Genomic DNA, 121896 nt, shown 5'->3' with positions numbered 1-121896 from the left:
TGAATCAACCACCCTGAACTTATTAGTGTTATTGTTCTCGAGAAAAATGTCCACGAGCATTTTTGTTTCCTATCTGAGCAGATGCAGCAGACAGATGACCTGCTTTTACATTCTTACCGAGGGTATCTATGTTTTTTTTTCACCTACTTTTAAAGTATGCGATGCTGGTAGAAATGGTGTGTGACTTGTGGGGGTGTTGAAGGTTTTAATGGAATGTATATCGTGGGTGCAGGAGTAATAAATGGTAATATATACTGTATATCTTTATACCAGATATTTGGCCATTTTAATGTACACCCTTTTGAGTTGCACCGAGTAGGGAAAACTCTAACTCGTGTTTCTACGTACTTTCAAAAACGTTACACTGTGATTGTATAAAGTACGAAATAGATTTATCAGTGAACATCAGACACTGATGACACATAGTGTAACATTGAAATGTTAACATTGAAAGGTTTTATCAGGATTGGTAGCCAACATTATTTGAAATTTGGAGCCTTGGTTGTGTGATGAAGCACTTGAATATGAATGGCTACAGACGACTGAATTCGCTTTTGAAATCGTGAATCAATGTTCATGATCTCGTGACAACAATAAAATAAAAACAAGTATTGCTTAACTTGTTTGGAACCATTTAGAGAGACCTTGCATATCTTAAGGTATTTACGCATAAAAAAAAAGAAAATCAGGTGTGATATTTTACACGAAAGTGTTACGTGGATTCACGGAATGAATCGCAAAAAAAAACGCTGTGGAGGTGCTGGGCCAGTGCAGAAGACAACAAACTGCATGTGTGAAAAAAAAATAACTGGTGCGTTGGAATCATTGCGATTTCGATGCAACATTCGGCGTTGGGGTGACACGTAATGACATACAGGCACGTGGTAAAGTGAATGGGCTTTGCAGTCTTCACCCGGGCTCATCGCTGTTGTGTCTCTCACGTTGAACGGGTTTGACAATAAACACACACAGATGCCAGTGTTGTTACCGAGTAGTCTCCACGTGCACTCTTCATTAGGAACCGGGTTTGTCGATTTCACTCCCCTTATCAAAAACCACTGCGTTTGTGGAGTATTCACGAGGTCTTTTTAATTAACGATGGGGATCGTGATTTCTACCGTCCACTCACTGCCTCTGCTTTGCTCGGGTTAATTTGTATCAACTACCGGATATTAAGTGTCCTATATACAATGACCAAGTCACCTTGATCTCGGAAGCCAAGCAGGCTTGTAAGCCTGGATCGTGCCAGGATGGGCGTCCAAAAAAGCATTACACGAGCATTGAAGACTTCTACGGGGCTACTTTATGATCAGCAGCAGTGCAGCCAAAGTGCAATATTTTACTGTACCTATGTCCCTCGCATTCGCCGAGCCGGATGAACTGGCGTGGTCAAACAACTCCCTCCACCCCCCCATGGGAGAGACACTGCGTGTGGAGGAGCCTCCTTTCATCCAGCAGTGGATTGACAAGGGGGGGGAGGGTAGGCTGAACGACCACGTTTTCCAATTGAACCTTATGGCGGTATCTCAGCTATCGCATAATGTCCGTGATGCAATCATTTTTAGTCTGATGGTCGGCGATGCGGCAATACTCATCTCGACGAGCTGTGCACGATGCACCACTACGGTGCGCACGAGAGCGTTCAGGCCTATGTAGTATTACAGTTCAGTACTTGGTACCCCGGGGGTACCGCCCTAAGGATCAGTTGCTCCAATTACTCCCAATAGCTCGACTTCCGGCACGTGCTCGCGCGGCGTCCACACGTAACAACAACAACAAACCAATTTGCATAGCGCTTCACCGATTGGCCGAGCTTGACGCACGCAAACCCCTCTCGTCGTTGAGTCGACGCGGGGGGGGGGGGGAGAAACTTCCACGTGGCCGCGAGGAATTCGCGGGAAAGTACAAAAAAAAGGGGGGGGGCGGTGGTAGGGGTGGAGCACGCGCAGCGCGTGGAGCACGTGGAGCGAGCACGTGGAGCACGTGCGCACGTGGCCGGGCGTAGGGGAGGGGTGCGTGGACGAGCGGCGATTTACAAAAAGAAAACTCAAATTGCTCCCAGAAGATGTAAGTGGCTCCACCTGTTTGTAGGTTGATTCATATTCAAAGTAGCCGCGCCCATTTAAACGATTCCCCCCCCACGATCGAGCCGATTCAAGTAGCTCAGATCTCACTCTGTTTAGCTTTCGTTTGGGGGGGGGGAGAGCTCACCAGATGCTTGTACTGTAGCTTCACGAGATCCAGTTGTGTTGAGTAATTTCACCCCCCCCCCCCCCCACCACTTACTCCCTCGCCCAACTAATCCGATTAACGCCGGTGGATCCGGCAGCATTCGTTAAGTTCCGGCGAATCCGTTCGCTAAAAAAGCGATCCTGATTTTTTTTTTTTTCCCCATTGATCGCAGTGGGTCTATCCGATCCGGTGCGTGCGGTGCGAGGAGACTCTTTGAGCCGCTCCAGCAGAGGAAGACTTGCGGGGACACGAGAGGATTATTACGTCTGCTGATAAACCATCGCCCAGTTTGGGCACAAGACACCGGTCTAGCGAGGACGTCGCTTGCTGTATTCCTGCTTGGAAGCCGGGTCGAGAGCGCACGGTAGGGGGTAGTTGATTCCTAGATTTTAAAGTTTTCGTGACTGCTGTGGTTGTCCCGCCTAATGACGGAAGCTTGTGTTGCTTCCGAAACGTCGTGATTTTATTAGTTTTTTTTATTTTTACCTATGTGACTTTACCGAAAGAGAACCAAAGAGTATAGTATAGGGGTAGTGAATAATAATGTGTTTTTAGTGCATTTTCTAACCTCGAACTACAACGCCCATGCCGTTACAGGACCCCCCCCCCGGTGGCTGCCCTCGATTTATTCCTCCAGCACCAGAGGCGACTTGGTGAGCACAGCGTCCTCCCATTCGGTGTCCTCCTCTCCGTCTCTGGCACCTCGCCTCCCTCTCGTTGTTTACTCCCAACATTTGTGTTGTCTTGGGCCAGAGGCTGCCTGTCGAGTCGCTCGGCTGTGGGCACAGTGGTGTCGGCCGCCCTGGCCCCCCCCCCCCCCCACTTACCCCACCACCAATGGGGGGGCCCATGGAGAAGAGGCGACTTTGGTGTGGTGTTCACGTGCTGGCGAAGGGAGCAACTTGTTTGTGGTTGCTGGGTGGTCTCGGTGTCTCGGCTTGAGCTGCTGTGTGTGGTCTCTCTGACTCGTGCCCTGGGCCCCCTCCCTCCTCCCCCCGAGGTATTATTGCAGACCAAGTTGGGACTGCAGGCCTGGAGTCGGTCATGTTGTAAATCGATGCTATACTTGGGAGCATTTTCGTAGTCAATTCCATCAATGCAGACCGTTTTAATTGCTGCGCTGTTGAGCGTCGGCAAAGCCTGCGCGCACCTGTAACTCGCTTTAACTTTGATTCAGCGTGGAGCCATAATTGGTTTGTTTTTTTGTGGGTAAAATATACCACCAAAGTTCTAGTCAAGTCGGAGGAGGGGGGGTTGGTCAACAGCTGCATGGAATCTGGGGGAGTTTAAGCGGTCGATACAAACAAGAACTTGGTGAGGGTAAGTAGTGTGGATTAACTCGAGCTGATTTGGCCAACAGAAGCTCTCCTACGGTGGCATTCCTGTGCTGCCAAGGGGGCCTTCGTCTGCTGCGCGTATTCCACAGGATATTGTATTTAGGGCCACTGCTTATCATCACCTATACCAGGGGAAGGGGCATTTGCCACCCCATGGAACCAATACAAGCCGCAACCTCATTTTTATGTGGCCCGCTGTCACTTTTTTAACTACGAAACGGCCAGCAAACGATGGCGTATCTGTCGCGGTAAGCGTCTTTGCCACACTAATTGGGTATTATTGGGGGGATATATTCACGTTGGCAAAGTCTAATTTTAGCGTGTGCTCGTCCATTTTGGAAGGGGAGTCCCATTTCAGTGACAAGTGACCTGAGGTGTGCGTTTAATGTGGGCCTCGTATATTTAAAAAGTCGTCTTTGGCCCTCTCCGAAGGAACGGGTTATCCCCACCCTGAACCTATGTAGTCATATGGTGGTGGTTCTGCCTGGTTGCATCTTAAGATAGGGGTTTATTAGGACTGTACGTAAATAAAAAATGTAATTGTCAATTGGCCAAGGACTGAAGCTTTACAAATTGCAGTGACATGAAAGGGAGAAGTGCAACGTTAAATTGCTGTACAGTGTGGAGGTACATTTTTTGTACATGTTAACTATTGAGGCGCATATGTACATACTGTACAGTTCATATATAAACCATAACATTAAGTGGCTGACAAGAACCATAAATTATGCTTAATAGATTTTTGCCTTGGGCCACGTAATGTTTTGGACTAGATTTGTTCTAAAACGGTACACCCGACTGCCAAACTAATTTCATGGCCACGCGTACAACCTGTCAAAGTGCCATTTTATTTCAGCTCGCCGGTGAGTTGAAAAATCCCAGTTTTGTATTGCTTATTTTATTTAACACTTAGCATTAGTGTGTGTGTGAACTTTCTTTCGATACATTGAGGGCATGCGTTGAAGTGGTGTGACTATTCACGACCGATTGGGTGGGTCTTGGCAATGTGTGCTCAATTGGCTGAAACATGGACACGGCAGACTGAAAAGGGACCCATGTCTCGATCCTTTGCCCAAATATAAAGGTCGAGTAACTATTGTTGTACAACACCTAACACCAGCCAGGTGGCTAATTCCCATGTAATCCATCCTGGGCGTTGCTTTGCTTTTGTTAAATTGGCAGCCTTAATAGTACATTTTATAGCCCCTTACGAGAAACCTATGTTGATGGTTAATGTTTAATACAATTCTAAACCTAAAGTCGTCTTGGGGTTTTGGAATCGGCGATTGGGTAGCAGCCGGCAATGTAATACTGTTGGCAGGTTGCACTCTCCCTCGTGCTTGAGCTGGACTCATTTGAAATGCTGTTCTGCATGCCTGTTTTGGTTGTAGCATATTTGGCATGATGTCTTTTGTTTAGCCCCAAGTGCGGAGTGCTTCTAAGGAACGTTTCCTGAACAAGCACCCAGCAGTCTCCCCCCCCCCCCTCCATCGGTTGTTTTAATGACCTGGAATCAATCTGCAATTGTAAATATTATCTTATTTATGTGCCTTTTTTATTTCTCAATGCAATTCTCATAACATTCTAATATTGCTTTGAATAACTTTGCAAAAGCGGCTGTCGTTGCCAGACATCCCTTGGTGTACTTTTGTAATTCAGCTCAAAGTATGTGTTCCACTTTTGTTAATGTGCATTAGTTGGGATTTTTAGGTTTTGGTTTGTCAATTTGTATGACTGCAGAGGAGCTTAAAGTCTAATCCTTGATGGATTTCAAATAATACTCTGCATCAGCCATCTTTATTGTAAGCTCGACCAAAGAACATTAACTTGAAGAATATTTTACATTTTATACATAAGAAAAATGTCTTGTCAATCGGCACACGTCATTTTATAACCAGGAATTCCTTTCAATGAGGTGTAAAGATTATACTGTAAAATATAATGCACATGCCAAAAATGTATACCAAATATTAGTTTAGTTTGCTTTTATGTACAAGTAACTTATCTTGATCCTGAAGTAGTATTGTGTAGACTGTTGTAGAAAAGACGGGATTACAGGATATAGATTTGCTTATGACCAAATCACCTGGAATGTGCCCAATCGGATCTCGTGAGCTTAGCAGTTTGGCCTGGACACCACTTGGATTAGCAAATGGGTTGTGGGATGGCTCTCATCCAGCAGTAGTTTGACAAGGGCTGTGCATGTAGATATATCCCTGGACACCCTTGCAAACAAATTCTATCAAAAGATTATCCAGGTAAAATTTTTTGTAACATTTTTAAATGCCATATGGATTTTCAGCGAGGTTAAAATTAATAACTGAAGCACATTTAGGAAGTTGGCTTCTGTCAAAAATGATCGTAGTGCATTTTATTTATTTTTTCCCTACTCGTGCATATGTGAACTTCATCTGTGCGTTGACATTGAAGACATTTGGATTTTGCAATGGAGCATTGTTAAATCGGAAGAGCCTTTTGTGTCACAGTAGCAGTCTGCATACCATGGTGCTTCTGATCTTCTGACCCTGTCCGGGCTGTAAATGGCCTTAAACCCTGCCCTGCCACTCTCCCTCAACTTTCTGCCACGATCCACTTTGAGCTCCTCTGCCATTTTGGTGTGAATTGAGCCACTCACAATAGTTGCCGCTTTTTTTATCCTAAACATTCGGGTGACCTGAATTGCTCCATTGCATATTTTGTCCCTGCGAAAAGAATAAGCCTTTTGTTGACTGCCTCACACTTGAATGCATTAACCCCTTTAATGCTTCATCTTTTCAAAGCGTATGATATACACTGATATCCACGCTTGATGTATTGTGGATGGTGACCAGTCTCGACAAGATCAATGATGAATTAAAAACATAAATATAATTTATGCACATTTAAATGTAATGATTTAACAAGTTTAAAGTATGCTCTATCTAAACCATTTGGAGCACGTGGAGATGTTATTTTTAAGCATGCCTATATAGGCATTCATCTTCTAAGCTCGGACCCCATTTTTTTTTTACCAAAACAGATTACTAAAGTGAATGTATTGGGGAATTGACATGCGATCCGTGGGAACAGGGTTGATAAATCCTCGCTGGCTTGTGTCCAATGGTGTTTTTTATTCATTAAAACGCACCCTTATTACCATGAAGTAAGAGCTACGCTCGACAATGGTGACTAGAAGGTGAGCAGAAATAACCTGCAGGGCTTTATGGACATGGCTGGCTTCCAGCAGTTTGCAACGTTAAGGAGCCAACTAACGGTGGCTCATTTCCCAGCCCATAAAGTGTAATGGTCTCGGAGCTGAAATGTGCTGCTCGATCATGTGCGACATTGCAGTGACTTGTACTAACGTGCGTGTGACATAGCTTTTTTTCAGACTAAACAAGACCTCGTTGCCCCTTGTATTTGTGCTATATAACATTGTGCGCACAAACTCTGCAGCTGCCCAGGAGCTCTGCACGTAAACCCCTCTGACACTGGGTCATTCAAACATAAACAGGATGAGCTCCAAACCATTGGGAGTGAATCCAGAAATTTGAGCAAGGGATAAATTTGCCAAGTGTCTTAACGACTGGGAGGGGAGGCAGGCATTGTCGTATTTATTATATGCGGCATACTGTATTGGATCTAATCCACAGGATATTTTTTTTATTGAGATGCGGTACTGAAGTTCTGGCCTGTGACTTTTCTGGAGCCTCCATCTCCTTTGTGCTGGGTTACAGCAAGAAATGCATGAATAGACAGGGCTCTGGAAATTCAAGTGCAATGTTAGGGCTCAAATACATTGGATGCAGCGTTTTTTTTCGATGTGTACTCAAGCTCCACAATATTCATATCGCAGTGTACGGATTTTTTTTTTGTTTTATACATATATAGTCATGGGTTCCCATTGCCGCTGCAGGCACGGAAGGTGCTACCATTCGTTGGAGGGCATTTACACCCACAATTGACAGCAATATGCTATAGAAATCAATTAGGAGACAACACCCTAAGCTAAAGTACATTTGTTGTGCTCGTCTTTACATGCCTTTGATATTATTTACAAATTGCACCCAGCTTGTAGCGGTTGGTTTCGCATGTAAGCATAACTTCCATTTAAAACAAATTCAATAACTACTTTATCATAATTGCCATGGCATTCCTTGTCCACCGACTTCCTGCTGTGTCCTTGGAGGTTGAGCAGGGCAAGGGCTTGTGGGTGTCCAAGTACTGTAATGTTTGAGACAGTGGCTCTGAGATCTCTCCACGCAAAAACTAAACTCTGTTCCCTGGTGAATTCCACGAGATTTGGTGTGTGCGCACATCTATAGCTCTGGGGTCGGCAAATGACTTCAAATTCCATTCACAATTCTCTCCTTTGTTAAGACCTAATATTCAGATGGCCATTACATGTGGTAAATGGCTCCTGTGTTAGAGCTGGCCCTTGACATTGAGGGAAGTGCCACACAGAACATGTTGTGGTGGTTGGCTATTTTTTTAAGTCTATCTGTCTAAGAGGCTTTTGAGTAACACTTTGAGCGGTGATTTGCACATTTTGCTGAACCTGGCATGACCCAAGTTCAATAACCGGACCCATGGCTTACAACATCAGTGAGTAATTATCTAAAGCAGTTCTGGGAAACCTCCTTTACCAACCTACACTGACCAAGCAATGTCTGGTCAAACAACCCTCACAACTGGCGTGGTGGGGGGGGGGGGCTTCATTTGCAGTGGATGGACACCAACCTGAATTATTACTACATACAAATTCAGGTTAATTATTATTACTTGTTTGGCAAGGTTTTGGGCCTTGGAATGTGGCAAGCTGTGACACACTTCCTGCAGAGTTGAGCACGCACTGGATTTCCCTGTAGAGCAGCGACTAATGCAGGGCCACTTCCTGTCCCCATCCTCGCACGAACAGGTCAGATTATGTCCTTCATTTACAATGGACGGGTGATGGGGAGGAAACCTGGCTCGGGGGGGGGGGGGGTTAAACACAAGTGCCCTTCCGTTTGAATGAATGAGGCCAAAGCGTAGGAGGTGCCGCAAGCAACTTGAGTCATTCATCTGATTTTGTAATAGAAAGCGCGCTTCCATTTTACAGCATGAGTAATGCGTGAAATACACTGGAACCCCACGACCGAATCGCTCGTCAACCTTGTGCAGGAGAATCCTTTCGGGAACATTCCTGATGTGTGATTGCATGAAGAAAACGCAAGAAGAGCTATCTTGCGATTGAGAAATGCTCTGGCGCCAGCGTGATTATTGCGGATGCGCGTGCACCACTCTCTGCTGTGAAAACCATAACAAAGGTGGGGAGGGGGTGTGGAGGGGAAGCCGGTAGAGCTGGGTTGGCAGTGCACGCTCCATCGACATTCGTGTGTACACTCGCGTTTTTAAAACTCGGAACTTTGGAGAAAATCTTGTAAACATTGACCGCTGATGAGAAGATTACAGGAGCTTGCGTTCCTCAGATTTTGTGATGCCGTCTTCCAAGATTACTTGCGGTAAAACTTGAGCTTTACCCCATGGACTTTTGAAGCCGTATAGCGAAACTGCTATATCTTTAAAATACGTTATGGGCAAATAAACAATATTGGTTGTTTGCCTGTAGTTAAATGGCGAGGGGTTCACGTCTTTAATGATCCTTGTGTGAAGATGGTATCAGTTCTGTGTGCCTACGTGCTTATGGCTGTTTGGCAGCAGAGCGAGGCCCCTCCCTAACATCAGCAGCCACATAACATGGAATCCCTTCATCTCCAAATCTGCTCTGCTCTTCATATATAAGTGACGAATCCAGCCTGGCATAGTATACATTCTTTCAAGGAAATTGGGAATTAAATTTAAGCAGAGGATTTCTTTTCTTTTAGAAACGGTGGTTGTTTGGCTTGTGGTCACGGTGATAGCATCTTGGTTTGCCTGTGCAATTACAATCATTTAGGGTATGTGAACTTTGGAGACCTAATGAAGGAAATTGACCTCGTTCCAACCACATTTCAATGTAAGCAGGATTATAGGACTGCAGAGCCCACACACACGCTTGAATTGTAAAAACAATTAAATTACCGCCCCAACTTTTTGTCGTGAATTTAATCTGTTGTAATGGGAGGCTACGTTCACTAAGGGATAATGGTGAAGTGCTTGGGATGCAAAAGGTCAAAGTATCAAGCAGCCAAAAATGTGACCCATGTGGTCTTGGCATCCCAATGCTGATGAATAACTCTCATCACTCGTGCTTCAGCATGCATGCTTCAAATTTCTTCCTTCTGCTCTGCTTCCACTATTGAAAAGGTAGTGCTGAAATTTTTTTAACACTTGTGTAGCAGCTGTGCTAACCTTGCTGCAACTGTGGCTAAATTTCACTTTTCCTGAACCACCAGAGGGTGCCTGGATGTTCACGATGCTCTGGCATGGCCACTGATGTAATCAATTGGAGGACATCCTTAAGAGGCCTACAACATAACTTTTTAACTACATTATCTACCATACGTAATGCAGTAAAGAACATGATGCAAGTGAAATTGGCACAATCGATCTATTTCAAGTGGTACTCATGGACTTCGACGTCAGATTCCATTCGGCGTGGTGAGTAAAATGCAGTGTTCAGTTTGCGTTCATAATTTGGTTTAAAAAAAAAAAGTCCCCGCTCTGGAATGTTCTTTTGCTTTTGAGCTCGCAGAGTGCAAGCGCTGGAATGTGGCCAAAATGTGCGAGCCCTTTGAAAGTCCACGTCCTTTGATGTGAGATTGGTCGAGGGACCATAATAAATGATGATCATCAATTGCAACGGTTAATGCTGACGTTTTTTTCCACGGTGCCGTTTAATAAAATACAGAACAGTAAAATTTACTGCGGGTTCGCTATGATTCGTCTGCACCCCCTCTGCGTGGGTGACCCGTGCCGCTTTCGCGAGTTACATCGGTGGCGCGGGGTCAGCAGCAACTTTTGTGCACGTGGTGACAACTACAAATCGACGACAAGATGGTTTAAAAGGTGAGAACGCTGGATACATACCGCCAATACTTTACAGCATTTGGTTTTGAGATTGGGGAAGGCATTCCTTTCACTGACAGCTGGAGAGCGCAACTGTGCATTCTTGCAGAGTATTTTGGGCAGCGCGCAAACCCATTACAACTTTATATGGTGGTGGTGGCGGCGGCAGCGTTGGTGGCAAGTGGATGGAGCAGACGGAGATGTGTATCCCGTGGCGGTGTGAGGGGTGGGTGACGACGAGAGGCATGGGAGGGTTGGTGGGGGGGGGGGAGTCAATGGGGTGGAGGGAGTTAAATTCACGGCTGCTGCGAGTGCAACAACACGGCGTGAGGAACCACGTGGAGCTCCCTGCTTGAGGGGCCCCCATAAGTATTTTCATACAAAGTGTGACGCCTTTGGCGTCCTCTGGTCGAACACCGTTTGGGACTCGGCTCAAAAGAAAGCTGTCTCTGGTGTGAACCCATCGGCTTCAAAGACGATGCATATATTATCTTTTTTTGTTTGCATTCTGACCACAAGTATTGTGGTTAACGCAGACATGATTCCTTTGTGAAAGGTTTCAGTTCGGTGTTTTAACATCTTAACACCTGTTTTGTTGCCAGAAAAAAGGGGAAAACCTATTAACATTTTGGTACTGGTAATCTTTCCAGTTGGACATTTTAACATGGGATTCACAGAAGCATTTCCCCTTAAACTGGCTGCTGTTTTGTAAAATTGCAATTACAGTGACCAATGTCTTCAAAGATTTGTAAAAAATGTTTTGGCCATGCAGAGCATGGGGGGGGGGAGTGATTTCACATACTTAAAATATGCTTGCCTGTGGGTTGGAGAAGGAGAAGCATAGATCCTAGAGCATATAAATAAAGTATAATGGACGTTCTTAATCCTTTTGTAAATGTACATACACAAGGGTCTGGGCAGTGTAGATGGGAAGGACTTCTCGAGTTAACGTTGCTGTGTCGCACCAATGCTGACAAGGTTGTACAGTCCGCTTGATTTTAGGTACCGTGTTTGGAGGGTGAGGCGTGGTGGTGGTAGCTGTGGTACAGCTGCCCGTGGCTGTGAGTGCCCGGCACGCTGGCCCCGGGCTTTGTGCTCGCTCAACATTTGAGTGCTTGGACAGCTGCGTTGTGCCGTGGCCTCGGCCGTGCCCTGTGCCGTCTCCGACCTCGCAGCTGGCCTCTGATCCTCGTGTGCACCAACGGTGATACCTGCAAAGTGTTACACAGAATAATATTATTACTCCTTTTTTAGCAAAGGGTGGTGGGTGGCATATTCCTCCCTTGAAGTGAAACATGATGTGGTTTTAATTTACGATTTTGTAATACCACAACTTTGGACGTAAGTTTAATTTAACAAAAAAAAAATTCCCAAGGTGTGGTTACCACACTGCATTATAAACTCTGTAATCTGAGCGTCATTCCTGGCCGTGGCTAACGTGTGAGGAGGTGGCGAGGGATACCTGAACCAGTTGGGGGTGGGGGGGCACCTCTTTACCAAACCCCCACTCAGTTTCGTGAAGTACAGTATAGTAAAACCACCTGTGCCATGAATAGACCTTCATCTGGTAGTGTTGATAATGGGCCACACTTATTAAACGCGCTCGAATGGTGACCAACGTTAAGATTAATCAAATTCTGACTTAAGAACTGGAATATCACAGGTTGTGGCCAAGTATCGATTTACACAAGCAAGACAATACATTCAACGGCTGTGGCTAAAGAAAGGCAGAGGCTTGGCAGTGCCCTTGCTCTGTCATGCTTGATATGCTTCTTGTCTATATGTAGCCATTATAACATTTCTCTCGGCCAGGACATCCGTTTATTTGCTTACTGTTTGCCCATAAAATTGTGACCTTTAAACCAGCTTGAGTAAGCTACTTGCACTGCATAAAAACAGGTGCCTTGTCTGTAATTGTGTACCTAAAGCCACCGATCGATATATTTTAATTGGGGTTCTGCTCTGCAGTGCTGTTCATATTGTGATGGATGTGTTTGGTCAAAGCAAACCTTGCCAATAATGCGGTGTTTGCAGGAGCGCATGGTTTATGGTTATATGGCATTTACAGACCCACAGCTGTCCTCCAGAAAAAAAGCAGTCGGGTTGGCTGGTGACGGAGCCTGGTGAAAAGGGCGCTCCAAACGAGAGGCGATCCAACCTCCTGGGGGAGGTCTTACCCGCACGGCTCTGCTTGCGAACCTCCAGCCTTGATCCAAGTTCTGTCCGTGGGTGTTTCGGCAGAGTGGTGGTGCTGCTACTGCTAACCAGGGTGTGCCATGCAGCCGTTTTTAGGTTTCAAGTTTCATTTATTAGGTATAGCCCTGGTGAGCCATGCGGCTCTCAAGTCGGGTGCAACCGCAACAAACAAAATATTAATACAGAATCCCAAAGCGACAACGCGCAAAAGAAACATCCTGGAATAAACCGGCAAATATTCCACACAAAAACAAACGTATTAAAACGCTGTGTGCAAAAATCCCAATGTGGTGCAAGCCAACAACAACCATAAGACAATTTAGATTAACCGTATGTTTTCGAATCACCAAAATAAAGCTATAAAAACAACAGTAATCATAAGAACAAAGCAGAACCAGGGTGTGTATGTACCTCGCAGTGGTACAGGTGGGTTGAGCCAACGTGAAGTGCAGGTGCTTATTTTGTGTTGGTGATACACTGGGGGGGAAAAAATGATTGTAGAGGAAGATAGAAAAAAATCTGAAGGTCGGGGACATTACTACGGAATGAGATTGCATGGTGGGGGGGGAGCACGTAATTAAATGGAAAGCGAAAAGGGGAAATGTTTAGCCCCAAGTGTGCGTTCAGCTGATTGGGACAAATTGCCAGTTGGTGTGAGCAGGGCAACAGGAGGTAGTGGTGCCTCGGGCGTTGTGAGCAGCCTGGTGTCTGGTGATTTCTGCAGCGTTGCCGCAGGAGAGGGTCTTAAATAATAATTGGGAGGATTCATTGTGGCGGTTTCTAATGCAACAGCTGCAGTGACCGTGGATCTGCCCAGCGATAGGAGGGATTTCGGCTCGCAACATTCCTGCGTGTCTGCGCAAGACGCTTTCAGAAAACACAATTCATCACTGTGATGCATGTCCCACATTCAAACCAAAGTTTGTAAAAAAAAAATTGTCATCTGGTTATTTTCCTCCCATGGTGCAGTAAATTTCGATGTCGTCCCAAACTAAACTTAAGAGCCGGTATTTGTATACCGAGAGGTTTTAAATGGAGTCGACACCGAGGGACTTGATTGCCAGCTGAACAGTACTTATCTGCATTTGGCGTTCGTGCAAAAAAAAACGTGTCAGCCGTCAAGCTAATGAGATGTAGTTATAGCCCGATGTCTGCGTGTGCAATTTTTTTTTCACAAGCGTGTGAAACAAAACCCCAGGGTCCGTTAACCGTTTATTGAGCTGTTTAACGTGCAATGGCCATGATGATCGATCTGGAGCAAACCGGTTTAACAGGATGACGAATGTCACAGATTGGAGGGAGGAGGGCAAGCCCGACATGACCCTTCAAGCCCTGCCCTCTCCCACACGCCCTCCTCCTCCCCACCCCCCGCCCCAGGCCCCATCTGTTGTTTGGGCTTGCCACTGATGTAATGAGACCCCCTGCCAGCGCTCTCTTTTGTTGCCTCACTTAATCCCCATTTGCTGGCTGGACAGAACCCCCTTTTCTTAGCCGTGTCCCTGGCTCACTTGGGTGGAGGGAGGGGGGTGGGTTGAGGAAAGAGGCGGGTGTTGGTGGATTTCTTAGCCGTTGCCTCCTCGCTCACTCGGTCTCACATCTCGGTCTGAGGTCGGGCAACGTGACAGCTCTGCTCATCTTCACCCAGAACATGCTCGGCATCAACTATGTAACAGGTACTGTAGGCGGATTTGGTTTTTTTTTATATATCCGTGCTTCACAATTGCACTTTTGGATGAAGTGTTGCTACTTAAGTTGAAGTATTTGTTTTTTTTTAAAGCAAAATAGTAATTCTGGTACCTTTTTTTTTTTTAGTGGCTGCGTCGTCAGATTTTGTTACACGTAAGCCACTTAGGTTTTATTGGTTACGTTTGGAACATACTGCCAGGCCCAGAGTTTAAAACTGTTTTAGTGCCTCCTGTACATCGGATTTTCCGTACATTGGAATGATGATGAGTTAGATAACTCCATGACAATGTTATCACATTCGTCTTAATAGTAACCACTATCCATTGTTAAAACTTGCAGTTGTGGTGGCTGTCGAGTGGTACACACAATTAGAAGCGGCAATTTAAAAATGTATTTAAAATGCAGTTGCTAATCATTTGATGGAGCCGAGCTGTGAAAAACCTGTGTAAATAACGTTTTAATCATTTTCTCCTGCGTTCACCGAAAGGGCAGCCTCCATGAATGTAAAGGCGTGGCCCTCGAACGCACAAGTAGCGTCAGTGTTTGCGTTGGGCTTATTTTAAAGTGGGATGCAGCATGTGTTCTGCTGTAGGCAGGCGAACAGCTGCTCTTAAGTAGGCAGAATGCTAAGCCACTTAGTCCTCGAACACTGCTTGCCTTTTTTGTGTATACTATTCTCAGGAGGAGGGTTGGACAAATTTGCCACTTGTAGTTAAAAGTTCTGCGTTTTTATAGGCTCCAAGTTAAATTATTGTACCTTTTTTAGTTAATTCCGTGTTTTAAAGCCACATTAAAAAAAACCTACTGGACAAACCTTTTCGGCTAGTTAAACGTCCATCTAACGAAACCTGTGGTTTAGAATTGTCGTGATAGTCGAATCGATTTTTTTTATGTACAAGTGAAAGGGTTTGATTTGGAATCTTTTTTTAAAGCGCTTTGGCAGTTGATTCTGACTGTAGAAACTTCTATTGTTTAGTAAAGCTTGGGTGCGGTTGCTGAAAAGCTTCCCTTACAGAGTTCCTGCCTTTTTTATTGGATGCTTCCTGTGTGTTTGTTCCCAGTTTCTTGCACCCAGTATCGCATATATAGTGTTAAGGATTTTTTTTCACTTATCATTTATGCTCCTTGCAAAAAATAATACGCGGGTTTATATTTACACTTCGCATAACCATGATTGTAATTTGAAGACATGGATATTTTTACTACTTGCACAAGTTGTCTTATTGCTCAACGTCTAGGGCTCTAATAATTTGAGGGTATTCATTTGAGGGCATTTGAATCGGACTTTTAAAAAGACGAGTTGAGCCTTGGTATTGTGCTGTTTTTCAGCGCGTCTCAATGTGCCGTATTGTAAGCAGAAGCTATTAACACTTGGAATGTGGCATTATTCTGGCGGGGCACATGGCTGCACTCGAACCCAATTTAAATGCGTTGTGACCACTGGGGTCATCACAGCGTGCGCTCACAGTGGTGCATTGTGACTAATATCAATCGTGTGTGGAACTAATGTCGCCACACAAAACCATGGCGTGGTCCCTGGAATGCTCGGCTCTTGTTTAAAACGTTGCCAAACACTTGGGCCCCTGTTCGGTCGCATGTGTCTAAGAACGCAAGCGATGCATGCTTTTGTTTTGGCAAGAGCAATGCTGATAGCATATTCTGTAATGTGACTGACACACAGTGCAAGAATGCAATTGGAGCATGAGTAACATCCTGCAACAGTGCTGCCTTGTTGGCACACCCAAGAAAGTGTACAAAAATAATTCTGGGAAAGGGGCCTCTTCTAATGGTGTTTTGTGGCTTTTTATTCGACAGCATCATTGAATTGCATGAGTATTAATTCGTTACGTTTAGTGCTATATATTTTTTTTATCGGTGGAACTGGAGCGTTCACTGCATGTTTATTTAAGCAAATTGGTCCGAATGTGGAGTTTTTGTATCGAGCCTGGAGATCTGTGAAGCTGGTGTTTGCATTTGGTATTGTGCCAAATGAATGAGCTCATTGATGTGTGCTCTGGAGTTTGGATGGGGGGGGGGTGTGACACCTGCAGGATGAAGCCACACTTGCAATAGAGCCCACTGCTCTACTGCAGATGGCTTAACGGGCACTGGCACATACTGGGTCTTGTCATTGGAGTGAAGGAATCTGAATGCACGTGCTTTGTAAGAAGGCCTAATAACTTTTTGAGATAAACCTGTTTCACTGCCTTGTAAATGTTTAGCTTTAACAATACCATCTGGTATTTAGATAGAATTACAATCTTTGTCAACACTTCCCCATAGTTTTATTTAAAGTTGAAATGTATTTTTTAACAGCGATTGTGTAAAAAAAAAAAAAAATCCGAGCATAATGCCAGGTGTACAGAATATTGACAATACCACCACATGCTTGTCTTTCCACAGTGGGTCAAGGGGACACAGCAGCCATGGCAGAGACAGATTCTGCAGCACCCGAGCAGGCAGCAATGGCGGAGGTGCCTCCGGGGCAGACGAACGAAACGGAAAAGGTCAACGGCGACTCCGATGCTCCCCCGGCAGCACAGGAAGGAGAGGTTACGCAAGCTGCAGAGCAGACTACTTCGTCCAGTGCCGCCCCGCAGAGAGACCTGGGCTTCAAGAAGGTTTTCAAACTGGGAGGCTTCAAGTTCACGCTGAAGAAAGATCGCGAAGAGCCACCCGAGTCGGTGACTCTGCTCACCGTGAAGGATACCGACGGTGAGGGCAATGGTGACTTTAATGGGAAGGTGGAAGAGGCCCAGAGCAAGCAGCAGGTTGTTGAGAATGGTGCAGATGTCGCCGCTGTCAAGGACCCTGAGCAAAAATCGGGCGAGGAGGCTGCAGCAAGCTCTATCGAGAATGACGCTGATGACCAAAAGGGAGTCCATGAAAATGGCACAAAGGAGAGCGCTGAGGAAGCTGTGGCGAGTGAATCTCCTGTGGGGGGCTTCACAGCTCATGTGACCACGCCTTTGAGGAAAATGTTCAACAACAGACTCTTTGCTGGCCTGAGGAGAAAATCCAGCAAGGCTGAGAAGGATGACAAAAACCATCAGCTTGGAAACGAACCCCTAGTCGAATCGACTCCTGAGCCGGTAATTCCAGAGCCTGCAGTGGAGGTGAATGATTTGCTACCACAGGCTGAAGAAAAGCAGTCTTGTGCTGGAGCGCTGCCGTCGGAAAAGTCTGCAGATGCCACCAAAGAAAGTGTCCTCGCAGCTATAGACAAGGTGACAGAGGCACTCCAAAAGCAAACCACAGATATCAACGATGTGGAGGTGGCGCAAGAAGAGGCAGCGGTAGCCATTTTGAAAAGTGAGCAATCGGTTGAGCAGTCTGCATCTGTATTAGAAGAGAAAGCTGAGATGTGCAGTCAGGAAATAAAGTTGAACGAGGCACCAAAACAAGAAAATGTCAATGGCGAGCAAGTGGAATGCTCCGCCACTATTGCAGAGAATTCTCATCCTATAGCACAGGAAGCAGGTGTAGTGGAAATTTCAGCTCCGTCAGCAACTAGTGAATTGACGCAAGATAAAGTTGACACGCGTACAGATCCCAACGTAAGCCCTGACGGCTTAACGGCTCAGACATCAAAGACTGAGGAAACGGAACAGGATTTAACATCACCTGATAAGTCCAAGACACCAAGCAGTCCGTTAAAGAAGTTTTTCATGGGAGGCCCGCTAAAGAAATTGTCTCTGAAAAGGGGTAAAGAGAAGGAAAAAAGTGAAGGCAAGGCCCAGACTGAAGTGAATGAGCAGAAACCGGATGAAACTGAGGCAACAACTTCACATGCTTACAATCAGACTGCATCGCCATCGGGGATCGAAATTGATTCTCAGGTTCCTCAGTCGCCCACTCAGCCAGAGGCAGCAGATCCTTCTAAAGAAGCTGAAGTTGTGGCAGAAAAGAAGAGGGATGGAATCACTCCATGGTCATCATTCAAGAAGCTTGTGAAACCAAGGAGACGGACCAAAAATAATTCTGAGAGTGACAAGGAGGAAGAACCAGGGGAGGCTGGCAAGACAACAACAATGTCTTCCACAACTAGTGGAGTATCTGGAGGAAAAGAGGCCTCTCTGAACTCTGAAGTAGATGAACACATCAAAGAAGATGGAGGAAAGAAGAAGACTGAGCATTTGGGTCCAAATTGGGAAGCTCTGATCTGCATCGGCTCCTCCAAGAAGCGAGGGCGTAAATCCTCAGATTCGGACTCTTCCCTGCAAGATTTGCAAAAACAAAAAGATGAAGCACCGGCACAAGGAGATTCCAAACCTGAATCATCTGCAACTGAACACGATCAGCAATTTGAGGACATAAACCTGGAGGTTATATCCAAGACTGTGGCCAATAAGGAAGAGCTACCTGAAAAGGATGAGGTCCAGTCTGAACAACCTAAAGCTGAGGTTGCTGAAGCACCAAAGAACACAGTAAATTGGGGCTCCCTAAAGCGTCTTGTAACACCAAAGAAGAGAAATAAATCCAAAGATCATGATGCACAGCAGGGTGAAAAGGAAGATGCAGAAAATCTAGAAAATGAGAATGGGGAATTGCAGAAAACGACTACCCCTGAAGAGAATAGCAGTCCTCCATCGAACTCTACTTCCCACCATCAGGAATCCAGCCATGGTGGCACACATTCAACATGGTCTCTCAAGAGGTTTATTTCAGGAAAGAAGAAGTCTACGAAGGTTTTGGCTGACGAGGTGGAAAGTGCCACTCAGGCGGCAGAGGTGAAGGGCAATGACAGCACCGCTGACACACCGACTGTGGTGCCACTGGCTGAATACGACGATGAGGAACAGCCGCAAGTTAAAGTGACAGATGCAGCTGCCAATAGTGGTGAAGCTTTGAGTTATGTGCAAATTGGGGCTCTAAGTGACAAAGCAGCAGACTGTGCCAATGTCCAGGAAATGGTCACAGAAGCAGTGGTGGATGTTGGTGCAGATGGCAATGACGTTAATGTTGAGGTGGGAGCGGGCAAAGTCGACTGCACAGTTTTGCAGACGGACGTTTTAAAAATAGTAGAAACGGGTGATGAGAAGTCTAATTCAAGAGCCCCTGAGGTGGTCGATGCAGAGCAGAGAGAGTCGGTAGGTGCTGAGGAAAGTATTGTGGTGGCTTCAAAAACTGTGACCAAAAATACAACAGAAAATGTAGACCCGACGATACAACTAACAAATACTTCGGATTTAGTTGTCAGTTGCAGTTCTGAAGTGTCGACCACGAATAATACCGTGTCTTCTGTAACTTGTAGTATCTCGGAGGAAATCTCAAACGATTCGCAAACCGTGATTTCCAAAACCCTGGAACTTACTGAAACTTCAACCTTTACATCAGTTGTGTCTGAGGAGATGGTTGTGATCACTAGCAGTTCAATCCAAGCCCCTCCAGAGTTGCTTGACACTGTGGAGTCCTTAAATGAGGAACAAAAAAGTGTAGAAGAGCTATCAAGGAATGTAGTAGTGCAGCAGCCAGTGGTGATGCAACTACCAGTACAAGCAGTTGAACCAGAGCAGGCCAGCGACGTTGAACAATTGCAGACTTCATCTATGCAAAATGTGGTAGAAGGGCCAACTCAGGATGGCCATGGTGACGTGTCCTCCGATGTGTTTGTTGCTCATCAGCTGGAACAAATCCCAGAGGATGTTAATGAGTTATCGCAAGAAGAAAGGAAAGGGGAAATAATGGTTGCAGCAGCGGCACATGCTGGCGGAGCTGGTGATGATATTGCTATGTTGATCCAGAAGGCTGTGAGAGCCGTAGTGGGTGGAGCAGAGAATGAAGGGCAGTGTGGGGAGCTTGAGCAAGGGCTTTCGGAGACTGAAACGCCACCATGTGACTATGCAACAGCTGCTGCATCCGTTGTGGAGGCAGCAATTGAAGCTGCCACAGCTTTTGTGAAGGAGCATACGAATGTTTATGAAGCTGAAGATAGTGCAGCAGTGGAAGTTGATTTGCACGAAGATGAAAGCCACCCTTTGCCAGAGGCGAATGTTCAATCTGATGTGATTTCAACGGAATCTGCACAGGTCGATGCTTCTCAAGAAGCATCCCAAGAGGTGAAGGGTACATGTCGGTTGGAAAGTAAGGAAGTGGGTGCTGATGAAAAAGTGCAGAACCTTTCAGATGGTCATCAAAATGAAGCTGAGGCCCTGCAAGAGGAACAGGAAATTGCATCTGAGAGAGTAACCGATGATAAGGAGCAAGTAGTGCAGAGTGTGGAAAATGGGTCTGCTGCCACACCCGCTGAAGAGATGCAGAAAGATTTGGGTCGAGATGGTGAAAGTGTCACTCAAGTTGTTGCCTCTGGAGAAGCGTGTGGTGATTTCCAGGAGGAGAAAGATGAAGCTGCTGTAGATGAACATGAGCAAGTGATAAATGAACCCATTGCCTGTGAACGGGAAGTACTGGAAAATTATGTAAATGCTAATAAAGATTCCATGGATGAAGTGGATCCTCTAAAACTAGAGGCATCTTTGTGTAATTCAATAACCGAGGGTGTTGAGTTTGACAAAGAAGATGCAGTTATAATTGATGAAAATGTCAACCCTCCAGAAGAACTATTTGAGGAACTTTCCAAGCAGACGAATGTAATGGAAACCATCCAAGAGAAGCTGTCCAAGAAGTCGGCATCTTTTGACAGCGAAGAAACACATCGGGCAGAGCCTACGGCGCTAGCGGCGCAGATGCCTGCCCAGGAAACTACAGAGGCACCTGCAGCTGAGCCTACTGGTGCTCTTTAACAGGTAATATTATTTCAAACAAACGCATATAAAACTTAAAATTTAGTCACCATTTCGTGGATGCAATTTATAAACAAGTTTTTCCCGATTTTGAAAATAAAATAGTGCATTTGCCACATCTGTGCTTGTACTGTAAAGTGTAATTGCGAATGATTTGGCTCTTAGAAACCGCTCAACATTTTTTTTCAGTTCCTCGAAGTTGAGTCATTTGCCACAGCCACATTTCTTAAATTCCATAATGAAGCTGTTACATAACTCATTTTCATAGTTTTTTCGTCCTGAACTTTGGTTTTGTAAGATTACCTTGGGTGGTAATTTATGATTTCTAGTAATTTGCATAACATTTTATGGTTGTGCATGCTTGTTTCTGCAGCGTAAAAAAACAATAGTTGGATTTTGTAGTACATAACCAATGCATTTTTTTGCACATCTAATTTGGCACCATCAATAACGATAGCTGGTTATCAATACAAAGTGAACATCGAGGCTGCAAAAATACGTCTGATAAAAGTTACGAATCTGCTGGTGACACTTATTGTTTGACCATCCTACCCCTGTCACATGTGCCTTGATTTCTGGCTCAAGCAAACTCTCTTGGGAATATTTGATGCGGCAAAGGGGGGTGTGGGTTGCATCAGCCAGGCATCAACACTTGGCATGTACGCACGTTTCCCACGTGGGAAGTATTTAATGGAAATGTTACTTTTTTCATCTTCCTATTTTCTTAAACCATTTGAGGTCCTGTTTTTGGTAAAAGAACACTAAACCTCAAGCCCAGTCGAGTACTTTATGGATTTGTGTGTATGGTACGAGCATAGTATGGTGGGTAATTTTACCCATTATTCACTTGCCACTTTGTTTTTTCAGAAATAGCAGATAAAGGGCGAGCTTGCTTGTATCCATTGACGTATGTGTAGCACTCTAGGCCTTTCTCGTAAACTATTTCAGCGTCCATCTGTCATCGATTTACAATTAAACCAAGCCTGCCTTCATGGCTTCGAGCCATGAAATGTGTATTGGCCACCAAACTTAATGAAAGGTTCAACTCTGCACATACCGAGATAGTGGCTACTTGGATAAAGTAGTGGCGTTTATTTGCATGGCTATACTGCCACCCAGTGGAGAGGATGTGCGTTTTAATGTGCGCCTGACATCGTCTTTTGCAGGTTGAAAATGGCCAGGAAAGATTGACCTGGTCTCCTGGAGTGCTGCCCCCCCAACCCTCAATCCATCCTTCAAATGTTCACCGCAGCGGACACATTGCACCTCACCCCTCGCTTACCTTTTTGGGAATAGAATTGTCTAGAAAGGCCAGATATTGGAAATTGTTTGTCAACCCCAATGATTTATATTGAATGGAAACTTTTAAAGCTTGTCTTAATGTTAAAACGAGCTTTTTTTACATCTAGCTCAGTACAACGGTTAAATCTAGTTTTGACATTTTAAAAAAAACTAATTATCCAGAGATGTCTTTTTGTATATTGTATTAAAACATATTAAAGTTTTGTATGTATTGTAAGTTTAACGTTTTTAGTACAGTACTGCATTGCATACCTGCTTTTACATTTTTTTTTAGTTGAAGGACTTTCCCAGCGTCAAGTTGTCCTTGCATAACCTGTATAACATACAGCGTATACACATGTATCTTGTGTCTTATCTTGCACCTATTGCTGCAGTGCTAAAATAATAGCGGCGAAGTAGTATATTCTGACCTACATCTAAATTTATACGCGTGAAAGAAATCGCCCCAAAATTGAATGCACAAGTACAGCATAAGGCTTGTGCTAAAAGACTGATGGCTGGTTTTTTAGAGATGATTATTTTTTAAAAAATAAAGCTTAATTTTAAGTAAGGGCGGGGAGCCAGTTGTTTGCAGTTGGTGGCTTGTTTGCTGGCAGCTAATGGGTGTATTTTGCGTTCTCTCTGACGTTATAAAAAATGATTATTGTAGCTCATCGGGAATACGTTGGTTTTCAAATGCAGCCCAGTTAATAATTAGTCGGTGCATTCTGTTTTCCGCTTGGGGGTTTTTGCCTCGTTTAGTTGGCTGTCTCTTCTCACTAAATATTAATGGCCTAATTGTCGAGTTTTTTTTATATTTTTCACTGCATTTGTATCCTTAATATATTTAAATTTTACTGGAACTGTGAAGCTATGCGCCTTTGTATCGTCTATTTGAACCGTTTCAGAAAACATTCTCGATTTCTCAACCCACTAACACCTGCCGTTTCACCCGCCTGTGGTATTGTTTTGTTACCAATATTTGTTATTGTTTTTGTAATAAATAATTAACCATTATTTGGTATTTCCTGGTAACATGTCATCTAAATCCTGGTCCCGGTTTCCCCATGCCTGGGTTTCGAGCTCTTTGCCCGAGTTTTGTATCCTACTGGCGGTATACAATTCCAATATTGAATTTGTAACTGAAAATTCGGTTTAGCCAGTTACCCAGCTAGTTTGTCGAGGAAGTTCATAGTGGATTGGCACACAACCTAATCAACGGCATTCGTACGGAAGAGATGGGCAGACAACATCGAAACTTAACGCGTCGGATTTAGGGGCGCAAATAAACCCAAGAACGCCACCACCACCAAGGACGAGGCAATTGATGGGTGCGAGCGAGGTGTGAAACGCGATTGGGCGAATAAAGCAAAAGTTTAAACGCGTTGGGTACATGTGCAGCTGATCTGCATTCTATACCTGTTCAACCCCTTGTTGCCTACCTTATTTCAGACCAATTTAGACCTTATTGATACCCCCCACCCCCGTGCCCTTATAAATCTCAAAGTTCATCCTCGGTCTCATCATAAGGGAGACACGGACAAAAAATGTTGCCTTATTGTGACGGCTGTGTGCAGCCTGATGGACCTGAGAACTCAATTCCTCTATACACAATAATACGGGTATAAAACCGTATTGTTGAAGCAGATGTGGCATTCTGATCTCGGGAGTTTTGACGATTTTAACCAGCGGGGCTTCCTTTTGCGAGGGCGACCACCATCGTCGCTTGCAGCATCCCGGTCGGTGCAGCAGGCTTTCGTTGTGTTTTGGGATGCTTTTGCCGCCGGTGGCGTGCGGGCCCCCCCGACGCGCCGCTCGCCTGCTCCCCCCGCCGAGGTGTGCGCTCCTCACCCGGGCAGCGCCTCTAGGCCGAACGGGGTCCCACGATATGTTACACCGGGCCGCCCCCCTTTTTTTAATTTCACAGGTGAATCCAATCGCCCTCGTTGCTTCGCTCTGTAACTTGCTTGGCTCTGGGCGGGTTCCCCCAGGCTCCTCTTCGCTCGTCCGAGTGAGCGAATGGTGTGGTGTATGGTAAACATCTGAACGGGGGGGGGGGGATACAAAGGCGGCCGGGCGTGGTGCTGGTCACACTAAAGCACACGGCCACACGCACCGCTTACAAAGTAACATTCCACACAGATGTATACAAATTAGCAATTCGGGACATCCACCGTGCCCAGGCCGGGTTGCGAATCGCCACGAAGTGACGGGTGACGCCACTACAGTACCTGTGCCAGGCTAGGTGCACCGAGGCCGCATGAATTTAATGAGGGCTCGCTGATAAGTCACGGGTCAAACCCAGGTGGCATGCGTTGACCGACTAAGATGACTTTCCAGAGGCTCAACCTGCACTCCCTCATTCGCCAGATTGCTGCGTTTTATCCGCCAGGCTCGTTGTTGTGAGCGTCGCTCCTCCGGTTTTTGTTTTGCTCGAGGGCGACTTGCCTCCCGACTGCCCAGTGAGCGTCCTTCATGAACATCCTCCAAAAGAGGCTGATCTTGACACCGCCGATACCAGTCGTCGGCAGGTCCACTCGGCTTATTCATTTTTTTTGTAACCGCATAAAGTCCAATCTCTTTTTTTGTTTTAGCCCCCCTCTATCCGGCCAAACAAAAGTTGCTTGGGCACGCGGTGGCTGGGCCATGGAGTGGCTTTCAAGACCAGAAAAACGCAGCCACTCGTGCCGGAGTGGGTGGTGGGGGGGCCTTTATTGATGGGACTGTGTCCAGATATTTCAAATAATCTGTGAGCTCGCACAATCCAGCCCGGTTAATCCCGGGGGGGGGGGGGCCTTTATTGATGGGACTGTGTCCAGATCTTTCAAATAATCTGTGAGCTCGCAAAATCCAGCCCGGTTAATCCCCGGGGGGGGGGGGGGGGCCTTTATTGATGGGACTGTGTCCAGATCTTTCAAATAATCTGTGAGCTCGCACAATCCAGCCCAGTTAATCCCACAATGGATCGTGGGCAGGCCAGCCTGGAAAAACAATTAAAAACCGGCGCAGATGTTCCACCAGGGTAGTGGTTCTTCACCTGGGGTGCACGCAACCCCTTTGCTGGGGGTGCAAGACATGGCCAGATTTATTTAGGTGAATAATCTAAACACATTATGCACGGCCACGTAAGTAGAACTAATTTGTTTCATGAAACCGATGTATTTGTTTACATTATAACTTTTTTTTTTACGACTGAAAACCAAAGAGATGTAAGGTTGCAGTTAATATTCTATGGTTCTTTCGGTGAAGTTACGTAGATAGAAAAAATAATGATAAAATAAAAATTAAGTGAATAAAAAATAATAAAAATATCACGTTTCGATCGCAACACAAGCAATCGTCTCCCGATGACGATTGTGTTGCGATCGAAACGTGATATTTGTATTATTTTTTTATTCACTTTATTTGTATTATTTTATTCTTATTATATTTTTTTCTATCTTCGTGACCTTACCGAAATAACCATAGAATATGAATTCCTGCAGTCACAGAAGTTTTCAGCTACAGTAACTGTTAAGAACCACCACTGCTCCAGAGGGATTCAGGTTTTGCAAGCATAAAGGGAGGGGATAACTGTGGCTGAGAAGACCTGGAGTTTCTGTACGGAGCTCCACACAGCGTTATGCAGCTGATTAAAAGATAACACCGCTCATAAGCACCACTGCCCAGGTATGGGAAGTTGAGTGGGTGGAGTGTTTGATAACACAAACTACCTCATGCTGATGTTTTGTTTTTGTATAATTGGTGTTTGCATGTTCTCCCCGTGGTTGCGTGGATTTTTTCTCCGGGTCCTCCGGTTTTTCCCTCCACATTTAGAAACATGTTTTGAGAGTATTTAGCTGCTCTAAGTTTTCACATGATAAGCCACTTCGTTGCGCTATCATGTGGCCAGGTCGCTTCTGAAAAAGAGCTATATAGCTCAGTGGGCCTTAACTGGTAAAATACAAAGTTAAAAATGTTTATAGTTTATATTAAGAAGCTTAGTTTTGGTGCCGTTCCAATCTTCATAGGTGCTGCTCGTTAACTGCACTTGCCTCAACAATCCGTGTGGGCTACACGGGGACTTTTGTCAATTCATACTGTTAAGATATAAACAATTTAATGGTGAATGTATACCTTCTTGAATATTAATTGTATGCACCATCGTACAGAAAATGTCCTGTCGACCATTCCATGATTTGTAGCCACTCGGGATGGCTGTGCGAAGTGTTCCCTACCACACTTAGTTTTCATTGATATTGTAAAAACAGCCACCACCAAAACAGCCTTGTGGGCAAATGAATGCATCGTGTGCAAGAGTGGATTTACAGTACTGTATATGTTGAGCTGAGGCATGGAAATGGCACCAATCCTTAGCAGATGCTGAGTGGCCTTATGTCAGGCATGGATACAGGGTAGGTTTTACAGCCAGCGCAAGTTCATAGATAAGATAACATGTAGCAAGTAACTTGGTACTATGGCCTAAGTTGACAACATTTACTCATTCTATAAAACAGTTGTATTCTTATGGAAAGTGGTGGTAAAACAAATTCAGAACCGGCTGTTTGGAAGACAAAAAAATACAAGTGGGAGTTTTTTCTTTTGTAGTTTTACTATCGTAACACTTTGGTATATGATAAATAATGCTGCATAAAGTTGCACTTAATTAAACATGCAACATACATTACCTGGTTAATAAACTGAAATACAAAAGGATGTATGCTCAAGCACTACCAAAATACACAACTACACCTGCTACAGTTAGACTTTTTACCCAAAACACACGGACATATTGACCCCGAAGTCACCCATGTCTTGGACATGACAACATACAGCACGTCCACACATGTTGCACAAGGATGTGTTGCAAGCATAATGATCCTCCAGCAATTATGCCCACAAGTGACTTTGGTCTGCAGTTTAAAGCAATGTTTTGCACTGGTATAGCTGGATGCAGTAACATGTTTTTGTATTATCTTGTATGCATTGTGACGCCCCATTTATGCTCCACTAAGGTCACAAGATTTCACAAAACTGAAGGCGGCATTGAAAAAATAAATTGCATCTGGCTTTGGCTACCAATTCACTGCACATTAGTGGTAACCGTGTCTTGAATGGGATGTATGACATAATTTGTACCATTACACAAGCAATTTTCATCAAATGCAGTTCAAACTGCAAAAAATGTAACATGTCCTGTGCGCCCTGTGTCTTGTATTTTGTATGAACAAGCACAAATCAAACAGCTCCTCACCATCATTAACACTGCCTGATACCAGTAGACTAAGAGCTTGAGTACAACAGCACAGGCCTCATTTTTGTGGGTTTTGGACACATGCTATTTTAGTTCACCTATATTTTTGAAACCGCATACAATCCTAATGATCCTGGAAGCAATCTTCACAAATGAGTGTACACCAGTGAAAAGTTGATGTGTATCTATGAATATGTAGTGTTCATTAAGTGGTCTGCTGCTCCAGTTCTTCATAAATGGCATCTCAAACATTGACGACCCATAAAATGCAGTAATGGACATCTAGAATGAGCAGCTTTCCACATTGGCCCCTGTGCTGGTGAACTTTGTGGGCAAAGGCCCTTCACACCAAGGAGGGAAAGGAAGGTGACTTTGATTGGAGGGTTTGGTATAACATGAACAACTTCCAATTGTAAATCAGTCTCTGTTATGAAATTGTTAAGGGCCATAAACTAAATATATTATCACACATTTACTCAGGAAAGCCTCACAGAGTCTTAAGACTTTTAAAGGAGGATCCTACCAAAGTTTTTGCAGTCGGGGGCAATGTTGCTATGTGTAATCCAAATTGAGGAATTTTCAGGTACTCTCTGAGCATTGGGATATATGGCCAATTCAGTACTGTTTTTTAGTTATGGGGTTAAAACCATACATAACAGAGGAATAACTCCACAGGAATCCATTCCCATAATGCTGTGTTACCAATGTGCCACCCTGCCATCCAAATATTAGCCTACTATCCTTTTTCCGTTATAATACAGTGACAGTGTTAACGTTGTGAGGTTGTGGGTTTTATTTGTGCTTACACACCATCCACTACTAAGAGAGGTCTCTTTTTTCACCATGTTGCGCTTGTGTTCACAGCTGCCACCTTACCGCAGTAAATATTTGTGAGGTAACATCATCTTTCTTTCCAGTTCTGCCTGCACATTGAAATGTGCCAAATTGATAATGAACTTAAAAATGCAGATTGCAATGGTATGTTTCAATATACTTGTTGAAAAGCACAACTAAGATGACTAAACAATATCAAGGAAACACTGGAATTGAGTTTGCAGCAGACAGCTGAAACCCACGTTTCAGTGCACATGCACACTGGCAGTCGGTTGTGCTAAGTAGCACCCTGAACACAGGCAATGCTTTGTTCATGTTTGGCACTACGCAGGCTACTGTATACCCTCACTAGTCACTCTTACACATTTAAACATAACTAAAAGGAACACATTTGCACACTACAAAAAAGTTAACGAAATATTCAAGTTTCAACTTGATAAAAGTAAAAAATATATACCTGTATGTAACAAAAAAGCACTGCTTCTATTTGAAGGTTAAAACGTGTCATTGAACCCTGTTCGAGACTACACATATTGTCCATAAAATGTTAAACGTCTTTTTAAAAATTCAAACCCTAGGTCTCATAATAAACACCTTGCAACAACCGCTTTAGTTGACCTTAAAGATTATTCAACCCATAGCTTTTACATGCATTTTCTCCTTTTATTATTTTGGCATTGACTGGGTGTTCTCCTCGGCACAGTCGGAAGAAGTAAACTGTTTTTTTCCATCGTGGTTACTTTTGCCATCATTTTTGTCCCTTCCGGCCGTCTCTTCGCATGCCTGTGGGTCACCCAGCAGCATCCCTTCCAGTCCGGGGGGTGGCTTGATGTCGGGAGTCTCGGCGTTGTGATCGGCGAGTGGCTCGGTGTTCGCTTCGGCATTCGGCTCGGGCGTGTGACACTGGCACACGTGGCGTGCCGCCTGCGTGGCTCGCGAGAAGGTTTTGTTGCAGATGCCGCAGCTATACGGCTTCCCCGTGTGGATGTACATGTGCTCCTTGCAGTGGCTTTTCTGTGTGAAGCGGCGTCCGCACACGTTGCAGGCGAACCTGCGTGTGCGACCCACTCGTCGATAGCCCTCGAACATGGCTCCATCTGTGCCATCGCTGTCTCCCTCGCCCTCACCTGCAAAACGGTGTCAAGAGTCAGTTTCCTGCTTTAAAGTATAAATTCCTCCATGACTTAACGTTAACAGGGTGGCAGATTACATATTACAGACAAGCACACATTGCAGCCAAAGTTTCGAAGTGCGAAAAACTTACCAATGAAGAGATTTACATTATTTTTAGAGCCATTAAGAGCAATTCTTTTTATACTGGTTAAAGACTGTGCATTCTACCTTCTGTATCTTCTCCAAGATCAAACTCCCCGTCCCCTGCCTCCTCGTCCTCGCCCCCCCCGGGCGTTGGTGGGCTGTCGACTGCCCCTTCCGCGCCGCCTGGCGTCCCGGCCTCTCTGTCCGGCTGCCCGGGTGAGGCTTGGTGACGACCCTCGCACGCCGCTACCCCCGGGGAACACAAAGCCCTGGAACCTTCGTGGTAGCTGCCGTCCCCGTCGATCAGGACTTCGGTTTCCACGGCCTCCTGCTCCATCATCACCTCCTCCTCCGGACTCCCCTACCAGCAGGGTGCATCACCGCATATTACATGTATTACTTTGGATACTGGTAATGCTACAATTTGTTATTTTCCTAAATGTCCTCAGCAATTGTTACATTTTCGTTCAAAGTCCATCTGGACACCAATTCTCTGAGATAAGTGAACACGAGGTATTATCTATACAGGAACGATGGCTACACGCTCACCTGCTGAAGTCGACGCAGGCTTCCTCGGCCCCTGCCTCTGCTCCGACCCCTGCCACCCACAGCAGACTGTGGATAGGGAACGCCAGTGTGCATGTACAAATGCTCCCGTAGGCTGCTGCGCAAGCTAAAGCGCCGTCCGCAGATGTGACAAACATAGCAGCGTGGAAATGTTGTACTGGTGCCACTTCCAATTAAGCAGGCATTGCCACCTCCACTGGTTCCCACACTCCCACGTCTGGCAGAGGCTGGCCGAGGTGATATCACCACCAGCTGGCCTTCCACCTGACCATCCAGTGATGGCAGTGAATGGCTTCTCTGTTCATCTCCTGTTGAGTCCTGGGCCAGGATGCCTGGTGAGTAAGGAAGACATGAAGGCTGGGCAGACTGAGTAGGCTGTTGCAGTGTTGACTGAAGGGGCAGCTGTAAAGCAAGGTGGGTCTGCCCTTGTGTCACTGATACTGACATTGGGATAGGGCCTTCTATCACATTTTGCTCCTGCTCTGACCGAGGCGGAGGCTGTGACTGAGACTGTGGCTGAGATTGCAATGGTGGCTGCTGCTGTGGCTGTGGCTGGGACTGGGGTGGAGGTCCAGAGTGGGATGACAGCCCTGCTGCCATCATATGAACTTTCTGTTCTTGTACGGTGACACAGGCCTGGCTGCGAGCCAACTGTATGCCGTAAAGAGATGAGGGCCACGGGAAATAAGGGTCTGGGCGAGGAATGGCACCATGAGTAGCCAGGCTGGCCTCCTGCAGAAGTGGGTAAGCGTGCAGGAACTTAAGACCCTGCTCAAGCCGTACTGGGTCAATCATTTGAGGGATGATCTTGCCAGTGTACATAAGGTGTAGCAAGTAACTAAAGATGTCTGGTTGAATGTCCGCAGGCTTCAACTTGACACAGTCACTGCAAAAATATGATCACACAGGTTCATGTTTTAAAACCTAAACTTTGAATTCATATAATATTGATGTCTTACAAGTAAAATATTTTTTATACAGATATATATGCTTGTAGAACACACGGAAGTATAACAATACATATCATAAGACGAAACTTCACCATCACTTTGAGTAATGATTATCAAAACTGCCGATTGTGTCACTTGTAATGGGATAAGAAGGCAGCTTAGTCTCTTGGGGTAAAAATTAAGGAGAAATAAAGGACTGAACCCAAGTAGTGTGGCAGGTACCTACCTGGTCTGGTGTATGAAAAGCATCTTGAAGTAGTTGGAGAAGGCAGCGAGCACAGCCTTATGCGCCTTAAAGTACACGTCACCGATGGCTACAGTGCAGTCGCACAGGAAGCCGAACTCCCTCTGTGAGTTGAGCTGCTGCAGCAGGAACAGGCCGTGGTTGGCAATGTCCATGCTGCCCGTTGTGCCTCGCCGGCAACACCATCCACATGTACGTCACTGTGTCCAACACCACCACCACCACATGCAAGGCCACTCAATGATCTATTCACATGGTTTACAGAGAGCTTATTAAGCTGAAATTGTTTTACTTTTCATCCATCTGTACGGCAGGGACTATGTTTTAAAATAACGGAAGTGGAGTGAGGCAGTCTGTACTCCTGTAACTTTGGGTTTTGTGCAAATTGTTCAGACATGGACAGTGGTAACCGTGGAGGTACGTATGAAAAACAGCTGTGTATAACTTCATCATCTAATACACACAGTGTTTATTCACTCATTGGCCAGCTGAAGGCATTGGTTGCTTCTACATTGTTCATTTTGTGAGTGCAATGTAAAAAAACCCTACAACTGCCTTATATAAAATGTAGGCATCACGAAGTAGTTACTGAACCATGTGTGCACCCAAGAGCCAATCCGTGCCACAAGGGGCTGCAGGAAGACGTTCAGGGTCACAGCCAGGCTGGAATGTGTTTCCCCAGACCTGGGGTGGCACACTTGCTTCATGAGCCGAGTCAGCCAGACTAGTGTATGAATGCCACTGGCTCCTTGGTTAGTGCACAGCATACAGACCTTCCTCATGGACCACTAAATCCTATGGCCAACGATTGCCCGCATGTTCTCTGATTAGCACGGTAGGTTACGTACGGTGCGAAAGAAGTTCAACATACATAGAGGCAACATTTTAGAGAGGGCTTACACATAAGCAGTTGTGGTCGGTCACCTTCTGTAGGCTACATGCGAATAGCACTAACAGGAAACTTTCACCACCCTGACCCACGTATATTTTTTTTATAAGTGCATTAAGAAATGTGGGTTATACATTGAGAAACACATCCTGAATAATTTATAAAAATTACAGTATTCCATTAAACACGTCAAGGCATCCCTCTGATCTAGCGCTCTGCCACCCAATTCGATGACTGCTCTGCCGACAGGTATGAATTAAATTATGTCAACATTGTATGTTGAACATAAGGCTGGTCACATTCTGCATCTAAATTGTGTGCGATGTACTGTTGGAAATGTTCCCAGATATTTTGTGCGAACTGGATCTTGATGCAGCATTCATTGCCAGTGCCTGACCAGCTGCTGCGATGAGTCATGCCATGGTGTAACCTCAATAAGTTGAAAAGCAATGCAGTGGATCATATTGCATAATACTGTGAGACTATCATGCAGGGAGATGTGTATTTCAGGCATTTATTTAGTTTAATTTCCAACTTGTTACAGTTGTCTAATTGCAACATTTGAAGTCTCAAAATACCATTTAATAGAGCTAATATTGCTGCTATAATGCATTTTAAATGTACTTGGTCTTGGCAAATTATAATCAAATGAGACATTGACCTCTCTATAAACGTCAATCCTCATGTTTTTGTTTGTCAATATCAATACACGCAAATACAGCGGTCCCTTATTAATTGGTTCAACGAAACCCATCGTTAATTTAAATTATTGCTAATCGAATGAGTGGGAATACATGTTAAAGGCTTAATTTGTTCCAAGATGATTGGAAGTTTACCCTTTTCACCCTAAAACATAGTTTATATTTAAATATGTAATTTGAATAAATAAACGTGAAATAACATATTAAAGCATTAATAGACACATGGATAAATAATGAATACATTGAAAAGCTAGCCAGTTGCTCTAAAAATACTCATAAAAGGGTTTTTCTTATTGTCTGAGGTCTGCTGAGTCCACTCCGATTGGCCGAAATTGGCGGCCGCGTGATATCGTAACCTTTGATTAATCGAAAAAATTGTTAATAGAAACAACGGGACAGTATTGGAGGCGGATCGTTAATTGAAATATCGTTAATTGAAATATCGTAAATCGATGGCATCGTAACCACTGTATATTCTAAAACATGCAAGCGATAGTCTTACAATTCAACTGAAATATAAATGAGTAAATATTTTGTATTTGCATATTTTAGTATAAACACAACATAATCTTTCCAGTAAATTATAACTGTCCTCACATTTTAAAAAGTAAAACCCTTGATTGACAACATTTGCTGTATGATTCCTGACAGCAATGTAATCAAGGAGCCCAGTTGTGAAGCTTAGCTGAAACATAATTGTTTAAATGACAACACACATAGCAGCTTAACTAATTAAATGATTGTGAAAATTTTGGTAAAAACTTGAAAGTGATACACTAAATGACATTCGTATTCGAGACCGACATCTGTACCATCGCAGGACAGCCATTAAATAGAGCCTAATAGCATAAATAAACATCTCTATAACCTACATGCTTAATCCTAGCCCTAACCAGTGTCATAACCTTGACCAATTGTCTAGCCTTAATCCTTAATTCTAACTACAATCCTAGTCATAACTACACCAAATCATGCACAGTCAACATCAAAATGTGTGTCCTTGTAAACTATTAATCGAAGTCTTGACCATATCCTAAACCTATCCTCATCGCTAAAATAATGACTTGAGCGTTAACTCTTAATCCAATCCATAGTCATACCTGAACCCTTTAACTTTACCCCTATCATAAACTCCTTAGCATAATTCATTCCGAGCCCTAACCAAGCCCTAACTTTAAACCTAAACCCTAACATACACACATTATTCCAGCCCTGTGCCCTAATCCTCATCATCAGCCATGATCAATCCACTGCTGGATGAAAACCTTCCCTGACTGTCACCATCTCTCACAGTTATGCGATGTAACAATCCATCTAGAATCTGCGCATTCACTGGTTGTGTCGCTCCATCTCTGTGGCGGATATCCTCTTGGGCATGTCATTAATCTTGACCATTTGACCTTCACACTTCCCAGTGATGTGTGCTGTACATGCCCGCTCTCCTTAACAGTCAAAATGATGGCTCTCTAACTTGCATGCCCTCTGATCCATGTGTTCCTCCTCATGTCTCAGTATAATTCACATCGTGCACCCATTCGTGTTTATTTGTACCCTTTTCAGTTTTCGTTCCATTTTCTTTGGAAATTACCACGCTTCGTGGCCATGTCATACCAGGGTAAAACATGTAAAGCGCTCTCAATCCACCGCTGGATAGAGGCCTTCCCATACTTTTCGGAGAAACAGGTAATATACACTGATCAAAACTATCCTTTACAAACAAACAAAGAATACCTTAAGCCTCAACCCCACCCCCGCACTCACCCTTAGCCCCAACCCCGAGCCATCCATGACCCATCCCTGCCAATGGACAACAAAGAAACGCGTGCCAATGCTATCTATCGAGGGCTCTGTTGAGGTCAGCAAATGAACGTATCTCGGCTGCCTTCCCCGGGCTCTTTTGCTTGGCCCCGCAACCTCAACGCAAAAAAAAAACACCCAACCCCCCAAAAAGGCAGCCAAGCCCCCCCTTTTTTTTGTTAAGTTGACGCCCGTAACCGGAACCCTCGCAGAAAAACCCCGGGAAACCAAACAAAAAGGCTCCCAAAACCACCGTGGTGGTGGAGGAGGAGGAACGCCATGTTCCATCGGGCCCACGCGGTCACACGGGCCGGGTCGGAAGCGCCGCGCGTTGCCGAGAGGCAGGGGCGCACTTAATTGGCAATTAACGTCGAGGCAGCCAACTAATTAACGCGAGCGGCCCAAAGACGCCGCTAAATCCACAACGCCGGGAAAAAGGAGGTACCGCAGGACGGCGGGGTGGGTGTAACATGTCGGGGACGCAGAGGCACACGGCGACACATTCACTGGGAGAGACACGGGGGGGGTGGGGGTGACGAAGACGGGGGATGTCGACACTGTGTCACAGAGACGCTGGGCTCTGTCTCCACTGGGTCAGTGAGACAGGGTCACTCTGTCTCCACTGGGTCAGTGAGACAGGGTCGGGACAGGGTCACACTGTCTCCACTGGGTCAGTGAGACAGGGTCACTCTTGTCTCCACTGGGTCAGTGAGACAGGGTCGGGACAGGGACACTCTGTCTCCACTGGGTCAGTGAGACAGGGACACTGTCTCCACTGGGTCAGTGAGACGGGGACACTCTTGTCTCCACTGGGTCAGTGTGACAGGGTCGGGACCGGGACACTGTCTCCACTGGGTTCAGCGAGACAGGGACACTGTGTCTCCACTGGGTCAGTGAGACAGGGACACTGTCTCCACTGGGTCAGTGAGACAGGGACACTGTCTCCACTGGGTCAGTGAGACAGGGACACTCTGTCTCCACTGGGTCAATGAGACAGGGACACTGTGTCTCCACTGGGTCAGTGAGACAGGGTCACTCTGTCTCCACTGGGTCAGTGAGACAGGGTCGGGACAGGGACACTGTCTCCACTGGGTCAGTGAGACAGGGACACTGTCTCCACTGGATCAGTGAGACAGGGACACTCTGTCTCCACTGGGTCAGTGAGACAGGGACACTGTCTCCACTGGGTCAGTGAGACAGGGACACTGTCTCCACTGGGTCAGTGAGACAGGGACACTGTCTCCACTGGGTCAGTGAGACAGGGACACTCTGTCTCCACTGGGTCAGTGAGACAGGGACACTGTCTCCACTGGATCAGTGTCTCCACTGGATCAGTGAGACAGGGTCACTCTGTCTCCACTGGGTCAGTGAGACAGGGTCGGGACAGGGACACTGTCTCCACTGGGTCAGTGAGACAGGGACACTGTCTCCACTGGGTCAGTGAGACAGGGTCACTCTGTCTCCACTGGGTCAGTGAGACAGGGACACTCTGTCTCCACTGGGTCAGTGAGACAGGGACACTCTGTCTCCACTGGGTCAGTGAGACAGGGACACTGTCTCCACTGGGTCAGTGAGACAGGGACACACTGTCTCCACTGGGTCAGTGAGACCGTGATGTAAAGTACAATGCAGTACACCCGTGATGTAGATCACTATGCAGTACTCCCGTGATGTAGATCACTATGCAGTACACCCGTGATGTAGAATACAATGCAGTACACCCGTGATTTATAACACAATGCAGTACACCCGTGATGTAGAGCACAATGCAATACACCCGTGATGTAGATCACAATGCAGTACACCCGTGATGTAGAGTACAATGCAGTACACACGTGATGTAGGGCACAATGCAGTACACACGTGATTTATAACAATGCAGTACACCCGTGATGTAGATCACAATGCAGTACACCCGTGATTTATAACACAATGCAGTACACCCGTGATGTAGATCACAATGCAGTACACCCGTGATGTAGAGTACAATGCAGTACACCCGTGATGTAGAGTACAATGCAGTCACACACGTGATGTAAAATACAATGCAGTACACCCGTGATTTATAACACAATGCAGTACACCCGTGATGTAGATCACAATGCAGTACACCCGTGATGTAGAGTACAATGCAGTACACCCGTGATGTAGAGTACAATGCAGTACACCCGTGATGTAGAGTACAATGCAGTACACCCGTGATGTAGATCACAATGCAGTCACACACGTGATTTCTAGCACAATGCAATGCGCACACACTACACGGGGACACACTTACTGCACGCCCGCCCGCCCAGGGGGGGGTGTGGATCTCGCGAGCCGCACGATCGCGATCCTCCTCCTCGTCCTCCTCCTCGTCGTCCTCCTCCTCGTCACCACCACCGCCGCCGACTCCGATCGCGATCCGATTGCGACCCCGGCGGGGTAAGCGGTGGGGGGTGTCCGAGGCGGGGATCCGAGGGCGACCCGACGAGGGTCCCCGTTCGATGTCCGGACTGGGGTCCGAATGGGGGGGGGATGGAGGGGGTCCGAATGGGGGGGGGGGGTCCGATAATGGGGGGGGGGGGTCCAAACGGCGGTCCGCCCTCCGCGAGGCTGCGTCACTGACCGGGCCCCGTGTCGGGAGGCCGCGGGTCCCTGGGATGGATGAAGGCTGCGGCCCTGCGTCTCCCCTCCACCACCCCCACTACCACCCACTACCACCACCCCCTACCACCCCCACTACCACCACCACCCCCACTACCACCACCCCTCCCGTGCTCCCCCGCTCCTCCCCCACCACCCCTCGCGCTCTCTCTCTCTCACGTAGCCGTGCGACGGGGCAGCAAGGCGCCGCCGGGCATGGAGTTGTGCAGGCAGGCAGCAATGCAAGCAATTCCAGGCGGGTTAGAGGAGGAGGAGGAGGATGAAGGGGGTTGGTTATTGAGTGAGCAGCGGATATGGAAGTGTGGCGACCGTGGGGGTGGGGTGGGCAGGAGGGATGGTGGTGGTGCTGCTGCTGGGGTTAGTGAAGGAAGCGGATATGTTTGTGTGCAGCAGTGGCTGAGGGTGCAGAGGCGAATTGGGGTCCAGAAGGGGGTAGCTAGGTAGGTAAGGGGTGGGGTGTGTGTGGAGCAGAAGGGGAACACGAGGCGACATTCGCGGTGGACGATGTATACGTAGTAGGAGGGATGATTGGTCGTGCGGTTATGGTTTGGATGGGTTCAGGGGGGTGAAGACACACGGGGGGCATGAAGGGGGTGGCTAGTGGGGGGTTCGGGCTCCGGCGTAGCGGGCAGGGCTTGCAGGGCTGAGAGGGAATTTGAGCGATGGAGCCCGACGTGTCACGCCGTGCAGCGATGACTTTCTTCCTCCCATTATCGACTGCACTGCAGTAACAACAAAAAAATGTGTGTTGCTGCTGCCGATGCTCTTGTGACAGTTACCACCGAGCTAAGAGAACGCAGACCCCCACCACGTTATGATGGCGAGTCAATTTGGCTTTCTCTGTATCACCAATTGACCACTTCATGTTTTGCATAAAAATGCAATTGTGCACTCGATAAATTGCCGTCCCGTGTCACCGCATTTCTAAATATTTCCAGTTTCCCTAAGTTTAGAGTGCTGTATATACAGCTACTATTTGAATTCACACCGCGTCTAAATGTTACACGCTGTGCAGAGACGATGGAAATTGCTATTATATACAGTGAGGGAAAACATTATTTGATCCTCTGCTGATTTTGTACGTTTGCCCACTGACAAAGAAATGATCAGTCTATAATTTTAATGGTAGGTTTGTTTGAACAGTGAGAGACAGAATAATAAAAAAAATCCGGAAAAACGCATGTCAAAAATTGTACAAATTGATTTGCATTTTAATGTGGGAAATAAGTATTTGACCCCCTCTCAATCAGAAAGATTTCTGGCTCCCAGGTGCATTTTATACAGGTAACGAGCTGAGATTAGGAGCACACTCTTATAGGGAGTGCTCCTAATCTCAACTTGTTACCTGTATAAAAGACACCTGTCCACAAGCAATCAATCAAATTCCAAACTCTCCACCATGGCCAAGACCAAAGAGCTATCCAAGGATGTCAGGGACAAGATTGTAGACCTACACAAGGCTGGAATGGGCTACAAGACCATTGCCAAGCAGCTTGGTGAGAAGGTGACAACAGTTGGTGCGATTATTCGCAAATGGAAGAAACACAAAAGAATTGTCAATCTCCCTCGGCCTGGGGCTCCATGCAAGTACTCACCTCGTGGAGTTGCAATGATCATGAGAACGGTGAGGAATCAGCCCAGGACTACACGGGAGTATCTTGTCAATGATCTCAAGGTAGCTGGGACCATAGTTACCAAGAAAACAATTGGTAACACACTACACCGTGAAGGACTGAAATCCTCTAGCGCCCGCAAGGTTCCCCTGCTCAGGAAAGCACATATTCATGCCCGTCTGAAGTTTGCCAATGAACATCTGAATGATTCAGAGGACAACTGGGTGAAAGTGTTGTGGTCAGATGAGACCAAAATGGAGCTCTTTGGCATCAACTCAATTTGCCGTGTTTGGAGGAGGAGGAATGCTGCCTATGACCCCAAGAACACCATCCCCACCATCAAACATGGAGGTGGAAACGTTATGCTTTGGGGGTGTTTTTCTGCAAAGGGAACAGGACAACTGCACCGCGGACGGGGCCATGTACCGTCAAATCTTGGGTGAGAACCTCCTTCCTTTAGCCAGGGCATTGAAAATGGGTCGTGGATGGGTATTCCAGCATGACAATGAACCAAAACACACGGCCAAGGCAACAAAGGAGTGGCTCAAGAAGAAGCACATTAAGGTCCTGGAGTGGCCTAGCCAGTCTCCAGACCTTAATCCCATAGAAAATCTGTGGAGGGAGCTGAAGGTTCGAGTTGCCAAACGTCAGCCTCGAAACCTTAATGACTTGGAGAAGATCTGCAAAGAGGAGTGGGACAAAATCCCTCCTGAGATGTGTGCAAACCTGGTGGCCAACTACAAGAAACGTCTGACCTCTGTGATTGCCAACAAGGGTTTTGCCACCAAGTACTAAGTCAGGTTTTGCAGAGGGGTCAAGTACTTATTTCCCTCATTAAAATGCAAATCAATTTATAACATTTTTGACATGCGTTTTTCTGGATTTTGTTGTTATTCTGTCTCTCACTGTTCAAATAAACCTACCATTAAAATTATAGACTGATCATTTATTTGTCAGTGGGCAAACGTACAAAATCAGCAGGGGATCAAATACTGTTTTCCCTCACTGTAGAGGCAGTCCCCAATAGGTAGAGGGGGAGAAGGGAAGAAGTCGGTAAATTTAACACAAAGTAACTGATGCAACAAACCACCGTACAAACAACTAAGCATTAGGACATTTGGTTTGTTGCATAAACATCTGAAGTGTTTTTTTTCTCTCTCCATAATAACTTCCCCCCCCCCAATTTATAAGGCTTTTAATAACAAACGAAGATACATTTAACCGATAGGAGTTTAATGCAACTGGTTGCATACCCTTTGAGATGTTATATTGTGGGAATTATCAGCATAAAAAACAAGCATTACCCTGAAATGGCAAGCCTAAATTTAATCACTTGAAGCCATCTGGCGATATTACCATCTACACTGTGGTTTACCCTCAATTTTAAGTTTACCTCCGATTGTATATATGGCCTGCGTGACCTCTTGAGGTCCAGTGGCATTATGGCGATGTAACCGAGCCCAGAGTCACCCTTCTTGCTGTGCCAATTACTCTAAGTGGTGGCTCTTCTCGTGCACCTTATATTACAGCCACTGTCATTCAAGATAATCCCTCTTCCGTCTGAGAATCCCACTTCTACAAACACTGAACCTTTTGTTGATGGCAATTTGTGTGTGTGTGTGTATATATAGAGTTTGTTGCTTAATAGACGTGTGAATGCCAGGCAACAAGTTGGTGTGCATTGCGTTGGTGTTTTAGAAACTTGAGGTTGATTTTTTTCTTCCAATTCAGTAGTTACTCAGTGTACAACATGCATGTGTGTCATTGTAAACCAACAAAGCCACCCTGTCAAGTACAATCATTGGAGGCTGAGGCCTCGAGTAATACATTTGCTTTGGAGCACAGAACGTGTGAAAGATAAATTAATGCTTATCAAATGTTTTTTTGGGGCAGTGCTCTCCCGAATTTTCCATGTAAGCTCGTTGGAGTAGGGACCCGCTGTATCATGTTTGTTTTTGTTGCAAAGATTGCTGTAGATTCATTTCAAATTTAATATAATTGCGAAGAGCGTTGTCATTTAAAAAACACTATACAATAGTCGTGTTGTTGAAGTGCTTGAACGTCTGACATCTGCAGCACGAGGCACTTTGGATATTAAGGTCGACTGGTCACGTGTTTATCACAAAAGAAAGCAATGCCTGGTTAGGTCATATAAGGTCTGTAGATTCATATCTCGGTTCAATACAAAAACAAATGTTTTTTTTACCAGATATTCCTAGTGACAAGACTGTGATTGTCGTCCTAGATGTGTAGTACGACTGGGTATATGGTTGCATGGGAACGTGAGGGACCCTCCAGTGTCATCATTGCATCCCAGGCCTGAAGGTACTTAATGTCCATTGTTTGGCATTTACTGCTTTGTGAGAATCATTTCGTTGTAAAATCAGCCAGCAAGTGGCGAGGTGAGTGACAGCGATCGCGAAGCGCTCAACACACGCGAGCATCTGGCCTCCTGTTTTGATGCATTGTGAGCAACATGCAGCAGCACATCGCTTGCCCCGTCTCCAACATCTCCCCGCGTGTTCACCAAATCTCACCGCGCTCTGACATGCGCATGTTGCCCTATCTCCTTGAATCAAACCTGCACGTTTGATTTTAACAGCACAAAATTGCGTGCACTTCCTACGTACGTGGCGCAATGCACGGGTTAACAATTATTAACGGTCGCTGCATGCAACTCGGGATGGCGGATTTCTCCCCCCGTGTTGCCGAGTGCGGCTTTGATTCACGGTGTAGCTTGACGCACGCACGTGCATCACGTCCAGGGAGACACGGATGCTCCGTGTATGTGTGGCTTTAAGGCTGCCTCGCTCTATACGGCGATGTCCTTTTCGAATGGTGGCTATGAACCCAGCAGCGGCTGAGCTCAATTCACAGCTTATGTGGCTAACGCTAGTGGAGAGTATTGTAAGACATGTACAATGTCTGGGCTCCCATTCTTCATCAGCACACACTGACGAGCGTGAAGTATGGTCAAACAACCACCATGACTGGAAAGGTGTAGTGGGAAGAGGCCTTCACTCAGCAGTGGATGGAAAGAGGGCTGTACATTACATTTTAATGCAACCACTTTCAACAAAGCATCTCTCGAGGAGGATAATAATCAGCATCTGGAGGAATGGTTTTACCTAGCTTTACGTGGAAATGTTTACGTAAACCTGCTGAGATAAATTGGCCTAAACGCTTTCCAACTGAGGTCAAACGCATTATTTGGTGATGATGCTGCTGCTTTGGCATTGGTGCAGTTAACAAAACTCAACAAGTTCGTCAATAACACTGCGGCCTAAAAAAAAATCAAACGTATACAGTATAATATATGCGACGTTTTGGGTTATGGAACTTCTTCAGAGTACATTGCTGGCATGTGCTGTGAAGAAGGCCCTTTGGCAGAAACGCCGCATATTATATACCGTACTTAACAGTTTAAGGCAGTGCAACTGACTAAATGTGTGCGGTTTTTTAAAAAATAATTAACAAGTAGTCTTGCCTCCCCCGTTCATGACGGGGTAAGCACTAGAGCTCTAGTAAAAAAAAACATATGCAAGATTAAGAAACTTTAGCGTAAAGTCGCGCCGCAGTTAGGGAATCACCCTGGCGATTAGGCAATCTGGTCAAAGAGTTTGCCCAAAACTCTTTGAGACATAACCTAGAGTCAATCTGGTGGTATGGCAAATACATGCAAATCTGCAGCCGTATGTTGCTGACACACCGTCTGTCTGCATGGGCCATGCAGTAAGCGTGGTTTTTCCTCTTCTGCGATTGCGATACCATGATTTCATTTCTGTTCCTATATTATAGTTTAGTCAGTCTTATTGTTTCACTTTGATACATTTTACCTGTACGAAAGAAACCGCCCCGAATTTTAAATATCTAAACGTGAAATAATAAATTCTTACTATGATTCTTAGTACTGACATTTAATCCCATCCACTCTCCGAATAGCATCGCTCACAACCGAATAGAAACCTGCATTTACATTATTTTTCTGCTATGAATTTCCACGTGATAAACCACTTTGTTTAGCCATCATTTCTGATGAGGTCGCTTCTGAAATATAAGTTAATTGCTCAGTGTGATGTACCTGCTAAGATTTTTTTTAAAGTTTCGTTTTATTTGTATGTTTTTCAAGTGATTCGTTTACCTTTTCTATACATTACATTCCTATCGGTTTTTTTTATTGTTGTTATAACGTTCTGACCCGCCCCGACTGGACATCTGTGAAACATTTTTTATAGCTCATAGAATTCTGTCCAGTGTAAATAAATATTCTGATTATGATAAGAGCTCAGTGGGTTGTACCTGGTAAGTAAAAAGATTACATTTTGATTTATTGTTTTATATTTATATTATTTTGTTTCCCTTCTACGTGACTTTACCGAAAGAACCAAGAATATAAAAAGGATGAAAGTTGTATTTGTATATATTTTTTAATAATTAGTTTACCTTTCCTATACTTTACACTCCTATCGTGTTTTTTTGTATTGTTTGTTATAACGTTCTGACCCGCACCGACTGGACATCTGTATTAAAAAAAAGCTTCATAGCTCATCGGATTTCCTCCTGCAGCCTCAATATTCTGAACAACGCTGCTGGGTCACGTGGCGCGCACGTGAGCGTGGGGGCGGGGCGCGGAAGCAGGCGCGGTCACGTGGGTCCCGCGCGCGTGACCCGGAAGCGGAAGTTCCTTCCCCCCCACCCCACCACCAACCCTTCCCCTCCCACACAACCCAGCTGGGACCATGGAGGCGCCTCCCGAACCGCTCTCGGCTTCGCGCGTCGGGTTCGTGTGGTCCCCCCTCGCCACCCACAACGCGTGCACCTGGTTTACGAACACTCTCGCGAGTGTTTGTGTTGTATATGTTGTGTATATTGTAGGGAGCGGTAGTGTCGCGGTCAGCGCGCTGCACTACGAACCCGGCGAACTGGGTTCGATTCCCCGCTCAGGGCCAACACGGGTGACGATTATCTGCAAGCGGTCCTGGGTCTCCCCCTAGGTCGACTCGGCCTCAAATGAGTAACCTGGTGCGGTGTGCAGTAAACATCGCCACTGGGGAGACAAAGGCGGTCGAGCGTGGTGCTGGCCACCCACCCCCTCGTGTACCGTTCCGGCCTTCATAGGTGCTGCTCGCTAACAGCACTTGCCCCTACAGTCTGTTAAGGCTACACGGGGGATCTTTGTCTTTATATTTGTTGTATATGCTGCCGTGTGTTGAACGTCTTTCGCGCCGTACGAAAGAGCCATCCGTTGGTAATCGGGAGGCACGTGAGAAGGACGACGAACTAAACACAAAACAGCAGTTCTAAAGAGATGAGTTTTCGACTGACAGGGTGTCCCATAAGTCTGGGATCATAGGAAAAAGACAGCTCTGTGGTATTGGCTCGGGTCTGGATGCAGTCTGTTAAAATTCAGCAGCGAATAATTATCTGGACTCGTTTTTCCTTACTCTTGTGTGTGTGTATTTGTGCGTCGCTGTGTATATGCGAAAACTATTCGTGTGCAGTGATAATGTCTCCCAGCCACGATGGTTTCCACTCCCAACGATGGATTACACTGACACTGGGCATGGTGCCACACTTGCCCACTGCGTGTTAGTGACAATTCCACTGCTCATTGGAGCAAATATCGCCGTGTTTTTTGTTAATAAACAGGTTTGCTTCTTGTGCTCCCCGTGCGCTCGTAGTGAGGTGGCGGTGGGCGGGGGAGATCCTGACATGGCCTCTGGGCCTTGCGGCTTCACGGCTCAGATGCAGGGGGCCCACGTCACACGGGAGACTCCCAGTGCCTTCTTCACTGGCCATGACTCAAAGCGTTAACTTTTATCTTTGGCGCGTTTAGACAACGATAATAACGAGCAGCGTTTTAAGCGATCGTACGTGTGTGTGTGTGAATTGTGCCGGCTCTCGCAGATCGTTCGCGTATCTCACTGTGAAGGACCGCCTGCCCAAAATCCTCACGCAAATTATCGACAGACTCCATCGGAGCCGCGCGAAGTTCCATGAGGAGCATGGCGAGGTGTTGTATGATCAGTGTTTTTGTCCATGTGTTGCCACTACTGTACTTATTATTACCACGGTGAATTGTTTTTCATTGACATTCTACAACCACAATTCCATGTCATTATATTGAGTCCCGTGGCATCACATGGTGACCGAGGTCAAAGTCTGATTTACGCAATAACATGTCACGGGGAATTAGCTGTAAACTGCATATTAGGCAATAATGCACGAACGTTCACATTTTTAAAACATTACAGAAGCGACCTGAGGTTAAACCTATTATAATATTCAAATAATTTGACATTTTATATAAAACTTAGAACTGAATAACATATAAAATGTACCAAAACAGTTTTACTCTGGTGTATTTCCACACATTCTAGAAGTATACCTTGGTTTTACAAATGCCATTTATACAGTGGCATATTAGACATGGTTAATCTTTTTAATCAAATTCCGTCTATGCATCATTGGTATAATGTTTTCTCTGGTAGGAAGGAAGCGAGGCTGACAAGAAGATCATATCACTTCTTTCCAAACTGCGTAACGAGCTTCTTACAGACAAGCCTATTACACCCTTGACCGATGGGCGACCTGATGTGGGCGAGTGGAATGCATACCTAGAGGCACAACGGTGCCTCACAGCAATGCCTAGCTGGTTCACCTCGGCATGGCTTTACGTGGAGTGCTACATGTACCGCAGAGTTCAAGAAGCCATGGCTCTTTGGTAAGGATTATAACTTGAGTAAAATGTTAAGCATGGTTCTGATTTTTTGAAAAGTGCATTAGCATGACATTTCATGTGATTTGTAAACGTGAAAACATATATTTTCTTCACAGCCCACCGCTCAATGATCATGATGTATTCAGTGAGCTCAAACAGAAGAGCTTTTTTGATTCTCAGAAAGCAATCATTTCATTATGCGATCATCTTGGTGAAGTTCTAAATAAAATATCTGGATTGAATAAGGATGAAGTGAAGAAAGAATTTCAACAACTACTGCAGGTCTGTTGCAATTTTTATTTTAAAAACAAAACTGCGTAATATGAGCGTAATTATTCATTTCTAAATTTAAAGCTTTCGTGACTGCAAGGATCCATACTCTTTGGTTCTATTGGGTAAAGTCACGTAGGTAAAAAATAAAATAACAAAAATCACGACGTTTCGGCCACACCACAAGCGGCCTTCATCAGGTGAAGGGACGAGACTGTCTGGAGGACAGCGCTGGAGTGAAAAAAGCCACGCTCAGATCATGACCTTTAAGCTGTGTGAGAAGAAACAAAGCGCCTTGACAAAGGAATTAGCATATAATTTAGCATTGAAATTGCTGAGTGATTAGCTTGTGACTGTTCACAGAAATGGCTATGTTAAAGTTAAAGCATACACATCCGCAAAGGCACCCCTTGACAAAGGAATTAGCATAGAATTTAGCATTGAAATAGCTAAGTTAAACTATACACATCCGCAGAGGCACCCCTTGACAAAGGAATTAGCATAGAATTTAGCATTGAAATAGCTGAGTGATTAGCTTGTAACTGGTCACAGAAATAGCTATGTTATAAATTCCATTTTCACACCATCAATAGGTAAACTCCCCCCCCCCGCGCCAAACGGCAAGTCCACCGGCACGTACACCACCTCTTTTCTAAAATCGGCCAATCAAATGCTAATTTTTATGCTAATTTCTTTGTCAGGACACCTTGTTTGCTCGCACACAGCTTAAAGGTCCGCGGTCTGAGCGTGGTTGTGTTTCGCTAAATTCTCCTGTTTGATTTGTACTAGGTGCCTCGGTGAATGTATATGCTCTGACTTTAACAGTTACAACAGTTAAAAGCTAATCACTCAGCTATTTCAATGCTAAATTCTATGCTAATTCCTTTGTCAAGGGGTGCCTCTGCAGATGTGTATACTTTAACTTAGCTATTTCAATGCTAAATTCTATGCTAATTCCTTTGTCAAGGGGTGCTTTTGCGGATGTGTATGCTTTAACATAGCCATTTCTGTGACCAGTCACAAGCTAATCATTCAGCCATTTCAATGCTAAATTATATGCTAATTCCTTTGTCAAGGCGCTTTGTTTCTTCTCACACAGCTGAAAGGTCGTGATCTGAGCGTGGCTTTTTTCACTCCAGCGCTGTCCTCCAGACAGTCTCGTCCCTTCACCTGATGAAGGCCGCTTGTGGTGTGGCCGAAACGTCGTGATTTTTGTTATTTTATTTTTTACCTACGTGAATTTACCCAATAGAACCAAAGAGTACGTAATTATTCATGTACATGTTTTATATATAGCAGTACATATTGACAGTTGAGTCCATGTGTAAATTTGTAAACATGTGTTAATACATTTGCATGTTGTATTGCTAGGTTTGCTTGTGGGGCAACAAGTGTGACCTCTCAATATCGGCTGGAAAAGACAACCCCCAAAAAGCAAGCCCACTGACTGGCTTAAATGATCTGAAGGCCAAAATCCTTATTGATGACACAGAAGCAGTGTGGGCCACACTAGAAGATAAACTAAAAAAGAACCCAAGCAGCACACAATGCTTTAGGCTAGACATTGTTTTGGATAATGCAGGCTTTGAGCTTTTCACTGATTTAGTATTGGCAGAATTCTTGTTAGCTTCCAAACTTGTGGATCAAATACACTTTCATGGGAAGTGTATGCCATGGTTCATTTCTGATGTCACCAAAGAAGACGTAAATTTTACTGTCCACCTCTTGATGGCAAGCAATCACCGTTGGTCTTCCAAGCTAGGAGCTACGTGGCGTAGTCATCTGCAGGATGGCTCTTGGGTATACCATGACCACATGTTTTGGACATTCCCGCACGAGTACTGCAGCATGGAGGCCATCGCACCAGACTTGTACGCGGAGCTAAAGCGCTCAAACCTCATTCTTTTCAAAGGCGACCTCAACTATCGCAAACTAACAGGGGATCGGCAGTGGGATCACACAACAGCATTTGAGACTGCTTTGCAGGGGTTCCATCCATCAGCGCTTTGCAGTCTGCGTGCACTGAAGGCAGACTTGCAGGTTGGTCTGCAGCCTGGGATGGCTGAAATTCTCACTGCTGCAGACCCTGACTGGATGGTGTCAGGAGAATATGCTGTAATACAGTTCTCTGATGCAAAGCAGTGATTTTTTTTACCAAGATACATACCAAATGTTCACGCTTCATTTATGATTTAAATTTTTGCAATAAAAAATATGGGCTATGACGTCATTCAAACGTTACTACTAAACTAATCACTTATCAATGGTATAGTGATCTGCCTTTAAACCAAGCAGTGCATGTTTACGAAATTAACTGGATTTCAGTTATATCCTTTCAATACCATCTGTAATTGTATAATTGCGTGAATAGTGCAGCTTCTAAGTTTATGAGAATAGTGGCAAATGTTCCTATTTTTGAATGAAGTATTTGATTTACATATCTCATGGCCAATTTGCATAGCATTACACTGAGCAACGTTTTTCAATCTCTTGCACATTTTTAAATGTCTTTAAAGAAAAGCCACTTGAGCAGATGGATTGTGGAATGCTGTAAATGTTATTCCAGCCAAAAGGGGTATTCATTTCAATCTGATCCATTACAGTATTTCGATTGATGCACTTTTATGATTTCATGTGTTACACGATTGTCAATATTTGACATGCAAAATGTGATGCACGTTGTTTTGAAACTGGAATGGTTTTGAGATTAAATTGATACAAGTTACAGTATCCAATTGTGAAGTGTGATCATTCATCGTGATTGTGGACATATCACTGGGATCGGTGTTGACTTAGACTTCTACTTGCATTTGTATGTACAGCATGTTGAACTTCTTTCGGATTGTACGCAGCCAACCGTGATAATTAGGTGCGTGGGTGCTAATCGTAGGTGGAGGGGTGTGATAAACACAGGCGCGTGTGATGTCTGCAATGTGTGGTGTGTATAATAAGTAGCGAAAGTTGTGTTCATTAGAAACATTTCCCAGAGTTGATAGCATGGAGATGTGCAGTGCTCCGTTGTACAAATGTATACACGTACCTAAACAGGAATAACTCGTGTATTGTGTGAAATAGTGGGTGCCGTATAATTGTTTTTTTGCAAAACCCACTTCCATACAACGAGCATCTGTCACTTCGATAGACTCTGCATACTCCGTTCTACTTGTACGAATTCGCCCCTAGCTAGTTGTCCACCAGTTGATGATGACGTTCAATAGTGGAATGTACTCGTACAGATAAGCATTTTTTCGTGACAGCATTTTAATACTAACAGAAAAACGAGCAATGCTAAAACATTATACACCTTGCATTATATTACTGTGTTGATATACAGATGCGTGTTTTATTGTTTTCATCACTCCAGTGTATCTTGTAGTACGTACCAGACTTGGGTTTGTTCGATTTGTTGCGGCTAATCCCGATCAGCCAAGTTGCCCGACTATTTTGCAAGGGAAGTCCCGTGGTGCTGGAGCACAGCAAACACAAAGACGGCATCGACATAGCAGACACAGGATCTTTTATTGGCTAATGTCTTGCACAACTAACAGCACAGATTGCAACGGTCGTAAACCAAGGTAAATACAAGACCGCTGATACGTACTTCAAATCAGATCAATGCACTATGTAGCTGATAGGAGCGAACTTTAACAAGTTTCTATGTGTGAATTCACGTGGCAGCAGTCACAATGTGATGGGGGTTGGGGCATCAGCGTGAGATGCCCTCTGGGATGACGCAAGGGCTACTCGGTTGCCGGGGAACCATCGTGTAAACAGGAGTCGGGTGTTTATATATATTTTTTTTTAAATCATATACATTCGACGCTCACGGTTGTGTTTTATTGTTGTTCGTAGTTGCTATTGTTGAGTAAACGCCACGGGATTGTTGGCTGTCGAGTCTCCGTGGGATGCGAGAGAGACCGGCAGAGATGTTTGGCCCACAATGTGAGCGAACTGATTAAAGGGATTGCAGACGCGTGGCGAGTTTGTTTGGGATCGAGGCGGCGTGATGGAGCAGGTGAAGAAGGTGAGTAGCAGCCGCAACTTTTTTGGTTCCTGGAAGGGTCATTCACCCAAAACGTCGCCTCTTATATACTCGTTCTTTCTAAAACGCAGAGTTATTTACGCACGTGTCCGAGTTGTTATTGATGCAGGATCTGGTCCGGTGACCTTTTTTTAAAAAAAATCTATTATGAAAGCCCAGCGTTTCGTTTGTCCGTCACCTAAATTATATCATCCTTTCAGGAGGCCTGAATCAAAAGGTTATAGAAAGTGCCCCCCCCCCCAGTTGGGGTAAAAAGTTTATTCAATAGGTTTCCACAAATTGTCGACCTCCCAAAAAACAAATGTATTTTGACGGCATATGCCTACATACAATAGAGTCAGTAGTATCTACTACACGACCTACATACAATAGTCAGTCTATCTACTACACACCCTACATACAATACAGTCAGAAGTATCTACTACACACCCTACATACAATATAGTCAGAAGTATTTACTACACACCCTACATAAAATAGAGTCAGAAGTATCTACTACACACCCTACATACAATAGAGTAAGTAGTATCTACTACACACCCTACATACAATAGAGTAAGTAGTATCTACTACACAACCTACGTGCAATAGAGTCAGTAGTGTTTACTACACACCCTACATACAATAGAGTTAGTAGTATCTACTACACACCCTACACACTATACAGGCAGTAGTGTCTACTACACACCCTACATACAATAGAGTAAGTAGTGTCTACTACACACCCTACATACAATAGAGATAGTAGTATCTACTACACACCCTACACACAATAGAGTCAGTAGTATCTACTACACGCCCTACATACAATAGTCAGTCGTATCTACTACACACCCTACATACAATAGAGTAAGTAGTATCTACTACACAACCTACGTACAATAGAGTCAGTAGTGTTTACTACACACCCTACATACTATAGAGTTAGTAGTATCTACTACACACCCTACACACTATAGAGGCAGTAGTGTCTACTACACACCCTACATACAATAGGGTAAGTAGTGTCTACTACACACCCTACATACAATATAGTCAGTAGTATCTACTACACACCCTACATACAATAGAGTCAGTAGTATCTACTACACAACCTACATACAATATAGTCAGTAGTATCTACTACACACCCTACATACAATAGAGTTAGTAGTATCTACTACACACCCTACATACAATAGAGTCAGTAGTATCTACTACACACCCTACATACAAGTCAGTAGTGTCTACTACACACCCTACATGCAATAGTCATATGTATCTACTACACACCCTACATACAATAGTCAGAAGTATCTACTACACACCCTACATACAATAGTCAGTAGTATCTACTACACACCCTACATACAATAGAGTTAGTAGTATCTGCTACACACCCTACATACAATAGTCAGTAGTGTCTACTACACACCCTACACACAATAGAGTAAGTAGTATCTACTACACAACCTACATACAATAGAGTCAGAAGTATCTACTACACACCCTACATACCATATAGTCAGTAGTATCTACTACACAACCTACATACAATAGTAGTATCTACTACACACCCTACATACAATAGAGTCAGAAGTATCTACTACACACCCTACATACAATAATAGTATCTACTACACACCCGACATACAATAGTCAGTAGTATCTACTACACACCCTACGTAAAATAGAGTAAGTAGTATCTACTACACAACCTACGTGCAATAGAGTCAGTAGTGTTTACTACACACCCTACATACAATAGAGTTAGTAGTATCTACTACACACCCTACACACTATACAGGCAGTAGTGTCTACTACACACCCTACATACAATAGAGTAAGTAGTGTCTACTACACACCCTACATACAATAGAGATAGTAGTATCTACTAAACACCCTACACACAATAGAGTCAGTAGTATCTACTACACGCCCTACATACAATAGTCAGTCGTATCTACTACACACCCTACATACAATAGAGTAAGTAGTATCTACTACACAACCTACGTACAATAGAGTCAGTAGTGTTTACTACACACCCTACATACTATAGAGGCAGTAGTGTCTACTACACACCCTACATACAATAGGGTAAGTAGTGTCTACTACACACCCTACATACAATATAGTCAGTAGTATCTACTACTCACCCTACATACAATAGAGTCAGTAGTATCTACTACACAACCTACATACAATATAGTCAGTAGTATCTACTACACACCCTACATACAATAGAGTTAGTAGTATCTACTACACACCCTACATACAATAGAGTCAGTAGTATCTACTACACACCCTACATACAAGTCAGTAGTGTCTACTACACACCCTACATGCAATAGTCATATGTATCTACTACACACCCTACATACAATAGTCAGAAGTATCTACTACACACCCTACATACAATAGTCAGTTGTATCTACTACACACCCTACATACAATAGAGTTAGTAGTATCTGCTACACACCCTACATACAATAGTCAGTAGTGTCTACTACACACCCTACACACAATAGAGTAAGTAGTATCTACTACACAACCTACATACAATAGAGTCAGAAGTATCTACTACACACCCTACATACCATATAGTCAGTAGTATCTACTACACAACCTACATACAATAGTAGTATCTACTACACACCCTACATACAATAGAGTCAGAAGTATCTACTACACACCCTACATACAATAATAGTATCTACTACACACCCGACATACAATAGTCAGTAGTATCTACTACACACCCTACGTAAAATAGAGTAAGTAGTATCTACTACACACCCTACATACAAGAGTCAGTAGTATCTGCTACACACCCTACATACAATAGTCAGTAGTATCTACTACACACCCTACATACAATAGAGTCAGTAGTATCTACTACACACCCTACATACAATAGAGTCAGTAGTATCTGCTACACACCCTACATATGTAGTGAGCCCAAAGACGAGGGAGAGCCGGTACTTGAGGCAACACTTTTATTTAACAAATAACTCAATACAAGGTCCCTAACACAAAGGGGTAACAGCCCCTTCCACCCGCTACCTGGGGAGGTATGGCCTCCGGGCTATCGTGCCTCCTAACACTGTGGACCACTCTACACTCAGCCCTCCGGCTAGGGGCCCTAGGGGAAGCTATCCTGACCCGACCCAGCCAAAGTCCTCGGGTCCTGGCCACTCGCCCACTCAGTCCCGGCCCTTACAAGGACGTCGGGTCCGGGGGTACCCAGGGTCCGACCACTGTCCCACCTCAGTCCCAGCCCTTAGAAGGGCAGCGGGTCTGGGGTTACCAGGGTCCTAGTCTAAGCTCGATCTTCTGTCTTCGGCTTGAGGACGACTGCCGAACCCGTTCAAGGGTCTCTCCACCCCTGGCCACGCCTCCCTTCCAGAATGTTCTAGGGGATCCTGGAATATTCCCCCAGCCCCCCTCTTGGGGTCTGGGGAACCCTAGCGGCCCACATACCACCCCCTGCTGACGTATGTCTGCTACTGCAGGTAAGTTACCACTTCATGACGCTACAAATACAATAGTCATAAGTATCTGCTACACACCCTACATACAATAGAGTCAATAGTATCTGCTACACACCCTACATACAACAGAGTCAGAAGTATCTACTACACACCCTACATACAATAGAGTCAGTAGTATCTACTACACACCCTACATACAACAGAGTCAGTAGTATCTACTACACACTCTACATACAATAGAGTCAGTAGTATCTGCTACACACCCTACATACAATAGTCAGTAGTATCTACTACACACCCTATATACAATAGTAGTATCTGCACACATGGGGGGTTGGGGAAGAAGACATCAGTGGGGGTGATAGTCGAGGTGTGAAAGCGCTGAGAAGCCCTCTGCACGAGCTAGAATAAGGTGGCTGTAGGCCGCCGAAATTCTAGTTATTTAAAACTGTTGCTGAGCACAGGCCCAAAACATTCAGCAGTGGATTGACAACGAGATGGTACACGTACATTCCATGTGTGGCCCAGTAGTGTGAGTGTAGATGTGTAAATTTGTTGATTCATGGATTTATTGGACTGTGTTTCCAGCCCCCAATGTGTGCTCCTGGACGCTGGTGCTGGAGGGATGAGACAAAATCCCTGGAGTTCGTGAGGTATCTGGCAGTGTGGTCTTACCTGTAATCGTGTCTTCTCTGTACCCTGTGTCACTTATGGCCAACTTCTCTTCACATTAAATGTTTATAAGGACCAATACCTCAGCCGTGGCTGATCATTGTTTTAATGCTGTGGGCACACACGAAATTGATTTTTCCAAGACGAAGGTACTCTGCAAACCCACTGGCTATCAACAAAGATTCGTTCATGAAGCCATCCAGATATATAAACACAGACACAATTTCAACCAAGAAGATGGGTACAAACTGAGTAATCATTGGAAGGACGTTATTAACCAGTTTAAGTCATAACTGGCTGTGGTGTTCCCAGACTACCACCTTCCAATGTTAGTTATTTTCGGCTCTCTAATTTTTTACATTAACAGATTAAATTTCTCACTAACACAGCTACCTTGCGCGCCATCCTCGAGGCGGCTGCTTCACGATCTTCCATTAACATGCTAATATTTTACATGAACATAGTCATCTTGGCACGCTCGCTATGGAGGATGCTCGGCGATCTTCCATTAACATGCTAATCTCTCACAGTAACTTAGCCACCTTGGCGCACTCGCCGTGTAGAAGGCTCAGCGATCTTGCATTGACATGCTAATTCTTGCCTGGCAGCCCTCTGATTGGTAGAAAGCCCACCACCGCCGCGGACGCTGCCCACCACTTGCATTGTTATTGGCTGCTGCCATTTGGGCTATGCCCATTTCAAACCTTTATAAGCAGTTGTCTTTAGAAGATAACCCCCCTTTTCCTGAAGACAACCGCTTGTGTTGTTATTTTTTTCTGTCTACGTGGCTTTACCGAAAGACCCAAAGAATATGAATTCCTGCAGTCACGAAAGCTTTAAGTCAAGTTTGAGATGTTCCCATTGCTCACTTGAGATTTGCGCTGGCAGTGCTTTCGCATCACCAGACGGGAAAGAGAGGAAGAAGAGGCACAAGGGGCTTCTGCTGCGAGAGGTTGGGGCGAAGCACAGCGACAGGTGAGAAGGGTCACTTCTTATTCTTTGGTTTATGTTTTCTATAGACCCAAGGAATATGAATTCTTGCAGTCACGGAAAGCTTTAAGTCAAGATTTAAGGGTCGCTTCTGTCCATATTAGAGACGCATATCCATAGAGAGGATTAAAGCAGCTGCCTAGTGTTTAGTGCATTGAACTATTAACATCATGCGGAGGCCCTCATCCAGCAGTGGAATTATATTGGGATGTATGTTTTATTTTTTTTCATTTCAACCCATAGAGGATGCTAAGGGTCAAGGGGCAGATCTGTAGCAGAGCTCTCAAGAGAAGAGATTTATGTCTTCTATAGAAGAATACTGAGAAGTTCTCGTCCGCACATCCGATTAGCACGGTTGGCTATGTACGGTGCAAAAGAAGTTAAACATACATCTCCATTGGCAATGGCGGAGCCAGGATTTTCAGGTAGGGGGGGCAACCCCTCCAGCAATGAAAAATGATAGGAGTTGTTAGTAAGGACTTGTCCCTTGCTTTTTATTTGACGTGTGTGCGGCAATGGCGCAGCCATCAATTGAGGGTCGAATTCGAATTGTGTGTGATCGGCATCGCGCTCGCTGAAGACATGCTTTCAGGGAAGTCGTGTACTCTATACGCAACTGCGCACAATTCTGAGTCACTTATAACTGCTTTGTCGTTACTTATTGCCAATTATGGACTCAGACTATTGTCCTATCATATCATAGAGTCCCTGGCGCGTAATAATATGCTACACAGTGGCAGTGGGGGTCGCAAAATGCCGATTTATTACTAATAAACCTCAAAGATCCGATCGAAATTAGGGATTTATATCGGATCATTGGGGGGCACGTGCCACCCCACCCCCCCACTGGCTCCGCCAGTGTCCATTGGCAACCCTGAGCTGGTGATGTTAATTCAACATTCCTTTGGCAGGCACCAGTCTTTGCGTAGGACAACCTATTTCTATAATGTTATTTTTTAAAAGTTATAAACGATTTTTTTCATTATGAGACCTCCTTTGCCAGAAACAAGATATAGAATAGGTTTTACCCTTTTAACTGGCACAAAAACTGACACCTTTATTCAAGGCATCATGTTTGCAATAACCATAACACAAGCAGTCAAAATGCAAACAAAAAAGACAACTCTGATAATAATATGCACTGTCCTTGAATTTGATTGGTCCACACCCGAGACAACTTTTCTTAGAGCCTAGTCTCCAAGCTGTCTCGGGTGTGGACCAATCAAATTCAAGGACAGTGCATATTATTATCAGAGTTGTCTTTTTTGTTTGCATTTTGACTGCTTGTGTTGCGGTTATTGCAGACATTATGCCTTGAATAAAGGTGTCAGTTTTTGTGCCAGTTAAAAGGGTAAAACCTATTCCTATATCTTATAAACGATTGTGGGTGGATTAACTTGAGTCGACCCCCTTATCAAGATTCTTGGTCAAGTATGATGTCACTGTCGTGTTTTCACGTCTCCACAGAGCATCGACGGATGAAGGAAGTGTGAGCAGCTCTACTGGGTGGCGCCCTGGTGGTGGCTTCCTGCAGCCCGCGTCCCAGCACGAGTCTGACACTGTCACAGTGCACCATGTGAAACGTGGGGATAACACGCCAGCTTAGCTTCTTTAATTTGGAGGGGTGCATTGTTGTGCCGTGGTTTCTTGACGATGTGCACCGCGATACTCTACATTACTTTTGAGGGATTTGCTAATTATCTATAAATCAATTCTCTGCTCCTAGATGTTGCACTCAGCACTTTGGAAGAAACTATTGAAGCTCAGTTGTCACCTTCGTTTGTGGATATGATAATGTAAGTATGAATACCATTGGAAGTATTACAAGTATTTTTATACATTTGTAATGACTTGACACACTTTATTGAAGACACGTTCACTTGACATCAGGCAGAGATCCCAATAGCCGAGTCTCCCGCGCATCTCCCTTATATATCAACACGAGGCCACGCCCCCCTTCTCGATCATTCTCGCTGACTTTGGATGCTCGCTCCACCGGCAGACTCTACCATCCTCTTCCGTCACGTGACCACGCTCCCTTCTCGAACATTCCCATAGCCACCAGTCCCTTCGCACTCACAACTGACTCCCCTGTCATTACCTCCCGTGACCACTAGTGCAATCGTACTGTAAGCTGACTTCCCTGTCATTACCTCCCGTGGCCACTAATCCCTCACACCGCATGCAGGCTCTATAGTTATTACATATTTATGAAAAACTAGATAACTTTGAAACTTTTATATTCAGTAAGTTATACAGCACAGTATTTAAATATATAATTTGTTGATTTTTTTTTTTTGTTGCAGGACCCAGCAGTTTGATGATTTTTTGAAATCTCTTCTAAGCTACATGTCATGTTTCTTTGTCAAAATTGCACTTGAAAAAAGACCAAAACCCCTGATGGCGTACGTAGCTCATTACATTACACTGAATCTCGATAAACACTCAGATAAATTAAATTTCGTTGAGTGGCATATAATGTGTATTAGCATGCATAAGTCATGTATCATTGAAACATAACGAATTTCAGGAATGCTAACTGCATGAGACAAAACATGTACATTGGGCTGTCCGCTCGAATTTATTCCAGACCCATTCAATAAACTGCTCAATGTATTTGCAATGTCATCAATGGTGCCATAAATATAATGTACTATCAACTCACATACAGTACTTACATTAGATATCTAACTAATGATTTTCACTTTCACAATACGTAACTACATATGTAAATCTGCATGGTTGTGTGCGTGTGTGTACACGATGTTTGAACTCCACGTGTAAATTACGTTTCACTGTGTCTGGTGTCTTTGTTCACGCTGTTGGTGTGTGGCCACAGGGAGCCAAGTGCGTCGGAGCAGCGCGAGCTGGCGGAGGTGCTGGGGGCTGTTGAGCGGGCTCACCAACACGTGGCGTGCACCTACTGCGTGCTGCTGCTGGGCATCGGCCTGCAGCGACACCACCACATGGCCTGTGGCTCGTGAGCCTCGCACCAAGCCTGTGGTTGTATCTCTGTAGCAGCTTGATATACTGAATGAGTCCACTTAATTATAAAACAAGACTATTATCCTTCATGATTGACTCAAATTGTAAAAAAAAAATCAAGACATTGTGCTCTGCTCCTTGTGAAAGAAAATCATCGTGGCATTATAAAAAAAAATGTTTTATACTGGTAGGAACGAAGTTGTAAACTGAGTGTACCAGCCTGCAATAGATTAATGTGTCCGTCCGTCCGTCTGTCCCCTTTCAATACTTTAACGAAGTGAAATCTCGTGCTGTTGGGGTGTAAAAATAAAATTGCGCAAAATTCCAATGTTCCTACCAGCCCACCCTGCAGGGACCTGTTTCTTATCAGTGCCATTGAGCAGCGATTCAAAGTATGGGGGAATTAGTTCCCCTATGACCCTTCATGGTACATAGGGGGAATGCTGGGGAAATGTATATGCCAAAAGCATGACTTAACCTTGTACACGTGTAAAGGAGAGCCGACACAAGGTTGCAGGGGGGTTTGTCTTTTAATCCTTTTCTCCCATCCACACCCGTCCTCAGCCGTCTCACTCTCGTTCCCGCCAAGCTTACCTTCTTCCCGCCCGTTCTCTCCCTTATATCTCCTCGCTTACTCCTCACCCTCCTCCTGTCACCGTCCCACTAACCCTCCTATTGGTGGGAATCCTTCCCTTGAAACCCCTACACATGGGTGCTGACTGCCCTCCCGCGCCCTCCCATCTTGGCGCCCCCTCTCTCTCTGCTTTAACCGATGATATTGAATCTTGATTTGAAGCTTTCTTGACTGTAGGAGTCCATACTCTTTGGTTCTTTTGGTAAAGTCATCACGTGGTGGGATCCCACCTGAGGACGATCGCTTGTGTGGCGATCAAAACGTCGTGATCTGTTATTATGTTTCTACGTGACTTTACCGCAAGAACCAAAGACAATTATATTGAGTTATATATTTATTTCAAAGGAAAGGATCAAACATAATTTGGATCTATTTGTATGAGCTTCACATGCACTTTTTAAACTTCCTCATAGGATGCGTGCCACATTCATACTGTAAATGTAATAATTGAATATAGCACTTAAGCAATATTACTTTTAATATTACCCTAAGATAATAAACCTGAAGAGTTGCCAGCTGAAAATGATGGAGTGGCAAAATTAAATCAGACTGAATGTAAATGTTCGAGATATACAATAGTTGAAGTAATAGTTGCATGAATGTATATATCAAAAAACTTCCTTTGTTTATTAAATATTTTGCAGGAAAAAGACTTCTTCAACACATCGTGACAGAAACATGTATGAGGTCAGGATCACCATTTTTCTTTTTCTTACACTGTCAGTGACACATTACTGTAACTTCAAAAGAACTACCTGTGAAGTTAGCATGTAACGTAAAACAAGTAGCAATGTAAAGGAATATCTACAGAAGCTGCTTATAAGCACTGCACACTTATGATAAGCACTGCACATTTATTAAGTATTTTGATTTGCTGGGTTTAGGCTTGTCTACCATATGCATCTTATGTAAGGCAGCTGAAAAAAAATGTGTTTATAATGTCAATAATTAAAGCTGGGCTTTCCTCAAATATATGCATGCAACATGCATTACTTACAGTCACACCAGAGGATGTGTTGCGGTGTGTGGATGAAAACATAAAAGAATGGTGTCTATGTTTGTGACCACCACACAGTACCTGTACGAGCTGTGTATCTTGGCATCCTGGGTGACCTTTCGACGGCAAGACCTAGAACTCATTGAGCAGGAGCTGAGCCGGCTGCTTCGCTCAGATGCCTTCAACTTAGCCCCGAGGGCACGTGAGGATGACCTGGAGGAGGAAGAGGAATTTTGCAATGCAGGGCCTGAGCGCCGGAGAAGAATTACACAGGCAGAATTCAGGTGCACAGTTTCTGGCTTCCAACCAATCAGCTTGGATGTAATAATATGGGTAGCTATTATATGTATGAAAAGTGGTCCCCTAATTGTTCAAGAAAAGACAGTTTACATTATTTATAATCCATACGTATATTTTAAGTTGTCTTAATTTATTCCTGTTTTAAGATAAAGTATGATGCATACAGTATATGATATTACAGTAACCACAAAGAATATTACGGGTGAATATTTTTTACTTTGTATACAGTATGTGCAGCATTAGGATTAATGTTTCAAAATAGGTTAAGCATATGCAAACATAATTGACCTTTTACCATTGTTCATCTTATTCTTTCAGAAAAATGTACCCGAAACGTCCGGCCATAATGAGCGTTGTAACCCAGCGATCTCCCGCATTGGTCTCTCTCCTACCGACACCCAAAGAGGAGTCCCTCTACCTATTCAAGCCACTCTGCTTGCCTGTCCATACCTCTACACTCCCTGCAACAGCTCCAGTGATCAGCACAAAACCATCTGCAGAGGAATGCTCAGAAATTAAGTATGTTATTATTTCACAATGCTTATATCATAGTTCATAGTATTATTGTTGGACCATTTCCTCTATTTACATCCCTCATAATGAGTCTCAACTGCATGGATGTCAGTAAGCTCTAGTGCTAAACCTTTTAAACGATAAACCCTATGCATGAGTCTTCTGGTTAAGTGTGATGACATTCTTTTTTATTTTATTTTTTCCAAATGTATTCTAAGTGTGCTATCATGGCATAAATTATGCAGTTGGAGCTCTTGCAGAGGAGTGCACACCCCATGTGTTAAGAGAATTGCCCGCAAAAGAAGAGTTAATCAAACTACAGTACTTTTGAGAGTTTTTTAAATTACATTTTTATTATGAGACCTCCTTTGCCAGTAACAAGATATAGTAATAGGTTTTACCCTTTTAACTGGCACAAAAACTGACACCTTTATTCAAGGCATCATGTTTGCAATAACCACAACACAAGCAGTCAAAATGCAAACAAAAAGACAACTCTGATAATAATATGCACTGTCCTTGAATTTGATTGGTCCACACCCGAGACAAATTTTCTTAGAGCCTAGTCTCCACTGGTGTTGGACCAGAAGACGCCAAAAGGCGTACAACTCAAAAACAGCGCACTATCAGAGTATTGAGGGCTCGGGGTGAGCATTTACATTATGAGACCTCCTTTGCCAGTAACAAGATATAGTAATAGGTTTTACCCTTTTAACTGTCTTTTTGTTTGCATTTTGACTGCTTGTGTTGCGGTTATTGCAGACATGATGCCTTGAATAAAGGTGTCAGTTTTTTGTGCCAGTTAAAAGTGTAAAACCTATTCCTATATCTTGTTACTGGAAAAGGAGGTCTCATAATGTAAATGCTCACCCCGAGCCCTCAATACTCTGATAGTGCGCTGTTTTTGAGTTGTATGCCTTTTGGCGTCTTTTGGTTTAACACCAATGGAGACTAGGCTCTAAAGAAAGCCGTCTCGGGTGTGGACCAATCAAATTCAAGGACAGTGCATATTATTATCAGAGTTGTATTTTTGTTTGCATTTTGACTGCTTGTGTTGCGGTTATTGCAGACATGATGCCATGAATTAAGGTGTCAGTTTTTTGTGCCAGTTAAAAGGGTAAAACCTATTACTATACATTTTTATTGTCACGCAAGCAGCACACTTTCTCACATGCCCTACTAGAGAGTATGGTTTATATGTTTATATATAATCTCAGAGTAGGAGTTTTGTAAAATTAAGTGAATAAGCACCTTTATTGTGAATGTTTTTTTTGAATGTAGAGCTATTAGTGACACTTGAGATACTGCTTTTATCACAGGTGACTACCCATTTTTGAATCCAAGATTTCAGAAGTGCCAGCTCAGGACTCACACTTGAGTCACTCATTATCATTATTTAGGGTAAACACAAATAGAATCGTGTAATGCACGGTTTCTCTGTCATGTTTATTCAGCTACTTATCCATGATGCAACATTTTGGTTCTTTCCATCGTCTGTGCCTGCAGGGTGGGCATCATTGGAGAACCACTAAGCCTATTTGTTGTGAACACGCTGATGCCACTGGAGCCAGAGCAGGAGTGGGGAAAGGAGGAGGAGCTGGAGATGGTGCCTAAGGAAACTGCAGGATCCAGTGCAGGGGATTTAGATCTAGCCTGAACTGTCAGCACCATAATTTAGGCATTTGGGCATCATCCTTGTCACAAACATATTTTGCATACAGTTGGACAATTTGACTCCTACACCACCAAGTGATGCCTGTGGGTTTAAGAAGGCACAATGACTGCTGAAAGCTTTGCATTAAAATGACCTGTGATTAAATTATTTACAATTGTATTTTAGGCAATAGATTATATAACAAATTCCAGATTTAGATTATATAACAAATTCCAGATTTTTTTATTATTGCCCAGAGGTTGTTATTGCATAATACATGTTCCCAAAGGTCACTCCCCTAATACTCTTATATAAGCGCACAACTTTATCTATCTGTGATGAACGCTGCACTTTCCGTCGTTTTCATGCAGGGGGCGCTGCAAACCTACGCACCCCCTGCATGAACGACGGAGGCGCAGGGACAAGACGTTCGATTACGTTGGAATCGATCTGCAGACGGCGGTCTTCTCGCACGGCCAGCAGTTCCGTGTCGCCTTATCTCGATCCCGCAATCAGAAACAGGTGAAAGTCCGCATCGAACCGAACCCCCAGCAAGGCCATCTACTTAACGACGAGAGAAAATTCACACGAAATGTCCTTTTCAATGAAGTCTTCCAGATGTAAAATGATATAAGCTTTTAATGAAGAAATAAAATGATCGCATTCAAAACATAATACAATTCAAAGATGTTTCATTTTAAAACTTCAAAACGGAGCATCGGGTGCTTGCGTGAATGCGTCGTTCGTGTGCAATTTTTTACATGACTTTCCTGGCCGAAGGCTGTAAATGTTTGTGAGGGGTGCCAATCAATTGTTTATTTTGGATAAAAACAAACAGCACTCCCCTCTGTGTATCTCAAGCAGTAAGCATTCTAATTCTGAAGTTAAACATGTAACGGTTGGCTTCCCCATAACGCAGAAGTCATTTTATTATCATCAGAGATATGATTTGTTAATGTAACACTCAACCAGGATTTGAACTCAGGCTTGTGATTGTAAGCTTGTCAGTCTACCACTGAGCCACCAGGCCAGATTACCAGTTTAAATTGTGCATAAATAATGCTACATAATTTTACTCATTATAGTAATTGGCATAGCTTGCAAATCTTTTGAATGCCATTGTGCTGTATACCTAATCATAATAATCGTACGATATGGTATTCTTCCACCATTCTTGTATTCCGATGTGATGTTGCACCTTGGTAATATTGCGAAATACATTTTACGGTGTTAAATTATGAAAGTGCACTGCATCCTGTCTGCAACTTCTCATAAGCCTGCCCCCATCTATAAGGCTACACTCCAGATACAAAGTGTCACCTCTTACTAATGGATTGATGAATTAGTTAAGGGGTGCCATTCACTGGGATTAGGCCGAATGAAAACCAATTTCTGTCATCGAGAAAAAAAATGAAAATGTCAAAGAATAAATTACCAATAACGGTAATATGCATACAAATCACATTTTATTCATTTTTTTAATGGGCAGGTGTATTGGGGATGTTTCACACACTGCAGGGAGAAATCTCCAAATCACCACGACTGTACTCGATCTCCAATAATGTAAGCTTAGGGTTGAACGAGGTTAGTACTTGAATGGGAGACTGTCTGGAAATACCAGGCGTTGTCGGATCTTCACCCAAAAAAACCTCCCCATGTATTATGAATATTGGTCGCGAAAGCCTACGTGTTAAAGGACATCAATGTTATGAATATCACGAGCGTTGCCACTAGGGGGCAGTGCAGGCCCCTTATAACACTTAGGGGCTCCTGCTATCCCTGCATTTCACACTCGGAGCACTGGGGTGCAGTAGCAGCAGCTCTCCTTTAAAGAGGAAATGGTGGAAGAACAAGAGAAGAGGCGAAATAAATCCCCGTACCGTTTGTTGAGCGGAGGACATTCGGTCAAAAGTACTGTACCGTGCGGAAACACTCTCAAGATACTCTCCCTGTGTCACTAAACCTTCCAGCAGGTAAGCGCCCTGCAGCAGTTGCAGCGGTGGTTGTGATGTGGGGATTTTGACGACGCTGCTGTAGACTATTTTGTTTGTGTTGTCATCCCGAGTCCGGCCTCAACTAGGCCACGAAACCACCTCTTTCCCCCTTGCTTGGTTTGACCATGAGAGCGTTGCACGAGGCGTCACTTCAGAAGTTCTGACTGACCACTTTTTATTTGTCACAAGAATTAACACCACCGCCGCCGTCATCATAATCATCAAAGTTAATCCACAACGTTACGGGCCACGGTGAACCAGAGCCATTGGCCCCCCACCACCCCCAACGACAGCAAAGAGGCAGCTTCACCGTGGGGCAGCTTTGGGCTGCAACGTGGCACCCATGCTGTGGCTTTCTTTACCTCGACGAATGTCGTGGTGGCCGGTGACTTTCTGTGCCCCCCCAACTCCACCCGTTGTGGCCACGTGTGGCCTGAAATCGCCTCCTCAGCTGTGCCCGTGCCCAGTTGTTGTGCCCCGTGCGTGCCCAGTTGTTGTGGCCCCTGCGTGCCCAGTTGTTGTGGCCGTGCCCAGTTGTTGTGGCCGTGCCCAGTTGTTGTGCCACGTGCGTGCCCAGTTGTTGTGGCCGTGCCCAGTTGTTGTGGCCCCTGCGTGCCCAGTTGTTGTGGCCTCGTGCGTGCCCAGTTGTTGTGGCCTCGTGCGTGCCCAGTTGTTGTGCCCCCTGCGAGCCCAGTTGTTGTGGCCCCTGCGTGCCCAGTTGTTGTGGCCTCGTGCGTGCCCAGTTGTTGTGGCCTCGTGCGTGCCCAGTTGTTGTGCCCCCTGCGAGCCCAGTTGTTGTGGCCCCTGCGTGCCCAGTTGTTGTGGCCTCGTGCGTGCCCAGTTGTGCCCGTGCCCAGTTGTTGTGCCCGTGCCCAGTTGTTGTGCCCCCTGCGAGCCCAGTTGTTGTGGCCCCTGCGTGCCCAGTTGTTGTGCCCCCTGCGAGCCCAGTTGTTGTGCCCCCTGCGAGCCCAGTTGTTGTGGCCCCTGCGTGCCCAGTTGTTGTGCCCCCTGCGTGTCCAGTTGTTGTGGGCCCTGCGTGCCCAGTTGTTGTGCCCCCTGCGAGCCCAGTTGTTGTGGGCCCTGCGTGTCCAGTTGTTGTGGCCGTGCCCAGTTGTTGTGGCCCCTGCGAGCCCAGTTGTTGTGGCCCCTGCGTGCCCAGTTGTTGTGGCCCCTGCGTGCCCAGTTGTTGTGGCCCCTGCGAGCCCAGTTGTTGTGCCCACCGGGTGGAGGGAAGGCGGCGTGGACAAGCGACAGCTGTTCCAGACCCCAGAGCCACGTTAGACACCTATTGCTGGTGCAGCTGTTGGGCTATGTTAGAGGCATTATTGTGGTAATTGATGCCTGTGCTCTGCCCCCCCCCCCACCGCTTTTCCCACTTGTGGCACTCTTGCTAATGTGATGGGGTTACGTCTGATTATATACCAGGGGTCGGCTGGTATAAGAGAACGAGCGGCGTGTGTTTCGTGACCTCCAGAGTGATTGTTGGCTTGGCTCTGGAGTGACGGCTGTCACTTCGAAAGGTTGCTCAATCAAAGTTGGGGGGGGGCTGTTGGTTTTGTTGAGCGGTCGGCAGCTTGAGACCTCTTCCAGGGTGGAGAGGGGGGGCATGGGGCCCGCTGTTTGGACATTAAAATATTCCAACAGCACACCCATTGAAATAGCAGACAGCGTGCGTATTAATCATGCATATGAACGAAATTACATTCGGAAACCCGCTGGGAGCCCTGCAGAATGCGATTATTTTGCATTTCCACATTTTTAAACACAGCACGGTGCCTATGCATTACATTTGTGGTACATATTTCATGCTATGTCTGGTAGTGGACCGGTGACCTGTCACGGCTAACGTCAGTGGCGAGTGATAGTCCTTGGGTCATCCCTTTTACCAAACCCGCAGATGGCCACTATGGTTCAAGTGTGATTCAATATCTGCGTGGGGAGGCCTTCATCCAGCAGTGGATTGACAAGTGGCTGCAAATTCTTACTGCACGGTAGTTAGAATTGCATTGTGTAATACTGTACTCGATCCAGCATTGTACAAAGAAAACATGAACACATTCTTAAATAACACAGCCGTAAACGGTAACATATATAACAGGCGACGTTTTGGGCAATTGCTATGAAGAAGGGGCATTGCCTGAAACGTTAGCTGGTTATATTTTTATTGAAGGCGGTGCTATTTACGAAATGCGTCGAGCTTTTAGTGAAACTTCGATACGCTGTTTGCATCCTTCGCAGGTCCGTTTGGTCAATGCATTACAACGACCATGCGCCACGCTTTTCCTAAAGCATGCCTCTCTGCGTTCAACAAACAGCAACAACGCGCACACACACATACACACGAGGTCGGTTCTCACGTTGGGGGGGTTGCCAGAGTTTTAAATGGCTTAAAGCCATGTACCAAAGTCACCCAAACTTGTAGTGCTAATAACTTAACTTTCAACAGGGCAATGCTTGTTTACGTGGTGATTTCACGCCAAGCCTGTTGAGGATTCATATGCAGCATTTACAGCACTTTGCTTCATACTGCTAATCCTGTTAAATTATGCTGATTGGGATACATGTGCCTGGATTATGATATTAACTGCAGCACACTACTGCAGCGGCAACTCGAATAACGATGCCGCCCAGAGGCAACGTGATTTTTGTGGCTTTCCACATTGCATAAATGCGGTACAGCACAGCACTCTTGATGCTCTACGTATAGACATTAATATGTGACGACTGTATTTGCACAGTTGAATGGGATTTTTCCTGTGGGGACCTCGGTAAACATGGAACGTTGGGGTCAAGGGTTCCAGCAATATGCCAGCGTTGGCTTAGCGTTGCATGTTTATTGGGGAGACGGATTCAAGGGAAATATCAACATGTCGTGAAGTTGGTTACCATATACAGTACTGTATTGCAAACCTGTATCTAGGCTCATGAGGCATCGTTTTCCACTTTGGGTTCTTATGAATACAAATTAAAACGAGAACTTGATCTCCACTTTCAAACCACCATGTATGCCCGTTGTAGCTTTAGTTCACAAATCCTTCAAGCACACCTCGCGCGTGATAAAATTGCATATTACTTAAACATCAAAGGGTGACATTGCATACAACAATTACATTTAATAGGATGTTCAAAGGAAACCCCAACAAAACAATCTCAATTTGCACGTGCACATGAAGCTACTTAACTTTTTTTACCCCATTTAGTGACAATTACCTGCCCAAGAGATGGCAGCACTTGCAGATTGAGAGTGTTTTCCATGAGAGGTTTTTTGGGTTACATCTCGTAAATGTAAATGTGTCGTTAAACCCACCACCACCCGACAGCCAATTAGCATACACGTCAACCCCTTATCAGTGCCTACATTATTACAGACCAATTCAGACCTTATTTGTTACCCCGTGGTGCCCTTATAAATCTCAACGTTCATCCCTCAAAGTCCCATCACAAGGGAGAAACACAAACAAATCGACAAGAAAATGGGTTTTTTGGCCGTATTGAAACGGCTGTACGCCGTATGGACCTGAAAACTCAGTTTCCCTGTACAAGGAGAGTACGGGTAACAGGTATGAATTATTAAGGTTTGTCACGTAAACAAAACATGCCAATTCGTTACTAGTACAGCACACCAGTGTGTTGGAGAGTAAACTCACAACATTTACAATTCGAGTATGACGTTTCACCAGTAATTACAACTCGCATCATCACGCTAGCAAAGAATTGCCTGTCAGGTTTTAATGACACATTCAGAATTACGCGATCTAACCCAAAAAAAAAACCTTATGGAGAATATTGTTCTCGTATTTCTTTGCTGTGAAGTCAACAACACAAGGGTTGTGTTAACCAAAGCAAGGCTGCCTTAGATCGAGGGAGTAAATTTGATGGGCATCCACGCATCCATCCACGTGTCCTCATCACACAGAATTTGGTCGATTGGGTCCTGAAAGTGACAGCAGTGCACCCCAACACCGTATGGGTTGTGAGCCCAAGGTGCTTTTACCTTGATGAATGGAACGAAGCGAGCACTGCTGTTACACCTGAACCTACCCCGTCACAACAAAACAGTGACGTGTGAATTTACGGAGAGTGCAACACAGTTCACATGCAGCTTAAACCCGATACTAGTTCATCCTGCTGCTGCTGCTGCACTGTAATCCATAACTCGCAGCCTTATAAGCAGCACATTCATTATCCCCATAGCACTGGACAAGTACTTTTTTAATAGAGTAATAATTTAAAGCTGCCTAGTATGTTTTTCTATAACTGCCCACTAAATCTACACCGTTTGCTCTGAGAGATTCTGATGCCAGAGACCTTGAAATGTAGAACTGTATCTCATCTCACGTACAGTTAGTTTTAATTACAAATTCCATTTACCCTTTTGCATTTTGGTAGTGGATAACAATCTACGTATACGTACCGTGGAGCTGCAATCATAACGTGGTGTTAAACTACAAAGTAAATTACTATACTGTACTACGATATACAAAGATGGCACTGCATATGAAGAAGAATATCTAAATGCAATATGCAGCATTCAATTAAACCTTAGCCCCCAAAAGTATACCCCATAATTACCAAGCTTACTCATACCACCCATCACTGGAACTGCTGCATCGGTATGGCAGATTAAATTTGTTTTGTGCTATTGTGACTTTACCGAAAGAACCAAGAATATGAATCCCTGCAGTCACGAAAGCTTTAAATAAAAATCTATTGTGATGGATTGCATACTCTACCCCTGTAAATTATACTCGTGCAAATTATTTGTCTAAATATGCTGTGTTGTTGCCGAGACCAAAACGACTGTAAATGCATCTCTCGCAAGCAGATATGAGCTGCATTACGACACTTTGGGAGTCCAGTTCACACAATTGCAGTCTCTTGTTTCAGAATTCTATGACCTAGAGAGTTCTTAGTTTTCATGACAATCTGAATGGCCTAAACAGTGAACATCTCACCATTTGCGTAATGCCATGTTGGTAATGAAATAAGAAACTCTGCATCCGGTTTTGCCCTATATCTGTGTACGACTACCCACTTTGCACTTGTATCTCTACACGAAGAGCTTGTGCCATTAAAACCAAAAAAACTGAACCTTGTGACCTTAAGCACGTGATGCAGCGTCTGAGATTGACCTCCAGTGAACTGCCCGATTTTTTTTAACGTGAAATGCATGGGCGAGTGGTGGGGACACTCTCCACTGGTTCCCCCTGTCATGCACCTCGGCAGTTCTTGCCATTTATCTGAGCAAAGGGTAACTTTGATTAGGAGGAGAGTACATAACTATATGAATGAATTCCTAATGCTGCAGCAATAGTGGTAAGTAATTTTGATTTAAAGCTTTCTTGACTGCAGTAATTCATATTCTTAGTTTTTTCGGTAAAGTCGCGTTGAAGGGAAACAACAAAATAATAAAATATATATAAAACAATAAAAAAATTCTCACGACGTTTCGACCATAACTCAAACGGTCGTCTTCAGGTGTGTTGGTTTGCATAAACCGTTTGAGTTATGGTCGAAACGTCGTGAGAATTTTTTATTGTTTTATATATATTTTATTATTTTGTTGTTTCCCTTCAACGTGACTTTACCGAAAAAACTAAGAATATGGTAAGTAATTGTTTAGTACTGTCACTACAGTATTAAAAATACTATGCTGCTCCGTTAATACATAGCCCAACACCTCTAGTTGTACTGCTAAAGTACCACTTTTTATCCTTCGTTTGATTGGGTGATGAGATGTTATTTTTCGTTGCCTGAGAGGAAACACAGTTATGCTTATTCGGCTTCCCGTGTCGGTGTACGTGTCTCTGAAGCATGCCGTCAAGCGTACTGAGCGACAACAAGCTCGCGGTGCAGTTTGTGAGCTCAATATGTGGGGGGCTCTAGGTGCAAGAATTGGACAACCTTCAGAATGTGTAGGTATGACAGCCCATAGCCCACACGTCACCTTTTTTTTCCCCCCGTCTAGAAGATGCCTTTTGGAGGTACGTGGACACCAATGAGGTGGAATTCTGGCAAGTCACTTTCGGGGAGGTAATTGCTAATCTTAAGATTCCATCCTGTGCCCTGCACTATCTTGTGTTTGTGAGCAATAACACTTAACAGCACTGATGAAACTCCTCGCTCGTTCTTTTCATTGGAATGATGCGGATTGTTTTATTTAATTGCATTTTTGGAAGTGGGTTAAGGGTGGATGGCGTTGGTAAGCCACTACCAATTTGATACTATACTTAATACTATGCTTAATACTATACTTAATACTGTACTTAATACCAGTGGTTCTTTACCTGGGGGTGCACACATCCCTTGGGGGTGCGACATGCCCTTTCTGGGGGTGCGAGACATGCCACATTTATTTATAAGCTAAATCAACGAAACACAAATTGAGCATGGGCACGTAAATACAACTACTTTGTTTCATCAAACCTATGTATTTATTAACATTTTACTTGTGTAACCATTGAGAAACAAAGGGGGGGTGAAAGGCTGCAGTAAAGGTTAAGAACATCTGCTTTATGCGGTTTAGTATTATCATGGATACATCATTCAATCCAGTCACGCTTATCAACGGTGACTGCTGCAGAGAGTTGGTGAAATTGAGAATGACCTGGCCACATAGTGGCTGGCACTGGGTGAAATCTCTCCTGTAAACATTTTGTACAGCACTTGATTACCGTGACTACACAATCCACGATTGCGGTACCGTATCACATTAAACGATAAACGTGTCGATTCATGTTTTGGTGGCAGCACTCGAAAAACAATTGCCTTCGCTAATTTAACGTACGTCCGTTTGATGTACTGATGATGAAAGTGATAATCATAATGTTTTTTTCTTCCAATTTAATCTTTCAGCGTCATTGGCATTCCTTTATATGTTAGCAATCAAGATTAAGAAATATAAATCAATGAATGAAATACAGCCAATGGTACCCCTGGTGCCAATTTAATTACTTGCTGGTGATTACAGCAGTATTAGAATACAGCACTATAGAGTGCTGTATTGTACCTCGGGTGTGCTTTTACACCAGCATATCTTGGGGGGAAACTACAAAGTAAAATTGCAGTGTAATTGCAGTGTTCAAAACCTTATATTTTCCTGCTTTTAAAGCATTGATTTTCTAAATTGTAATTTCGTGATGTGGTAATGTAAGTAAGTAAACTTCGGGATTGCTTTTCTGAACATGCATATTTGCTCATTCCGAAAGGATTCATGGTGTGATGAATATAGTACATAATCCATTACAGATTTTGAGTAATACAATTCTATAATTGACGTACCGTGTACATTTACAAGAAAATAATTACACAGCTAATAGTTTACAGTACGCATGACATTAAACCATTTCAAAGGGCAGAACTTCACCTGTCCAGGACACTGAACTCATGTGATGTGGCAGTAATTTTAGAGCTCGCTCCAAGTTCCAGATAATTCATTTAAATAGAAAACTCAACTCTAATGAGCAACAGGTCGTTCTTTTCCACGTCACCTTTTTTTGTGGCTCTGTAAATGTGCATTCTTTTTTTAAGGAAGCCGGCAACCCAACAATTTCACAGCCGCATACAAGAAATAAACCTTCAGTATTTCAGCACAGTGTGGGTTGATGTGTTTATGGACTGTTGGGTGTTTTCTTCTGTTTGACGGCGACCTGCTGTGAGAATGTGATGCATAATTCACAGTGGCGAAAATGCTGCTCTGCAGGCTTTGCCTTGGCCTCTTTCCAATTAAAGCAATGAACGGTAGCACTTCAACAGCTGCCTGCAAACTCTTACAGGAGGGTGGGAGAATATACCGAGGCTTGGAATAAAAACCATGGACGTGTGTATATGAAGAATAAACTATCTCGATTTTGTAACCAAATACTGCATAGCAAACAACAGGGTTTTATGATTTAGCGTTATATTATATTTTTTTCTAGGCTGGCATACAGAATCGGAATGTATATTGTGTGTTGATCTTCGTCTTCAAGAATTTCAGCAATCCTCAGGACTTTACCCTATGCTTATTAACGTCTGGGCTCCTTTGACACCGTGTTTTAATTGTCCAAGCCAGCTGACTGTTTTCGACTCACTAGGTTTCGACTAAGGGGCACTCATGATGTATATTTACTTTTAAAGATACACTACTTTTAGTCTGCTTTGATCACAAAAAACATTTAGACCTAAATTCCAAATTTCATATTACACAGGGAGCCAAAAAAACAACCAGTTCGCATGTTTGTTGAAGTAATTATCGTGGCTTTGCTCCAAAACAACTAATTTCAGACGTCTGGAATTATATTTCAGATTTGTGAAATGTCATGTTATTGATGCATTTAGCATCCGTGGAGGAGTAGTGGTGCAGTGGTTACTACGCTTTTATGAAACTGTGTTGGATTCCAGGCTATCAATAACATCAGTGGCAGATGATATTTGAACCATATCCTGGAACCCTCATTCACCAATCGGTACTGACCAGCGTTGTGACGTATGGCCAAAAACACCCCCCATGAATGACACAGCATGGGGAGGCCTTCATCCAGCAGTAGATTGACAAAGGGTTGTAAATGATTAGTATTTTATACTGAAGCATTCATTGTTCTTGCTCATGACATCTTTCTAAGAGACAGCTTCTCTCTTCACAATCATTGCACACTCTAAATATGAAAATAGCCAAGGCTCTATCTATTTGTTAGATTACCGCGATTTGATTTGGGGGTTTTCTGTTGTCTCGCTCCCAAAGTGTTGTGACTACTTACCCGTTGTGCCATCTTTTGTCGCACGCAAAAGTGTTGATGGATAGTAGGATTGGGATGTGCCTTGGTTGGCGACCTCTTTTTGTTTGCCACCACCAAGTGCAAAATCATCGTCATCCTCCAACTGGCACAGCGGTCCTGTGTCACAGTGAAACGAGAACCACGGGGGGCCAGCTGCTGATGGGTTGGCCAAAGCCAAGTTTAGTTGTGCCAAGATTTAAATGCGGGTTGTGATAGCAAGGACAATTACTGCTGGCTCCTTATCCTGCCTGCATGCCCCCTCTTGCTTGAAGAAATATATAATTAAGGTAAATCACTATCATAATGACCAATTCTTAATATATATTTTTCATGATATGTCTTCGTTGCAGTGGAGGCATATCATGGACTCAATTAAATTAATATTACTGTAAAGTACATACTTAGTATGTGTTCTTTCCAGTGTTTGTTTATAATCATGGATTGACAATTCTATCTCGCAAAGAAAATAACTTTGAATTATTTAATATTTGCATTCATTTACACATTTTTAGTGCGTGGTGTGTGGTGTCAAATCATTTGTAGGCCACTGCTTGATAAGAACAACTGAGGAAAGGAAGGAATGGAAGAAAATGTGATAGTCCTTAGCCCAACAGAGGGAAGTTACAGGCTGACAACAGCAACGTTAGAGTTTTTAGTAAAACACTGTGTGACGAATACAGTTACATTATGTTTCATAATGCAGAGGTGCAAGCAATTTGAAGATGAAGCGATAAGATTGGCTGAGCTCATCACAGGACCATGAGGAATGGTGATGACATGAGGAGCAATGGCTAGAACATGGCTGGTGTTGACGGCGATGGATGAAGGTTTATCCAGAAGTACAACCACTTCTCACAAAGTGGTATTAATGTATTTACACAGCAGGGATGATGGGCTGAGTTAACCCCAGATCGACATTTTTTACTTCAGACCTTTTTATCCTGGACCATGTCTGCTACTGCAGTATGACCTGGCTGTACTCTTGTATAACAAGGAAATGTGAGTTGCACATTGTCTCCCTAAAGAACACTGCAAAATAATCCAATGTTCTTCACACATTTATGTTTCAAACCCTATTTCTAAAACTGAATGAAACTTTTTATTTTACCAAGTAAGGCCCACTGAGCTATTTAGCTCTTTTTCTCAGAAGCAACCTGGCCACAAATGATATCTCAACGAAGTGGCTTATAATGTGGACATTTATGGCAGCCAAATGCTCAAAACGCATGTTGATTTTAAATTTTGAGGGAAAAGCCAAAGGACCTGGAGAAAAATCCACGCAGCCACTCAGAGAATGTGCAAACTGAAAATATACAGGCGTCAGGTTTGGGATCGAACCCACAATCTCCTGCATACCAGGCGAGGTAGTTAACATTTTGCCACCGTAGCGAGATGTTCAAGTGCCTCAGTTTTAACGCAGAACCAGATGCGTTTATGCTTAACCCTAAGAGACCTTCGAATGTGTTTTCATGTTGTGCTGTTTAGAGAATCCTATGAGCTATAAAGCTGTTTTTCACAGATGCCCAGTAGGAGCATGTCAAAACGTTACAACAAAAAATACAAAAACCATGATATGAATGAGAAGTATTATAAAGATAAACAAATCACTGAAAATATATATACTAATACAAAAACATTCTTACCAGGTAAGGTCCACTGAGCCATTCGCTTATTTTTCAAAAGTGACCTGACCACAAATGATAGCTCAACGAAGTGGCTTATCACGTGGAAATCCACAGCAGCAAATAGTATGTGTATGTGCTCAGGAAGGTTTCTATACATACTCTGCCTGGGTATGCTATGCATGTATGCAATGGCATTCGAGGTACTGCAGTTGCTTTAAATTTGGTTGCATGTCCTCCAGACCACGAAACCTCAATTACTGATGCCTTTGTGCTTACATTCCACCGGAATGTTTTCTCAACTGAAATGACCGAGCAAAAACAAAGGCGTTAATGGAATATATTGCATTTTTAACTGCATCTGCAATTCCACAAGGGATAGGAAAAAATGTCAGGATTAATTATTGAAGGCTCTAGGCAAGCCATTACATTAAGTGTTGTGCTTTTGGCTATTAAAATACACCACAAACATCAGGCATGTGACATGCATGGCATAAAATAGATTCTTAGGCTCACCTATGCGTGCATCAAATGCTGTATAGCACATACACATTGATTACCTACAACATATGCAAATTGCATATACAAATTAAGTTACATTTATATTCCTGTATTTATTTGAGTGAAACTGTACAAACGATATCAATAAGAGAAACTGCAAATCGGACAGTAAAAACGAGACGGAAAAAACATGAATGATTAAATTGAATAGTAAATCTTAATTTTGAAAATTCATCGGATCACTTTGGCCGTGAATTGTTACATGCACATTGAACAGCAGATTAATGATCCAATCGAAATGTATATCACCTTGGGAGGTAATGCCATGTTGGGAGGTAAATATGGTGATGTAAACTGGAATTGTTTCGGTTTCCTCATAGGCAATAAAAGAAGAGAATTATTTTTAGCAAATGCGAGCTATTTTTGACATGTGCCAAGACAATTTTCTATGAGTTAACCACAGTGAGCTTATCCCCCTATTTAGATGCAAGTTGCAGTACTATAATGAAGGTGTTGGCCCTACCGTGTTTTAGGTCTGTTTTGTGTTCACGAATGCGGTCCGAGACATGTCGTTTGGTTTCTCCAATGTAACTACTACCACAGAGGCAACTTAGTTTGTAGACGCCAGGGTACTGTATGTCCGGAATCACATCTTTTACAGATGGAACCAGATCACGGATTTTATGTAATGGCAGATAACTGTTATAATTCAGTAGGCCCACATGACATTGACTTCTCCAAGACAGAGGTTCTTTGCAAGCCATCTGGCTACCATGAGAGATTCGTCCATGAGGCTATCCACATATACAAACACAGAGACAATTTCAACCGAAAAGATGGATTCTGGCTTAGCAATCATTGGAAGGATTTGATACACCATTTCGGGTCTTAATTGATTGTGCACACACAGCAAATGCACCGTACTTGGAGTGTTGAATTGAATTACTGCTCTTAGAATATATACAGCACTGTACTGTATATACGTGTTGTTCAAATGATTAATGTAAGTCTTGAGTGCATGCACTTTTAGGTTTGGAATTTTATTGTAACAATTGTATATTTTTTACAGGTCACTAAATGTAATTGTCATCCGTCACCTATTTTAGGAAATTCGACGTGACATTGAGATGTTTTATTCTGAAGATTCTGTAATTTGTTTCTTTGCACCAACGGTAACCTGATCATTGTGATGGATTGCCAACGCCTGTTCCTTTTTTAGTTCACGTGAGGCTTCGGTAGGGGTGAAATTGACAGAGGACAGAGAAGGGATTTTAAAACAAATTCAATTACCACGTGATTTTGTGCATGATATATTTCCGCCACATCAAGTAACTATGTAAATCGTAACACGTGTATTGATTATATATGTGTGAATTGTGAGTTAACATTTTATTTTGCACGTTTCAGTTTGCCAATTTCTGTTCAAACTTGCATGCAGTTATTGCAGAGTGCTCTCCCAGGCAAAACATGCATTCCTGTGACTTTGTCTCCTGGGATGAACACTGATTGAGAATGGCAGGTCTTGTAATGAGCACCGATGCATACGTTATGCATTCTAGAATATTAATTGTGTTATTTCGGCGATCAAGGTTGGTAATGAAATCAGAAAATATTACATGCTAACAATTAATTGCATCGTCATTTACTGTATAAAATGTTCACATCTTATTTAAAAGTCATGAGGTATGCAAATCATGGGCCAAAAAATTAAGATCTATGCAAATTTAAAAACATTATGCTGTCATTTGCGAGAGGTCCATTTGTCCAAACCCAGAAAGGTCAAATTTATTTGCTTTGTCGCCTCGTGTGTCACATTTACAATGTGCTGTTTGCACTATGGCAATTGATTGCAGACACATTACTCTTTGGTTTTTTCGGTAAAGTCACGTAGAAATAATAAAAAATTAAATTGTATAATAGCATACGACGTTTCGATTGCAACACAAGCAATCATCATCAGGTACAGAAGAGCTAAATTTAAGAGAGAGAGGAAACACATAACCGCAGATATATATACAGACCTTAAGTAGAGGGAATTAACACAGACACACCAGGCGACACAGAGAGAGACGGAGGAGCACACTAAATCTGTGTCCCCTGGTGTGTCTGTGTTAATTCCCTCTACTTAGGGTCCGTATATATATATCTGCTGGTTATGTGTTTCCTCTCTCTTAAATTTAGCTCTTCTGTACCTGATGATGACTGCTTGTGTTGCAATCGAAACGTCGTATGCTATTATATAATTTTATTTTTTATTATTTCTACGTGACTTTACCGAAAAAAAACAAAGAGTAATTCCTGCAGTCACGAAAGCACCTCATCAAGTTTGCAGACACATCGCGATAAAGCGCGGATATGAGTGCAGGTGCCTGGAAAAATTGGCGTGGCCCAGAAAATATTGCCTCTAAACTGCTGTGTAGTATTTATGAATTTCCTTGCAATGGCCTCTGATGATAAATGACCTATTTCCTTCTCCTCTTTCTGCTGTGATTGGGTTTGTATAGAAAAGGCTGAGCCAGAAAACCACCACCTTTTGTGGGTGCCCGTGTGCCTCGCTCTAACTGTGGCACGGGTGGCCCCACCCTCGACCGTTCAGCCACCCTGCTGCAACGAGGTGGCTCTTCAAGCCTCAACTTACAATTAACTTGACGGTGGGGCGGCAGGTCCTGCTGGGATAGAATTCTCACACGATTTTAGATAAACGACCCTCTGTTTTTTGCGCTTTAGTCAAAACCTGCAAGCCGAGCGCTTTCCTTAATGGGGGGGGGGGATGGGGGGGAAGATCTAACTTTCTTGTAAGTGCGGTCACATTAATCACACAGCACGAGGCAGTGTGCCGCCTATTGGAACTGCCCTCGCCGAGTGTGGCAAATCCAAGAAGAAGATCCGCACTGGAGAATTAAATGTAATTAACGTTGCGTTCGGGGAATTACAGGAAATCTTGTGCCGTTAAATGAGAGAACATAAGTGGCCTGATTTATATCGCTTGTAGTAAATGAAGTTTGTGATGTATTGTAAAGGTGGCACACACGGTGCTGTCGTATTTTTTGTATTTCTTAATAAAAAATACTAACAGCGCATGTCACATACCAGCTTATATATCATGTCGTCATTGGAGCAGCACCGTGTACAGTTCTGTCACTGGCAGGGTAGTCTATCAAATTTGCGGTGATCGAGGTGAACTGCTTGGCAGACCAGTTACATAGCAGCATGCGCCCTGGCAAAATATGACATCTAGCATCGTCGCTACCACAACGCTGGTTGTCACAGCTGTGTGCAGTGGAAATTACCATGGGTCTCGAGCAGGCTTTTACAGGTACACTAAATTGATTTTTTTTTTACCAGCAACAGTTTTTTTTATCATTATGTCCTTACAGGACCACCTTCATCTTTTTGAGAATCACATTGGCCCAGCTCTCTTTAAGTATTTACCAGATGCTGTGGTTTACAGAAAGTAATTTGTGAACAGTATTTTTTGTTGGCAGACATTTTTTTGGGCTGTGAATTTCTGCCCAGCTAATGCAGATCGCAACTCCTGGATGTGCTCACAAAGTCTATAATGTATTATTATTTTTCTACCCACCTGTATCAAGGTATTTTGGTTTGTGTCCGTAGCATATTAGAGTCGAGTGAAAATAATAGTACTATAATAGACCAACCATGAAAGAAAAACGAAATGCTGTATAGTTATGTACAGTGTCATTCCAGTATTCAAATACTCTGCAGCAATGTAGTTTGATTTATAGTTATTAACTGTAACAGTACGTGATCTAAGCTGTAATGAAAACTAAAGAAATAGCTTGCTTGTTTCCTCTGGGTGATATTTTTTATATCTAAAAGAATATAACAAACTAGGGTTATTCAGAAGATGTGTGACACAATAATAAGTCTTCATATCCCTTCAGTGAGAGATGGAGAAGATAACTGTGTTATTTTTGTCAAATGGTAATCAACCCTCATCAATGTGTGCGTGTCTGTCTCTGGGAGTGCGGTGATTAGCGTGCTGCATGACGAACCCTGCGGCCCCAGTTTGATTACCGCTCATGGCCAACACGGTGACGATGATTATCTGAACCAGTCCTGGGCCTCCCCTTTGTCGACTCGGCCTCAAATGAGTACCTGGTGCGGTGTGTAAACATCGCCACTGGGGAGACCAAGGAGGTCAGCAGTGGTGCTTCCCACCCCAACCCCCCTGTGTATCGTTCTGGCCTTCACAGGTGCTCGCTAACAGCACTTGCTTGCCCCAAATGTCTCTTTAGGTTACACGGGCGATCTTTGTCTCGAGGAGGAGGGCTCTTCTACGCCAGGATGGACGGTTTAAAATAAGACTTCTTGCCAGACCTCCGTCCGTGTCTTCCAACAGCTTGTGTAGTTCCCGTGTAGGCCACTGCATGCCAAGCATGAACATCAGGCATAAAAAGAGTGCCAGATTTTCCCCCTCAGCGTGAGCTCCCCTCTGGACAGTGATTCATTGACAGATGAGTCCTGTACACGGGAAACGTCAATTTTATTTCTCCAACAGAAAAGTTCAATTGAAATACTTCAATGACAGCTGCGGCCCTGCTTTGTGGTGGCATGTGATGTCGCATAAAGTTACCGATTAAGTGTGGAATGTTTAATTTTTTGGAATTATTTTATTTAGGAGGCGGGCTGAAAGTTTTGCACTATTGATGTATATTGTGGAGGCTGTGTTGATATAGTAAGAAAAAATCTCAAATACAATTTCAGCAGTCTTGATAAAACCTAAAATGTTGATTGCATTCCTTGAATAAAGAAAGTTAGATATAATACAGTACATTACAAATATTTTAACAAAAATTACACCGATGAATTTGTGGCACGAGGAATTAATTATTATATGGCTTTGTATATAGCAATGTTCACAGCTCTAAGTAGACCATTCTGACAAAGAATAACTTGAGATTTGAAGAGCGCGTGTCATTGCTCTTTACAATCTCATGCAACAACTTTTTTTTCCAATGATGCGGTAACGATTTCACGAGGAGCTACTTCATAAACAAATGGTAGCTACCACAATGTGGGCAAATAAACACAAATGGTAATTTTGTAGCGTTATTACACGTGCAGAATTATTGTTTATTTAGGTATAGCAAAGCTAATCTCTCTGGAGCCCTGATTTAGGTTTCCCTTTCTGTGCCATGGGTCCACGTTCCTCCCGAGTGCCCTACCCACGCTCACATTACTTATTCCGGGCACGCGCCAGAGTTCTCAGCAAGCGTGCAATTACTGCTGTAATGTAATCGCATTTTTCCGCAGCTTTAGTTCCAATCAGTGGGCACTGCACAAGATGATGCTGCTGATGCAGCTCAAGCGTTGCTGGATACCCCCGCTAATTTGTAAGCGGTACCTGTGCAGAGTAGCAATTTTATTGAAAGGAGATGAGCAGTCTGTCTCCTTATATGACCTCAAATAGCAATTTTATCAAGTATATGCGAAATGTAAATAACTTAATAGCCGACTAGAAGTTGAAAGCTTTTTTTCTTCTATTGGCAGTGCATTTTAAACCAGGTTAGAACTGTTAGTTTTAATTGGTGCAGCAGGAGGGAGCAGCACAGCTTGCATTCCAGGGTTCAGCGAGCTAATTAATGCAGCTTGGATGCACGCCGTCACCCACAGCCAGGACCCAAGGCTGGAGCATCGACCGTGCCGCTTCATCCTCACACACCGCAGGAGGGGCTTTCAAGCTGGCATGCCACGTGTACTGTAAACCACTTTGTAGCCGAACACAGAACAAGCCATTTGTTTAGCCTGTAAAGAGCCCGCCAGGAAATAAGGTACGCCTGACTTAAAAACAAGCGCAGGTCTTCCACAGCACAGTGCGCTGCACGAGAGAAGCACAACGTACCCACTCCCAAAAATCACCCGTGGCAGAGTCATGCAAATACTCTGCCTGCCTAGATTAACTTTTTAGTATTCCGTGTTCTTCTCGTGCTAAAATATGCATGGATGAAGTCAGCAGCATATTACATGTAAAGAAAAATTCGTGTAGTGCCGTTTTCGTGGGTACATAGCTGCTAGAGAAGTTCTAACAGCGATGTTGTGAGCCGAGAAATGAATCGCTGTTGGCAAAGTAATCACGGGCGAGCATCGAAACGGCCAGGGCAGAGATAACGTCCATAATCTGCGGTCTGGAGGAGTAATAAGTGAGTGTTAGTGGAGGCAGTCGGCTTCATACGAAAATCAAACTATGGCAGGTGACATTTCGCTCTGCCCACGGGCGGTCGCGTGCTTACACGAGCACAGCTGTTCCGGTTTGAGTAGAGATTTAGCGGTTCGTAAAAACCCCGACGGCACGACGCTTCCCGCGTAACGCTACATCTGCCAGTGCCGCAGCAGCACACCAACCCTGCTGGGCTCTTCAACCTTCAGCCATTGGGATGCAAAATACCGGGTGCGCATTTCACAAGCAGTTGTTACAGGATTATCATTTTCAAAACTAGTCACAATTCAAGATTTAAAGCTGTCTGCGAAATTTGATAGAACTTTAATATTCGAGCAGAAACTAAAATTGCGTAGTAATAGGTTTTTTGCCCTTTTATCTGGCACAAAAACTGACACCTTTATACAAGGGATCATGTTTGCAATAACCACAACATAAGCAGTCAAAATGCAAACAAAAGAGACAACTCTGATAATATGCACCAGTGGAGACTGGGCTCTTAAGAAAAGCCGTCTCGGGTGTGGACCAATCAAATGCAAGGACAGTGCATATTATCAGAGTTGTCTCTTTTTGTTTGCATTTTGACTACTTGTGTTGTGGTTATTGCAAACATGATCCCTTGTATAAAGGTGTCAGTTTTTGTGCCAGATAAAAGGGTAAAAACCTATTACTATATCTTGTTACTGGCAAAGGAGGTCTCATAATATAAAATTGCGTAGTTGAAATAGGTAATAAAATACTGTATTGATGAAGCTTGCTTTTCCTTAAAATATTCGTTTTAGAAGCAACATTTTCTGAAATTATTTAGGGGTGTAGCGTTAGTGTAGCGTTAAGCGCACTGCACTTTGAAAACAAATTCCCGAGTTCGATTCCTGGCCATAGCAGATGTCAATGGCGAGTGACCTCTGACCCAGTCCTTGACTCTCCTCCCCTAAGCCTTCAATAACCTGCATTGACCAGCACGGTGAAGTATGATCGGCTCCCCCCTACAACTGACATGGCACTAGGGAGGCTGTTATTCAGCCATGGATTAACGGTAAATTATTCTTGAAGTTATTAACATATTTTACTTGAAGGCAAATATGTTTCATATTCATTTAGTAGTAATTGCATAGCGCTAAACCCCTAGCATTGTCTTCCGTGGCATTGCTGTGGCCCCGAATTGAATTCTGGTTGAAGGGTCAATGATTGCAACACATTACTACTGTATGTGGCTGTTGGCTTTTTACGATTTTTCTGCAGATGGGATAGGAAATTTAATACATTCTCACGTTATTAAATTTGTTGATTTTCCTCATGGTATTGTAGAGGGATTAGATGTTTAAATAAATGCGTCTATTGGGATTGAACTACATTTCATTAAATTTATCTTTCATCGCTATCATGACATCCCTCAATATTTCAAAAGATAATTACAATATCGTATTGCGTATACATACTAGGCCCTACAGTACTTAAATTGGCTGTGAAACAGACTACCATATACATCTTAATGTGTACATATTCCGTTGATGCAAATGAAAATGTATTACCTTTTTCTGGAGCATTGAACATATATACAATAATGTGCCGCCAACCCTCGCTGGCCAGTGTAGTAAAATAACCCACAGGACTGACGTTTCTGGGGAGGCCTTAAGCAGTGGGTTGATGAAGCACTATAAGTTATTGATAAAAAATATTTTAAAATGCTGTCCTGTATGTTTAGTTGCAGTGCATTGGAAGATGGTTTGAAGAGAGTTCTGATCAGACAGAATAGATTATAATGGATGTATCCTATTTGTACTGTATGTGGTCTTATTGGTCATTGTGTTTTTTTATCTGGTTGAAAGAGAATTATATAAATGGGGTTCAGATTCTTGAGTTTAAAGCAGATAACAAATCAACCTGTGAGGCACACATGCGATGGTGTTAGGCTAAAGCTCAGTTCGCTTCCTTCAGATTATATAAAAAAAAACCCAAGCCAAGCAGCCCTTTGTGTTTCGGGAGCCATGTGTATAGCACGTAATATTGTAGATGTGCTTTTTTTGCGCATGCCTGCCTGGAGGCTCTCCTGGGGTTCAAAGAGTTCCAAAACAATGTGCCTGATGAAGCACATTGTGCTGTCAGCACCTTACCACACTCAGGGGTCGTGTCGGTCATGTGGACAAAACGCTGGGTGACATGTCTTTGCAAATATCAGCAGCAGCCATGATCGATTCACTGCTGGATGAAAGCCTTCCCAAGCCATTACCCTATCTCACTGCCGCGTGATGTAACAATTTACCAGCACCAGCACACGAGCTGATTTCAGTACTCCATCTCCACGGTGGCCATACTCTTGGACGCTTTACATTCATTGGCTGATATGCTGTGACTATTCTTGACCAGCGGCTAGCATCCCTCCTGCCCAAGCCACAAGAGTTTTAATTGTACCTTTGAGTTATGTCTCGGAAAATATTGTGCAGCCATCCAGATAAATGCGCCGTTACTTGTATTAACAAAATACCTGACTCGTTGAAAGTTGGCCAGAGCAAACATCCCTTTTCTTGTCAGTGCATAACACTCTGTAAGAGGTAAGGAAAACTTATAATGTCACCATGAATAGTATGGGTGAGAGTGTCTTTTTTTCCCCGACTCCTTTTTGGATTTGCAAACTTAAAAATGATTAAGTGCTTTTGGAGTACCGCCTTGAGTTTGATAATTATGAGCAACATGCCTATATGCCTCAAAAAACGTTTTCAACCAGGGCATATTGTTAGTGTAGTACATAATGGATCGGATATATGGACACAATTAAGCAAAAGCTGACGAGTACAAAAAGAAGCGTGTTGAGGTGCATTCTGGGAATTACACTTTAAGGGACAGAAAGATGAACACATATATTCGAGAAAAATGCAAATTACAGACATACTGTAATATTGACTGCAAAGAAAAGTAATTTTGTTAGGGAAGGATGGCTGATGTACTAAACTGGTCACAGAATGGCAGCCAAACGAGGACATGGCCAAGAGGATGACCACCATGGAAATTGGGCATTGAGTTTACGTAGCTTATGTGCAACGGCGAGATGGATTATGGCATCCACGACCACGAGAGATGGTGACGATATGGACCTTCATCGAGGGGTGGCTAGATAATATCTATTGATTATGATGATGTGGATTAGGACTGGGGTAGACATCTGAGGCCTACCCACAAGACTTCCAATAAAGTACAAAGATCTTATGGATAAATCGCTGTAATAGTCATTCAGACCCATTAGCGCGTTGCACATATCAAACAGCTGATGAGCTAAATAAGGATTTAACTACAATTACTGTGGCTGCACTGATGTTAGTTTCGTAAAAAAAAAATGTGTCCTTAGAATACAAACTCTTGATAATTTTCCCTTATAAGGGAAAATTCCAGCTTAAATAACAAACGGCATCATTCTGTAGGTTCAATTTACGACTTTAACAAATTACTGTATTTTAAAAAAATGCTCTTATCAAACATTGTATAGAAATTTAAATACACACTGCATTGTAAGTTATTATTACACTTAAGTGATAAAAATAAGATGCCACTTGTAATTGCTGCTGCTGGATTTCCAGGGGGGGCTTGCTTCTATAATAAAAAAAACAGCCTATTGTGCGCCAGCGTGCAGGAGTGCGTTGGCTAACAGCAGCTATCGAAATTCCGCGGTTGTTTTGGAATTTGTTAGGGATTAATAATGGAAGCGGCCAGTGAGTTTGCGGCTTTACCAAAATCCCTGCTTGGCACACGACGCCCGTGTCCCCGGCTCGACGAGAAATGCTGTGCTCTGGGCTGAGTGCGGGCGGGCGGGCGGGCGGGCGAGAGAGCGGGCGCCTGCGGACCCCAAGTTCCGCCACGGCGGTCGTGACGGCGAGGAGCCCTGCGCCAGTCCCTGCCGCGTGCCCCCTGTCAGCCCTGACAGATGCCTCTCGGCCACCAGGGAGGGGGATGCTGTCACAACGCTGCCAGATCCCCCTTTGTCCAATGTCTCTACTCTCGCCTTCTGCAATCTGTTTCCAATTTATACTTTTAATATTTAAATGAAGCACAGGCTGCACTTGCTGATTAGATTCTCCGTCTATTAACAGCAGCGTGAATTAATGAGAAGTGATGGCAATGTGGTGTTTTAATTAGTCAAAGTGAAATTATGCATATTTGTGCTTGTTTCTTTAAAATAATGCAAATGTTATCAACGTGTTCTTTTGCTGGCTTATTAACGATATATTGACTTTTTTTTCTTTAAAAAACCCGGCACCATTGAAATTATGTTCGCTTAGAAGGTATCCTGCAGACCGCTGCCCTTTGGCTTGTGACAGGCTAGGGTTTAATTGAAGCACACAGCTGTGATCTGGTCACAACGGTGACATTTAAAGATATCTCTGGCGATGGTGGCCTGACTGATGTCTTGTTGCTGCAAGTGCTACACAGTTGATGATAATTAATTGATCTTGAAGCAGTTTATACATGTTTCTTCTGTCTTAGGTCTTAGGATGAAAATCAGTCGGTGTAGCATGGCTGTGGCTATACAGAACGAACCACTGTTGGCAAATGGCCTTGCTCAGCTGCTGTTCTGTGAGAGACATTTCAAGCTCAGTATAAAGGTCGTGCACACACGCCAGTGGAATTACTTTTTTTGTACGGTGGGAAATCTGCACATGCCATGTCTGATACTACAACTCCAGTATTCATATTCACACATAGAGAGCTTGGCAATACTGTGTGCCTTTCTCATTCATGTCCGATTCAGCTTGTCACTTGAATCATTCTTTTGAAATCTATAAATTACCAATGTGCCTCAGTGATGCATGCTGGAGAATTGTGTGTTTAGTCATGGACTGTGTTTATGACTAAACTGACTTGGTACATTGGTAATGTTGGGCTGTCAATTTTGAAAAGCTCATGTCAAGGTGTTTTAATTCTAAAATCAGTAATGGGCGGTGCTCAACGCTATTGGTGGGCAGCCTTTCCATAGCACAGACGCTGTTGATTTCCCACACACAGTAGCCTGTATATTATCGTGCCAGGAAGGGTTATAGGCTGAGTCAACCAACGATTTGGATTTGACCTTGGGACCTTCTGATTATGAGTGGCGCACACTACCACAGCGCTGCCTGGCAGAACATGCTTTTGGAAAAAGTCAACAAAAGCAAACTGAGGTCAGACATAGGGCAATGCAACACATTTAGAGTGACAGCAAAGATGAATAATGAGAGCAGAAACTTAGGCATCGTATCACGCATCAACACCAAGCAAGTTTGGTTCCCTAAGGAGTTAACGCCCCAGAATTTTCTCTTGAGCCACACTTTTTATCCTTGGAATTAAAACTTGAAAAACATCTCTTTTGTGAGTTTGAAAATGTCACCATATTAAAAATTGCAGCAACACAATTGCGTATCTGCGGGCTATTAGAATAATTGCTTTCCATGGATAAAATGCTACATCATTAAGCGTGGGCGGGGGGGGGTTCATTGAAAGGTTGTGTGAATTTTTATGAAGTTCAACCGCATTAATGCAAAATTACATTTTCGGAAATTCAGTCATGAGCCTACCGAGTTGTAAAACCAGGTGGGCCTTGCAAGTGTTTTTGTTGTTACTGCTGCTGTTTTCCAGAGAGGAGAAAATCGAAAGTTTGAGAAAGCAAATTTAGTAAAATTAAGAAGTGTAATGCAATGCAACACAGAGGGTCGGTTAACACACAGTTAACGCATAGCCTGGTTGATTAACGTTCTTCCATAGATTGCTAAATTAGAAGTTAAGTGTGGAACAGATAAGCAAGGAGAAATTTAGAGAGACAAGTAGGGAGTTTGGCAATAAATTTAGTAAAATTAAGAAGTGTAATGTAATGAAACGCAGAGAGTCGGCTAACACACAGTGTGTGAATGTTTCTAACAGCCTGAATGTTTCTAACCGGCGTAGATGTTACATTAGGGGAGTCCACGCTTCGCAAGCATAGAGAAGGGGAGGGTATGACCGTGGCCGAGAAGACTCAATGCTTCGTGTGGAGCGACATACCAAAAGATTCCACGCAGCATTACGCAACCGATGAAAAGATAATGCCGCTCAACTGATTCGGAGTGAGACCTCCGCTGTTAAACCGGAGCCGGTCATAAGCACACTGCCCAGATATGGGAAACTCTCCACTCTCTCCACAACCGCCCCATCACCAATTGGGAGTTGTGGGGGTGGAGTGTCCGATGGTATAAAATACCCTGGCAGGTACTTAGTTTTGGTGGAGCTGATGGAAGGCCCCACCTCTTCGTGGCAAGCTCCAGGTTTAGCAGCGCCTCCAACTCCTCCTGAGTGAGCAGCGATTACCAGATCATCGGCATACATAACATGGTTTAGCAATAGGGAGCCATCCTGTGACCACACCCGGGCATCGATTAGCCTCCCATTGTATCTGTACCAGATGCAAATTCCTCCGGTACAGCTATTGAAGGCCTCACGAACTACGTGGTCAAAATAGATGTTAAATAATGTGGGAGCCAGAGGACATCCCTGTCGCACCCCAAGGTGTACAGCGAATGGTTCCGACTCCCGGCCACGTAGTTTTACCCGGGCCCGCTCACCATCATGAAGGTCCTTAATGATCGTGAGCAGAGGGTCAGGGACTCCGAAAGCATGAAGAACAACCCAGAGCCCAGGCCTACTAATGGTATCATAGGCCTTGACCAGGTCAATAAAGCAGAGATGTAGGTCTTGTTGGAATTCCCTACACCTCTGCTGTAGCAGACGGACAGAAAATATGGCATCTGTGCAGGACCGCCCTTTCCTGAAACCGCATTGGGGCTCCGCAAATCTCTCCTCAGTGTGCCTGGCTAGGCGATGTTGAATAATCCTTGCCAGGACCTTTCCCGGCACACTGAGGAGTGAGATGCCCCTGTAGTTGTTACAGTCTGTGCGGTCCCCCTTCTTAAAGAGGGGGACCACCAGGGCATCCTTCCAATCCTGCGGAACCCGTCCAGTGGTCCAGACTGTTGTTATGATGTCATATAGGGCAGTCTGTGCACAAACGCCACCCTCCCTCAGCATTTCGCTTGGGAGATCATCTCTGCCCGGTGCCTTTCCTGGTCTCAGACTCTGGATTGCCTTCAGTACTTCCTCAACAGATGGCACCTCAGCCAGCCACTCACAGGGGGTGACGTCTTCCAATATTTGAGGCACCGCAGCCTCGGCAGGGTCATCCCCACTTTGTCCCACGTTATCCAGGATGAGGGATGTCCCCTCCCCCAGGACCTCACAGAAATGCTCAGCAAATTTGCAAACCTGTTCCTGGGGGTCGGAGATTGGATCACCATTCCTTCCCCTAATGATGGTAATAGGTGTGGCGCTGCAGGTTACTTTTTTGATGGAATTAAAGAGCGATTTGTGATCGCAGGCAAACTGAGGCAGACTCCATCTCCTCAGCAACCCGCGACCACCACCCATCCTTGCAGCCCCTCACGGCTCTCTGAACCTCCGAGCGAAGGCTGCGGTAAGCCTCCTCATTCTCCGACGTGGGATGCTGTAGCCGATGAGAGAGGGCCTGTCGCTTTTTCTCAACCAGCTTGAACACCTCCTCTAATAGCCAGGGTCTCTGGGGAGGTCTGGACCGTGTACCCAAAGCAGCCATTGCAGCTGCATGAGCCACAGTCCTAAACCTCGTCCATTTCCCCTCGACATCAAGAGGAGTGGGGGACGATGCCAACCCCAGCCGCAAGCGATGATGAAATTCTCGCTTGCAACTTCCAAGAGCTAGCTGAGACCATGCCACTAAGGGTTTGAATGGGGTCCCGGGTGTACACCCACCACCGGAGTGGAAGAATGGCAGGCGCATCTTACAGATGACAAGTCGATGGTCAGTGGGCAGATCAGCTCCACGGTGGGTCCTGGTATCAAGGACATGGGTTCGCATCCACTGGTCCGTCACTATGTAGTCCAGCAGATGTTCTTGCTGGGACCCAGCATGTATCCATGATGTGTGGATGCGCCGATGCTGGAACAGCATGTTGGTAATTACAAGCCCATGGGCTGCACAAAAATCTAGCAGCCTCCTGCCTTTGTTATTGAGCTGATTTGGCCCATGCCTTCCAGTCACTCCAAACCAGGTGCCAGCATCATGACCAACTCGGGCATTGAAGTCACCCAACAAGATGACTCTGTTCCGAGGGGCCACTTTAGCTAGCACCTGTGACAGGAGGTCATAGAAGGCATCTGACTTATGGGCTTTGCCTGCATCCCTCCACGGATGTTCGTCTTCAATGGGGGCATAAGTAACCACGGCTACCACTCCTCGCCTCTGGTTGATAGGAAGGCAAGCCCAAAGTAGCCTGGGCCTTACAGCTTCCCACACCTCACCGCCACGCTCCCACGCCCCCTTCATTATTTTGTTAAGAAGAAGAGCCACTGCCTGTTGTTTGGCAGTCTCCTGCCCCGAGAAGAGGACTGTCCACCCCTCATGGTCGCAGGAGCCAGAGCCGGTCCACCGGACCTCCTGAATACCACAGAGATCCAGGCGGTACTGGTCCAGCTCCCGACAGAGGAATGGCGGCCTCTCCTCCGCAGAGAGCGTTCGAACATTCCACGTGGCCACACGTAGTGGTTTTTTGCTGTTTCTGGAGGAGCCCCACGGGTAAGGATTCAGTCTCCTGGCTCCGCCAAATGAGGTTTGGCCAGGAGACGTCCTAGACGCCTGTCCCCCCAGGGCCTTCAGCACAAGCTTATTAATTAAATTTAGCCGTCGTGGTTTAACGGTAAGTTAATTGAAGGTGGAGGGGTTACCAGCCCCTCGCACCCGTCCACAGCCCCCATTTAGCCGCTGTGGTGGTCACAAGCGCCATGAGTAGAAAGGCCAATTTGAATTGGCCCTCCCCCCACAGCACTGACCACGACAGCGTTGCCCGTCCGGCACCACGAAGAGGTAGGGGGTTGTTTTGCCGGACTACACACACACATGCGCACACTCACTTTCACACACAAAAAAGAAAAGACAAAGATCCATTGTATAGCCTTAACAGACTATTGGAGCAAGTGCTGTTAGTGAGCATTTTTGAAGGCCGGCACGGCACATGAGGGGGTGGGTGGTCAGCACTACGCCCGCCCGCCTTTGTCTCCTCAGTAGCAATGCTTACACATTACATCAGGTACTCATTTGAGGCTGTGTCCACCTCGGAGATGGCCAGGACCGGTTCAGATAATCGTCACTGGTGTTGGCCGTGAGCGGGAATCGAACCCGGGTCGCCAGGTTCATAGCGCAGCGCGCTAACCACTACACTACCGCTCCCCACTCACTTTGACACACACACACGTGACTGCGGACACACATGCACAAACACAGCGCGAGGCCGACTCGTTACATCTCGCAGAGGATTACTCTGCTGAACAAAGTGCGAGTTTGCATTTTAATTCAATATACGTAGTTTTAAAAAAAATATTTCATGGAAGCTGGTTCATAAGTGGGGAGTTCGTAAGTATGTTTCCAACCATAGCATTGCCATACATTTTTATACAGGTTTCTCTTTTTAAAATGTATATTCACTCCTTACATGATTATAAATAGTAAAATAAAGATGATTATGATGGCGATGATAATTGATGAGTCGTTATTGTTCAAGTTGGTGAAAGCAACTGCCTAACAATGCCTCACTGTGATTTTGAACACGTGTCGTAATGGTTTTTCTGGAATTGCCTCCAGCCATCTGTGTGCATCCAGCACTTTCCCCTTCCGTAGTACGAGGAGGTTTAAACAACCAGCTGCGGCACATCATCATTAAACGAAGCGCAGCAGCAGCCCGGTGGACGTGGCTCGAGACCAGCTTTAGCCACATGCGGTCCACTTCACGAAATGACCGTCTTTAAAGCCACCAAAGAATGAGTCGGAAGGCTACAGGAGGGACCTGCTGAGTGCTGGACTCTTGCTCTGAGAGCCCTGTGCCCAATCGCAAGACAATGGCCTGGCATCTGGTGGCTTGGACGATCCCCCTGTGGGCCCCCCACATCACATCCCCCTCGCCTCCTCTCCCCAGGCATGGGGCCCTTTCTCTGAATGTCCCCCCCCCCAACCCAATTTTGCGTGCTGTAAAACTCGCAGCCTATCGCCCACTTCCCCAGCAGCACCCCCTCCTTGACACAAACAGACAGCACAGTGGCAACGAACACACTTCTAAATACCTTGCAATCGGTAATTGGGCATTGATTATTCTCGTTTCAGGAGACAGTGCTGTCTGCCACGTGTTTTATTTTCATCCACACCAGTGGGTGCTGGGTGGAGGAGATGGCCACGTGAATGTAAATCGCCTCCTTCCGTCTAGACTCAATGAGACGCACCTGACGTGGATGATGAGACAACTCTGCCTCCTCCAATGGGATGCCCTCGTGTCTCCACGTTCCTAGTTTTTAAATGTTTCCTTAGTTTATCACCTAAAATAAACGTATCTGTGCGTGCTGTTAAGGGACGGGGGGGGGGTAAAGCAGCTGTCTGCCCATGGCCGGGTGTTCCCGGTTGACTGATATGCCCAGCAGGAATGTACACAGTAGGTGGTAGTTTATTTAAAAAATGGGATTCCTGAGAATTATTGCTTTTATTCACAGCTGCAACGCACTGTGTGTTTTCTTTGTTTTACAGTACATACATTATAAATATCCACAGGGCAACAGCTAAACTCTTAGCAGCTAAATACAGCATTTTTAAGCATTCGGTCTTCCTAAACCTATACCAAAGCAAATAAAAAAAATCACACTTTATGTTGAGTTCAATCCCGGTCTGAATCAATTATATTCATCAATTTGGAATGATTTATTTAAATATTCCACCACGGTGAGCGCCACATGACCAGGGGTTCGTGATACTTGCTGGGATTAATTTGAGGCGTTGTGGGAGCGCGGCTCTCGACATCACTCAAGAGCCACACACAACGCCGAGACACAAAACGGAGTGGATTGCGCGCAGGATTCCCAATTCGGCAATCGGCCGTGCCTGCAGTGACCACCCAGCCAATTAATCAAGCAAACACCTGCTCATCTGTCAGCATACTCGGTCTCCAAAAATCTAATTTTGTTCTGGAAGTCACTATTGGCGGTGGGGGGGGGGGTCGGTAGATGAATGAGACGAAATCCACTGTAGATTTTTGTTGCGCCATTGGTTTTAATTATGTAAGTACAGTACTGTATTTTTAATTGCTGATTGTTTTTAGAATTTGCCTCAGGCTTATTGTGTTTCAGCTGCTACTATATGGAAAGGAGATTGGGGGAGCTTGCCTGTTGTTGGAGATTGTGCTTTTTGCTCCGTATTTCACAGTGTGATATGGTTAGCAGCTGCCACAATTGCTTAAATTATGGCTGTTGGTCGTGGGTTATGTGGCTCACATCAAAGAACTGTACTCATCAGCATCGGCTCCGTTAAGTTGGTCTTCCTGTGTGAAATAGTCATTGCGATATGACTACTACAGTTTAATTCTCAAAACATTTTACACAGGCACATCACACTAAATTGTCAAATTTAATATGTTAAGTGCAGTGGTGTGGGTTATAAATAATTCAGCTTTGATATTTTCGTGCAATTTTAGTAACGACACCCCAAGTGTTCTTGTCCAGAGCTCTTTATTCAGCTCTTGGCCTTGCTTCTCGCAGGCTCCCCAAGGAACTGTTACATCACCTCACCTCGTATTAAACTCTCTAAACATCCTGAGCTCTCATTCACCTTGGCAGTTGATGACACTGCCTCATAAACCAATCTTCTTTGCAGCCAGTCACGCACAAACTCAAATGGACCGTTGAGTCATTTTCAAATGGGTCTGGGATAATGGCCACCAATGCTAGTGATCTCCAGGGTCCATTTTGCCGCAGCACTGTTTCTCTTTCAACTTAACCTAACCAAGCCTCGGTACATTCCTGCTTATCTGAAAACCCAAACCTCCAAATCATGTGCAGCATTAGCTATTTGCAGGTTCATACCAGAATTCCACTCGTAGCGCAGCTGGCTTTTAGATTGACCAAGTCTTCAGGGTATTTTTAGATTGTGTACCCTGGGAAGACGAGCATTAACTATTGAGTATGCCTCCGGTGTGCAACGTTTGTCAGGTGCCGCCCTAAGAAGCACTGCAGAGGTGTAACTCAATCAGCTGCTGGGGCTGCAACACCGCAAGCCATGATCTCCTTTGCTCCGACATATTCCAGCCTTACATTTTAAAACATCCAATTCTCCATCTTGTGCGGTGCACATATTGGTTTGTCCATCGCTAACATAATGGGTTTTCCCCTCCCGGTAGACTTCCGTTTGCAGCCCGCTGGAGTACGATCTGGCAGAACCGCCTTCCCCTGTGCTGAAGACACATGTGATGGTGTTTTCGACATTGCTGATGGGTGAATCTCTTCACCGTGCCCTTTCCGTCCCACTGCCTCCTCGTTTTCTAACTCTGTGGTGTTTCTCAGGATCAGAATACGGCCAGCAAGATTTTCTTAGCCAGTGTAATTTTGCGTGAGATTTGAAACGTTTTGAAACGTTACTCTTTGTACTTTTTGATAGTTTATTAGCTTTTCGTTAGCAAAGACATTTGTACTGCGCTCTTAAATACAGCGAGTGCGTTACAGAGTTAGTTTTAAAATGTATGCTTCATTTTATTTTAAGTGTAAATACGTGCAACTTAAATAAAGCTAAAGAAAATAATTCCCAGCTCTCGTGAGCTTATACAGTGCCCATTACTTTCATTGCTGCTGGGATAAAATTATGTCCCTATTACAGCAACCTGCCAAATGAAACTGTGCTACATTACACCACTGTAGCCACTAATAAATTACATTCCGTGCCATAGAAAATGGGCAAGCAGGCCTCTGAAAAGTAAGAATAGGTTGCAAATAAAAAGTGGAAAAAAATTACTTCATTTTGTAGGTGTGACCATGCGTAAGCGAAACCCAATTATCTAAGACTTTTACCACTAGGGTTTCGGACCCTTCAATAAAGGGCGCCTGTGTTGCTGGCCATTGTGGACCTGGCCTTGTGAACGCCCCACTGTGCAGACAAGCTCCACTGCTGGGCTGTGAAAGAGTGCTCCATCTGCCACAGCCTGACTGTCTCAGCTGCTTATACGCCTGCCCTGCCGTTGGACATCTCAGGGTCCCAAGCTTACACTGTGCATTGTCACAGCTGAGTATGGCCGCTATAAATAGAGCCCTTATAACACTTAGCCTGATCAGGGAACAGCATCTTTGTGAAGTAGGCACCGGGTGGAATTGTATGTAGGTGTAATCCAAATGAGAAGGTGAAATGTAACAGTCTGTTGGCAGCAATATACTTCTAGATTTAAAGTTTTCGTGACTGCTAGGATCCATACTCTTTGGTTCTATTGGGTAAAGTCACGTAGGTGAAAATACGTGACTTTACCCAATAGAACCAAAGAGTATAGCAATATACTTCACTTGAATTTGTTTCTATACTTAGCACTTATACCTTTGTTGTGCGAGTGTCACTGCCTTTAGGGGAGCACACAAGTGCATCCAAACCAAATTCCCTTTGCCATTGCTGTACTTGGCAAAGGCTCACTTCCGCATTAAAGGGCAAGTATGTGTACATATCTGTCGTGTGAATACACGTGCATGTACAGCAAGGCCGTAATTAGAATATATATGGGGGGGGGACACATCCCCCCAATATTCAAATATGCTCAAAATGCCCCCCCCCCCCAATATATTGCTATTAAATAGATTTCTGTTTATATAATTGTGGTTATGGTTGTACTTTATTAATCCCTCATCTCTGCCATTACATACAATGAAACAAGAATAGGTAAAAAAAGAAAAAAACAGAGCAATGTAATACAATACACTATTAGACATTATTGTAATAAATAAATAAAAAGCCCATCGTATGTGTTAGTGAATTATTTTATATTTTAGGCAGGAAATGGCAGGAAATTAGTTTTCAAATTTAGATTTTTTTTCTGGGGGGGGGACGACCCCCAGACTCCCTGGAAGATTTGCCCCCCTCCCCCCCCCAATGTTGACTCCCTGGCTATGGCCTTGATGTACAGCATACACATAACATACTTTCGTACATATAAAGTATGAGTGTCACAAGTTACCAAAAGGCCACCTTCACCATTAAGCGTTCACTTTTATTAATTTTCAACGCACTTCTGGATTAAGGCTTCCCCACACTGTCATTCATTGGGATTGTTTGCACCGTACTCTACCACGCTGGTCAGCCTGGGTTGGCGAGGCCGAGACTTGTTCAGTTACCACTCACCTCTGTTGCTATTCATGTGCAACCACTGCTCCACCATTCCATCCCCTCCATTAACAAAAATATACTGTAAGTTTTTTTTTATATCCATTTTTTGCCCCCTTATGCTCATTCTACATTGTTATACCAGCAGTCTACATTACAGTTTTATAACAGTATGCCAATGTGAATGTGGGATTTGATATACAGTTCTCATTACCTTCACAAAATGCTTTTATTATTAAGCAAATTACCAATGTAAACAATACACAAATGGTACCTATAGAGGCACTTTGTGAGCCACATAAAAGGGCGTTTATGCAGCTGGAAGTAGCTTGGCTACTTATTATCCTGCATGGTAATAGCATGTGGTGGGTGGAGTGGTATAATTCCTTCCATATATTCTTTTCAGGGGTGTCAAAGTGACCCAGTGGTTTATCGCACTGTGTTATGAATCCAGCGAGTTTGATTCCTGGCCACGTCGAACAGCTCTGGCAAATTACATCCGAACCTGTCCCTCCAGTGTGGTGACATGTGGTCCCACAGTCCCTGTGTCTGATCCAACGTGAGGGGGCCTTTATCAGGCAGGGGATTGATAACGCCTTCCAATTATATATATTCTCTTCAGCTAATGCACACCATTTCAATACAATCACACATTTGGCAACTATAGTGATGAGGTCGTTTTACTGTAGAAAAGGACGCGATGCTTGATCAATAATAAGAGCAATGATATTGCCTTTGACAGTTAAATGGGAGCCCTCCTCAAGGCCGCACGGAGGCTTTTGTCTTCACTGTTACAGGGTGACCTTCATTTGCCACGAGATACGTTTTGGAAGCAAGAGGGGGGGAAATGAAAGCTCAGTTCAATAATTGCTCATGAAGTGTCAAATCTGTTAACATTCTCTTTGAAGCTCAGTGCAATCCAGCAGAGTGTTTGAGTGTCTGTAAAAACGTTGTTCTATACTGACCAGTATGGAAATGGAAGTTGCCCTTGGTTGTCTTGTAGTATATTTATACAGTTTTCTTCAGAGGTTATAAAGGGTTAGTAATGTTAAAGTAGATGCTGAGCGAATATTTTATTTAAGCTTACCTGGCATCTGTCTTAAATTTTATCTTTCCCTGTAGGGAGTATCTGCTAAGTTGGGATCATGATCGGAGTTCATATTTTCAGTTTGCAGCTTAATTTATTCTGACAGTATCCAGTGTTGCCTAATTACCCAGGCCTGTATTAATTGCAGTCCACTATTAAACTTTCATTTTGGGTTAACCACACAGGAACCTTAGGAAGAGTCAGCTTATTAGCATTTCCCTTCATTTCACTTTCAGAATGGACCCTTTTATATCAACAATGTATAGTTTTGTGAGATGTAGCCGTGTGGTTTCACTCGGCAAGGTAACTACAGTCCTCTGTGTGGATAGTTGAAATCTAAATACCTTTTTTTCCTCATTTCCGATCGCGGATCTGTAACAGCACAACTAGTTCCCATCCACTCCAGTCTATTAAATCCATATCGAGGTAGTCCACGTTGATCTGTGACTACGTTCAAAATTATAGCATCGAGGGCCCCGTGGAACTCTATTATCTTTTGTTCCCGGCGGGGTAGCACTTAGCCCACCTGGACTTAGGAGAGAGACACACTACTTTTATCGGAGATGCCAAGGGTTGCTTGAAGCGGCTCTTCTCGGCACACTCACGGTGGCAGGCGCATTATACACGTGCCCCATAAATCAATCGTACTTCCGTGGCTTTCTCCAGTGGCCCAGGTTGTCTCGCCAAGCATTCATCTTAAGGTCACGTCATGCACTGAGAACTCTAAAGGGGCTATGCCGTTGTTCTTTTCACGTCAAATTGTGTCTCCAAAACGAAAGGAGAGAAAACATTTTTTGTACGTGATGTTGCAAGTGCCAAACGTGTCGCAGCTCTTGAGAGATTTGGCTTTTATGCGTTGCGATTTGTCTTGAATACGTTTTTGGTCAAGTTCCAAAGGAGTAAACCAAACTAAATAAAGCTTTTTTTTTAATTGAATCGCAGGAGCGTCATCTCAAATCCACATTGTCTGTCATAGACACTAATTAGCTTTATTATTGGCATCTCATTCTGTCCATGAAGACATTTGATGACACTGTAAGATAATGGTCCAAATAAAAATATACCCGTTAATAATGGCACGTGCACCGTACACAGTGAGAGCTGCACACCCTGCCACTGATTTGAAGGTGCACACGAGTGTAGCATAACAACAATGTTACACCAGGCTAGAGGGCTGCAATGAAAATACACCTGTGGTACTCAAAAGGTTTTCTCTGGCCTGTGTGAGTGAGAATATGCAATTCTGTCAGTGTTGCTGCATCGTGGAGATTCAGCAGGTGACTTTTCTGAAAATCTTAAAGTTGTTGGCTTACGTGTGCAAGATATTTAAAGACACACAGTTGCAGATGCTTCTCCATTTAATTTGTAATTTGTGACGACACTCACAAATATGATATGGACTCAGACTATTGTGATTGGCAATAAGTGACGGCAAAGCAGTTATAAGTGACTCAGAATTGTGCGCAGTTGCGTATGCAGCACACGACTTCCCTGAAGGCATTCACCTTCAGCGAGCGCGATGGCGACCACACAGCGCGGTTCGAATTCGACCCCTCGATCGATGGCTGCGCCATCGCCGCACACGCGTCGAATAAAAAGCAAGGGACAAGTCCTTACTTATTACTAATAACCATAATTTTTCATTGCTGGAGGGGTTGCCCCCCGCCCCCCCCCCACCTGAAAATCCTGGCTCCGCCATTGTCTGTCCAGTACTCGCCGAGTTGCATTGGATTCCGATTGCTGAATGAATACAATATACGGCCGCACTCATTACACACAAAGTGCTTGCCACAAATGAATCGCAATACCTTGCTAATCTCATTAAGGAACGTAAAACCATCTTGCGAACTCGTCATCCTCGCAGCGGATTTTGGTTTGCCATCGAACAAAGATGGTCGCTGCTTCGCGCGCATTCAGATGCGCTTCTGTGGCCGTCTGGAATGATCTTACGATATTACGAAGCCACTGAAGCTATGCGCTTTTAAATCTAGATTGAAAACTCATTTCTTTAGAACTGGTTTTTGTTGTTTAGTTTGTTGTCCTTCCCCCGCGGGCACCTCCAATTAGTGCGGTTGGCTACGTACGGTGTGAAAGAAGTTCAACATACAATATATAAAATCAATATTGGATTGCTTTACAGAAACAAATGCTGTATTCCACCTCGACTCTGAATACTGTATTGTTAAAGCCACCATCCTGCCGATATTTGATTATTGTGACACCATCTACGACCTAAATTCTGAATCTTCCTGAAAACGTCTCATTCCATGATGCATGTATGCTCTCTGGTTTGCACTTGACACCACACAGAACTCATCATTGCAACCTGGATATTCACTCGAATCTCTCCTCTTTGGATATCCGGAGAAACAACGACGGGGCTGTCTTCATTCTAAAGGACCGCTTTAACAAATCCACCAATTACCAAAAGGACGATTTGGTTTCTCTAACTCCCTCCTAGATCCTCCTTTGTGACTCCTTATTCCAATTAAAAAGTACTTTTGCTCAAACTTTTCTTGTAAAAAAAAAGTATTTCATGCTTCTGGTATACCCTTGCCACTCATCTACAGCTTGGTTCCATCCTTTCACTCCCCCTCTTTATTTCCCTATAGAAGCAAAACACGGAGCATACTTTAAACTCTTATTGGTTATTTCGGTAAAGTCACGTAGAAGGGAAATAATAAAATAATAAAAATGAAACAATCACATTCTCACGACGTTTCGGCCACAACACAAGCAGCCGTCCTCAGGTGAAGAAACAGAGCTGTCGGAAAGACAGCGCTCCAATCTGACAGTTCTGTTTCTTCACCTGAGGACGGCTGCTTGTGTTGTGGCCGAAACGTCGTGAAAATTGTATTTTATTATTTCCATTCTACGTGACTTTACCGAGAGAACGAAGAAGATGAATCCCTGCAGTCACGAAAGCTTTAAATCGAAATATACTTTAACCTGTACCTAACTCTTTACGATGTCTCTTGCTCCCACATGTTTGCACTCTTTTTTTACGTGTGTGTTTGTCACTGATACACTAAAATATAGAGCTTACTTGCACATGTACCTAACTTTTAAAAATTAGATTGTCATTGTTTTGGATTCCTGTGTGGTTTCGTTTACGACCGTGAAATATATCGTTTGTAAGTTTGCCAATATTCCTTGAGGACCATCTCTTCCTTCTCTGTAACCTTGATGTTTTCGTCTTTGTTTCGCTGTTGTTGTGCTCATTCGCCACAGATCTCCCCTGTAAAATAGCCGGGAAACTGAATAAATGGGCTCGTCCTGGCAAAAAAATAATTTAAATGTATAATGCACGAAGTCATGTTTTAATATGTACAGATATGTTTGTGTGCTATAATTTAAAGATTTATATCCTTTTTTTAATAAATTCAGTATAGTATGCATATGTCCCGAAAACACAGTCAACAAATTATATGGCTATAAACTCATTAGCCTCCTATGACGTGTATACACTTTTTTTAAAGTAAGATCATTATAAACAGAATAATGGACAATTTAGAGACTAACTAACAACGTAGGCAAGCTGGATGTAGAAAACGTTTTAAACATCTACCAAATAAAACCTGTACGATGAAAGCAGAATCTTGAAATGACGAATGAATATCAAATGTTTTGGAGACTCTGAAAAGGCAATTGAATCCGTAAAAATGTATACAGTCATCCAAGTTGTCACAATTCGAGGCCTAAATTAACCATTTATAAATTATGAAAACCCTTTACATGGATACTGAGATTGCATGAATAAAGGAACAAGAACCTGTACACATCAAAAGGGACAAGTTATTTACAGCTACATTCAAATATAGATTTATTTTGTTTTTTCAAAATTTGATCGGTATTGGCCAATTATTCTCAGGTGATGAATATGTATTTCAAAATGGCATGGTTTGGCAAGCTTTTACAAAATGATGGAAAAAGAAAGGCTGTTGACATGGTTCCTTCCGAGTGCACCCACAACAGTGTAATCTCACATCTCCGATTCAGTGAAACATAATCTTGGAACAAAGCAAACCTCTTGTTGCATAAGGACTTCAATCAAGCTAAAAATGGCAGGCTATTATCACGTGGTGAAGCCTGAAAAAAGAGCATTGTCTGCCTCGGATTCTGACGCACTTGCAAAGGAAAACATGGAAAGAGGGCTAACGTGCTTTACAAACATCTTGAAAAAGAACATGCTTTCAAAGAGAGTAATTACAAATCTGAGTTTATGGAAGAAAAAAAAGTGCGCGGTCAAAACACATCGGCATTCGTGCATTGTGCGGCTGCTGAGTCATGTCTCTGCATTTCATCGAAAACATTCTTGAGTGAATGGCCAGTCTCTCAGTTTTTTTGTAAAACAACTTGGTTGAATCACGGCCGATGGAGCTATAACCACATTTCAGGTGAGAACCTTCAGCGTTAAGCCTTGTCCAAAGGAAGGGTTGCTTTGTAACCAGCTCCAAAGTGCCCTGAAACATTCTCACCGTCATATCTTTCGCCAAGTTGACTTGCAACATCTCTGGTGACGTGAATCATCTGTAAACCCGCACTGCCAGCCTCATTCATGGCGGCGTGGTTTCAAAACGTGGACAGTAATCTGCTATCCACTGATTGCGCGTGGAAATAGTCCCCCAATGGTACTCACGTGCGAAATGCAAAGGAACAAGGCAGATGAAACAAAAGTGGATTAGGAACTTATTTCAATATGCAGCAAGTACTCGATTGTGTTTCGCTGGAGTATATTATAGACCAGGGCTACCCAGCCTGTGTTATGCTGTGGGAAGTGGTCCATGGAGCTGTTGCAAATACAGTTTTTTATAAAACACCTTTTTTTAACCGAATTTTGGCCTTACACAGATGTTTTTTGAGGGTTGTTCCGAGGGTCTTGGGTCCAGATAGGTTGTACGGAGTAGGGTATGTATACATTTGTAGTGCTAGGATTTGTTTAGCTTTCGACAGAAAGGATTGCCTGAGTGCCACGTGATTATGTGGTTCATCTTGTCTGTGTGAGTGCCCAAAATAGGCACATGAGCACGTCAGTGGCTCTCGACAGCGCTCCATTAGCCACAATCAACAAGCAGTGGTGGCCTTGCTCCTGTGCAAAGTTTCCATAGATACTCAAATCAGACTGTGAAGATCTGAGCTCGGACAAGTAAGTGCCCATCTGGCCTGGCTGTCACTGCTGGGATCCTTTGTCCATTATGAATGTTATCTGTCGACAACATATTACTGCAGCAGCCTGCATGTTCCCTGCAGATAGTGAACTCTGTGCTTGTGCTGAAAAGATCCTTGTGCTAGTTTACTAATTTATACGCAAAGCAACAGCCTTCCAATGATAAATGTGCAGCAACTACACCGAGTCACAAGCTGAACAATCATGTAAGCATATACAGTACTGTATTAACTGCATTTTCCCCTTAAGAGTAAATGGCTTCAATATTGCAAGCGAATGTTACAATGTGCCTCGTTATTGCTGTTAACAACACTCCTTACTACTCTATAAGAAAATATATTTGGAGTTTGTAGAGAACGAATGGGAAAATGTTAAATTACATTTCTCACAAACGTTCAAGATTATTTTACTGCACTCACGGTAGAATATGCAATCTCACTCAGTTTGCAAATAAATGGGGTTTTTTTAGATGAGAAAACATGGGTTTTTGTAATACATTCGAGTACTTAGATGAATTAATTTTGATCTTGGCTGTCGCATAGCATATAGCATTTAAGGGACACATTTAGTACCCGAATAGCAAATTTGGATATACTGTAATCTTCTTGTCCAAATTGTACATCTTTCACAAAAATTGTCTATCCGAGAAAAAGGGATACATTATCTCTAGATCACAAGTTTTATAGATAATCGAGCCACAAAAGTAGGCATGCAAAAGTCTACATAATTGCAACATATATGTTTACACATCCCAATGATTAAACATTGATGGTTGGTGGCACTGGTTAAAGCACACTGCACTATAAACCTGGCTACATGAGTTTTGAGTCCCAGCCACATGTAATAAGACATTTGCAAGTGATATCTGGACAGGTCCTGGGGTCGTCTCTTCCCTATCTTGTGCTGACTAACGTCAATTATTATTAAACAACCACGCGTAACCGTATGCAGTGCTGTTTTAAGAAATGGCTGTAAAAAATTATATAACATCGCGCTTTTTTATATTGACCGAGAAAGTTTGTGCACATTTGTCTTTATATGTTGCATAGCCATTGCCTTGACCAGGGGCGGAGCCACAGGGGGGCCTGGGGGGGTTCAGCCCCCCCTGAAATTTGGGGAAAGTCTGTAATCGGGATAACCGGATATCCGGCTGCTGCAAAATGCTGGCTGCCACCTTGTGCTGCCCTGCAGGCTGCTTGAGCGGCAGCCTTTCAAACTTATCGAACTTATTAGCCACATCAGCGGCTCCGACCTATTAATAAGCTCCGCGTTCAAATCCAATAAAATTTGTTTTATACATTTGTGGCGCCCATTGGAAAACATACACTGGATATCTCAGAATATTGAAGTCAGCCCCCCCCAAAGTCAAAATCCTGGCTCCGCTCCTGGCCTTGACATTGTCCAATTGGTGGAGGTTTGCGTGTGCATTATTTGGCCACTTTCGTCTAAAGTGGTGGGCAGCATACTGCTGCTCTCCCGTGGAGATGAATATCTTGCCCAAAGCGAGTACAAGCATCTTCTTTGGTTCTTTCGGTAAAGTCACGTAGAATGAGAATAAAATAATAAATTAATAAAATAAAATAGCACAATAAAATTCTCACGACGTTTCGGCCACAACACAAGCAGCCACCCTCAGGTGAAGAAACAGAGCTGTCGGAAAGACAGCGCTCCAATCTGACAGTTCTGTTTCTTCACCTGAGGACGGCTGCTTGTGTTGTGGCCGAAACGTCGTGAGAATTTTATCATGTTTTATTTTTATTATTTTATTATTTCTATTCTACGTGACTTTACCGAAAGAACCAAGGTGCCTCTGTGGATGTGTAGGCTTTGACTTTAACATAGCCATTTCTGTGACCAGTCACAAGCTAATCACTCAGCTATTTCAATGCTAAATTTTCCTGTTTGATTTGTACTAGGTGCCTCTGTGGATGTGTAAGCTTTGACTTTAACATAGCTATTTCTGTGACCAGTCACAAGCTAATCACTCAGCTATTTCAATGCTAAATTATCCTGTTTTATTTGTACTAGGTGCCTCTGTGGATGTGTAAGCTTTGACTTTAACATAGCTATTTCTATGACCAGTCACAAGCTAATTACTCAGCTATTTCAATGCTAAATTCTCCTGTTTGATATGTAAACCCCTTTGTCAAGGTGCCTCACTTCTCTAAACCAACTTAAAAGACGCTACAAATCTTAACAACGTTCATTGAAGCTCTGTCGTCCCGACAGGTCTGTTCCTTTCACCTGAAGAAGGCCACTTGTGTTGTGGCCGAAACGTCGTGAGAATTTTATTGTGTTATTTTATTTTATTAATTTATTATTTATTCTCATTGTACGTGACTTTACTGAAAGAACCAAAGAAGATGAATCCTTGCAGTCACGAAAGCTTTAAATCGAAACGAGTACAGGCTGTTCACAATTATTGTAGCTCTACACACACACAGTGACCCAAAGCTAGGACACAGCAGTGCACAAATCAAACTATAACCAAAATCACAACAAAGCATTCGGCCTTAACACATTCCTGCGGAGGGAGCTTGTAGGAACGTTGGGTTGCTCGGTCAATGGCCAGGCTCAACGGCGGCACCACGTGGTGTATTCCGCAAATATACCCGACTGTGAGGGCGGGCACAAGCCGGCGTGAGTAGGTTAAAGGTTGAGTTTTATAAGGGCACCACGGGGTGACCAGCCCCTCCCCACCCAGCCCCTCCCCACCCAGCCCCTCCCCACCCTCCCCTCTCCACCCAGCCCCACTCCTCCCATTTTCGGATGCACGACGGACGGAGGGACACAATAATCCCGTGGGCTGGTGTGACCAGGAGGTTCCTACCAGCATACTTGTAGCTCTACACACACACCAAGAGACCAAGGCTAGGACACGGCAGTGCACAAATCAAACAATAACCAAAATCACAACAAAGCATTCGGCCTTAATGACCTTACCTCAGTCTCATGCGCATACATTTAAGCACTGTTTGCACAAATACTACTATCACAGAGAACACTACCCAACAGAAAGGTTGCAGAGTCTTTAATTACTGTAAATCTCTACGAAGATAAAACAAACAATCCCATCAAACAAATATGATAAACATGCACACAGACTGCACACCAATTTCCTTTTTTGTTTAGTTCTTGTTTGTTTGCATAATGCATTATCTTTGAACATGCTAAAGTAATGAGATGGGAATGCACACACTATTAAGGTGCAAATCATCACTTGTCAGTTGGTAAATTTATAAAATTGCGCACCCTGTGTGCACGTGGGGCAATATCAGCAAAGTGAGGAATGCAAATGTGTGGGGGGGGGGGGCTTACTGTTGGCACTCTTAGGTTGCAATCGGCCCTGCAAGGCCACAACATCTCCCAAGCTCACGAAAAAGCCCCGCTGGGCCTTCAGAATGAATGCTGTGGTGCAGACAGCAATAAAAGAAAGACACACGGGCGGGTGGGCGGGCATGCAAGGATAGCAAGGCGCGGCAGCAAACTGCCTCCAGATAACAACACTAATCTCGGAGGAAAGCCTGGCTCTCTTCCTCCCTTGCCCCTCACTATTGTTAAAAGCCGCACAACGGCGCTGTCACAACCTACACTCGTAGACCCGAACCAGATACGGCAGTCTCGATAATGACGCTGCGATTGTTCAATACACAATTATAAGCACTTTCCAAAAAACGCATGGCTTTTTATGTACTGTTGGTGATTGGTGCAATTCTGCAGAATGGCCTAAGACTATCTTTCTCGCCAAATGATATGCCTATGCTGCACCATAATTCAGATGCTTAACAGATTTACATTTTTATACGTATACAGCGTATATTAAGTACTGTGCAGTATCTAAGCTTCTGAGAGTGACAATGATTGTAGCATGTCATCTCCAGAGATATGCTAGTCTGAGCTCCCTGCAGACTTCAACAAAGTCGATATGAACAAAAAACTGTATAAGCAGAAGAAGTGCTGACAGGATTGGATTAATATTGCGTTGGGCTCTATGCCAAGACTTTTAGGCCCCCTACATTTGCTGGTTGGGCTCCCCCCCAACGCCCCCTGCCTGTCCGTAGGTAACTGTCAAGTTTCACCGATGTGTTTTTCTAGGTTGTACCGCATGGTGTTGGGAATTCTGTCTGATTTTATATACTTGAAGCTTCTTTGAGAAATTAAATGTCCAGCTCCACGCGCTGGGAAATTCTTCAGGAACCCCATAGCCACCATGTGGAGCTAAACGACGGACACGCGGTACAACCCGAAAGAAAAAAAAACACATCAGAGAGACTTGATTCAGCTTGGCCCAGTCTTGGTGTGATCATGGGTTCACAACAATTATGGAGATGTCTGAAGTCATGGGTCACTCTCGAGGGCAAATCTAGCTATTGTGGTTAGCCTGGGTCCGGGTTACAACCCATTCCACATATAATACTTTCGTATGCCTTGATGGCAGTTTATCAGGGTCCGTTTATGAAAAATAATACAAACAGGGCAAAATGCGATCATTTTCAACAAGAGCTCGATACTAATTTACAGCCGTTTGTAAATCTTTTGCTGGATGAAGACCTCCTTGAGCACTGTTTTTCATAGGGATTTTTAATATCATACTTTACCATGCTGCGATGATGCGACGGCACGGGAGTACAACAAGATAATGAAAAACTTCACCCTGCCGCTCCATCAAGATCTAAAGGAGGAACCCCCACGACCAAGGCTAAAATCATCATTCACGATCCGACGGTGGAAGTACCAAGATTCTCTCTTCCACGACTATGGTCCACGCTGAACCGCGCTCAAACACAACACGGCAGATGCGCGTACACATTTCATGAATGGAAGATCAAAGAATCGCCCAACTATGACTGTGGAGAAGTCTAAACCATCAAGCACATCACTGACGAATGCTCCATCCATGCACATCCTGGCGGCATCGCTGAAATCCACACTGCGTCAACCACATCATTGGACTGGATGAGGAACCTGTGCATTCATTTATGACGATCATTAAGAAAAAATAGAAACTGTTGCTTTTCACAATGCCATACGAAAGAAAAAGAAGAAGAAGACCACGCTGGTTTGTGTAGGTTGGTGAATTTTGAGGGTGCCAGGACCACTTCAGATATCACTCGCCACTGATTATAGGTAGCTCTTGTCGGGAATTAAACTCGGGTTTTTTTGTGGGTTCTTCGCGTAGTGCGCTGATCACTGCGCCACTGCTCTCGCCGTATGTATTGAGTAAAATAGAAATGTCCATGCTCTTGATGGTGGTACTGTGTTGCACCCGCTCTCACTTGCTGCTACTGCTGCTGTGTGGAAGAGACACTGGATCTCACGCACACCTCAGGCCTTTCCTATTGACATGTCAGTAGGTTGTTTTTTATGCCACGTAGGTTTTATAATTGCTTTTGTTAGGAGCTTAAATTATATTTTTTTAAAATAGGTGTTAGGATCGCTACAAAAAATGTAGACATAACTTGCATTCCTAGCTTCCAATGCACTTAACGGGGCAAATTAATATTATCAGCAATGGTTCTCAACAGTACGTGAAATTCACAAGTGAACATGTAATGCATTTGCTGAAGGAAATTACAGCACTGCTGTATATGCATACACATGCACACATCTAACATTTATGCGTGAAGTGTGTAAAATGCATGACTAAACGTGTATTTCCACTAATCGTGAAATAAATAGCTTACAGAAGCTTATTAAGCAATGCTAACCATGAGCTAACATACTTCATGTAATTGACTACTTGCTGCATATTGCTTAAATATACCCACTGGATACATCAGTGTTTATCTTCAGAAATGTCCGTGTGCTGATTGGCACGAGTCAATGGATAAAAGCAGCCACTGCCCAGGCATTGGGACTAGCTTTAGAGTGCTTGAGGGCTTTTGTTTCTGGACATCTTCAATCACCTCTTGCTGGTGCGGCTTGCCCTTCTCGTATTCCGACGTAAACGTATTGTATTGCACGCTCGAGCCTGTGTCTACCCTGCATTGGTCGATGTGCTTGTTTGTTGCGATATGTGAAATTTGGATCAGAGGCAGAATTGAGATTGATGGGGCATGACTTTAATTCACCTTCTCATATTGGCCTTCTCCGGCACGTGGAATGAACAGATGGGATTACAGCCTGCGATGAGATCTTGTGATCATGCTGTGATGGTCGAATGCACAAAGCATCACAGCTTTTGCTGAGCTCAGATGCTTGCAACCAACAAGTAATCACCTCTGTAGCCTCTTGACGCAATGCAGCAAATAGAGGCATTTGCTTATGTTGGTTCTTTTCGCTTGTGCTGCCTAGCTTCTATACTTGTTGCCGAGTGATATTTCTGCATACTACTTAAGTGCAAACATGCATTCTTGCACGCGTCCCAAGGTTTTGGCATAGGTGTCCTGATCAAATCATCGAAACATAAGTATTTACAGCTCGGACAATACTTACAGTGGTCGCTTCATTATATATTATACGTTGCTGGAATATAGCTCGGGGGAAACAACATGAGATGGAATACAATCCATACTTCGAGAAACACATGGACTTGGAGAGCGTATTGAGTAATGATGATAGGTATGGTAACTGAATGTCCAAATTGGTGACATCATCCTCCCCGTAATTATCTTGTTTCCCTTGCGGGGGCCCAGTGGCAGATGAGATACACAAAGGACCGCACCAATTAACAGGATTTTCGTTTAACAACTTTTGGAGTATGGTTCACTGAAGCATCATAGGGGTGATTGAATACAGTACTGTGTTTTTAAAATAAATTAAAAAAACATCAACGACCTAATACTGTAGGCGTATTATGTAAATCCACGTTTAATTCATGCAAATAAGTGCATGGAACGCATTAGGCACGTCTATATGAACACCGAGGGTCTGCGAATTGTCCTTTTCACCTTGCAAGACGGGTCATTTGCAAGGGTCTCTATGCTGGTTCGCTGACTCTGTGCTGGTATCGGCATTACTTGTGGGACTTTTAAATATGCAACTCATTTAATACATATCCCTTACCTTGTAGATATTCACGTAAGGTGTGTGTCGCGCAGAGCCCGACATGGGTTTGAAGCTACATTACTGGGAAGGACCAAACAACCATTTAAAATCAAGACCGGTGGCGAACCAATTTAGCCCTTTAGTTAAGCCACCGCAATGCCGCTGAGTTACAGTAAAATATAGTAACCAGAACACCGAGCTGTTAGTGTCTTCATGTATATTTTGTCAATGCAGTACTATACTATAGTATTTGTAGTGGCCCCATGTGAAGAAAAAAAAACCTTGGGTACATTCGTAACTACAACACGCATGTTGAGGCTGGTCACGAGACGTGGTGGCGTTATTATTCGCTGGCGAACAGAATGACAAAACCGCGGACGTTCAGGCCGACACACCTCATTCGAGACCCAACATCGCCACTCCCCATTTGCAGTGACATTCCGCCTCATCGAAGACACCGGTGGAACCATCGACCGCACGAGAACATCAACGGGCCGATGCGCAACACCACCTCCATGAATGGACAATTAAAGACAATCGACAGAAGTTCGATTGTGGCCGTGCAAGCCAAACTACGGACTACGCAGTGAAACCACAGTAGTCTGCGCCGCGTGCCTGCGTCGATGGAAGGAATAGCAACACCACACGAACTCTCCTCTCCTGAAGCCCTCTCTCTCTCTCTGGTCTTGGCGAGCAGACTTCGAAGTTGGCATTTAGAATGAACTCAAATTGAACCTTATGGCGGGACCCCGGGGTCCCATAAGCCCCCGGCTCTCGCATAAACTGCGTTGCGACGTTATTTAATGTCTGTTGAAGGCGAACGATACGGCCATCTATTCCTCGAGGCGAGCTCTACACGATGCACTCATCAAAGTTTTGGTTCTTCTGGGCATTCGTCCTCGCTGCTGCGCTTGGACATGACATGACAACAGAATGATCCGCGCCAAGGCGGGTCGCGGCGTTTATGTGCTGCGCGGTGGGACGGAGTCGCCAAAGAGACATCAATCAATTACGATTTTGACTTGCGCTTATTCGCCGTAAGGTTCATTTGTTGGTGAGTGTGGAATTGTGGATCCAATTGCCACATGGCACCCGTTCTGGTGGAGGGGCGGGGGTTGTTTTTGGTGGGGGGGGGCGTGGTTTTGTGTGGGGGCGGAGTGCGGGGTTTTGTGTGTGGGGGATGGGGGCGGGGTTTTGGGGGGGGGGATTGTGGGGGGGGGGGTTCACGTGAGGGGTGATTTGTTTTGAGTCCCACAGAGTCCTTGGATTAACAACAACAATTGAACTCATTGTGTCAGTAACAATGGCCTTAAATGGAGAGACCAAATATGTATAGGCTAAATATTTATAGTAGGCGACGGAGTCGCCAAAAATACATTAATCAATTACGATTTTGCCCATCTTCATAGCACCCACAGAGTGTGTGGCCAGAGAGATAGAATGGATATATGAATTGAAAACAGCTAGCATCATCAGGCGGATAGCCAGATTTGCTAGTTGTAATTACTGACGAAACGTCGTACTCAAATTGTAAATGTTGTGGCTTGGCTCTCCAACACACCGGTGCGCTGTACTAGTGACGAATTGGCCACGTTCTGTTTACGTGACAAACCTTACCAGTTGGCTGTGTCGGGTGGTGGCGGGTTTAACAACACTTTTATATATACGCGATCTAACCCAAAAAAAACCTATATATTATGGATGCTTTAGTTACTACGTGTTAAACTACTTATTTATGTTGTTAAACAATTTAAGGCACTGCTGTTGATAAAAGTGTTGAGTGTTTGCACCACTTTTGAGTGCAGTAGTGGGGGGGGGCTTGGGGAGGTGGGGGGCTCCCCATGGAGTCGAACTCTATCCTCCACCTAGCTGATTCCTCGCGATTTCAATTCAAGATTACGTTCTCTGTGTTTATTATCACAGTATTATTCCGCTTTGTTTTATTCCAGCAAAGCATCACCGAGCCTCAAGACTTTTTTCAGGAGGGTCCAGCCAAGTGTTTTTTTGCAGCAGGGCGGCGATGGTTCCTGCCTGTGTGTAATCCAAATTGATTCATTTGAGGATTTTTTTGTATGATTTTTGTCAAATTTAGACCATGAAGCCGGCAACACAGGTGCCTAACTCTGTGCAATGTATATTTTAAATCAAGGCCGTAATTATGTATTGGGGGGGGGACACACACATCCCCCCCCCCAATATTCAAATATGCTCAAAATGTCCCCCCCCGATATATTGCTATAAAAATATATAATTGCTATGCTATATAAATAAAAACAACAATTTGCTAAACCTTGGCCACAATATCTGGACTTGTCTTCATATAAATCAATGCATAGATTTCTGTTTATATGCTTGTGGTTATGGTTGTACTTTATTAATCCCTAATCTCTGCCATTACATATAATGAAACAAGAAAAGGTAAAAAAGTAAAATCAGAGCAATGTAATACAATACACTATTATAAATTATTGTAAAAAATAAATGAAAAGTCCATCCCATGTGTTAGTGATTTTTTTTTATTTTAGGCAGGAAATGAGTTTTCAAATTTAGATATTTTTCTGGGTTGGGACCCCCAGACACCCTGGAAGATTTGGTCCCCCCACCCCCCCCCAAATGTTGACTGCATGGCTACGGCCTTGTTTTAAATACAATACACGCGCAGTATTAATAAGGGGGGGGGGAGCCGCTGGAATCGAACCGAGAGAGGGAACCTTGCCTACAACATCTGGCATTGATTCAAGTGAGCCTGACTACTGATGAATACACTGATTGTCGAATCCGGTCCAGACGTTGCTCGCATTGAATCACTGCTGCTGAAATTACGCATTCCCGGAAGGACGTTGGGCCCGATGTGTTGTGTGAATAACATTTTTGTTAACAAAAAACAAAACAACTTTACTGTAGAGAGACATGGAGGACATTGTGCCACGGTGTTGAGATGTTAACTACCTCGCCTGGTATGCAGGAGGTCGTGGGTTCGATCCCGACCCTTGACGCCTGCTGTATATTTGAACTTTGCATGTTCTCCTCGTGGTTGTGTGGATTTTCCTCCGGGTTCCTCCGGTGTTTCCCTCCACGTTTAGAAACACTCGTTTAGAGTATCTGGCTGCTATAAATTTCCACGTGATAAGCCACTTCGCTGAGCTATCATTTGTGGCCTGGTCGCTTCTGAGAAAGAGCTATATAGCTCCAGTGGCCTCACCCTGTAACACAAAACATAGTTTAGTTTAATATTCTTGGTTCTTTCGGTAAAGTCACGTAGAAGGGAAATAATAAAGCAACATTATTTTATTATTTCCCTTCTACGTGACTTTACCGAAAGAACCAAGAATATGAATCCCTGCAATCACGAAAGATTTAAATCGAAATTTATAGTTTAGTTTTTTAGTTTATATTACTTATCTACAGTATCTTTTTTTATATATTCACAACTACGCTAATGATTTTATAGAATGTTAAAGTGGGGGGAGCGGAGCTTTGTCGCACAGTAGGCGAGGATTATCCCGCGATGGGCGGGACTTGAGCCGTTTGTGGGCGGGGCTTTGTCCCGTTATGGGTGGGGCTTACGCGATTGTGGGCGAGGACTAGGTCAGTTGTGGGCGGAGTTGATCCAATTGTGGGCAGGGCTGGTCTCGTTGTGGGCGGGGTCTCGCGCCGTGGGCCCGCCTCCCTTGGGGAGAGGCTCCGTTCGAGCTCCCGCGGTACAGAGCCGAGCGGCGGGGAGAGAGCAGTGAGCGTTAGAGCCGCGCGCGTTTGCACGCACGCACACGCAGGTAGAGCAGGGCAGGCGGTGGAGATGACGGAGAGCCCAGCCGCCTCGTCGCCCCTGTCAGCTAACGAGTGCGCGAGCGAATGATTGAGTTTAAGCGCAGTCGCCCGTCCGACGCCGACGCTGCAACATCAGCGGCAGCAGCAGCAGCCCCCGTGCCCGAGCGCCGCGCCGCGGGGGAGGAGCCGTTGGGGCCCTCATGCCCGGCCGAATGAATGGGGAGAGCATGAAGTGCCTCACCTTCTTCCTCTTGCTTCCAGAGGCGCTCAAGAAATCCAAAAAGGTCACCGGCAAGGCCAAGAAACTGCCGCCCGTGTGCTATGAGTTCGTGTCCCTGAGCCTGAAGAAGAAGATGGCAGCAGAGCTGTACGGCTCATCTACCAAGGACATGGGCGTGCAGGGCTTGGGTCCTCAGCAGCAGCAGCAGCAGCGCAACCTCAACGTAAACAACAACCACGTGCAGAGCTCCAACTGGCAGGGCCTCTACGCCACCATCAGGGAACGGTACGGCAAGACGCGGGTGTCGTCTCGGCCAGACGTGTGGGGACGGCAGTACCTGACCCTCTATGCTAATGCCGCACCTGGATTCTGCATTGGTTAATGGGTTTATTACTTGGCGTCCTCATGTCATGGTGGCCCGATGTCCTGATGGTCTTGGTGTCCTGATGCCCTGTTGGCCCTTGCGTTTTTGGTGTCACATTGTTTTTAATGTGTACTGATGTGATGCTCTTTGACCGATTGCTTCAATTGATATTGTCCGGTAGTTTCCTATTTAGATCGGTGTAAGCTAAGGGTCACTTGGGCGTTCTGTGCCACCACTCACTGGTGGCCTGGAGAACTTGCTGGCTTGGTATTCTCATGTTTTGATGTCCTGGTCTTTTGATGTCATGTTATTGTGATGTCCTGCCAGTTTGTGACCTAGGGTGCTTTGACAATCATGGGGGGGGGGGGGGTGGATGCTGGTTGTGGCTATGAGAACAGCGTGTGTGGTCATAACTGGAAGCACCAGTGTTGATATTTAGAAAAATATAGTTTAATTTTTCTGTGATTGACGAGCTGAATGTATTTAGTACAGTACTGTATTTTTCAGATTAGTATTATTGTTGGAGCATATTACGTTCATTCATAGCAAATGTTACGTTATGATTTTACTGTATCCCACATCCATCAAACTTGATAAACTATTTAAAAAAACATGTATGCATTTGCATTATTTTTCTTGCTTTATTACTTTATGCATATTTAAATGTATACTTTTTTTTCAAACACTGCCTTCAATTAAACAGAAAGCAACATGCAGGCCTTAGTGTACGCATTATTAAAGTTGATTGTGTGCCGCGTGTGTGTCTGGTATTGCAGAAATGCTGTCATGTTTAACAATGAGCTGATGGCTGATGTGCACTTTGTGGTGGGTTCTCAAGAGGAGTCCCGCAGAGTACCTGGACACAAGGTAAATATTTGACAAGAACGCCCAGTAGTGAAGAACTTTTGCTCTTAGACATTGCGTGACATTTCTATACAGTCTAGCAAGTTGACTTCGCCGTGAAAGGAACTGCTGACAAGAAGATTGCATCTTCAGAGAGTGGATGGTGTAAAGTAAAATACATTTTTTGACAATTTATTTTTCACTTAGCCTCTTAGTATAAATGTCATGCAGGGATTGGTGCGTCACCTCCTGGGGGATGCATTGAGCAAAAGCAAGTCTGTAGAAAATCTGAAATAAACAAAAACCGTCTGATAAAATAAAATAACACAATAATATTCTCACGACGTTTCGGCCACAACACAAGCGGCCTTCATCAGGTGAAGGGACGAGACTGTCTGGAGGACAGACTCCAGCGCTGTCCTCCAGACAGTCTCGTCCCTTCACCTGATGAAGGCTGCTTGTGTTGTGGCCGAAACGTTGTGAGAATATTATTGCGTTATTTTATTTTATCAATTTATTTTATTCTCATTCTACGTGACTTTACCAAAAGAACCAAAGAAGATGAATCCTTGCAGTCACAAAAGCTTTAAATCGAAAAATAAAAACCGTCTGCTTATTGCTCTCTCTTAAGAACCTGGCTTTCCTGTGTATTTTCAACAGTATGTACTGGCTGTTGGCAGCTCGGTTTTTCATGCAATGTTCTTTGGAGAGCTGGCTGAAAATACAGAAGAAATACACATCCCAGATGTGGATCCTGCAGCATTCTTGACAATGATGAGGTATGTCTAACGATTTTTAATTTACATTATTTCGCAACTTTGTACACTGGCGAGATTCGCATTTATTGAATGTTTAATACATATTATGTCCTATGTGCACGGTTTACTTTTTTGTGATGTAACTTTACATGCTGCCTGTGCGTAGGTACATCTACTGCGACGAGATTGAACTGGAAGCAGATACGGTGCTCGCGACCCTTTACGCGGCAAAGAAGTATATGGTCCCCCACCTGGCACGCGCGTGCGTCAACTTCTTGGAGACGAGCCTAAGCGCCAAGAATGCCTGCGTGCTGCTGTCACAAAGCAGACTCTTTGAGGAGCCGGACCTGATGCAGCGCTGCTGGGAGGTCATAGATGCTCAGGCCGAGCTTGCGCTCAAGTCGGAAGGCTTCTGTGACATTGACTTCAACACGCTGGAGACCATCTTGAAGAGGGAGACTCTGAAGGTGAGGGAGTCCAGCGTGTTCGAGGCTGCCCTCAGCTGGGCCGAGGCAGAGTGCCAGCGTGGGGGAATAGTGTCCACGCTGGAAAACAGGCGGCGCGTGCTGGACAAAGCTCTCTACCTCATCCGTATCCCAGCCATGCCCGTGGAAGAGTTTGCTAATGGTGCTGCCCAATCAGGCATCCTGACGCTGGAGGAAACCAATGGCATATTCCTGTGGTACACAGCCAGCAACAAGCCCATGCTTGAGTTCCCCACGATGCCCAGGAAGGGATTGGTCCCCCAGCGGTGCCATCGCTTCCAATCGTCGGCCTACCGCAGTAACCAGTGGCGCTACCGTGGCCGCTGCGACTCCATTCAGTTTGCTGTGGACAAGCGCGTGTTCATTGCAGGCTTTGGCCTGTACGGCTCCAGCTGTGGCTCAGCCGAGTATGCCGTCAAGATTGAGCTGAAGCGGCAGGGCGTGATCCTGGGACAGAACCTGACCAAGTTCGTGTCAGATGGCTCCAGTAATACATTCCCCGTGTGGTTCGAGCACCCTGTGCAAGTGGAGCCGGACACGTTCTACACGGCAAGCGCCGTGCTGGACGGGAACGAACTGAGCTACTTCGGGCAAGAGGGCATGACGGAGGTGCAGTGCGGCAAGGTCACTTTCCTCTTCCAGTGCTCGTCGGACAGCACCAACGGCACTGGCGTGCAGGGAGGCCAGATCCCAGAACTGATCTTTTTCGCCTGATGCGGGTGACCATTTTCGGCAGTTACATCTCTAAGCACTTGGTGGTTAGGGCTTTAGTCTAACAAGCTTCTGTATAAAGTCATTGATGTATTTGAAGTATACTTGTCAGAGAGCTATACAGTATATATATCCATACCCTGTTTGTAGAACGCTTAATGATTGTATATTATTGTATTGTAGGTGCATTTTGTGTAATACAAATGGTTTACATGTACTGAATGTGTGAACTGGTTGTTTGCAAGAGTGGTAAATCTGGAGATATCTGCCCACATGGCTGGCTTGAAGTACTGTATTTGGCAGTGTTAGAACAAGTATGTAAAATAACTTGCGTGCACACGTGAGTATTTACAGTTGTTGACTCCCCCCCCTTCGGAAAGCGGCTGTCTACCCATATTGTGCAGTTGTGTAACGTGCACCATTCGTTTCTGTTGTATCTCGCCGAGTGCTAGCCTTGTAGCGTGTGCACCATCGCTCTGTTTGCCACGCATTGACTAAATAAAGAAAACACATGTCACCTTTGATGGGTGTGTTTATTCTACCATTTGAGTTTTTAAAACATTTATTACATGTAACAAACCAAATACCATTATATACGGTTTTATCAAGAGCAACTATTAACTTGTTTTAAAACGTCAACGAATTTTTGGGAAATGTTGAGGCAATTCATAAATGTTTGGGTGGATCGGCGGCCATAGCTAGCACTAATTATTTTTATCTGGTCTTGGGCACCTCCTTCAGCCCACACTAGCCAGTGTGGTTAAGTATGGTCGGACAGAATGGCAAATAAAATAAGCGTCTTTCTAAGACATCGAGCAATTTTACAGAGCATGGAAATAACCAACCTTGAAAATGATTATGAATCAATGAGAGCCTCTTGGGCACCACAGCCCACCTCTCCCAGTCTACCAATCTTTGCCATCTGTTTGAAAGTTTAAGAATGCGGGAGATGCATCTGTTGGTTGGATGATGTGCAGAGGGAATGTTCAGAGCCCTGGAGGCCTCAAGTTGCTCATTCCTGCTTGAGTGGAATGCTGGGCAGCAGGGGACAGGTGCGTGGACCTCCACACATGGCTGCATTTCACAAATTCAGTAGATAAATATAAATATAGAACGCCTGATTCATCTTAACAAATCTCTTTCAAATCAGGCTATTTTACGAATGGTAGGTTGCCATTCGTTTTTATAATATAAAAATGCACTTCCAAACCTCACGCTGTCATTGGATCTGTTGTGGATTCATTATTTTGACGCAAGGCACTGGAACATCACTGCTGTCTAGTTAAATGAATATATGCTGTCTGCAAATGTAAATTGTATTTTCAGACTTAATTAGTGCACATTTTCAGTTGCATCCTTACTCTTAGGCTGATGCTTTCGGCCATGTGAGACATTCAATAATTAGCATCCCACAAATAATTATGCAAATAAATGACCGAATAACACCCATTAAAATAAATGCAATCAGATTTAAATTGGCAATTTTAAACATCGTAGATTTTATTACAATTTATAACTTTACAAAAACGTTTAATACTTTCTCACGACACTCACCAACAACATCACTTTCCAAACTGACTCTCAAGAACATTGATTTACAGCTGTTAGTATTGATTAGAAGGGGTCATGAATTAAATATTCCGAGGCATCTGGGGCTGTAAACAAAGCAAACACGGTCCCATTGTGCATGGAAGGATAATGCCATTGCAGCAATTGTGCTCATAGCCGTAAACGGTGTCACCACGTGTCAGTGACTTGTATCATCCTTGTTTAAGGATTATTACATTTTCCGCCCTGATAACGCATTAATACCGGAGACCGGGCAGTAAATAATTACACCTGCTTCATGCAGAAGCGGCAGCAGCATAATAATTACCCTTATCTTCCGATCAAACGTGCAGTCATTAATCTCTGTGCCGTGTTTAATTAGCGTGGCATCAACGGACACTTCCAATGTCGCTTGTCAATGGGAAATATGATACGAGCTGTGTTTTCCAACTTAGTGTGATAGGTGCAGTCCCTTATTCAAGGAATGCAAATAATGTTCGAATATCGTACATACACCGTGCCAGCCAAAGTGCAGCACGTGCCTAACATTCAACTAATTGTACGCCAACGTGTGCACTGTTGATCTAAATTTATAATTTGTTGTGCTAAACCATTTTGTACATCCGTTATGTTAACACCACACAACACTTCAGAACTGTCACATGAAATCTGTGAGGAATATGCTCATTAGTCAGCCAACAGCCATGCTGTTCAGCCATACTACTTTGCTCAATTAGCAGAGTTTTTTTTTTTAAATCTGTATTTATATATACTGTATAATATACGTAGTGCAATTTAATTGGCCTTGTGTTTCCCAAATATGTATGTATGTATACTGCGTTTACTTTTCAAACTATTGCACTTTTTTTCACAGTAAAATAAAGTTCATTCCCTTTTGGCTGGTGCACTTGGGGTTGGGGAACAGCTCGTGTGTGTGATTTTTGTACACCGCGTATAATGTGAAGTTAGTATTCTGAAGGGGCAGTACTCGACAGCCAACGAAGCACAGGAATCTGTTTCCATGGCTCGACCCATCCTCCGGATGAGATATGGTGGTCCTTCCCTTGGCCTACCTGTTACGTGTTGCCATGTTCTCTTAAATACAAACTAAAAGTACCTTCATCTCGGCGAAATAGATATCGTTAATCCTTCGTTATAAGGGCACGTTGAAGGCTATAAACTCAAAGCATGCAAGATAGACATTCAATCCTGGGGGCTCGCTGCACTGGACAGGCCCACATGGAGAAACTTGTGCCATCACGCTTTGTCCACTTTTGATGAGTGGCGTGTGAGCAGGGGCGGAGCCAGGATTTTGACTTTGGGGGTGGGCTGACTTCAATATTCTGAGATATCCAGTGTTTGTTTTCCAATGGGCACCACAAATGTATAAAACAAATTTTATTGGATTTGAACGCAGAGTTTATTAATAGGTCGGAGCCGCTGACGTGGCTAATATGTTCGAAAGGCTGCCGCTCAAGCAGCCTGCAGGGCAGCACACAAGGTGGCAGCCTGCAGGGCAGCACACAAGGTGGCAGCCTGCAGGGCAGCGCACAAGGTGGCAGCCTGCAGGGCAGCACACAAGGTGGCAGCCTGCAGGGCAGCACACAAGGTGGCAGCCTGCAGGGCAGCACGAGGTGGCAGCCTGCAGGGCAGCAGCACAAGGTGGCAGCCTGCAGGGCAGCACACAAGGTGGCAGCCTGCAGAGCAGCACGAGGTGGCAGCCTGCAGGGCAGCAGCACAAGGTGGCAGCCTGCAGGGCAGCACAAGGTGGCAGCTTGCAGGGCAGCACAAGGTGGCAGCCTGCAGCATTTTCAGCAGCCGGATATCCGGTTAACCCGATTACCGACTTTCCCCAAATTTCAGGGGGGGCTGAGCCCCCCCAGCCCCCCCTGTGGCTCCGCCCCTGCGTGTGAGGCCTCTGCAGGAGAAGACTGCAGATCTTAAAGGCTAGTTGCTTTAACCCCCCCCCACCCAACAATAACGACATTTGCAAGATCTGTAACCGCATTTGTAAGTCTAGGATCGGACTCATCTACCGTGTGAAAAGCCGTAAGAAAACAATTCAACCCAACCATATTTGAATACTTATCTCTCAAAGCGACACGGGAATCCAGAGAGTGTGCATTTGGTAGCGTCTGTGCGATAGTATTACAATACTTCAGGGCTACAACACACACCCCAACCGAATGTTTCAGCTGGTCTCTTTATGGGCACTTGGACTGGCCTGCGATTGTGAGAATTCAAGCAGACATTCCCCATTCATATTAGAACCACTGAAATAGATGTGCACGTTTCATCCCACTGGACAGGAGCAACCTTGGCAAGGGTCAGAAGTATTCTGCGTGATGTCCCCTTGACTTCTTAGGAGCGACGGGGATTAATTACCGTCCCTCCCCAGTAATTGTGTCCCGTAATATGCAGGGATCTTTTCAACCAGCCTATTACGGCGATATTTCCATGATGCTTGGAAACTGTGGTGTCTTGTTTCCATGAGAACGATAACTAGGCTTCTCTTGGCCCAGGAATAGCTGAGGAGCAGCGGCAAGAAGAACAGAGCCGACTGAGATGTTGTGTACTGCCTCGCGAGCCAAGAAGCTGTGCGCTCACTTTCCTCCGGCCTACTGCATGCGGCTTGAGGATGAGGCACTAAGTTATTTTCAAAAAGCTACTGATGAGAGTTTATTAAAGACGTGTGCTAGATTAGACGACTTTAAGCTAAAATATATATGTTTTTAATCTATTATTTATACGTTCTCCCGTGTGTGTTTAAAAATAGTATTTCCAGCGGTTTATATGTTGACCTAATATATAAGAAATTGTGTGCAATGAAAGATCTTACCAATACGATGTTGACTGAGCAGTGAACCCAGAAATGAAGTTTAATGTTTGGCTGCCGAAACGTCCCGAGACGGAATTACTACGCTTGGACAAACATCATCTTTGGTAGACTATTTCCTTACCCATAATTGTTTCGATATCAACATCGTATTTTGTTTAACGCAGACGTGGCTGAAAGCTAAATGCAAAGGGAGCGACATCACATAGCACGTGCGTCCCGCTTTCACCTTGACCATGTGACATCGTGACTGCTTCTGGCATCCGCATAGCGCTAACCGCGAGACGCCGTTTGAGAAGCGTGCCCAAGGGCTGGAATCTGGAAATTCGATGGAATAAGTTCAGCGAGGCCGGACTCTCCGTGGGAATGCAAGACGCTTAGGTCTAACCTTGACTCTTAGGTCTAACCTTGACTCTTAGGTCTAACCTTGACTCTTAGGTCTAACCTTGACCCTTAGGTCTAACTTTGACTCTTAGATCTAACCTTGACTCTTAGATCTAACCTTGACTCTTAGGTCTAACCTTGACTCTTAGGTCTAACCTTGACCCTTAGGTCTAACCTTGACTCTTAGGTCTAACCTTGACTCTTAGGTCTAACCTTGGCTCTTAGGTCTAACCTTGACCCTTAGGTCTAACCTTGACTCTTAGGTCTAACCTTGACTCTTAGGTCTAACCTTGACCCTTAGGTCTAACCTTGACCCTTAGGTCTAACCTTGACTCTTAGGTCTAACCTTGACTCTTAGGTCTAACCTTGACTCTTAGGTCTAACCTTGGCTCTTAGGTCTAACCTTGACCCTTAGGTCTAACCTTGACTCTTAGGTCTAACCTTGACCCTTAGGTCTAACCTTGACCCTTAGGTCTAACCTTGACCCTTAGGTCTAACCTTCACTCTTAGGTCTAACCTTGACTCTTAGGTCTAACCTTGACTCTTAGGTCTAACCTTGACCCTTAGGTCTAACCTTGACCCTTAGGTCTAACCTTGACTCTTAGGTCTAACCTTGACTCTTAGGTCTAACCTTGGCTCTTAGGTCTAACCTTGACCCTTAGGTCTAACCTTTACTCTTAGGTCTAACCTTGACCCTTAGGTCTAACCTTGACCCTTAGGTCTAACCTTCACTCTTAGGTCTAACCTTGACTCTTAGGTCTAACCTTGACCCTTAGGTCTAACCTTGACTCTTAGGTCTAACCTTGACTCTTAGGTCTAACCTTGACCCTTAGGTCTAACCTTGACCCTTAGGTCTAACCTTGACCCTTAGGTCTAACCTTGACTCTTAGGTCTAACCTTGACTCTTAGGTCTAACCTTGACCCTTAGGTCTAACCTTGACCCTTAGGTCTAACCTTGACTCTTAGGTCTAACCTTGACTCTTAGGTCTAACCTTGGCTCTTAGGTCTAACCTTGACCCTTAGGTCTAACCTTTACTCTTAGGTCTAACCTTGACCCTTAGGTC

The 121896-nt window shown here is 44.3% G+C and overlaps 6 protein-coding genes across 12 annotated transcripts; 5 read left to right on the top strand and 1 right to left on the bottom strand.

Moving 5' to 3' along the window:
- Positions 1 to 2346: 2346 nt before the first annotated feature.
- Positions 2347 to 23461, top strand: AKAP12 (A-kinase anchoring protein 12). 3 transcript variants are annotated; one of them, XM_032947700.2, is made up of 4 exons: positions 2347 to 2596; positions 2830 to 2885; positions 16824 to 21166; positions 22330 to 23461. In XM_032947700.2, the coding sequence occupies exon 3, from the start codon at positions 16847 to 16849 to the stop codon at positions 21161 to 21163; it is 4317 nt and encodes a 1438-aa protein (XP_032803591.2). In that variant the 5' UTR covers positions 2347 to 2596; positions 2830 to 2885; positions 16824 to 16846; the 3' UTR covers positions 21164 to 21166; positions 22330 to 23461. The 3 variants fall into 3 exon arrangements, with proteins under 3 accessions (XP_032803591.2, XP_075921237.1, XP_032803590.2); XM_076065122.1 differs by lacking the exon at positions 2347 to 2596; XM_032947699.2 differs by lacking the exons at positions 2347 to 2596; positions 2830 to 2885 and adding an exon at positions 14248 to 14407.
- Positions 23462 to 26526: 3065 nt separating this feature from the next.
- Positions 26527 to 37543, bottom strand: ZBTB2 (zinc finger and BTB domain containing 2). 2 transcript variants are annotated; one of them, XM_032947703.2, is made up of 5 exons: positions 37525 to 37543; positions 31512 to 31729; positions 30318 to 31221; positions 29853 to 30129; positions 26527 to 29638 (listed from the first exon to the last, which is right to left on the bottom strand). In XM_032947703.2, exons 2-5 carry the CDS (start codon positions 31682 to 31684, stop codon positions 29178 to 29180), a joined length of 1815 nt encoding a protein of 604 aa, XP_032803594.2. In that variant the 5' UTR covers positions 31685 to 31729; positions 37525 to 37543; the 3' UTR covers positions 26527 to 29177. The 2 variants fall into 2 exon arrangements, with proteins under 2 accessions (XP_032803594.2, XP_032803592.2); XM_032947701.2 differs by lacking the exon at positions 37525 to 37543 and adding an exon at positions 37195 to 37332.
- On the top strand, positions 37207 to 48896 carry DCPH1 (damage control phosphatase 1). Of its 2 annotated transcripts, none has more exons than XM_032947704.2 (5): positions 37207 to 37340; positions 45083 to 45188; positions 45667 to 45899; positions 46013 to 46178; positions 47538 to 48896. In XM_032947704.2, exons 3-5 carry the CDS (start codon positions 45820 to 45822, stop codon positions 48309 to 48311), a joined length of 1020 nt encoding a protein of 339 aa, XP_032803595.2. In that variant the 5' UTR covers positions 37207 to 37340; positions 45083 to 45188; positions 45667 to 45819; the 3' UTR covers positions 48312 to 48896. The 2 variants fall into 2 exon arrangements, with proteins under 2 accessions (XP_032803595.2, XP_032803596.1); XM_032947705.2 differs by lacking the exon at positions 37207 to 37340 and adding an exon at positions 43832 to 43955.
- A 441-nt stretch (positions 48897 to 49337) lies between these two features.
- PPP1R36 (protein phosphatase 1 regulatory subunit 36) lies at positions 49338 to 63664 on the top strand. Its single transcript, XM_032947706.2, has 11 exons — positions 49338 to 50190; positions 54270 to 54334; positions 55242 to 55328; positions 56811 to 56926; positions 57070 to 57139; positions 57650 to 57748; positions 58183 to 58323; positions 59607 to 59649; positions 60038 to 60243; positions 60578 to 60778; positions 62279 to 63664. The coding sequence occupies exons 1-11, from the start codon at positions 50173 to 50175 to the stop codon at positions 62427 to 62429; spliced, it is 1197 nt and encodes a 398-aa protein (XP_032803597.2). The 5' UTR covers positions 49338 to 50172; the 3' UTR covers positions 62430 to 63664.
- Positions 63665 to 64202: 538 nt separating this feature from the next.
- LOC116939412 (BTB/POZ domain-containing protein 3-like) lies at positions 64203 to 116586 on the top strand. Of its 3 annotated transcripts, XM_032947708.2 has the most exons (5): positions 64203 to 64399; positions 112945 to 113188; positions 114044 to 114134; positions 114771 to 114889; positions 115035 to 116586. In XM_032947708.2, the coding sequence occupies exons 2-5, from the start codon at positions 113037 to 113039 to the stop codon at positions 116065 to 116067; spliced, it is 1395 nt and encodes a 464-aa protein (XP_032803599.1). In that variant the 5' UTR covers positions 64203 to 64399; positions 112945 to 113036; the 3' UTR covers positions 116068 to 116586. The 3 variants fall into 3 exon arrangements, with proteins under 3 accessions (XP_032803599.1, XP_032803600.1, XP_032803598.1); XM_032947709.2 differs by lacking the exon at positions 112945 to 113188; XM_032947707.2 differs by lacking the exon at positions 64203 to 64399 and having other exon boundaries at positions 112563 to 113188.
- On the top strand, positions 64406 to 70019 carry LOC142923988 (uncharacterized). Its single transcript, XM_076065124.1, has one exon. The coding sequence runs from the start codon at positions 64764 to 64766 to the stop codon at positions 65817 to 65819; it is 1056 nt and encodes a 351-aa protein (XP_075921239.1). The 5' UTR covers positions 64406 to 64763; the 3' UTR covers positions 65820 to 70019.
- Positions 116587 to 121896: the final 5310 nt, after the last annotated feature.

Source organism: Petromyzon marinus, chromosome 6 (genome assembly GCF_048934315.1).
Source record: "Petromyzon marinus isolate PM22_M1 ecotype Great Lakes invasive population chromosome 6, UKy_Petmar_22M1.pri1.0, whole genome shotgun sequence".
Classification (NCBI taxonomy): domain Eukaryota; kingdom Metazoa; phylum Chordata; class Hyperoartia; order Petromyzontiformes; family Petromyzontidae; genus Petromyzon; species Petromyzon marinus.
The sequence above is the reverse complement of the archived record's forward strand: the minus strand, read 5'-3'. Positions and strand labels throughout refer to the sequence as shown.

Bases quoted from the DNA above. Each gene is read 5' to 3' on its own strand.
- ZBTB2 (XM_032947703.2), bottom strand. From the start codon at position 31,684: ATGGACATTGCCAACCACGGCCTGTTCCTGCTGCAGCAGCTCAACTCA. The intron at 31,222-31,511 runs GTAGGTACCTGC...ATATTTTTGCAG, and splicing joins CTTTTCATACACCAGACCAG to TGACTGTGTCAAGTTGAAGC. The intron at 30,130-30,317 runs GTGAGCGTGTAG...CCCTGCTGGTAG, and splicing joins GCCTGCGTCGACTTCAGCAG to GGGAGTCCGGAGGAGGAGGT.
- AKAP12 (XM_032947699.2), top strand. From the start codon at position 14,383: ATGCTCGGCATCAACTATGTAACAG. The intron at 14,408-16,823 runs GTACTGTAGGCG...GTCTTTCCACAG, and splicing joins CGGCATCAACTATGTAACAG to TGGGTCAAGGGGACACAGCA.
- LOC142923988 (XM_076065124.1), top strand. From the start codon at position 64,764: ATGCTGTGGCTTTCTTTACCTCGACGAATGTCGTGGTGGCCGGTGACT.
- LOC116939412 (XM_032947707.2), top strand. From the start codon at position 112,884: ATGCCCGGCCGAATGAATGGGGAGAGCATGAAGTGCCTCACCTTCTTC. The intron at 113,189-114,043 runs GTACGGCAAGAC...CTGGTATTGCAG, and splicing joins TACGCCACCATCAGGGAACG to AAATGCTGTCATGTTTAACA. The intron at 114,890-115,034 runs GTATGTCTAACG...GCCTGTGCGTAG, and splicing joins GCATTCTTGACAATGATGAG to GTACATCTACTGCGACGAGA.
- PPP1R36 (XM_032947706.2), top strand. The intron at 55,329-56,810 runs GTGAGAAGGGTC...ACGTCTCCACAG, and splicing joins GGGGCGAAGCACAGCGACAG to AGCATCGACGGATGAAGGAA. The intron at 58,324-59,606 runs GTGAGCCTCGCA...AATATTTTGCAG, and splicing joins CACCACATGGCCTGTGGCTC to GAAAAAGACTTCTTCAACAC.
- DCPH1 (XM_032947705.2), top strand. From the start codon at position 43,915: ATGGAGGCGCCTCCCGAACCGCTCTCGGCTTCGCGCGTCGG. The intron at 45,189-45,666 runs GTGTTGTATGAT...TTTCTCTGGTAG, and splicing joins TCCATGAGGAGCATGGCGAG to GAAGGAAGCGAGGCTGACAA. The intron at 46,179-47,537 runs GTCTGTTGCAAT...TTGTATTGCTAG, and splicing joins AATTTCAACAACTACTGCAG to GTTTGCTTGTGGGGCAACAA.